This window comes from Epinephelus lanceolatus, chromosome 13 (genome assembly GCF_041903045.1).
Source record: "Epinephelus lanceolatus isolate andai-2023 chromosome 13, ASM4190304v1, whole genome shotgun sequence".
NCBI classification, from domain to species: Eukaryota; Metazoa; Chordata; class Actinopteri; order Perciformes; family Serranidae; genus Epinephelus; species Epinephelus lanceolatus.
The window spans coordinates 42,556,085-42,700,263 of NC_135746.1; the positions used below are offsets into that span (position 1 = coordinate 42,556,085).

A 144,179-nucleotide genomic window follows, 5' to 3' on the forward strand; every position below is an offset into this window, starting at 1 on the left:
TTAGCTCTCAAAGTTACTGTAGAGACCAGTGTTTTACTTCCTACTTATCTTCTAACACACAGCAAACATAAATGCATCACAAACTGTATTACAATCACTTTTCTTACCTGTAAAGGGGGATAATACAAGGACGTTCAGTGTTGTAATGGACAAACGAAAGCAACGTCTTCCCCTCTACAATTTAGCTCAGACACAAGCAATCAAAACCCGATCAATGATTAGAGTAACAACTTTCACAGGAATAAGCTTGAAGAAAAAGAATCACTGTAGCAAACAATACAAAATAGTAATCAGAATAGCAATAGTAACCAAAATAGCATCAGAAATTACTTATGTTTTAAACACAGATGATCCTTTTTTAATTTATCACTCTATACTCATTTGTCTGGGAGACTAGAGTAGTAGATAACAGATCACTTAATAAGCAGATCACTATGAATTTCACCTTTATCAGTTTTTACCTTTGATGAATAATGTTTTGTTTTTAACCATGTACTCTCATGAATTAAAGCACTCTTTTGCTTACTGTCTTTAGCATGTTCACATAAGTATTTTTTAGTGTTTTAACAGCATTTTAACTCAACTTTTACTTTTATAACCATTACACACGCACGTTTCTACAGCTGTTGATCCTTTGGCGACACTTAGAGGTGATGCTGGGAAACTGTTATAATAAATAAATGTGAAAACAATTTGTCCTCAGAGTGATGTGCACATCAGAGAAACATGAACAATTAACACTGATGAACAATTAACACACCCACGTGTCTGCAATTAGATGAGTGGATATAAAAGCATGCAAAGTGGTGCCGAAAATACCGTTAACAACAACGGCTGCTTTAGCAGTATTAGAAGATTTGTAAATGGCGCAATACGAAGAGAGCGTGTGTTCAGAGACAGATGGCATTGGCACATGATAACAACTGGCTCATCAGCTGCTTTAGGTTCCCGAGGGCAATCCTCCTGGAACTGTGTGCGGAGCTGCAGCCGGCAGCGCGACACGGCGGGGGGGCATGCGCCATACAGGTGCTGACCACACTGGGGTTCCTAGCAATAGGGGCATTCCAGAGGGAGCTGGCCGACCGATCGGGACTGTGCCAGTCGACCCTGAGCCGAGCCATGCCAGCTGTGTGGGACGGAATTATCCGTATGTCAGCCAGGTATATCAAATTCCCATACAATGCGGCTGAACAGGGCAACATTAAAACGCAATTTGCAGCGACAGCTGGTTTTCCTTGGAGCTATCGACTGCACACACGGCTACAGTATAAAAGCACCATCACAGGATGAATTTGTTTATGTCAACAGGAAGCATTTTCATTCAATCAATTAATCAACATCGGTTCAACGCACGATTCATACATTCTGAGTAACAGCATGGTTGGGAACAGACTACTGTGCGCGATGGGTGGCTTCTTGGTTAGTAAATAATTTATTTGTTTAATTGTCCTAATATTAATCCCCTTGATGCGCATTGAGTATGTACGCCCCCAAATATTATCCTGTCTTCACAGCATCAGTACTAGTCAGTGGTTAAAGTTAGTGACCTGCTGTTTTTTTGCTGGTTAAACTGCAGCTTCAGAGCTTTCTAACAAGCCCCTGATTGTTTCTGTGTGTAAAGTACTCATGTCAATAAACCCGTGCGTAAAGTGTGACATGTCTTAATCAGCCACACCTTTTCCCCGGCGCACTTCTGCATCCATTTACAACAATAGTGTGTGATCCGTGTAAGTGGTGTATAAAATTAACAAATGGAAACTGTAAATCCAGTTCACATAATTATTTGTCTGCTTTCAATTGACCCCAGGCGACTCTGTTCAAACGGGGTGAGCTCCTCCTCTCCTGTCCCCCCGCCTGTTTTGGCCACACTTTGGAGGTGGGTAGCCGTCCTCCGCTTCACGTCCACCTTAATGTCGGACCACTTCTTTTTTAATTCTGTGTGTGTACGCTTTTCTGACCCCACAGTATTGACAGTCTCGCACACACTCTCCCACTCACTCCTCTTGCGTTTAGTATTGATGCCGGAGGACAGCGTGCCAAAAAGTACATTTTTGTGCGCCTCCACTTCATTGAGAAGCGTCTCCAATTCACATTCTGTGAAGATTTTCTTTTTTCCCATCTTATTCATTCTTTTGTTTTAGTTTTCTGATCGTGCAGAGAGGGGAATCTCAGGTGCAGGGTTCATTTAAATATAATTTGCATATTTAAATGGGGGCGTGGACAGGGAGGGGTCGGGTACTCCAACATGTGCGCTCAATTCCACGTTGATTGGGATGTACAAAGAAAATGTGCTTGGATTCATGTGTACGCATAGATTCATACATCTGGATGTTTCTGTGCGTACAACGTTTTCTGGATTTAAGCGTACGCCATATTTCAGGAGGAAATCCACGCAAGTCTTTGTACATGAGGCCCCTGGTCTCTATTCATCTCTCCAAACAGCTCTTGCTTTCCAGCTCAGTCAGTCTGCTCCAGTCACCACCCCTGCTTCCTGGGATTCACCATTCCTGTGAAAACAAGAAAGACATAAAAGGTGGGATGGATTCTTATGGATCTGGGCAACCTCAGCCTCAGACTGAGGGGTTGATGATGTTTTCTATCTCAAAGGGGCCAGGGGCAGTCATTGGTGCGAAGCAGAACAGATTGAGCAACCATACCTTGCAGCACCAGCAGAAATAGACCTGGAATGATGGCCATGGCAGTTCAATACCCAAGGCCACTTGAAATGTGTATTCAAGTTTATTTCTTGTGTCTGCTTTATTCTGCTAACTTAGCCTGAGTTCCAGTGTTACTGCCTGCCTGTCTGCTTGCTTACAGGTTTGCCACACTCACATCCAGCCTTCTCCCTTGCTGTGCCTCATTTCATTAGCCACCAGCTCCCCTCTATCTCTGCCTCCACCAGCCAGATTCTGCCCTACATCCATTACCATTCCCTGCAACCAGTCAATAACCTTCTTTTATTCATTCCTCAATCTGAGTCTGTGTCTTCATTTGGATCCCCCCTGTTGATCATCACAAAGTAAAAGCAACTGTTTATTTACATTCCCAGCTGCCCATGTGAGCTTTAAAAAATTATAAATATATGACTAAAATGTAAATAAATGTTTGAATGCATGTGGTGTTTCAGTTTTATATATGCAGAGGTGATGTGGGTGGAGTGGACAGTATGTTTTCAAAAAATCAAGGAGGTTGTCCTGGCTGCTCAGGGTTTGTCTGAGGTGACTACTGCCAACCAGGGACTCTTTGACCTGGTCAGGATGACAACATTCATACTGACTGTAGAAGGGTCCAAGGTTGTTTGGGGTATCTTTGCCTGTCTGGTTTGCAGAGGTCAGTCTTCTCCTTGAGTAGAACATCTTAAAAAGGAAGAGGTCATTTGGCCGTCACACAGCAATGACAAACATAATGTTTAGGTTTGATTGGATTTGTGGTGTAGTGGTCATTCCTTGTATGGCATGGGAGGGTGTGCTTGAAGGGAAATGGAGACAGAAGATGGACTTGGTTGATACTCACTGAGCCAGATGAGCGCACCTTGCTTATGTCTTACATATGCTCAATTACACCTTGAGGATGCTTTTTGCAATGCTGTCTGAATAATTATTGTTTCAACTGAAAAACAAACCAACAAATAAACTATATTTGGCTTTCATTAAGTTTTATGCCTTTATTTGCTGTGCCTTACTGCACTTTTAGACCTGTAATATTTATTTCTTATCAGGCAGGGTTTATTGAAGATCTTGCACTTGCAGCATGCTGTCAAAGTTTGGTTGAATGCAGACGCTGCACTACTCTCTCGCTTCAGAATTCATCACTCTTTTTCAAGTGTTGAGCAAATGATAGTCCCAGAGTCGCAGGCCTTACTGAATTGGTAAATGCCATTGGAGAACTGGCATGCATGTTCTTGCCACCAATTCCTACTTTTCACAGTGTTGTGACACATGATAAATAAATGCCATTGATATTTGAGATATTTGAGGACTGACATGTTCTATGTTGTATTGTTGTTCTCAGCTCACAGGGACTTTCTAAGAGCTAGAAAATGTGGCAAGATGTTGTAGTGTTGTTGTCAGGCACTTCATAGAAATCCTCCAGTATTTGCTTGATGTCAGGCACACTGGATTAAAATGTATTTGCTGTTGTCAGTTTGTTTCATGTGGAGCTTTTCAAGGCATTCACTGGATAAAAAAATAATTAGACATCTTATCACATAATTACGAGATTCTGATCTTGTAATTATGAGAAAAGATCTCCTAATTACAAGATCTTTTCTCATAATTACGAGAAAAGATCTCGTAATTACGAGATAAGATAAAGATAAAGAAAAAGTTCTTGTTGCCTGTAAATCCTCGCTAATCAGTGGGCAATGATGGCGCTATCGCAGTTAATCTGCTACTACTACCCTCTCGGTTTGAGACACTGGGAAATACTGATGTTTCTTAAAAATGAGGATGGTATTAATATTAGTATGTCAACACTGCGCAGGCATCTCAAGTCGTTGGGATTGTTCAGGCGGAAAGCCCAGTCTGACGTGCTGGATGTCACTGTCTATCTGCAGGAGCAGTTGAACCAACACAGGATGCTTCATGGATATAAATTCATGCATTTGAAATGCATCCAAGCTGGTTTGATAGTGACTCAGAAAACTGTGCGGCACCTGCTAAAAATCCTAGATCCTCAAGGAGTACAGCTGAGGCAACGGAACCATCTAAGACGACGCCTGTACACAAACCCAGGCCCCAACTTCTTATGGCATATCGATTCGTACGACAAACTGAAACCATATGGAATATGTATTAACGGTGCCATTGATAGATTTTCGCGTATGGTCATGTGGCTGCATGCTTACACCACAAATAGCAACCCCAGAGTTATTTCTGGTTACTTCATTGATGAAATAGAAGACAGGAGCGGCACTCCCACACGAATCAGGGCAGACCTGGGCACTGAGAACCACTCAGTGGAGCAGATGCAGATGTTTTTAAGAGGTACCCATGACGACGAGTTCAGTGAGAGATGCTACATTACCAGCTCAAGTAATCACAACCAAAGGATTGAACAATGGTGGGGATTTTTAAGAAAACACCATGCGCAATACTGGATCAATGTATTTCAAGATTTAAAGGACGATGATAATTTCTCAGGGGACTTCATTGACAAAAATCTCATACAGTTCACATGCTTGGAAATAATTGAGGTAAGTCTTTCTCCTATTTTGGTTGAATTAAGATAACACTTTGAATGAGTTAAGTAAGTAATTAGGTCAAATTGTTAACTTCACTAGACCGTTTTTTTATTCTGTCAATAAATGATAACAAAATACTGTTCATATGCCCAGTTGCACCAGTCGTTTACTGCAGTATTGGATGCTGTGATCATTTCTCGTCTCCATGCTGTTCCAGGGGCACCTCAAGACATTTTTCATAGGGTTGGCCAGATGGGGCCACTTAAAATCTTGGGGTGGCACACCAAAACTAAAAGCCATAATTTCAGGATTTTATTATACTGTAGTATATAGGCTAGTAAAAAACTATCCGAAAGACTTAAGGAAACGCCTACTGATATACTTTGGTTTATTGTGTTATATTTAATGTTACTAATGATCTAATGTGCATAGACCAATAACAGTACTGTTAACATTTTGAGTTCCACAATAATCTTGTTTTATTGTGTTATGTATATGTCTTAGGCAATTCATTGTTTTTAAAATAGGCTAGTTATCTTTTTCCTTAAAAAGACACATATACAGCTTAATTTAAAGGTGTAAATTTATTGTAATCAAAACCGTTACTGGGGAAAAGAAGGTACTGGCAGATACAAACAGAAGCAAGTACAGAAATACTCATATCTTTGCATTATGTAATAAGAATTTCCCACCAGGGATCAAGTTACATTTCAGGGGGGACCAGGCAACTTTCCCCTTTCAGTAAACACAGAGCAGCGGTACCACTAAACAGCTGCAATGTCTCTATGCGCGGACTGTGAGGACAGTTGCGTTTATCTCATCGACGGGAAATCACATCATCTGCTATATGTGACGTACATGCCCTTATATGGATAACACATCCTGGTATTCCCCACACATGGGAAGATCTTGTAAGTAGGGGGGGCTGCCAACTGAATGAATGAATGAGTGACATCATTGTATTTTTTTTTCCTGTTGTATAGCGCATCGCACATCGCCACTCACTAGGCTGCTGACTGACTGCCATAAGCTACACACAAATAAAACATTAAGAAGTTCTAACAAATGCAAATTTTATTACATTTTTTCCTTGGTGCTGAAGATGTCCCCAAGCCTGTTACAGGCAGCGGTTATAACCAAATCACTTTAAGCGCTGTCCTTGGTGCTGAAGATGCAAAAACAAACAAATGTCTATACTCCAAAACTCACTACCTCTGACATGACGAACCAAGACAGTGTACATAGATAAAAAAAAAACAACATCAGCAAAAAAAACCAGAAGTCCCTCAAAACAACAGCAAGCGGCGATCACCATGGCCAAGTAACGTCGCATATCTGTAATAAAGAAATAAACAATTGTTTCACAATTCCAATGTGAATATGAATCCCAAAGTATTTTCTTTCGGTCCTGCAGGACATATTTAACTTAAATTTAAAGCATGCATGTTAACTAAAATAATTTAACACATACTGGTCCCTGACCAGCCGACCACTGTCGTCATCAGGGAAGATGGCAGGATTGTCCCAGTCCATGTGTGATGGGGGCCCTGTCCTTCCTTAGGCAGGCCACATTGTGGAGCACAGCACAGGCCACAGTGATGTCACATGCCCTCAAAGGGCTGGCCCTTAAGTGGTGAAGACAGTGAAAGCGTGCCTTCAGGAGGGCCAAAGGTCATTTTGAAAGGAACTGGCGATTAACCAAACTGGAAGAATCTCGTTTAATCTGGGCAGACAGTCTCAAAACGTCTTCCTTCCTGTTACAGTCCGGGAGGCAGACACCGTCTCCACATTTAAGACTAGACTTAAGACTTTCCTCTTTGATAAAGCTTATAGTTAGGGCTGGCTCAGGCTTGCCTTGTACCAGCCCCTAGTTAGGCTGACTTAGGCCTAGTCTGCCGGAGGACCCCCTATAATGCACCTTCTCTCCTTCTCTCCTTCTCTCTCTCTCTCTCTCTCTCTCTCTCTCTCTCTCTCTCGTATCCTATTACTGCATCTTGCTAACTCAGCCATTCTGGATGTCACTAACTCTTTGTGCTCCACTGTCTCTCAGATTAACTCATATTGCAGCAGTGCCTGGATAGTGTGACGTGTGTGGTTGTGCTGCTGCCGTGGTCCTGCCAGATGCCTCCTGCTGCTGCTGTTATCATTAGTCATACTTCTACTGTTATTATACACATATGATTATTGTCACATATGTATACTGTCAGATATATATATACTTTCAACATATGTATCACAGTAGCCAGAACTATAATTATAATATTATTACTTTCATTAATGTTGTTGTAAGCTACTGTCATTACCGTCTGTCCTGCATCTCTCTCTCTCTCTGTCTCTCTCTCTCTCTCTCTCTTTCTGTCTCATTGTGTCATACGGATTACTGTTAATTTATTAGGCTGATCTGTTCTGTACGACATCTATTGCACATCTGTCCGTCCTGAAAGAGGGATCCCTCTTCCTTATCCGCTGTGATCGTCCAAAGGACAGAGGGATGTCGTATGCTGCAAAGCCCTGTGAGGCAAATTGTGATTTGTGATATTGGGCTTTATAAATAAAATTGATTGATTGATTGATTGATTGATTGATTGATTGATTTCGATCATGGCCCTTGTCCTGGCATGGGCATGATTATAGGCCTGCTGTGTTTCCTGAGGGTCTGTGTATGGTGTGAGGAGAAAAGGCTGGCAGGCATACCCCCTGTCCCCCAGCAACACACCAGAGAATTCACCTGTCCATACAAAATCTGATCATCACAACCTCATAAATAGAGTGACATTCATGACACAGACATGATGTGTGTTGGTATTGGTGGCTCCAAAAGTGTGACAGTGCTGCCAGAAACTGCAAGGCAAACTAACGTCAGATAGTCCAAATGGATTCGATATGAATGTGGTTATGTCCCATGTAGAGATGGAAGAATGTACCTTGTATGAAGTGGGTGGCATCTTGGGAGGGACATATGTTTGTGTCTGTCCCCCCAGGGATCCCCTCCAACACAGGCCTGCCTTTGTTTTGTGCCAAGGCTATGTCCTCTACTGGGGTGAGGTCAGCTGACCCACCACCCGTGCCTTGCTTGTGTTTTTTTTTTTTTTGACTGCTAAAACAGTACAGACAATGTGTGAGCAGGCACCTTCTGGGTACAATGTATGCTTGTGCATTGTTAAGTATTAGTCAGGGCACTTACCATTCTGCAGGATGTTCTTGTATTTAATCTTGACTTGCTTGCCGTTTTGGCCCAGTCATGTTTAATCTATACACACACACACAAATATATATATATTCTTCATACACACGCACGCGCACACACACACACACACACACACACACTTGCATACATATAATGAAACAGCAGAGGAGCATGGAGAATGAGAAGCAAAGATAAGATAAGATAAGATAAGAGGAACTTTATTATCCCAAAGGGAAATTCAATTAAGTCAGTGAGCTCATCTATTTATCAAAGAGTTATACAGTCTGATGGAGTTACATTTACACAATTTCACTCACATCTGCAGTCAATTTCAGTTACAATTTCAACTGATTCATAATCAGAGTACAACTATGTTTTCGGAGATGTAATTAACTATTTGGATTGTAATTGTGATGGTTTTAGCAGAGCATTGAGTGTGTATTTGTGCACTACTTATGCATTCAGGCGGTCTGCAATACTTTGCCACGCTTTACAACTGTGGGAAAAAGTACGCCACTCTTGTTGCCATGGAGAATCAGTGAATCTGTGATCGATGGCGGGGTCTATTTGAGGAAACCGCATGAGCGCACTGATCCAGAATTGGTTTCACCTGGCTTGATGAATCCGTGTCTGCTCATCCTGGCTTGGTCTTTGTGCAACCAATTAAGCCTGGACGCTCTTGTTTTGGATTCATTGAACCCAGCTCAGTCATTTATCCTGGATGTCTGAATCCTACTTTTGTGCAACGGGCCCCCGGTCACAAAACAAACAAACAGTCAACAAACATCATAAACACAACAAGTTTATGATTGAGTTGTTGGTTTTATTGTGTGTTCTTTTGTGAATAATCAACTTACTATAATCTTAGTCATAATTCTAGTCCTGGTTAAAACCAACAATACATTCAGATTTTTATGGTTCTCATTTAAAGAGTAACAGTGCTGTTTCCTTTTCTGTGTTTCAGGCTGTTCCCAGACAGACAGCAGAGACCTGCACAAAGATAACCGACTTTCAGATCTGCCAGACTAGAAGACACAGTAGCCAGTGAATTTTAACTTTAAAATTGTCTGTAACTGACCTGAAATATCATTGCCTACATTTTTGTCTGTTAATATCTGTCTAGTTAATGTTTTGTAATCAACATGGCAGTGGCAATTGCAAACTTGCCTGTATTACATCGGAATGTCATTTACGAGATTAGGATCTTGTAATTATGAGATAAGGTGTCTAATTTTTTTTAATCCAGTGAATGCAATGTGCTTCCGTACTTGCTAGTTTCCAATAAATCTTTTTTTTCACAAAACTGTCTGGTGAGTTCTGGGTAATGTGGATATGATGACAGTAATCAAAATGGAATGGCATTTATTTAATGGTAGCAAGACAGACAGCTGATATTTTTATAGTAACATTTGGCTCAAGGGTGGAGGCTCTGTGTGCCCTGTACTTTACAGTACTGACAGTGCAATGAAGTCCATGGTTATGTTAACAGCACTTAGGAGCAAACAACTTGCATTGTCACAAATCCATGAAGTGTTGTCATGATCCAACACATATGAAATGAGGAACACATCTTTGTTACATCACCAAGGTAGATCGAGGTCTTTTAAAAAGGAACATATTATGTTATTGACAATATTGTCAAAAACGACTGAAAGGTCAGGGTTTTACCGTGCGAAATTCTACTCTGCTCTTACTTCCTCTGCCTCAGACAGAAAGTGGTCACTTCAAAATGATAATACTCAGGTGAAGGATCATGCCTTGGGCCATGTCCCTGTCATACATGTCTGCTGCTACTGTGGCATCTGGTAGAAGATCTGTTGTTATTTTCCTCACTGTAAAGGAATACGATACGATGCAATGCGATGCGATGCAACACGATGCAATGCAACTTCATTGTCAGTTTACACTGAAATTCACTTTGCCTGCAAAAACCTAAATAAGGTGGCAGCTGGTTGGAGGGAGATGAACAGACTATTGCTAATAACAAGCTTAGCTTCTTGCTGTTGGCTATATTGAATGTTATTCCCACCAAATATAAAATGTGTGTTTTTGTTGAAAAAGTAGAAATGTAGAGAGATAGAAAGTACCCACCCATCTTTGAAGAGATTCCATCTCCAGTCAAGCTGATAGGCAACCCGTGTGGTTTGTTAACACGATGTAACTAAAGTTCCTTTCTCACTGCACAAAAAAAACCCACTAACCTGCTAACATTTGGCTTTGTAATGCAGCATTTAAACCCGGATCAAATGACTCTGCAATAGTCACGGGTATTTATCACCTTCTGCTCCGATCAGCATTGATAGAAACACAACGCCCAAGTGAGAACGTTAATTTTAGCCCCTTAACTGGTGAGATGCAATGTGGCGCTGTCACAAAACACCATCCACCTAAGCAGCGCTCAAACTTTGCTCCAAAACAGTCTGCGCCATTTGAAAAAGAGACTGAGAAAGCAAGAGATAAAATGAGGTAACCACTGTAAAGTTTTCTTTTCTCTGTGCTGCTGTCTCATAGTTCTGTCTACTGTTTACCTCGTCCTTGACACACCAAAAACAACCCCACACAGAAAGGCATACTTGTCTGCCATGTACACAGCTCTGGTCTACCGGCAATGGGAAAGGAGTCTATAGCCTATTTTTTTAGCAGGTTTACCTGTTTACCCTTTGTGGTCAGTGGACCAATCTCTTGCTCCTCAACCAACATTCCCAGGGGACTTCCCATGATACACTGTGCTTTTCTTTCTCTCCATTTGCACACATCCATGTCCCATTAATGCATATCACTAACTGGGCTTCTTTGTTGGCTTCTTTCTGAGGTTTCTACCATTTGTTTCCCCATCATGCAAATTGTGATTTGTGATATTGGGCTTTAAATAAAATTGAACTAAACTGAACTCCCCTCTGCAGTTGATTTGGCACCACTGTTTGCAGTGCAGGGCCCAGGAAGAGGGCCAACAGAGTTTGAGTCAAGGTAAACTGTGATGCCTGCCAAGCAGGCCCAGGGGAACAGGCTTAATGTGGCTGAGGAGGTTGAGCAGAGAGCTTCCTCTTCATCCTCAGTGGATATGAATGTTGATTAAACATGTGCTCAACCTTGGATATTGAGTAATTGGACATGGAGCAAATGTCAAGCGTTTGTTAATCTCAGTGTTATGTGGGGGTTTATAGTCTGTGATCAGTGGAGGGAGCCGGCCTGAGAGCTGATGTGGCATGACTGGGAAGTTGATGGTTGAAGGACCTGACAAACACCTTTACTTTTAAAAAGCAAACATCTGCAGTTGGTAGTTAAAAATTAAATAATAGTATCATTAAACTCTATGAATAAGGGCCTGTGTCTATGTAGCATTACTTTGGATGAAAAGCAGTGGCATGGCACTGGGGAGTGCTTCATCCTTGTGCTTTATAAAACCAAAGCACTCACAACATTTAGTGGAATTTTGTTAGCAACTATTCTTCAATGAAAACAACCCTACTGATACCACAGGTAGGAGGGGTGCAACCAGAACAGCCACAGTGATGAAGAGCTGCAGACAACCGGCTCTTACTGCACCTCTGCAAATCGCTCACCTCCAACAACAACTTCTTTTACCTGCCCTGCTGTGTAATGGGAAAACACTTGCAGCAAAGTAGTGAGGGACTTGTTGATCAAACCACTGCTTTTAAACATCATCAACAAAGACAAGCCATCATCAGTTAAAGACACACCTTCAAGCAGATAGCCTGTTGTAAGGCAAACAGATGAAAAAAAAAAAGGTCCACGCCTTTGTTACCTCTAGGCTAGATTACTGTAATTCCCTATTATCAGGTAGCTCTAATAAGTCTTTGAAAACTCTCCAGCTGATCTAGAACGCAGCGGCACATGTACTGACAGGAACTAAGAAACGAGATCACATTACTCCTGTTTTAGCTTCTCTGCACTGGCTCCCTGTAAAATCTAGAATTGAATTTAAAATTTATGATCCTAACTTACAAAGCTGTAACTGTCGGGCAGGTTACCTCGTATCACAGCTTTGCCTGGAACTTGTGACATGGTTGTGCTGCTGCCGTGGTCCTGCCTGATGCTTCCTACTGCTGCTGTTATCATTAGTCATACTTCTAATGTTATTATACACATATGATCATTGTCACATACATATACTATCGTCGTTACTGTCTGTCCTGCATCTCTCTCTGCCTCTCTGTCTCTCTCTGTCTCCCTTTCTGTCTCACTGTGTCATACGGATGACTGTTAATTTATCATGTTGATCTGTTCTGTACGACATCTATTGCACGTCTGTCCGACCATTTTTTTTCCCTGTTAAAAGTTTTTTTGGGAGAGTTTTTCTTTATCCACTTTGAGTGTCCAAAAGACTGAGGGATGTCGCATGCTGTAAAGCGAATTATTTGTGAAATAATAAATAAAGTTTTTTTTCTGTCATGTTCCTTTTTTAAGGATTTATTATTATTATTGTTAATATTATTATTATTAGTATTATTTTTATTTATTTATTTTTGCATTTTGCTTTTATTTGATAGGACAGCGTCAGTGTGAAAGTTGAAAAACATGCAGCAAAGTGCCACAGGTTGGAATTGAACCTGCAGCCACTACAGTAAGGACCTAGCCTTAATACATAGAGCGCCCGCTCTACCAGGTGAACTACTTGGGCACCCCATATTTTGACCTTCATATTCATCTTCTAATCTTAAGTAAAAACTCAGAACATAGCCACTGACAAAAAAATGTTTTTCTAAACAAACAAATAACTTGATAAGCATCCTGTAAAATTCACCTAAATTCACCGAAAACGCCTATCCAAGGCATACCCAAAATACATTTAAAGCTGTATTGTTCTGTTTTTAGTACATATACATGGTTTCATTTGAAAAGTGACAGTTTTTTCATCAACAGTCAGTCAATAAGTTCTTCAATTTTCAATTTTATTGATAAACCCCAATATCACAAATCACAATTTGCCTCACAGGGCTTTACAGCATATGACATCCCTCTGTCCTTAGGACCCTTGAGCGGATAAGGAAACACTCCCTATCTTTGCCTGAATATTTTCTTGAAAAAGATGCTGTAGATGACTAGGCCTGGGACTAATTAGCTGGAAAACACAATGGAACCATATCACAAAGCCTTACTTAGTCCAAATTCAAAATTGGTACCAATAGCACAGACAATAAACATTTTTTTCACATGTTTTTCTCAGGTTTTGTACAGGCGCTCTTCAAAAAAGAGGCCAAAACAATGTACATTTATAAGAGTTTGTGATGAAAGGGGTTAAAACTGCTCTGGAGGTGTCACTGACTACAAGACCCATAAGCCATCGGGCCAGTTGCTGGCCATAGAGTGCCGAAGTCACGCCCCTTCCGGTGAAGCTCATGGGACCTTAGATCGGAAAAAATATGAATGGCAGTGAATGAGGAGAGAAATATTATCTTTTGGTCCCATTTGAGTTGTGACATGAAATCTAAATATGTCGTTAATGAATTTAAAACATAAATTTTAAGGTCAAGAAAGTCATAATTTGTGGTAAAACTGTTGAGATATAAGCTTTTGAAAAAAAAACGTAATTATAAAAACTACACAGGAGGCGGTTGCTTATGTGAAGTCATAGCCTTCGCTCGCTTCCTGCAGCTTGAAGTGACTGCAACCTGGCACACAACACACAGACATCTTCAATCATAAATCGATTAATCATAAAACAGTGGAATTTCAGCGGGGAGGCCAAGCTGCAGGAAGCGAGCGAAAGCTATGACGTCACATACGCGACCTCCTCCTGTGTACCCTTGAGTCTTTCTTATTAAAAAGCTTATATCTCAACAGTTTTACCACAAAGTATGACTTTCTTGGCCTTAAAATTTATGTTTTAAATTCATTAACAACATATTTAGATTTCATGTCGCAGCTCAAACGGGAACAAAAGATAATATTGCTCTCCCCATTCACTGCCATTTATATTTTTTCCGATCTAAGGTCCCATGAGCTCTACCGGAAGGGGCGTGACTTCAGCACTCTATTGACTGAATGTAGGGCCACAGGAACTAGGGCAGACTCTTCCTTCAACACAGGTCCTTGCTGTCTTTTAAAGCCTAGACTGACAGTATGGAAGCTCCTGGTGGCTCAAGTGGGGTGTCAATCAAAAGGTCAGGAGCTTCCCACCATTTTGATAGCAAGGTAATAAATTAAATGTTTGAAGTGATGCAACAGCAGTCTGTGGATAATTAGGGGCCGGGCAGCCTAAGGTGCCAGGACCCTATTGTTATCCTCCATGTTGTTGTTGTTGTTCTTCTTCTTCTTTTTCTTCTTCTTCTTCCGAGGAAATCCTACTTCCCATGCGCGAAAAATCACCAAACTTTGCACAAAGGTCCAGTCCCATGCCAGATTGCCTCAGCCGCAAAAACAGGCCAATAGTCCTGATGGTGGCACTACAGCAAGCCTCTAAAGTTCAAAATTTTGAAAATTCACAACAAATCAACCATATGTGCTACAGATTTGCAACTTTCACCAAAATGTAGCCCCAATACGGAAGAAACTTTTGTACATTTAAATCTCTTAAAAATTATGAAGTCCATCACTCTGTTTTTTTCAAAACCTTTAAAACTTATTAAACCTATCTCCTCCCACAAGTTTTGCTCAATTGACACAAAACTTGCTACAGAGCATCTTCAGACTTTCCTACACAAATGATCCACACAGATTTTGGATTTATCAAAAATTGAGCCTACAGTGCATCAAAATGTTTGACTATAAACGGTATTGTAAACATATACTTGCAAATTCTTGCTAAATACATTTTCAATGTTCATTAAAAAAATGACAAAATTTCGGAGTCATGGTGGATGATGTTTGGAAAATATCAGAATTTTATCTCAAAAACTGAATTTTTTACAGCACTTTGCATTTTGCTCTAATGTGAACAATTGGAGTCAATGCAAAAATGGCATTTTTAAACATCATTTTTTCACTTATGGAGCCAATAAATCATTGTTAAAAACAAATTTCCAACATCTCCATGCTGTCTAGATGCAATTTGTGTATTTTTGGATTTTTGTCTTAATAACTGAATTTTTGACAGCCATTTGAAATCTGCCTTTACACACTAACAGCTGCTGTCTTGCACACAGGTGACTGGCTTAGTCAATTTGTGAAGCTACATGTGACATTTCTGTTTGCCAATTAGTTCAGTGAGATAGAGGCTGGTTCTTGGTGTTAAAGATTGTGAGTTCAAGCCTCAGCTTGTGCAAAATTTCCATATGAGAAATCTACCCAAACTTTTCATAAAGGTCCAGTCCCATGTCAGATATCCTCGACTGGAAACACAAGACAATAGTCCTGATGGTGGCGCTACAGCAAGCCCCTAAATTTCAAAAATTTGAAAATTCATAACAAATCAACCATATGCGCTACAGCTTTGGAACTTTCACTTTGAAATTTGCTTTTCCATGGCATGGATGGCAACTGTCTGGCATCCTGATACTTGGCTTAGTCAATTTGTGAAGCCACACATGAACTATCACTTGCCAATTATGTCAGGGAGATAGAAGATGGACCTCAGTCTCAGAAGTTGTGAGTTCAAGCCTCAGCTAAGGCAGAACGGACATTCTAATGTGAAAGTTCTATGTTCAGGCATCATGCTATGTGAACTAGAGACTACTAAGGTTAAAATAATTATGATCCAGGCAGTTTTGCGGAGAGACAAATACTATTTATCAACACTTTTCCCTGTTATCCCTTGTCTCTTTTCCCTGTTTATTTGGCTTAGCTATCAGTCAATATGCAGAGTCTATCCAATAGCTACTTTTACATTTTAAAAAATGTTTTCATCTTTGTCACTATGGATAATGTTTAGCTTTAAGCTAGATCAGGCCAGTTTGTTCATAACTGCTAGCAGTTGATGTTATTCTTACTTTCTTGTTCTTGAGTTTTTTCTTTACTTTGTATATTATGAGTCTGATCACTTCAGCCACTCATCCACAATTTGAAGGGCATGCCATAATTATATGATGTAACTTCTATGTTGTGATATGCTTTGTTTTAGTGTGTGTGTTGCTCAGAATTGCCTAATTTTGCCTAAAATTGCCCGGCCCTGACCATTGCTGCACAGCAGCTATAATTATGGATGTAATAATGTGGCTGGACAAAATAGTTCACTGGATTTAGATCATCTGGACCATGGGGAGTGTATGTACCTTATTCTGACATAAAATACTGGATGGCTACAAACTTTTTACAACTAAATGAGGACAAAACTGAGGTTCTCTTAGTTGGTCCCAAGTCTCTGAGGCACCAGATCCTTCCATTTTTAACTCCTCTGTCATTAAAACCATGCAAGCATGCCAGAAACCTATAGGTGTTATCTTTGATGCAGATCTTAATTTTCAGAAACTCATAGCTATTATCTCCAAGACAGCCTTTTATCATCTCAGAAATATCTCTAAAATAAGATACTTTTTATCACTGTCAGATTCCGAAAAATTAGTTCATGCCTTTATCTCCAGCAGAATTGACTACTGCAATGCACTTTTTCCTGGACTGACAAGGCAGGCTTTAAATAAACTCCAGCTTATTCAAAATGCTGCAGCCAGAGTTTTAACTAAAACCAAGAAGTATAAACACATCACTCCTATTTTAACCTCTCTCCACTGGCTGCCTTTAAAACAAATATTTGATTTTAAAGTACTTCTTACTGTTTTTAAAGCTATAAATGGTTAAGCTCCTTCCTATGTTGTTGACATGCTTGCTGAATACACACCGGGCAGAACTCTAAGATCATCAGACAAAGGTCTTATCATTATACCAAGAATCAATACTAGATCAGTTTACGATGCTTTCAGTGACTATAGTCCTACTCTCTGGAATAATCTACCACAAGAACTTAGGTCTGCTACAACTGTGTCCTCCTTTAAAACCAGACTCAAAACATATATCTTTTTGCACAAGCATATGACTAAGTTTTAATTAAGTGGTTGTTTGATGCCACCTTACTAAGGAATTGTTTTTAATATTATTATTCTCATTTCTTTTATGTTAGTATTTCTAGTACCTTTTCTAGTACCTTTTTATTCAATTCCTTTTTATTGATTGCGCCTTCTAATCCTGTGTGTTTTATTTTGCTTTTATGTAGGCTACCTATTAAGTATGTCATGTTATGTTTTTATTGTGTATGATGCTGTCTGATTTTATTTCTGTTTAAGCACATTGGGTCTGCGCCAGTCGTATGAAATGTGCTCTATAAATAAATTTGACAAATGGACCTGCATTTGTATAGCGCCTTTGTAGTCATCTGACCACTCAAAGCGCTTTTCACACTACGAGTCACATTCACCCATTCACACACTGGTGGTACTCAATTTTTTTAAACACACACACTGATGGAACAGCCATCAAGAGCAATTGGGGGTTCAGTATCTTGCTCAAGGATACTTCAACATGTAGACTGGAGGAGTTGGGGACTGAACCACTGATCTTTTGATTGGTGGACGACCCGCTCTACCTCTGAGCCACAGCTGCCTGTGTATAAAGCCTGCGTGAGTAGTGTTTTTCTTGACATATAATCTGTCTATTTAATTACAATAATGCTTTATAGGTGAATTTTAACTGTTTGTTTGTTCGTTGTTTGTCTGACAGAAGCGTTTATTGAACCTTGCTTTAGTGGTTGTATCTTGAAATTGTTTGGATCAATAGAACCGCAAGGAGCATAGCTTTTGTATGATAGGTTGTATGAGTAAACCCCTTTAACACAGCAAATACAGCAGTTGTTTACATATCATAAATCATCAAATAAAACCTTACAAGGACTTGCAGATGAGCTATCAGATTAGGCTGACAGTGCAGTCACTTAGTTAATGAATATGAATATGTTTGGACAATTGAGTTACATAGTAACACATTACAACATTTAGGCACAGGCACATTTAAGGCAGTTGTACTGATCATTTAATTTGTGTGTTTAGGCACAGGTGAGTGGGGTGTTGATTGCTATGAATAAAACTAATCATCAGAAAATTCTACATCATATACAAACTGGTAACAGACAAGGGCTTTTTTTCTACTACACAGCCTTTTAAGAGCTGGGACCAGACTCAACAAAAAATGTTCCTCCTTGCCAATATTTTGCTGAGTACATTAAGTCTTCCCTTCCATGTCTTGCTCCCCGTTCAACTGCTGGTGTTTCAGACACAGAACATTTTTTGCACAAATTATGAAATTAAGGGCATATTAAAATCATATTAATTAAAAAAGCTTTAATAGACAAAAACTCAAAAAGTTTTAAAGGTTCGATACATTTACATGTATCAACTTAAAGGAACCAGACCTGTGAAATGAATTGGACTGCCCATCGCTATGTGTAACAACTTTTACCTCCTTCTGTCCCACCATAAGAATAAGAATAAGAATAAGAATAACTTTATTCATCCCCAAGGGTAAATTCAATTATCTGTCAGCTCATCTATTATAAGTCAAAGAATTAAAAAGCCTGATGGCTGTTGGTATATAGGATCTTCTGTATCTCTCTGTCCTGCATCAAAGAGAGAGGAGCCGTCCACCACAGTTTTTTTGGTCCATCAAGGGGTTGTGGAGTGGATGATCTGGGTTGTTCATGATGGCCTCAAACATCTTCAGTGTGCATCTCTCCACCACCTCCTCCAGTGTGTCCAACCTGACTCCAATCACAGAGCCAGCTCTTTTGACTAGTTTGTCCAGCTGACTTGCATCTTTGTGTCTGATGCTTCCTCCCCAGCAGACTGCAGCATAAAACAACACACTTGCCACCACAGACTGACAAAACATCTGCAGCATCTTGATGTCGAGAAGAAAAAGAGGCAGCTCTGCCCCTTTTTGTAGAGAACGTCTGTGGGACCAGTCCAACTTATTATCCAGGTGTACACCTAGATACTTATAGCTTGGCACCACCTCGATGCCCACCCCACAGGTATTCACTGGCTGAAGAGGGGGCTCAGACCTGCGGAAATCTATGATCATTTCCTTGGTCTTGGAGGTGTTCAGGAGGAGACAGTTCTTGTGACTCCAGTCACTGAAGGCTTTTATCAGGTCCCTATATTCAGACTCCTGCCCATTCCTGATACACGCCACAACAGCAGTGTCATCCAAGTATTTCTGGATGTGGCAGGACTCAGAGTTGTATTTGAAGTCCGCCGTGTACAGTGTGAACAGGAATGGAGCCAGGACAGTCCCTTATGGAGCCCCTGTGCTGCTCATTAATGTCCCAAAAACCCCATTTCCCCAACCTGACATACTGTGGCCTTCCTGTCAGGTAATCTGTGATCCAGGAGATAAAAGAAGAATCCACTGCCATCTCTGTGAGCTTGTCTTTGAATATGTTGGTTTGGATGGTGTTGAACGCGCTTGAAAAATCAAAGAACATGATTCTCACATATGCGCCAGGTTCCTCCAGATGAGCTATGGCTTGGTGAAGCATGTAGAGGACAGCATCGTTCACTCCAATGTGCTGTTTGTATGCAAACTGCAGGGGGTCGAGTTTGTCTTTGATCTCAAGTCTCAGTAGGCGTAGAATCAGCCGCTCCAAGGTCTTCATGATGTGCAAAGTGAGGGCTACTGGTCTGAAGTCATTAAGTTCAGCTGGACATTTAAGTTTTGGTACCGGCACAACACAGGAAGTCTTCCACAGTGCCAGCACCCGCCCCAACTGTAGACTGAGGTTGAAGATCTTGTGGAGAGGTTGACACAGTTGGGCAGCACAGTCTTTGAGGAGCCTTGGACACACACCATCTGGGCCAGCAGCCTTCCCAGAACAAAGTCTTCCCAGCTCCAACCTCACCCTCATCTCTGTGATAGACAAGGGTGGAGGCACAGGTGTAAGAGGCGGGGTGGCTGCCACACTGGAGTTGTACGCAAGTTGTGGAGGTGGAGGAGGAGGAGGAGGAGGAGGAGGAGGAGGAGGAGGAGGAGAAGCAGCATTGGAAGTGGGAGTGGCTGCCGTATTGAATCTATTGAAGAACTGATTGAGTTCATCAGCTCTTTCTGCATCACCCACCACTGGCTGTCTTTTCTTGTTGTTGTAACCAGAGATGGTGTTGATTCCTCTCCACATTTCATGGATGTTAGATTCCTCTCCAATTTCTTTTTGTATTCCACCTTCGCCATCTTAAGTCTCCTCTTCAACTCATGTTGCAGTTTTTTGAGCCGTGCTTTGTCACCATCTCTAAAAGCTTCTTCTTCCTCCTTCTTCTCATTGAGGATTGCCTTTATGTCACTGGTAATCCAAGGTTTGTTATTGTGGAAACAGCGTACAGTCTTTGTAGGTATGACTGTGTCTCTATAGAAGTTGATGTAATCAGTCAAACTGTCTATCAATGTCCATGATGTTCTCCTCTGTTTCCAGCAGCACATCCCAGTCTGTGCATTCAAAGCAGTCTTTTAGAGCCTCAGTAGCCTCTGGTGTCCATTTCCTGACTGTGAGTTTAGTTGCGGGCTGCCTCCACACACAGAGTTTGTAACATGTCTGCAGAAGAACCAAGTTGTGATCTGGCCTGCCCAGTGGTGGTAAGGCAGTGGCTCTGTAAGCTTCTTTGACATTGGCATACAGCAGATCAAGGTTTTATTTTCTCTGGTTGGACAGTTAACAAACTGTGTATATCCAGTCAGGTGAGAGGAGAGGGAAACATCGTTGAAGTTTCCTGATATTATCAATAGTGCCAACAGTTGCCTTGGTTGGGATGAACACAAGTATTGTTATGATATGACTAAATTCTCTTGGTACATAATATGACCTCATACCAACTGCCAAAAGTTCAATATCTGGACAACACATCTTCTCAGTAGAGAAGTAATATGTGCAGGACTGCACCATCTCTGGTTCACAAATAAAGCCAGGCCCCCACCTTTTTTCTTGCCACTAGCTTTAGAGTCTCTGTCCGATCGTATGAGAGTGAAGCCAGGTAGATCCATGTTGAGTCTGAGTTGTTTTGATTCAACCACGTTTCCATAAAACACATGAGACTGCACTCACGGTATACTTTCTGAGTCTTCACCACTATCTCCAGTTCATCACTCTTGTTGGGCAGATAGTTGACATTTCCCATGATGACTGATGGCAGAAAGGGCTTATATTTCCATTTCCAAACCTTTGCACCAGCACGGCAACCACGAAAACACCTCTTCATCTCGGCTGGAATAGGATGGTGTCCTCCAGACTTGCTCCGTTTCAACGAAAAAAGCTCCTCTCTTGAAAAAACTCTTCTCTTCACAGAAGTATCCATTAGCAGTTGAGAAAAATATAAAAAATTCAGTAAAACTAAGTAAATTGCAGAGCTACCAGACTTTGCTGCTACTAGTTGAAGCGCATGTTCTAGAATATCTGTGAGTGTGTGTATGTGTGCTTACTGTGGGCATCCATGCATCATGAGATAGCTTCCCCAGTGACTTTTTTTGGCCTCCTGTTCCTTCTCAGCTAGTGTAGTCTTTCACCCTGACCAGAGGGCTTGAAGCAGGAGAGGAAGTATTTAAATCCTTCACTCCAGTAAAAGTAACTAATAGAACCCTGTAAAAATACTCTACTTACAAGTCAACCGTCTACTGGACTTTATGGGTAATACTACTCCAACTGGATAAAACTCATTCACCAAGTCAGATTTGCATTAACGTAGCCAGACAATCAGGACATGTCTACCTGAATACTTGCAGACCAAACAGTATAATTAGAGGCTGTCCCTCGGTCTCTCCTTTTTCTTTTCAGTGACAGTGACTATCCCATTGAACAGCTTTCTCAATGGATGGAATCACAGCTTCAAGAATCATATTATATTAAAAATTAAAGATAGTGGTGGTAATATACTAACAACTTCCTCTTTCAGAACTAACAGAAGATAAAAAGTAATCAGTTAACTTAGTAAATAACGGAGACAGTGCTGTCTGCTACTATAAAAATGACAAAAATGTAAATTGTCCAGGAAGTGATTGATTTAAAAATTAGATTTATAAGGAAATTCAGTCACTACTAGTACCTCATTTATGTAAGACCTTTAAATATAGCTTGTGAAAACAGACAATACATGGGACTCTGCAATTATCCCATTAATATAAAGAAGGTAAAGAACCAGTAGATTGTGCTTTATATCACCAAATATCCTTATTAAATGTAGGTCATAAATAACCTTAATTCTTGCAAATAAATTTAAAACCATCATTTCTAATATTATAAATCCTGACCAATCAGATTCTGTGTCCAGCAGAACACTGGGGGATGATGTCAGAAGAACCTTGAATACAATAGAAAAAGACAAAACAACAACTGTTTATTCTAACAGCAGATGCAGAAAATGCAGTTGATATGGTCTCCTGGGCATTTATATTTGAGGTGTATGAAACACTCAAATTCAACAACAATTTAACTGATTGGTGAAACCTGATGCAGGAATTTGAGTAATTTAGGAATTGAGGGAGACCCTCCTACCCTTCCAATTTTCATTTTGGCAATAGAACCCTTCACACAGAAAATAAGACATAATTCTACAATCCAAAGTGTGGCTCTTCTTGTCCTAGTGCCACACTAGGACAAGAAGAGCACAAACTAGCAGCACATGCAGATGATTCTCTACCTAACTAACACATCGCAATTGCTGGGAGTAGTCATGAAGGAGATAAAATGGTAAAGTACAATCTCAGATCACAAACTAAATATGAGTAAATCAGAAGCAATGGCCATTTGGCAGCTAATATATCACATCTAATATATAAATATATATATATAAAATATTAGTTACAATAAAAATAATCCACATAATAGACAAAAAAACAGGGACATATATAGACTTAAACAATACCATTTTTAAAGCTATATAGGTTTTGTCACAGCTCTAGTTTCTTAGGTTATGTTTTTTTATTTCATTAATTTATGTTGTGTCCTTTTTTTTACTTTGAAACTCACATCAGTTCTTGTTTCAGATCACCTCACTTCCTGCCCCTGTGTGTTTTCCCTCCCTTTTGATGACTTTACCTGTGTCTGATTGTCTGTCCTGCCCTGATTAGCCTCACCTGTGTCTTGTTGTCCTTCCCCTCACCAGAGTATTTAGTGTGTGTCTTGTTTTTTCTCAGTGCCAGTTTGTCTTAGCTCCTTGTGTGGCTAGCGTTCCAGCTTTTTGATTTGTGTCCTTTACTTTTTTCTTGGATTTAGCCTGTTGATTGACTCTGTCTCTGCCTCGTCCCTATTGGATTTGTTTGCCTCCACTGATTGTCCTTTAATGCACTGAACCTGGCTTTTGACCAGTAAAGACAATGTTACTTTACCCAAACTGTCTCCAGAGCTGTGAGTCTGAGTCCACTCTCACCTGGTTCACCAGTTGTTACAGGTTTGATAAAGAAACAAAATGTAAAAAGACAGCTTTGTACTTGTTGTATAATATATTAATATTATACAACAAGTACAGTATTTAAGATCAAGATGAATTTAATTTATTCACAAAAAAACAGATAAAAATAATACAAGTACAATTCATAAGAAATAATGGAGATGTGAAATCGAACACCCTGAAGCTATTGAGAGCTTGAGAATAGGGCCCCAGACATGAAGCAAACCTACAGAAGACTAAGACTAACCAAAAATCAAGAGACTATGTTAACCTAATGCCAACTACTAAATGGTCCCAACGCATTTATTCCATCAGTCTAAACATTGGTTTCATTGGTTAGATAATTAAATAGAGACACATGGCAAGTGTTAATAACAGTACAATGGATTTGAGTGTAACTGGTTTCGAAGTCCCCAGCTGTTAAGGGTGTTCAAGCTTTAACATATTTAATTGCTGCTTTAGGCTCTTTTTGAAAACAGACACAGAGACATTTTTACAATGTTATCAATCTTATTCCATACATGTGGACTTCTGCAAACCCAGACTAAAGCTCATGCATTTAAGTTTGTTTTTACCCTTTAGAAGATGCTTTTTTCCAGTGTCTTATGTATGAAAGTATGACTCAGCTTGAGTAAGATCACAGGGTCTGTTGTTGAGCTTAAATACAAGCATTATACATCATACAAGCAGTGGGAAAGACATTATATGCGATGAGCTTCAGAGGACTGTAGCTATTAAAAAGAGGGTCAGTAGAAGCATTTACCTTGGACCAGGATGTGGTAACTAACACATCTAACGGTTAATTTCATAAGATAACTTATGATAAGATAGGCTTAACAAGTCTAGAAGACACCTCCTTTAACATATGTAAAAAACAATGTTAATAACCTCAGTCTTTTCATCCAAAGAACCTGCAGCAACACTCATGCATATGTTTTTAGCACCAGTAGGAATGGTTCGGAATGAGAAATGAAAAGCTCTGTTTCTCTACTTCCACTTTCAGAATTGCACACACCTCACATTTCCATTATGTGTAATGTTTCTGTGCTGTGTGTTCTCAGTGTGAACCCTGGGTTTGCTTTATTTCTCCCAGTTCAATCTAATGAGCATCATCTCTGTCTAGGGATGCTGGCTGATGCTCTCAAGTCGCCTTTGTGTGGTTGGACAGGTGTCTAACTGAATGATGAATGACCCTGTTTCTCCCCACATAATTGGCTCCTCGCTGTTTGGCCTTAGACTGGCTACATGTCTACTGGGCAGCCACCTTCATCTGTCAATCACGAACCTGCTGCTGCCTGGCTGGACCTCTGATAGCTATGCTAATACACAATCCTCACACCCCATTGGCTGAACCTGCGCTGGTCCAAGATAATCCATTAAAGCTGTGACAGTAATAATCTCCCCCCAACACAGGGTTCCCAGTGTGCTAAACGTTATTTGACCGTTCCTGTCACGTTGGTGCTGCCAGGCACACCGGTGCAGTGATGGATGAGCCTGGCCCCGGCTTGCTCATTCATCACCTGCTGACTTGTGTTTGTGTGCTCTTTCAATAATTTAATGGTGTCTGTGATTTTTGATTAGTTTCATTTAAGACTTGTCCTCCCACTTTCATATCACTGTTTGAACCGTGAAGTCGTTTTTTTGGGTGAAAGCCATTTCTTTACTCATTCATACAAAGATAAAACTCATTCAGCTGATGAATGTTATTTTTGATAGTAATAGAGGTTTAAGTGATGAAATATCAGTGGCTGGGATCAAAAGTTCTGACAGGGTAAAATGCCAAGTGGACTGACTGATGTGTTTATGTTTGGGAGTAATTACACTGGCTCTCCATCAAAGCTGTAATCAGCATCAAATGGCCTAACCTGACAAGACCAAATATACAGGCTGTGCACTCTGGAGCACACCCTTTAACTCACCTGGTTTATTTTGCTTTCTCTTTCAGCAGCTTTGGAGAAACACTAACGCTTCTCCCTTCATAGATTTCACAGGTAGTTTCCCTAGCTGTAAAGGAACCTTATTACCTATTCGAAATACAAGTTAAAAGCCTGGCAGACCCCATAGGGAGTAGTGTGCTTGTTGCATGATATTTTACTTTAAAGATCTAAAGGGTAATGGTTGACATTGACATTTGATGATACAAATTAGACTGAATTGGACACAATAATGAAAACTCTCATCCCTGAAGTATTTTGATTGTGTCTGTGTGTCAAGCTAAATGAACTAAAGCTGACTTCAAGCTCAGTGCAAGGTTGTCAACACAAAAAGAGGACCAGGAGAGCCTTCCTAAGTGAGCTCGCCCGACCCTTCAGTCAAGTGGATGACACTGTGAGTAACGAGTGGAGCGATGGTTAGATATAGGAACTGGTTGCAGTTGAGGATCAGTTTGAAATTGTACAGTCAGTGGGATCATACACAAGACACATACAATGTGGACCTGCTGATACAAACCAGCTGTGAAAGCCTGCACCCGCCCATTAAGCTCAGTACAAGAACTGACCGGTTACCCATCATTATGTCTAAGTCAACACTGCACCCGCCAGCATCTATTAATAAATGTCCCACAACCTGACACCCACCCGTGATTAAACCCACACAGGCTACAGTCAGTCACATTAAGCTGGGTTCTCCATAGCAGATGAAAAGTCTCTTTTACTGGCTGCACATGCTGGGATGGGAAAAACATTCAATCTCTGCCAGGTTAGGAAACATTTTAGCATGCTCCTTCCACCACCATAAAACCTCAAAAGGATCCTCATTGGGTGTCTTGAAATCTATGTAGGTTGCCACCTCATGCTCGGGCAGCAAAGTTTCATGGCTTGAGTCCTCCACGTTGGTGACAAATGTGATGACAAAAAGGTTCAACTTACGTCACTGACTTACAAAATATAAGGAATTACGGCTTGATAATAGTGATTAATATGTCAAAATATTACATATATACTGTACTTTTTTCATTTATTTTATTCGGTTTCTGTAGTTCTATTTTACCCGTGCCTGTACCCATGAATTTATATATTTATGTGTACATATATATATATATATATATATATATATATATACAGTACAGGCCAAAAGTTTGGACACACCTTCTCATTCAATGCGTTTTCTTTATTTTCATGACTATTTACATTGTAGATTCTCACTGAAGGCATCAAAACTATGAATGAACACATGTGGAGTTATGTACTTAACAAAAAAAGGTGAAATAACTGAAAACATGTTTTATATTCTAGTTTTTTCAAAATAGCCACCCTTTGCTCTGATTACTGCTTTGCACACTCTTGGCATTCTCTCCATGAGCTTCAAGAGGTAGTCATCTGAAATGGTTTTCCAACAGTCTTGAAGGAGTTCCCAGAGGTGTTTAGCACTTGTTGGCCCCTTTGCCTTCACTCTGCGGTCCAGCTCACCCCAAACCATCTCGATTGGGTTCAGGTCCGGTGACTGTGGAGGCCAGGTCATCTGCCGCAGCACTCCATCACTCTCCTTCTTGGTCAAATAGCCCTTACACAGCCTGGAGGTGTGTTTGGGGTCACTGTCCTGTTGAAAAATAAATGATCGTCCAACTAAACGCAAACCGGATGGGATGGCATGTCGCTGCAGGATGCTGTGGTAGCCATGCTGGTTCAGTGTGCCTTCAATTTTGAATAAATCCCCAACAGTGTCACCAGCAAAACACCCCCACACCATCACACCTCCTCCTCCATGCTTCACAGTGGGAACCAGGCATGTGGAATCCATCCGTTCACCTTTTCTGCGTCTCACAAAGACACGGCGGTTGGAACCAAAGATCTCAAATTTGGACTCATCAGACCAAAGCACAGATTTCCACTGGTCTAATGTCCATTCCTTGTGTTTCTTGGCCCAAACAAATCTCTTCTGCTTGCTGCCTCTCCTTAGCAGTGGTTTCCTAGCAGCTATTTGACCATGAAGGCGTGATTGGCGCAGTCTCCTCTTAACAGTTGTTCTAGAGATGGGTCTGCTGCTAGAACTCTGTGTGGCATTCATCTGGTCTCTGATCTGAGCTGCTGTTAACTTGCGATTTCTGAGGCTGGTGACTCGGATGAACTTATCCTCAGAAGCAGAGGTGACTCTTGGTCTTCCTTTCCTGGGTCGGTCCTCATGTGTGCCAGTTTCGTTGTAGCGCTTGATGGTTTTTGCGACTCCACTTGGGGACACATTTAAAGTTTTTGCAATTTTCCGGACTGACTGACATTCATTTCTTAAAGTAATGATGGCCACTCGTTTTTCTTTAGTTAGCTGATTGGTTCTTGCCATAATATGAATTTTAACACTTGTCCAATAGGGCTGTCGGCTGTGTATCAACCTGACTTCTGCACAACACAACTGATGGTCCCAACCCCATTGATAAAGCAAGAAATTCCACTAATTAACCCTGATAAGGCACACCTGTGAAGTGGAAACCATTTCAGGTGACTACCTCTTGAAGCTCATCAAGAGAATGCCAAGAGTGTGCAAAGCAGTAATCAGAGCAAAGGGTGGCTATTTTGAAGAAACTAGAATATAAAACATGTTTTCAGTTATTTCACCTTTTTTTGTTAAGTACATAACTCCACATGTGTTCATTCATAGTTTTGATGCCTTCAGTGAGAATCTACAATGTAAATAGTCATGAAAATAAAGAAAACGCATTGAATGAGAAGGTGTGTCCAAACTTTTGGCCTGTACTGTAGTTGTAGTTCTTCTGATTTGCAAAGTAGGGCTCTAAATAGGGTTGTAAAAAGATATATCTACTGAATATATCTAATATCAAGTAAAGCCGAACTAGTTATTACACTCCACCTAGATGAACTATGGTAAGAAAAAGTAAAGATGTCTGCTAATTTTCGATATTTTAGCTAATACACTAGAAACGGCGTTCTTGGGACAGTAGGTTCATTTGTGGCATGTAAAATAGGGTTGTAAAAAGCTAGATCTACTGAATAAATCTAATATCTAGTAAAGCCGAAGTAGTTATTACACTGCACCTAGATGGACTATGTTAAGAAAAAAAGCAAGGATATTGGCTAATCGTAGTTATTTTAGATAGTACTCTAAAAACAGCGTTTTTGGGACGGTAGGTTTTTTGCGGCTTGTTGTAAAACAGGGTCGTAAAAAGATACATCTACTGAGTATATCAAATGTCTAGTAAAGCTGAACTAGTAATGACACTGCACCTAGATGAAATATGTTAAGAAAAAGTAGGCATGATGGTTCATTTCAGATATTTTAGCAAGTTCTCTAGAAACGGCGTTTTTGTGATTGAATATTTGAATAGGCTATAACAAATATCTAGAACAGCCGAACTATCACGTTATTATCATTATTATTATTATTGGTGGGAAATTATAACAGGGGAATGTATTTGTCGTTTTAATATCAAGAACACTTCTGCGTTTTTGTGTGTATACAGGAATGTTAAAGATATCATTGAGGTAAACAAGGTTGACGTGACGTGATTGAATCAGGGAATCCGTGTGTCCACCACGGGAGAGGACCCTAATTGACTTTACATTGGCATTGTTTTCGTGGTGGCAGCACATAATTTCAACCCATTACGTGCTGCCACCACGGAATGCGGTGTTAAGAGGTCGTGGTCATTTCACGTATTTCTGTGAGATCAGGTTGGGTAATCTGTGTGATTTGCGTTTCCACCGCACCTCAAAGTTCTGGAAAGAGGTAGAGGGAGGTGTGGCTCATGACACACTTTGTTTTGCTCTACACCTAACACAACCATAACACCTGACTTTTTCCTAAACCCAACCACGTGTGCGTGTTGGCAAAATGTAACCATGTGCATTTATCATTGAAGGAAAGAAAATGTTAATTTGGGGTGTTGTACTGACTTAGTACATTTATTTTGAAAGAGTGTATGCTAACTGTACATTTCTTGTGAAAACAGAAATGTATTTTCAAAACAGACAATGCATGTAAAAGGCTCCAGTTAGCACAGTGTCCCAGAACAAATAAACTTTATTTACCTACTTTTGGTTTCATTTGCTGGTATGCTTGTCTCAATCTTGAACAGAAAAACTCATCAATAAGGGTGATGAAAGTTAGCAGCAGACTCTATATGAAGTGTGCAACAAACAGCTGGTAAATAAAAAAAACAATCTATCGGATCTGACAGTACCCACCCACTGCCTTTGGAACTGAACCTTCTGCCCTCTGGTTAATCCTTCAGACAACCGTCAGACAAAAATAACAGATAGAAATCCTCTTTTACAGTGTGCCATTTCACTGCTCAGCTCTGTAAAGTACAGGTAGCATCAGCATATCTCCAACCAAACCGGTTTCTCCCTTATCGTTTTCTTTTCTTTTTTCCATGCTAATGTCTTAACTTTTGTACTTTGTGTGTTCACCTTTTGACTCCTGTATTTCAGTTTTTATTATTTGAGTATGTGTGGTTTTTATCTTCTGTGTCTAGCCCTGTGTTGTTGTGTTCTTCATATATTGCTTCTGTGGCAAAACCAATTGCTCCTCGGGGAGAATTAAAGGACTTGAACTTAATTTAAAAGCACCTTACACTCTCACACTCTACAGTCTAAACTGTCTCAGACACAGATGAGTAGTGGCAAGCACATGCATTTAAACTCTGCACAATGGAATGCACAAGTAGACTTCAGACACCTGTGCTTGCTCAGGCGCACAATGCGTAAGTGTTTTAAATAGTAAGGTTTTGGCAAACAAAGCATTTTTGGAAGCATTGTTTGGGAAGTACTGAGTGTACGACTGGATAACTGAGACTTAGAGTGTGTAAAGGTTTGTAAAAGGATCTTTTGACATAGTTTTGCTGTTGTTAAAAGCAGCCTTCTTTTACTCAAGTTCATCAAGAACTTTATCCATTTTTGGATTCTTCATTAGAGGCATGCGAGAGAAACCGTTTCATCAAAGAAGTTTTCTTCATGAATTCAACATTATACAGGGTGAGTAACTGATATACACATGGTATTTTGGTGGGTGAAGTATTCTTTTAAATCTCTACCTATTCAGTCTGGTGTTGCTCTGGATAAAAGTATCTGTTTCATGCATCCATGAAGAATCAAATGGTAGAAAAATCCTGGATGGTGTCATGTGATCAGATCCAGAGAAGACTTCACATATTTTTTAACAACTGTGAGAGCCTTTGGACAAGGGGTGGACTGGCCATCTGGCAAAGTGGGCAGCTTCCCAGTGGGTCGATGCGGGTCTGACTGGCCAAATATACAGGCAGTCCGGCCCATTGGTATATTTTCTTAAATGAGAGTGGGCAGGCTCAGTCACATTTTAGACCCCTCCCCCTTTGGGCTTAGTGTCTTCATTAAACAGTTTCTGCAACAAAAAGTGTGACAAAGTGGATAATACAAAACTTTGGTAACTGGCTACGGGTTTTCAGCTTTTGCATGATGTTCAATCTCATGGATAAGGAAATCTGTTATAAGGCAATTTGTGTCATAAGGGCTTGTTCGGGCTTGGTACCCAATCTTTGACCTGTTGTCCTGGCTCCCCCTTGCCATAGAATGTTTGTTGTACTTCATCAATAGCACTGATGGCAGTTGTTTGTGGATGTTGAAACACTGGGCTAAGAGTTGTTTCTTTGTCAGCATAGATGTTGCAGTAGCCCATCTCACATCAGGTTGCCCTAGTTCCTCAACACCTGACACGGACCTTGTTGACCCGGGCGACATCCGAGCCCATACTCTTGCGTTTGCGGTTTCTCTCATCCTCATCCTGGAGGATATTGTTTTCAATATGCTGTTGATGCCTTTTCCAGCCTCCTGAATGGAGATAAACTAGATCAAGTGAAAGAAAAGAAAATTGAGGCCTCTGAATGTAATGTAATGTATTTTTTACTTGTTTGTAGGCTGCCCCTGTAAATAATTAAAGTAGTCGTGAATTTCTTCACATGAGGAGGAGGAAAAGGAGGGTTGAGTTGGTGGGTGGGGGCAGCAGGTTCAGGGGTTGCAGAGATGTGCTAACTATAGTGTGAGGGGCTGTCACACAGGCTGGACAACAGTGGCAAAAGAAATGTCAGGTGAAAAACCTGGGACGACATGTGTCACTTTGATTCCAGAGCAGAGGCCAGTGCTGCACTTTCAGTGTCCAGCATGCCGGTCCTAATCCTCCTCTGTCTCTCTCTGATCTGAAGGAAAACACTTATATCCAGAGTGAGATGGATGGAGCTGCAGGGGGAAAAGGGACCTGGCTGACAGAAAATACTTATTTCTTTATGAAACTAAGGGAGTGGGACATTAGGTGGTTTTCCATCCATCTGTTTTTATTTATAATCAGTTTTATTTGTATAGCCCAATACCACAAATCACAGACATGCAATAGGTGTTGTGTTTAAAGACTAGATGAACATAATAAAATTACAGTATGGACTAGGGCTGCCCTCTAATAGTTAAACAAATGTTAATTGACTAGAGAGGTCATTAGTTGGCAAGATTTCATTGGTCATTTAGTCACAAAAAACAAAGAAACAAATGAACAAACAAAGAAACAAATGTGAGACTCTATTAGGAGCTGCGCCTTGTCAAAATAAATCAAACCTGGACCACATGGGAATTTGATTTGAAAGGACAGACAAAGGAAGTGGCCAAGCTCGGCAGTTAGACAGGAGTCACATTAATTTACAGGGCTGGTACCTGTGGTTATTACACACAATAACATGTCAGGGAGGAAATCCAAAATGTGGGATCATTTTGAGAAGGTGAAGGACGAACCCTAGGTGATATGTAAACTCTTCAGGCAACCACTGCCTATCATTCGTCAACTACAAACATGACGTATCATCTGAAACATGTAAGTAGCTACATGCCCATTAGACAATTCGCACAATCATTACTGCTTTCCTGACAGTGCAATTAAAAGGCGGCTTGCTAAGTGTGTGACGTGCACTTGTAGGCTTAATTAATAATTAATTAATATTTAACTTAATTAAGTTTCATTAGTACCGTTTTGTATTTCTCTGTAGCACAGTGTTAACAATGTTATTTATACTTTTCTTTCTCAGACCTTGAACACAAAACATTGTGTTGCCCCACCCAAAATATATAATTTAATAATTAAATTAATATCTAATAATGGCCCTAAATGACGACTATTGGTTGACTAGGAAAATTCTTAGTTAGGGGCAGCCCTAGTATACAGCGCATATGGAAAAATGATGCATTGAGGGAGAGAAACAGAGAGAGACAAAGAGGGGAGAGTAAAAGGTATGTCAGAGGAATGTCTTAAGTCTACCCAGTCTCACTCCGAAGTTGATGAATTCCGGCACTTGGTCAGTAACACAGATAACACAGATGAAGAAAGCTGTCCTTTCACGGAAGCATAATATGTGGCTCGTCAGTGTGATAGTTTAACAGTGCCCAGCGGCATCATGCGTTAGGCGGGACAAGAATGAAAGTTAAGGTGGCAAACATCTGTGTAGGGTGGGTGGGTGGGTGGTTATGGTGGATTGGTCCAACAACCACCTACTTTCACTCAGGAGACCGGCATTTACGTCCCGTAAGATTGTAAAGCCAAACCTTGTTTTTTTTTCTTTTGTTACCTAAACCCAGCCACATGCATATGTTGTTGAAGAAAAAATGTGTCAATTCTTGGTGTTTTACCGATTTAGTATGAAAACAGACAATGCATGTAACAGGCTGAAGTTGACACAGGGTCCCAGAACGTCAACAACCAATGCACCCAGGGTACCTTGCACGTGTGTTACGTTGCCATTCAGCCGCTTTTCCCTTGACGCTGCTGGGCACCATTACACGATAATGGTGACTGGCCATGTATCATACTGACGAGAAGAAATTTTTTTCAACATTGTCTGACACTGGAAGTCACTGCCCAAGCGCCGGTATTCAGCGACTTCAAAATGAAACCAGGTTGGCCTCTCACCCAATGTCAGCAAATTTTGGCTTTTAGAATAAACTCCCTGTGAGTCAAAAACAACTCAGTTTTAGTGTACATGTGTGACCATCGCATAGACTCCAGAGATGAGTAAAAATAACTTCTTTTTTTTTTAGTTGATCTCAAAACCCTTTTTCTGAGTAAATATTTTCCTTCTCAGGTGTCAGGTCCTCTCAGTTCTAATCTGATATAGAGTATATGTAACACTAAAACTGAGTTAATTCAAATATTAATTCATTACCAGTGTTAAAGTATATTCAATTCAACCCTTTTTTAGAGTTAACAATTCTATATTATTCATGTTTTTTATGGAAAAATTACAGCTGCGCAATGTACTGTTTACAACAGATTTTTTATTTAAAACAACAAATCATTTACATTTAAATGCCCTTCAAAGTCACAACAGTGCAGCTTAATAACATACAAACTACATTAGATTTAGTCATCAGAACGATAAAAACATAACAGCAGTGTCTGTTTAGTGCAACATTGTGTAACATGAGGTAAACCGTTGAATTTACTCCTGCTGAAGTACACAAAAATAGGGAAGAACAACTTCACTTCACATTGATCCCATTCAGATAAATCAGATACTACAATTTTCTGATACAACATAAAGTTGGGAATCATACCCATATGACATTTGGGCATCAAAGCACTTGAAATGTCTTAACTGCTCCCTTTCTACAACTAGTACCTTCTTAGGTATGTGTTCACTCACTTGAAAAGCATGGAAATGGTCATGAAAAAAAGTTTCATGCCAAATATCAAAAGTATGTTTGTGAGCAAACAGTGTTTGTGAGGCATTTAATCCTATTCCATGTTCTCCAAAGTCAAGGTTAATATGCGTTGGCTTGTTTTTACTTTCTAATAGCCATAGTTAAAAGCATATATCCTGTTTAACAAGCTTTCTCTAGAGATAAAATGTTCAATCAAATATTCAAAAAGAAGTCTGACCTCATATTAACCAACCCCTTCCAACATGTCACGCATGATGTCAACAGCATAGTTCTCACCAGTATTGAAATATTGCAACGTATTAAGTAGCCTATGCTTTTTCTCTTCATGCCCAAAGAAGACGTTAATGTTGGATCATCTACCAAACTGGCATAGTGTTGTTCATTCAAGTCAGGTGACCTTAAAGTCAAACTTAATAGTCAAAACTTAAGAAATAATTGTATCTGTGCACTTCAAGCATACCACATATAGGTTGTTCAGCAAATGAAACAGGAACCCCATTCAGGTTTCAAGTATTTTCAAGTCCCTTATCAAAGGTTTCAGTATTTCATAAATACCCTATTTCTTAGCATCTTGTGCATGAAACAGTGATACCAATTGGATGTTCACCAGGGCAGAATTCAGCTTTGGAGGAAGGTTTCTGAGAATGGAGTAAAGGCAGACAACTTTATGTATACCTTGACCCAAGAGGATTTGCACATTTAAAGTCATCGTAGTATAATTGTATTTGGAGAGCAAATTTATGAACTGAAAACAAAGGATGACTTTTAACACATTTAAGCCCGCCGGCGACAATAGTTGCCAAAGTGTATGCTTGTCATTTTCCACTTAAAAATACATTTCTAAATACTATACATGTTTTATACATCAATGATATGTGAGTAGACACCTTAGAAAATCATAGTAAGAAAAAAAATTAAGTTTCCACATACTTCCTGTCACATGGCGTTGTTGAGTTCCTGACCCATCTTACTGAGGGCATGGCGACGACAAACCCCCACAAGTAAAGGTGATTTTCATATTATAATAATATTTTTTTTGTTGACACATATATATATCTACTTAATCATGGAAGTCTCTAGAATCATCCAAACAACAAAAATATTACATTGGATGTATAGTTTTTTCTGTATGCAATCATTTGTCCAAGCGGCAACTATTGTTGCCGGTGGGCACATACCTTGTTAGTAGATAATAATGTTAGCTAACATTACCAACATTACAAAGGGCTAATATTTGGTAACAATACAGTTTTTGATAGTGTTAGCTTTAACATTTGGTAACCAACATTACTAGTGTTTGGTAGCTAGTGCTAACTAACTACCTAGCTAACTAACTGGCTAGCTATTAGCGCTGACAATGTTAGCGCTGACTGTGTTGCGCTGTGTGGTAGATTATGTCAAATACAGGGACAATATCTGTAACACTATTGTACATGAACAGGGATATAGAATTGGAATTGTTTGGTAAAAAATATCCATTTCAAATTGCGTTAATTTAAAAAAATGGTGGCCCCAGTGGCCATGGGAGCAAACTCTTTCGTGTTTTCCACAGAGATAAGCCAGGAGGATAAGAGAGGTATACTTTGGCAGAGGTTTTGGACATCCTTGATGCAGATGATCCCTCTGCAAAAATCACAAGCATTTCAGTTGTGCCAGAGTCTGAGAATAATTCCCGCCAAACAGACTGTGACAGCGATTTTTCTGATGATAATGATGTGACCTCTGATCCCAAACGCCTACCATCTAGGCTGCTCAAAGGAGACTGCTTTGTGTCTGATGGTGACATGCAACTACCCATCAATGATGATGGACAAGAACCTGAGTAGCTATGTTTCCATCCAAAAGCGATTCGAATCATTGGGAAATGCGCATTAAAAGAAATACGAATCCTGTGTGTTTCCATTAAATGTACGGACTTTGGTGAAAACTATGAATTCGCACGAGTTTTCCGCAGAACCAAAACAAAACAAGTCTCGCATTCTTCTTCTTCTACGTTTTCTGGTGGTTGGCAACCAGCTTGTAAATGTATTACTGCCTTATTAAGGCTAGAAATGTTCTTATTTTGTCCTCCGTCCACACAAGTCTTGTATTGTTGTTTTCCGCAATGTTTTTGCCTTGTGAGTGAACTAGAAACACCGGAAGCAGTTGGGGTGAAAGTGCGCTACGTCTGACTTAATTCGAACATAACTGTTTCCATCCCCCGTTTTGCTAATCAAAATTTTTTTCTCATCAACCAAAACCTGGCTATAGCGAGTGTATTTTAGTTTGTGCAAATCAGGGGATTTTAATTTGAAATTTGGCGTTTCCAAGTTTTTTGATACGAAAATTCATGAATTCAATTGTTCTCATACATGTTTTAAATAAAAAAAAGTCTTTCTCAATAAAGACAGCTGAATTACATGTTGTTTTTTGTGCTCTAATTCACTTTTCACCATTAGAGGGGTAGATACAAGGTATGTGCCCACCGGCAACTATAGTTGCCGAACATTCAAATGAGATTTTCTAGAACAGAGAGCACAAAATGGAGGAAATAACTTTAGAACATGTTCATATGGGACTCAGTTAACATGATTATATGCATAAAAACATTGAGAAAAATTTGGGTACAAATGGGTTAAAGTAGCTTCTGTTACAAAAGTCTTCATAAACATCAGATTGAGTGAATGTTTGCATCATCTCACAAATGTTTTAATTTCTGAAAATGACAGGAACTCGTTCATAAGTCCCAGTTGTATTATTTCATCTGGTATCGTACCTAACACCAAGGTGCAGTTCAACTGACTGCACTATACCACATTTGTCTTTGAAATACTTCTTCCATTTGGTATCAGAGTTCAATTGGCTAAAAGGGTTTTCCAAACTTTTTAAATACCTCTTCTATGGCTGACCTGCATGAATTGTTCTCTGGGATTACGTTCAATATTTGGTCCTGAGTATTAGATTGCAGATCTTCCACAAATTCCTGTAAATTCTCAATAGTAGAAAGAACTACAGCTTGGCTACAATGGAAGCACACATGTCTTTCTTATGACTGGACATTAGAGCAACTGTTAAAGCATTTTGGCACTTAGATGAAGTTGAGGATAGTTCATTTATGAACTGAGAATTGTTGCATTCTTCTGTGTCATAGTTGGAAAGCATGTATCTTAATAAGATGTCTCCTAAACCCAGAATAACTAGTGAACTGCAAACAACAACCTGTCCCACCATGTTTTAGTCTTAGACTTTTCCCTGGATACATTCCATGAATTAGTTTTAGGTGCCTGAACAAAAGCAAAACTGTGCCAAAGGATGAAGTGCAGAGGAAACAATTTAACATTTTGGCTGAATAAACTAGTTACTGCTTGTTTAACAGTCTTTGACTCTTGGGGTTTCTTCAGTTCTACCTCTGTCAATACTGTACACAGTTGTCTGCAAAAATGTGGACAGGCTGGAAAGAGAATCATCATACTTCACACTGAAGACAAAATGAGACTTAAATAGCTCACCAAAAGCCCCCAGGGACATACATGACTGACATGGAACAAGCTTTTTGTCCAAGACAACGTAAAGGCGAAAACCTGCGCTTTTGAAGTCCCTGTGGCAAGAAGATATGGCTGAGAGCCTCCTTTGGTGGTCATCAGATGATCCTCAAGGCTTTGACATGACTGAAACACAATATAAACATCACCTTAAATAATTTGCTTAAAAAATGTTAAATTCACCGCAGTATTTTAAATGAAATAGTGTTATTCACAAACCTTTTGAAATTTCACCAGATGATCTGTTGCCTCTTCAATGCTGATTTTCTTGGGCTGTTTTCTTCCAGTTGGTTGTGGTGTGAGAAGATGCAGCAGGACAAGAAGAGATGACATATCACTGTCCTACTCTGGAAATAGAGTAAATAACACTAGTTATCTTAAAATGGCCTGTTTTGTGCAACTCTAGATTCTGTCATAGCTTGTATTTGTTTAATGATAATCTTTCGAAATAAGAAAGTAAAAGTGTGCTATTTATAACAAAGTTTGTTACAGACCAGAACATTATTTATGTTAAACATTAAATAATAAACTCTTATGCAAACAGATTTCAGTTATTTAATAATACATTTTTTTCATTTTGATGATGTACCTGGATCATCAGTGGTGTCAGATCCTTCATTCAAAGTAGATGTCAGATGTCGTTTTAGACGTGAGGTCTCCTTTAGGTTCTTGGCTTCCTGGATGACTTTGTCTTTAAAACTGGTGTTCCACTTTTGCAGGAACCTTGATGTGGCCTGTTCTCCAAACATTAGTGAGAAGTCTTGCAAAATCTAATTAAAAAGGAGAGGGCAACTATTTCAGCCACCTAATGTAAACCTAATATTTTAATACAACTTTTGCAAATTCATTTTTAATACCTACCAGTCCTTTAGTGCAGAATTTGTTGACGGTATTGGAAGGTTTCTCTCATCTTCTGGAAGACTAAGTCACGGTCTGTTGTGTGGTGGAGAAGAGATATGGCTTCCATACAGTCATCTACCGTTTGCTGGTCACCTGTGGTAACTACAGTGCGTCCTGAGGGTGTGGGACCTACTTTAAGCACCACTTTCTTCAGGGATGGAGAGGCTGTTCTGGACTGACGTTGCACAATCTTTACACGCCACTCATAAAAGCCTTTGTTGCTCTGACTGTGGTAAAAATGTTCCTGTGTAAAAGAAAAAAAAATATCATTGTGTGTTGGAAACAATATGCACATTTATGATGCTTTTAGTGCTAATACACAAAAAATAAGGAATCAGCAGCTGTTATTGTTTTAAACATGGACTGCAGTGCAAACTTACATATCCCTTGCTTGAGTATGGGTCCTTCAAAGCTGGAAACCATGACACAGTCCCAAGGGCATGGAACTCCTTTGTTGCTTTACTAACATGACATCCTGCAAAAGGAAAAACATCATTTCTAAGGATTGCTGTGTCCATTAAAAAAATGTAAAAAAGTCAAGTCTTATTCCGTGTTTGTCTCCATGCTTTTCATAGACTTCAGCTCCGCTTTCAACACAGTAATCCCCCAAAAACTGGTCCACAAACTCCACAGCCTGGGTTTAACTACCTCACTCTACACATGGATTATATAATTTCTCACCGGCAGACCACAAAACGTCAGGATAGGCAAGCACACTTCCTCCAGCCTCATTGTGAACACTGGGGTGCCGCAGGGGTGTGTGCTCAGTCCAGTCCTGTTAACCTTTTTCATTCATGACTGTGCCCCCATCCACCCCTCCAATACTATAATGAAGTTCGCAAACGACACCACTACAGTGGGACTCGTCACGGATGGCGAGGAGACCCACTACAGAGAGGAGGTCCAGCATCTGGCTGAGTGGTTTTGCAAGAACAACTTGGTTCTGAACACCACCAAAATGAAGGAGATCAATCACACACACCCCCAATTCACATCAACGGTGAGGAGGTGGACACGGTAGACAACATTCGATTCCTGGATCTCCACATCACCAAATACTTCACATGGTCCCTGAACACCTTGCACCTGGTGAAGAAAGCCCAGCAAAGGCTTTTCTTCCTCAGGAAACTGAAAAAAGCTGGACTCTCCTCTCAGCTCCTTGTGAACTTCTACAGGAGCACTGTGGAGAGCGTCCTCTGTCAGTGCATCACTGTATGGTATACCAGCTGCACAGAACAGAAAGGACTTGGCCTGGGTTTTAAAACAGCCCGGAGGGTCACAGGAGCTGCGCTCCCAGACCTGGATGCTGTGTATGCTGGAGGCCTACAGAGAAGAGCCACCAGCATCAGCAATGACAGAACCCACCCTGGATACCGCCTGTTTGTCCCCCTACCATCAGGGAAACGCTACCGAGCACTCAGGTCTCGGACTAACAGACTGAGGAACAGCTTCTTCCCCAGAGCTGTAGCCTCCATCACCCCCACAACCACCCATGCACACACAGCCACATGCACTACACTTCCAATAAGCCACTAAGGACTCAGCCATACACTGTAGCACCAGCGCACTTTAAATCTGCTGCGATATGGACACCTGTGCAATATCTGCCTTAATTTTGTATATCTATATACACTTGTATTTATATACATTACAAGAGTTCATACCCACCCTTATTTATAAACACCCTCTGTATTTTCAACACTGTGTGTTGTTTTACTGTGTTTACATTTCTTTTATACTTATTCTAGCTACAGATGCAGCCACTTCACTTTGGTCCGTGGTGGGACCGTAACCGATCCGTGACAGGTCCCTGTCGTCACCTTGACGGGCTCATAGCTCTAATAAGATCCCCCGCGATGAGGAAGAGAAAACTGGGCCGACCGGTAACGCCCCTAAGTTTAATTTGTATAAAGACCAGTTGCAATGGTCTGTCCACCAGGAGGAGCAGTGAGTGTCGAAGCCGAAGCGGTTTACTGCGCCTCTTATTACTGAGAGAGCTTCCCACACAGAGCATATTTGATGATTAGCAGGCTACCATATAAATATTATGCTTCAGTGTTTTGTTATTCAAAATAATTGCATGAAAATTAATGCGCTGTGGCTGGGAACTGAGCGATATGCAGCAAGAACAAAACTGCGTTTGAATCATTAGTCTTAACGGCTGGGTTTATCTGCATTGGTAATGATAATAATGTCATATAGTAATAAATATAGTAATATATAATATATAATACCATTATTATGGCTATGTAAATATAATTTATGGTGCTGTTAGACCAATCCACTCTGTTTACAGAATGTGCGAAAGACAAGAGCATTTTTTTAACCTCAGCGAAAGTGTTTTTCAAAGACTACATGCTACTACAAATATGGACTGAAGCAGAATCTTTCATTAGATAAAAACAGCTTGTGAATATTGGAAATAATTACATAGATCTTTTCTTTTTATAATAATCATTATGACGTTGGGACTATTCAAGGCTCTGCACACACTCTGCCTCACTGAGCTGCTGTAATTTGTGCAAAGGATGCTTCATATAATAACATAACAATATAGGCTTATTTATCGTGTTATGTCATCATGTCATTTCTGTCTTTACATGGTCACGCGTTAACAATTCTCCTCTGCTCTCTGTATGGCGCACACAGACACATGCGCAGACACACCTGACCCTAGCCCGGCGCAGTTTGTTACCTGACATAGTTATTATTATTATTGTTATGGACAGTGTGTAAATAACCATCAACAGGCTGCAGACAAACAGCAGCGTAGCACAGCACTGTATGCACTTGGAGCCTGTGTTGCGTTCAGGCGTTGTCACGTAAATAACAACTTCCAGCACTTAAGTGACTTTTTACTTTTATTTTTTTCAATAAAACTGTATTTTCCTAAATCTTGAGACACCTCATATGTAAGCTAGACCTCATTACTGTGCACAAATGTACGTAGTCCTAAAGAGCCCTTCTGGTGCCAGTAGATCAGAGTCCTGCACGGGTCCAGTTTTCAAGATCCGCCTCGACCCGACCCGGCGACGTACAAACCCGCACCCGAACCACAAACCCACGCATCAGGCCAATTAGTACCGCAACCCGGTCCGACCCGTTGAAACACGACCCGCAGCCCGACCCGTAACCCGTATTTAAAGTAATCATTTTGGGTCATATTGGCTGAATATTGAACAGCATATTGCCACAGTTAAGGTGCCAGTAAGTAAACAACGACCTGAATGAAGCAGCTCTCACAATAAAAACCTGACTTCAGTTCCATCATCAACCCTCTGTGTTCTTCTCCCATACGAGTGTAAAAGCACTCATTTGTTAGGTTTAATGCTTTTAAACTTTTAATCTATGTAAAGTAACTTTACATGTGTAATAATAGACTTACTTTCTGTCCAGATCGACGTTCAGCAGTTACAAGCCATCACGTGTTTTTAGAATCCATCGAGGAGAGAGGTAATCCATCAGGGAAACACTTCAGAAACATTATAAAGTGATAGTTGTACGTTTTATCCACTTATTTCTCAAATACCTAAATAATTATTTACTGTTTTGGAAGTGGCGCTTATTAGACGGTGGCAGCCATGTTGATTCTCTCGTCCAATCACAAATTGTGTTATTAGATGGTGAAACGCGTGTAAACAGCTGAACCAGTGACCGTTGAGAAATAGAGGAGGCGATCCTCAGAGAGTAAATGTGGTCCTGTTTATCTTGGAAGGTGAGAGAGCTCAAACACATAATTAGCATTACGATGAACCTTTTCATTCCTTCTGAATGGGTGAATGTTGCATCTGAATAGGTTTCAGTCACTCAGATCATCCAAGTGCGCTATACAAACTTTTGATGCAAACATCAGTGTTGCCAGATCTCGCGAGACAAATAAGCAACCAGGCCTGTGAAAACAAGCCCAAAACAAGCGACTTTTTCTATGGAGCAACCCTAGGTTCCGGTGAGAGAAAATTAAATAAACTGTGTGCACGGTTTTACAGTCCATGGGAACAGATTTTAAACTGTGGGTACAGATTGTCAATTTACATCCATGTGGACAGATAAGTAGGTCTATACTGTGCACAGTTTTGCAAAACTGTACCCATGGTACACAGTTTATTTATTTTTCTCCCCCCTGAGCTTCAGGACAATGACCACAAGAGGGAGTTAAACCACCGTTTAACATTATTTAACATTATCAGAGATATTGGATGAAGCGAGATACCCAACTCAGCTCACTTCCTGATTCAGTGATGTCAGCGCCACGCCCCTGTAGGAGACTTGCGGCAGCTATGACTGTATTGTCGTCAATAAGGAAAATGAACGTGATCACAATTTATGGTCAATTCTTTCGGCCTGTAGTCACTAAAGTAAATATTGGGTTCATTTTCCACAAGCCACACATCTTCCCAATATGTGTGTGTGTGGGGGGGGGGGGGGGGGGGCCGGGTGGGGGGGGTTGAGGGAGAACAGGCTCTGATTGGAGGGAGAGCTAACCACGCCCACTTAGGACACAGGAAGAGTAACCGTTTTCTTAACATTGGATAAGCCTACAGTTGGGTATCTCCCTTCATCCAGTATCTCTGACATTAGAAAACAGATGGGATATCAAATATAGACTGATGTACCAAGTACATTATATACACAGTAAACCTCTGGTAATTAAAATTTGCACACACAAATAAATATCATCCTGAATTCACAAATTCTTTATTTATTATTGCTTTTTATGCACTCATCTGACTTTTTTCTTTTAGTTACAGGACTGACGTTTTCCTAACCAGAAAAAAACACATTACCCTGCTCTGCCTCTGATTGGCTCGTACTCGTTGCCATCAGGTTCAGAGCCAATTAGAAGCTGGATGCAGGTGGGAAAAAAACTCTGCTGTCTCCTGTGTGTATGGGGAAAGGGGAGGGACAGAGGGAACAGGCAAGACAAACTATGCTACGTTTAAATAACATATGGAAAATATCTGCTTGACAACTTATTATGGAGCTGGGAACAAGCCCAAATAAGCAACTACGCTTTAGAAACAAGCCCACAAAAAACGCGACCCGCGACTACCAATATTTGTAAGCGACTTTACAGAAAAACAAGCCCAAAGTCGCTTATAATAAGCGGACTTGGCAACACTGGCAAACATTCAACAACATATCGTCACTGTCGATGTCTGAACTACCTCCTAAAAGGGACATTTTACGATTCCAGTCAAATCCAATCAAGCTTTATTTCTTAAGCACCTTAAAAACAACCACAGCTGAAACAAAGTGCTGTACATCAAGAATAACAATTCTTAACTTTAATAACAATTCTTCACATTATAAATTAAAAAAAATGATTTTGTCTTGTAATGAATATTAATGTTATTTTAAAATTTAAGTCTCTTAATGAGCAACTTTTTCGAAATGATTTGAGTAATTATTTTTAGGCACTAAGTTATTTTCAGAACGTTTCTCATTACTCTGAGAAACTAAGTCAATATTTTTGGAGACCTGGGCCAATACTAACATTTTAGGTTTTCCTTAATAACTAATGTGTTTATAACACTGATGCTGCAGCAGATAAAGGTGGTCATTTTGTTTGGCTGGGAGTTGGCTGGCAGTTGGCTGGCTTCCGGCTAGCGTGGGAAATTTGAAGTGGCTGCATCTGTATAGTTCTAGTTCATCCTCACTGTTTTTTACATTGTTTTATAATCTTAGCTATAGTTCTAGTTGTTTATTATAGTTCTGATTTTTTATTATAGTTCTAATTTTTTATCCTTTTATCTTCCTTATTGCTGCTGGACTGACTGTCACCAATGAAGTTCCGTTGTATTTTTTTCAATAACAATAAAGCCTCTTATGTTTTATGTTATGTTATGTCTTAGAGTTAAGATGCAAATCCCACAATTTTTCTCTGCAAACACAGAAAGGATTTAATGCCCTACCATCATGAGTGTAGATGACAAAACAGATTTCTTTGGCTGCACGTTCTGGAAAGACATCCTCATCCATTTCTACACCCTCGTCATCTGTGACTTTCAGTATTGGTCCTCTGATATGAGAAACTTCTCCTGGACTGTAGCAAGACAATTAGCAAAAAAGAAGCAAACTTCCTCTAATTTCATGTTTCTTCTTTGCCCCTCGTTGTACCTTTAGCACTGTCTTGGCCATCTAACATTAAAAGGTTTGAGAATAATAATGTTTAGTTGTTAAGGAAAGGGGAAAAGGAACAGGTGTGTCCAGGATGCGACTGTCTGCCATGATGTTACCTGCCTGTTTCCTATTCTGAAGGTGTTAAAGTCCTGGATTGAGGGCCGACTGGCACCAATGATTCTGTCTGCAGTCCTAGCTGTCCATTAAAGACTGTCCCTGTCCTGTTTGGTGTTGATCTAAACCACACAGTGATGGATGTGTGGAGAACAGACTGGATCATTAATTAGCAGCTCCTGAGGCAGGCTGAACTTTCTGAACTGGCTCAGAAAGTATATCCTTAGCTTGGCTTTTTTTTATGTCGGACATGCACATGAAGTCCTGGAAAACTGTGAATCCGGGAAACCTGCAGGATTCCACAGCATTAGCGCAACCCTGAGGCTGCCACCCATGGCACCATCTACTCCACGATGCCATCTGGAAAAAGAAAATGAAGCAGAAAAACTGCATTTGGAACCACTAATAGGAGGGATGAGAGGAAGATGATGAGAAAGAGAAGAAGAGGAAAAAGGAAGAAGAAGAAGAGGAGAATAAGAAGAGAAGAAGATAAGAGGCATAAGAGGAAGAGGAAAGGCATAAGAGGAAGATGATGAGAAAGAGAAGAAGAGGAAAAGGAAGACAAAGGGGAGAAAAGAAGAAGGAGAAGAAGAAGAGGAGGAGGAGGAGGAAGATGAATGAAGAGGAAGGAAAAGAGGAGGTGAAAAGGAAGAGAATAAGAATAAGAAGGGATAGAAGAAGAGGAAGAGGAGTTGAAGAAGAAGAAGAACAACAACAACAAAAGGCGGAGGAAGAGTAGAGGAAGCAGAAGAAGAAGAGGAGGAAGGGAAAAAGGAAGAGAGGAAGAAGATGAGAAGAGGAAGAACAAAAAAAGAAAACAAAACATTAAAAGAAATAATCATACTGAAGTTTCCACAGCTGGTATGTCAGTAAAAGTTATCTGTGAATACACATTAGTAGTCGTCTGGATCATATTAGTGTCTTATAAACTGTCTGTAGTGCTGTGTACATATTTCCACTGAAAGAGACAACTGTTTCCTTGTTGAGGTCACCATTTGATATAATGCAGTACTCTGCCTTAATGCCACCAGATTTTTAAAGATGATGACAGGGTGTATTGAGAAAACCGACACATCACACATGGCCATCAGCCTCCTAAGAAGCCTAGACACTGCCATCTTGGCCACTTTCTGAACTCTGACCTTTGACTTCCTGTATATATTGGTCCAAATAAAGCTGACATGAAGGCCTCTATCCACACCTGATTTTCCTTAAGATTTAAACAGCAAGTGCGCTCAGCCAACCACCCTTCCAGGGAGTAAACGTCCATCCACTTGGGGGGCTCAAAGAGTGACCTGTGATTCACAGGGAGAGGATATACAGTACATATTTTTAACTGTGTTTGACAGGGCTGATCCAGAGCTTTGGTCACGCTATGTCTGCAGACATTACCCCCATTCCTTCTACCTGCCACTAAATGCATAGTGAAGTGATCAGGGGGAGCTCATGTAACTGAACACTTTCCACTTAAACAATTACTGCCATTAGTGCAGGAGGGAAATAGATGGTGAGCAGATTTCAATCTCTGCTCAAAACAAGGCGAATACATTGTTTTTCACTGACCGAGGCAGTTTGTCATGACATGATTTAGATTTAGATCTCTGGAGGTCTGCAAGGGCAGACAGATGGACAAATAAAACAGAAAGAAGAGTGACCCAGAGAACAAGAGGCATATACACAGCATGTATTAGGTAATGGAAGTGGGTGATGTCAGCAGGAAATATGGGACAGCGGCTGTGTAACCATTTACTCAAGTACTGAACTCAAGTTTTGAGGTACTTGGGTTTTTTCATTTTGTGTTACTGTATTCTTCTTCTTCACTATATTTCTGAGGCGAATATCGAACGCTTTACTCCTCTACACATATTTGCAACACATTCTCACTCCAACCACATTACAAATAAACATTTGGTCTTTCCAAGTTGACATATGACGTGCAAGGTACCCTGGGTGTGTTGGTTGTTTACATTCTGAGATGGCAGCCTGTTACATACGTTGTGTTTTCAAAATACACTTCCTTGTGAATGATTCATAGTGCCAACTCGGAACTACACCTGTATTCAAAGAAGAACTCACATTCAATGATGCCAGTTACTCTAGGCTATTTGCCCTCAAAAATGAAAACCCATCTCTGTCATGACTTTTTTTTTTTTTTTTTTTTTTTGGAAAATAGTCAGTAGCAATGTATAATGTAGCATGCTTATTTTGCATAATGGTACCTTACCACTTTATCTATCCATGATGTCTGTTTGAGAGCATGTTGAGTGTCTGGCTTTTTCCCAGCAGACAAAATGACGTATTACGTGTTGCTAACAACATGAACAATGGCTGCTCAGATGTCCCAGTAAGATAGTGAGCAAGTATGAGCAATATCAGGAGCCCGAAACTGAAGCAGCAAAATGGAATTAAGCCACCATTTATCTCAATATTTCAGCTTCAGCTCCGAGCTCTGCATTGTCAATAGCGGAAAGAGGAGACTGCCATGCCACCACTGAAATAACAGAGGCAGTGCCACCTGGATGCCACCAGTTTTTTTAAACTTCACTTGTAGTTCCTGTGAAATTATTTTCTGAGATGTAACCCCGGCCTAAATTCAGCTTCAAAGCCTCCTCTCCAGTGAGTAAAATGATGTTGGAGGAACTGTTTCTTTATCTCTACAATATTTCTACAATATGAAATTTTGAGAGTGTGTGATGATCATGAAGTGAAGTACAATATTCCTGCAAATCACAAAGTATAAATGTAAAGTCAAATGTATTTGATATTTTGTGCCCTACAGTTTTCTGTTATATTCCTGCACTGCTTTATGAAATTTGAAATGCTAGGTTATATTCTCTGATAGCTTGAACGCCCTGCTAATGTTAGGAGGGACTCTGTGTTAACGGCAGAATTTGTGCATCATTATGATGCAGCTTTCTGTCGGAGCTCTGACCCATATTTCAAACGGATAGGCGCTTGTTTCCGGCAGCCTTCAAAACGCATTTATCCTCAGCACAGTCGGCAGGGCTGAATGAATTAGGCCTGTTCGAGCGGCGCTCTTATGCGCTCCCAGAGAAATGAGAGAATACCATTCCGCTTTGTATTGCTCTTTATTTTCATCTTCCTCACATCAGCCGGATTATATTCTACTATTTGTTTGCAGAGAGGAAAATGGAGGTTATTTTCAAAATAATGGATGCATTAATGGATACAGTTTTAGTGATTATTTTTATCCGTGGAAAATATGATAGAAAGAGGTCCATGAACTGGAAAAGCATTTAAAACAGACCTATTGTATACACGCAGTATAAGCCTTCAATAAATGTTCCTTTGGTTTAATTCAGTGCTCAGTATTCCGCTGTGTTTTACTGCGTTATTTGCTTCGTTTTTTTTTCACATAGGAATATTGGTAGGAGAAAAATATTTCGTTTTTATATTTTACACCTAACGAGAAAAAGTGGAAATGATTTGATAAAGACCCGCGAAGAGGCCCGCAGCTCACACTCACCTGGACCCAAACATGATTTGCTTAAGTCTGATTAGCGCAGTAAGTGATTACTTCCTCTATGTGACAATTTAAAAGGTAAATATGTTTGAAGAATATTCTGAAATTTGACAAATTTCAATCATTTAAAAAAGTCGGATTCAACCAAATATGATGACCAGTAAAATAATAATTCTTATTAAAATAAATAAATTAAATTAAATTAAAAATAATTTAGACAGTAGACCTAAAGCTAAAAAACGAAATCCTCCGGACTGGAATGTATATGCGGCGCGTGATTGTTGTCGATTAAAATGAATATTTATCAGTGACGATGATGAGGGCGCATTCGGCCCTCTGCAGCTCTACGACAGTCCGCTCCGGCTGCTGCTTCCCTCGTCAATACAAAGCGCAGAGGATCGTTACAGGCTGACAATGATAAATGTGCCTTTATTTATTTATTCTTCCTAGTTTCTGTATTTACTCATTTTCTCATGTGATGCAGAAGGCAGTCTGTCCTGGAAAACATCGGGAGCCGAAAGTAAATATCAAAAAATCATCAGCGTTTGATTGAAAACGAAGGGATTTATTCCATTCTAAGGAAACAGGACTCACCTTTCATTTTTCATTTCTCTACATCTTTTTTTCTGTCGCCGTCACAGACACACGCACACAGCAGCACAACGAACCACACGGAAACAACAACATGGAGGAAAAGCTGCCGCAGCCTCCGACTTCGCTCTCATTTTCTTGAACTTTGTAACCAGGCCATCCATCATTCCTGTCACCATCAATCGAATAACGTGAGACAACTGCAATCCCATCTCATATCGAACCAGAGCCGTCTACGTGACCTGCTCCACCAACAAATGTCGTTGCCTTGTTTTTGTTTTTGTTTTTTTTTAACGCTGAGCTTTCTGGTTGGGAGTTTTAAAAAGTGAGCCAGCAGGAAAATAATGAGGCCGACCTGCTCTGCACTTTCAAACACTGTGATGAATCCTTGTTTCGTCTTCCTTAATGCATTTTTATTTTGGTTTTAGTGCAGACTTCTTCTCTGTGTTTTGGTGCTAAAAACTATTCAAAACATTGTCAAAAAATGGAACTCAATTCGCCATCAGGTCAGATTCCCCCAGGAGTCTTTGTAGCTCCAGTTTAGAAGAACAGGAAGAGGAAAGCAGAAGAAAGAGGTGCAGTGCATGGAGAACAGAAACAAACACTCGGTTAAAGTTGGGGTTAAAAAAAACATGTCAGTGAAGCTCACTCTGACATCTAGTGATCACAAGCGCAAACATGGAGAGAACCAGCTAAATAAAAAAGCACTAATCTATACAGCACAACAATTACAACGCTCACCGAGTCCTCATATTTAAATCAAAAAAAGATATTCACAGTGTTTTTTTCTTTTGTTCTTTAAAGGAGAAAAGTGTGTGTGTGTGTGTGTGTGTGTGTGTGTGTGCGTGTGTCTTTGTATAATTTATTGGAGGAGGATGGGCATTAAGGGTTGGGGGTAAAGCTAAGAGGTCAAATAAGAAAGAGAGGATGAAGTGATCTTCCCTGTGGTCCGCCATTGTAGAAAAATAAATAAATAATTTAAAAGGAAATGGAGCAGATGTGTCAAACTGCTTCTCTTCACTATGAAGTCCTTTAAGTCATTTTATTCTCTGTGCAGCCAGTTAAGCTCCGAGTCTCTGCTCACTTTCAAGTCAAAAGTTTGTGGGCGGCCTCTGGTGCAGAGCATTGGCGTTTCCATGGTGATCCTCTACATGCGCGCACCGTGGGGCTCGGGCAAGGTGAGGTGAGGTGGGAGTGGTCAAGTGGTGTACGGTCAGGTGGGTTCGACGTGGCAGCTGCAGAGGCAGCTCTGGTACTGAGCTCCACAGACAGATGGGAGAAGATCCCTGAGCCAACCATGGAGGCCTGGACACACAGACAGAGGAAAGGGAACAGAGGGTTAGGACACAGAAGTCCAAAGACTGAAAAGGCTTTCTAAAAAAAATATTCATGGGGTTAGTGGATAATACTTAAAATAGAGAAGTTTCTCAGCAAAATCAATAACACCAAGCAATAACATTTTTGACATTTTGCATGGAATTTAAATAACCTACAATATAATAAAATAATCTGACCACTAAGTATCACCACAGCTTTTGGATAAATTGTGTTGGTTAAACTCAATAAAATTCTTAAGCTCAGGGCAAATAATATTGGTTGTACTAAAATAATTGGGCTTGTCAGATTATAAAATACTTAAGGCCAGAGTTGGAATTGCTTAAAACGATGCATGCAAATTGTTACCTTTTTAAAAGAAAAAAAAAAAAAAAATAGAAAAATACAAAATCCCATTCTTTTTTACTATAGACATGAATACTGTGTCATGCAATACAACTATAATTGCCTGGTCTTACACATGAACACAAACCACAACACACACACAGTACATTTCAAACAGTAAAAACAGCACTACCAAAAATGATCCAAAAAAAGGAAATTCTAATTTTTTTAATTTTATTTTTATAGCACATTTCGACAACAAGGCAATATCTCCCACAAAGTCCAGAGACAGTTGATAAAGCACAAGGGCTGCATAATTGAAAATGACAAACTCAGTATATTTGTATATGAGTTGTACCAAGTTCAAACAAAAAGTTACTTTTTTCTTTGTTTTACTGAAATAAATTCAAAGGCCATACATATAACAATGATCTATGTATTCACCTGAAAAAAAGATTAAAGTCTACACCTAGAGACATTTCAGACTATCCTGACCTCCTCTCTGGGGAACACAAGTTGAGAGACATCTGATTAAACACTTATTAATGTCCACGTTTCCCTTTTATTCTGGGTTTTCTGGTTAAACATCAAAATGAACATCTTTGATAGTGTGCATAGTCTTGTCAGACCATTTCACAAACACTTATCAGCCATCATATTTTGTCAATGCCAGAAGAAAATGGGAGTCAAATCCACCTCTCCCAAATCCCACAGTTTACATTATTAGCAGCTTTCTCTCACTTAATAGAAATCCATCAATAATAACAGTATGAACAGCAACTCTTCAGTAAGCAACTTTGAGTCTTTGGCCCTTTTAGATGGGACAGATAATTTAGGACTATATTTCTGTTCAAAATGTGTAAGTCTGTCATGTTGTTAATATAAGTCATGGGGCAGGATCCCACCTATTAATTCTGACTTCATACTTCAGAAGTCTAACTTCACTGTGAACCCCAATCCATTCATGACACAAAATTTTAATGTAGAGCCTACACAAATGTCCCAGATTGTCAAAACAACATAGAAAATGTATGTTTACTTAACTCATTCCTTGTGAGCTTGACATGATGTTTTTCAAGTCAACAATTTTTTTTGTTTTTTAGTTTTGAGTTAATTTGACAAAAATGTATCATGCTGATTTAGCCTAATTAGTTTAAGGCCAATTAAAACATTATCATTGTGCACTTGACATATTTTTTTTAAGTTCAATGGAATTTAAAAAAATGTTGTAAAAATGTGTAGTCATTTTTTTATGTTCATATGACACAGAATTAATGCTCAAAAAAGTTATGTTAAACTGACATAAAATTCAAATTTGTGCTCAAACTATGCATATGAATTTTTTATGTAAAAATCTGGAAAACATCAAGATTTTCCTAACTGAATTTGTTCGTACTCTGCGAATAAGTTTAGAACTACCTTAGACCATACGTAGGCACAAATGATGAAGGCCCGGCTCTCTTACAAAATGTAAAACACCTTTGAACTAAATGCATAACATAGGCCCACTAAAACTGCATTCATTACAAATGGATTTAATAGACAATGACATTAATTTACATTAATTTTCAGCAATATTAATTTACTAATTCATTGGCCAAATGTATTAAAAGCAAACAAACAATGAAACTGACACCCTTCCACAGTTAATCGCATAATTAAAATATTCAACAATAAAAACTGTCCCAGTCCCAGGTTAGAGTGACTTTACAAGAATATTGATATTGAAATGTAACAGTTTTGTTTTTTCTTGTTTTTATTTACTTAGTCTATAATGATCAGCTACTCCCACTTATTTCTAGTTGTGCATATATGCAAGGTATATAAAAGATTCTGATTTACCTCCAAGCAGGTGCTAAGATGGCATATGAAGCCTTGCTGGAGGCAGCCTGTGTCTTCAGGAGAGAGCACATCTTCAGAGACTGACATAACAGGTTTGAAGACAGTGAATAAAGGCTTATCAAGGTGTGAGAGTATGCTGAATACAAATAGCAGGAACGTGCCTATCAACTTCAAATGCTTCAGATTCACCAACGTGCATGTTGGCATGAACAAAAATTGGCCGGTGCGCAGGCCTCATGAATCTGACTGTAATTTTTTTGCTTATTTTCTGCACATAGTATTTCCATGCACAAATTAGTGAATGGAAAAAAAATCTGGTCCTCTAATTAGGATCCAGGAGTTAACATAAAAAAGTGAAGCTTCCAAGTTCCAAGATTTTAAGTTGTACAAGTTCTCTGATTAGAAGGTTTGAGACTAAGCTGGGAAAAAGATGCAGGTGAACAATACTGGAGAAGACATCTGGACAAAGTTTGTCGTCTCTTAGCACAGTCGTTCATGTGAAGCTAAACTGCTAAATAGAAGCTACCAGACCACTATTGGACCCAGAGAAAATTAGCTAGACTTAACTACAGAACAGTGACACCTGCTGGAGATGTGAGAAAGAAACTGGTACCCTACCCTAGTACACAAGCTGTTTTTCTGTGAGAAAAAAAGGAGTTCCTGTAAGTACCCTCAAATTTTGGCCTTCATCATGACTCAGAAACTGAGATTCATAGAAAAGTTTCATTTCATTTTCTACTAGATAGTCTACACATTAATTAGGTATGATACAAGATGAATTTGTCATCATTTTTGTTATCTTTTCTGCCATCTGTAATGGAGCCTGGAGGGACAATTTCACCAGTTGCAGCTGTGTGACCTGAATTTGTTCTGTCTGCCATACAGCATCATAACAAACTGGTAGCTAGTGATATTTTTGCCTCCACCATCAGTAGGCAGGCTGTGGAGATAGATGGTTTGGGGTTTTTTTGTCTGTTTTAATTGAGTTTATTGTTGTTTCTTACTTTGTTGTGCTGTAGCCTACAGCCTTCAGGTAACAACATGGGGCAAAGAGTTGTGGCTGTGTTTAGTCATTAAAAAATACATTCATCCTCATAATTATATTGCATCTATATTTCACATACAGTACCTGTTAGCAGGACAAATTGATCTGCTCTGCATAACACACCAGGGTTCCCTCACAAATAGACAAGATGTACATTTTTATTAGCCTTTGGAAGCCTTCTGAAACACGCTGAGGCAAGTCTGATGGAATTACCAGAATTGTCTAGAGCAGCCATGATCAGCCGGGGTGGCGGCCTGGCAGAGATCTGCACTCTACTGAGTGCACTTTTCTAGTTTTAAGGAATGGATTGAGCTGGTGACAGAAAGGGTTTAAACAAATTACATACAGAGAAAAGAGGAGAGAAGATATTTTCAAACAAGTCTGGGGCTCCTCTCTGGCCCTATGACAGAGAATGTCTGACAAAATTTGTACTGGCAAGGGGGAGAATTGGTAGATTCCGATGTAACTGGCACTTTTTCTTCCGTTCTTTTGTCTTTATTGGAGTGTTTGTGTGTTGCCTATGATGGTGTGTCCTGCTGAAGCTGTATTCAACAGGTGCACGCAGCCTGGGTTCATTAAAATGTCTGTGTTTGTGGAATTAGTTCTGTTCACTTTTAAAAAAAGAGGGGACAGTAAGCATGTCGTGAATGTCATGAGGTGTTCTGTAAAAATGAACCATTTCCTTTAATATGATCACTGCCTTCAAGAGCTCATTATTAGAGAATATTCTATCAAGGGCTTAACCGTGAAATTCTAAGTTACCTGACAACACGTTTTACCTTCATTTTGAAAGAGGGAAGCAGATAAAGTGAACCTCTTCTGTGGGACTGTTTTCATCATGATTTTAATGTTGAATTGTTTTTATGAGCAAGGTGGGTGATGTTTCTTTTGAGCTCTTTATTGGTTAGATGTTGATATAAATATACTTAAATGTTAAAATGTGTGGGCTCTCAGTTTCACAAAAGAATTGTAACTGCTAGAGGGTGAACGGTAAATTAAGATTTATTTTTTTTTGTCAAACCAGTGTGTCAATTCTACATTTTCTTCAAAATTCTGACTGTCTCAATTCTCATTTTTTCATCTTAAAAAATTATTTTGGTCTTAATCCTTTTTGCATCATATTGCATCTTAAATGAACTGATGTGTGCAGTATTTCATAAAGCATATGGTGGAGTCAGCTATATTGTGCAGCAGAGTAAAATAGTGCAGATTCAGTCATGTATTCCATAATGGTTAAATGTTATGTCTCGGGCTTTATCGTGCATGGAAAACCCTCATATTACTCCAAACATGGCTCTCTTTCTTCCTGCAGTCCTGAGGAGATTTACTGCCGCAGTCAGCATACGCTCTTGCCACAGATCAAATTAGGGGAAGAAAAAACATCCGGCTCTACTGAGCTATTACTGAAACTAGTCAATGATCATTCAGTGAGAAATAATTTGATTGAATACTCTCCAAAAATATGAAGGCAGCGTTTCTTCAGGTTGAGAGCCTGATGTCTCTATGCAGATCTAGATATGTATTTTATTTATTTTTTTAGATGAAGCGTCACAATCTGCTCTTTAAACTTCATTAGCAAAACCAGGGGAATTACCAGACAGGGAAGAGGGAAAATTGGCCTCAGTGAAAAAAATGAAGCAAATGCAGCTCCTATTTACATATAAAGAGCTCTATTAATCAAGGTAAGTGTCATTACAGCGTGGCTCATTGAGCAGTGGAGAGTGGGTGTTAAATAAAATTCTCTGTGCTCGGGTGCCTCCGGCAGGCGATATGTCTTGATTTGAGAACTGTCAGCAGTGCTGGGGAGCTGATAGAGGCTGGAGGAGGAGGAGAAGGTGGGGGAGGGGGAATAGTACCCTGATTCTTAATCAGATTGCCAGGGGAGAGGAGATGGAGGAAAATAAAAATGGAGGAAGAGGAGGACAGAGCGATGGAGAGGGAAAGAGGAAGTGATGTAGAGACAGGGAGGAATGTCCTTCACACACAGTCATTTTGATATTTTTCTTTTTTATTCTTTTTTTTCCTCTCCAAAGTCAAAGATGCACACAGCTGACTTCAGAACCGGTCTATGGACCAGGTGGCACAATCTTAGCTCTATCCCATATGCTAAAAGCATGTGTTTTCTCAAAACAAAGTGTCCTCTCGCCCTGAGCATTACTCACAACACTACAGTGGTGCTTTAGCATGTCTTCTCTCAGACAGTGTCTTACCCATATGAAAGGAAAATGATTACAAATTGGGTTTCATTTTCTTAGTTATGTTTATCATTTCTATCACTCATAATAACAGAGCCCGGTCTCACTCCAAAATTGTTGAAATCTGGCGCATGGGCAGTGACTTGCAGCATCAGAACGAAAAATGGCATTCTTAAACGTTGGCATGATAGGTGCCCGGCGGCATCAGGGGGAAACACGGCGGGACAAGGATGAAAGTTAAGGCTGTCAAAGTCCATGTGGGGCGGGCAGGAGGGGTGGTGGATGGGTCCAACAAACACTGACTTTCACCCAAGTGAACGGTGTTCGCATCCTTTCCAATTCTAAAGCCAAACCCTGTTCTTTTTTCCTAAACCTTACCACGTTGGAATCTCAGTTAAAAACACAATATGTGTAATTTTCAACTGTAGAACTTCCCCAGCTTACTAAAAGCTTCCAAATTCCCAGACGAAACCCCCTCTGTGGTGAACTAAAAAACTGGATTTTGGAGGGTGGTAAATAAAACACATGCATATCATTTAAATTTTAATTACATATGTTATTCAGTAAGTGAAATAATTAATTATCAGTAAATTATACATACTCTACCTCTTTGTTAACAGTAACAACTGCAACATAAATATATATATATAAATTATATATTTTTTATATATAAAAAAATACACTCTACGATATTGTATTATGCTCTGCACTGCAGGCTAAAGTCAGTTTCATTCGTGGGAGTAGAGAGTGTTGAGCTGCACTCAAACACTGCATACTTCTCCTGGTTCTCTGTTTGCCAGGGGTTATCATTTGAGCATGGTGTGGTCAATTAGTCAATTACCAAAGCTGACATGATCAGTATAGTCTCCAGGCAGCAAGATGTGCAGTGGTTAGCACAGTCACCTCACAGCAAGAGGATTCTCGGTTCAAACCCACTGGCATGACCAGCCCATGTCAGCGTGCCTCTCACCCATGTTCTCGCACAATGTGAGCTAAGATAGGCTCCAGCCCCCCTGCAACTCTGAACAGGATAAGCAGTTACTGAAAATAAATATGAATTGAGTGTTGCCTCCTGTGTATGACAATTTTTCAAGTCAGGCTAACCTTCCCTGAATTCATTAAATTAAATTACCTGGTTAGTCATATTAATACGTAGATAAATAATTGTCTGCTTACAATCAGGAGCCAATATTACTCACTTTGTATAAGCTATCAGTTGTATGAGGTATTAAAAATATTTGGTTGTATTTACCTAATAAGTTTTAGTGTGTCATAGCTGTTAAATTTAGGTACTCTTTACTCAAGACATGAGATTAAGGCCCAATCCCAATACCCCCCTTGTCCACTACCCCTTAGCCCTTGGCCCTACCCCTAGCCCTGGCCCACTACCCCTTGGCCCTCAAAATGAAGTAACGAGGGGTAGGGATTGAAATCTTTCCCTAGGAATTGGGACACCACTCACTACGTCACCACGTCAGTTATGTTCATGCATACGTAACTATTTTAAACAGGAAGCCGTGAGCGTTCTACATTTCCAACCGGCATCTACAATGGAGTCTCCATTTGAGTTCATCCTAGCAATCGCGTTTGCTGTATTCATCATGCTTCATTTGATGAACGACAGATGATGAAATGATATGTACAACAGGGGACTTCTGCTAGCTAGCTAGCTAGCTAACCAGCTAACATTAAGAGGCAGCATAGTTATCCTAGCTGGCGTGTTACTGTAATGTGAAAAATCCGACAATTTTGCAGAACAGGACAGATGGCAGACGCCAGATAGTGCAAGCTAGCTAGCTAGCTAACAAGCAACCTGAAGACAGTAACGTTAGCTAGCTGGCAAGCTTTCTGTCAACTCCAATCTAGACATCATGAATAGCAATAAAAAATTGTTATACCGTTCTCTACACAAACACACAGTTATTCGAAAACATTTTTACAAAAGTTCCATGTCTATTATACGTACATGTATGAACTTTTTTCCCCGTCTCTTGCTCGTTGGTAGCCATGGCGACATCTACCCCTCACTGGCAAGTCAGCATCTGAAATCCTTCACTCCAAAGGGCTAGTTTCATACCCACTACCCCTCGTTATGCCCCCTACCCTTACACGCAAAAAGGAATTGGAACACCCCTACCCCTCGTGGAACGCGCAAATCTAGGAGTAGGGCCAAGGGGTAGGGCTGGGGGGGCGGGGGTTATTGGGATGGGCCCTAAATGTACTCAAACAAACTGAGTGCAAATTGTAACCTCATATTTACTGAGTAGATTCTATAGGTTTGTTTTAGCAGTGGTGACTTTGGCCCTGTGTTGCACTCACCAAGTTAACTGAAGAGATGCGGGACAAATATGACATGGTTACAAACAAAGTTAATAAAATCAGCTGCTCCAAAAATCTATAGACTATCTTTATTATTCTAAGCTGTTATTATTACCGATAAAAATAGGGTAAAAATAAAGAAAACAAGCTGTAATTATCATAAGGTTTCCCTTAAGAACCAAATTTTAAATAACAATGTACCATATTGCCTTAAAATTGAACCAGGAAGACAAAAGCAAACACTGATGTTGTGAAAGGACTGCTGTGAATCTATATTCACGAAAGTCATGACAGCAAACATCCAGGTCACAAAGTCATTTTTCAAGTCTAGATTAGATTGTTAAGGAAGGGGCAGTGAATGGGGGAATTGGTTATTTGTTACAAATGAAGACAGACAGAGACTGGATTACTTACTTCACCCTGTCTTTTAGGCTTGCCTCAGTGGAGAGGATTTACATGTAGTGCCACTGCCCATCCATGCCCATGTTCATACCCATGCCACCCATTGGTCCTGGAAAATGTACAAACAAGAGCAACAAGATGACAGACCACTCAGAATATGGTAGAACTCTGAGGTTTCACAGAGAACATTATTCTCTACAGCTGCTGGCCAGCGAAGTTGTAAGTAAGATTCAGCATTGATGCTAACAGAAAGATAAAAATGCCTTTACTACAAAGTTAAATGTGGTATAAACATATCTGCCACATAAAGGACACACTACTTCCTGCATTGGCACCAAACATACATCATGCAGTGTATAACTGTCATCATTATAAGCATAAAACTTTTATTTCAAAGTGATTAACATTTAAAAAGACCAACCACAGGCTGTTGCCTTTAGGTGATGCTATGATGGTCATGGAAATGGTGCTACCAGAAAGATACAGATATATGTAAAAATAGATGAAACCTACATGGATTGTGTATGCACATAGAGGAGCACTTCAAGAAACATTGAGCTCTTCCCTAATTTAATCAATTGTTTGAAAGTCAGCTGACTACAGGCAGAAAACAATTATTGAAATGTTGCCCTTGATGATCTGATAATTGTGTGGGTGATTGCTCACCTCCAGGTCGGAGACCCATGTGCTGCTGCCCATCAAGAACAAAACCTCCCATTGGCTGGCCATCTGGACTGTACGCTGTGCCCTGACTCACTGTGAGAGGAGGAGAAGCAAGACTGTGAGAGTGAGCCGCCCAGAGTTCCCACTCTGATCACTCTGATGCTGTACACAAAGTCATGCCCACATCCTGCACCTCCTTCATCCAACCCATAGTCTTTTCTGATACATACTCTTTCTCACTTTTCACTGCTGTTATCCACTCTGCAGCTGCAGCTGATTTAGCAAGCGATATCAGGAAGACACTTTGCATTTAATTTCTCCTGAGCAGTTTGTTGAATGAAATGAAGTACTGTAAAACTTCACGTAAGAGCCCAGGCTATTTGCTTAAGTCAGTGAACTCAACAGCCAAATATTTGGTGGCGTCTTTATGGGACAGGCCTTTAATTCCTTTCATATAAAACTGTTGCTCAGCAAAGATGGGAAATACTCAAAAACTAATCAAGTTGATTATTTTAACCAATATGAATATTACTGATATTACTGATTATGAATATTAAAAAAAAGTCTTTGAATGACATATAATTTATGAATCATTCATTTGATCTAGGTCTGACAGGCAGCACTTCAGAGAGAGAGAGAGAGAGAGAGAGAGAGAGAGAGAGAGTTTCTCATTTTACAGCACTCAAGGGTTACGGCAACCCGACATAATGACACAACACCACTTTATCCTGTCAAGACAATACTCACGACTTGGAATAATTTTAGTAAAAACCCTTTTGACTCTTTTCATCAGTGGACCCTTACAGACTAAAGAGATATGAATAACTTACCAGGTAATCAGGGAATGAACATATATTCTGACTTTATGATTGCTTCAGAAGTAGGGAGTCACCACTTTTTTTCATCTCTCTTGTTTACAAGGCTAGCAAATCTCAATAAATTACTGTCTTTTTGGTGCTCATGGTTTCAGTAAAATTAACTGAATGATTGAACTGTGGAGAATCTAAACAAGCTAACACTGTGTAGCATCTCAATACTGACAAAAGTTCAAACATTTGTATTTGCATGCATGATCTAAGCAGCTAACTAATGTTAGCTCAAGTGGGTAGCCAACAACCCTGTTATATATGTCCAAAGAACTTCAGTAAAACAAAACTGCTTGACAACCAGACCAGGCTTCTAATTGAGGCAGGGCCTTTATTTGTCAAAATGCGTAGTCACACCAGGCTAGGAAAAAGGGACTGGGTGTTTACTTGGAACTAGGCTTTTAATTGAAGTTTTACAGTATTAGGTACAGTGAACAGTCACTGAACTGCAGTGTTACCTGCTCTGTTGGACTGGTCAATCATAGGTTGGACTATCCTCCTCCTTGCATTTATAAACCTGAAAAAGGAAGAACAATATCATGTCAGCTATCATACAAAAAGGTACATTTTTAGTGGAGATAACACATTCATGGAAAAACAAAAATCTTATAACACATCTACTATGTACCGAAATGAATCACTTGCTACTGTTAAGCACTCCTGACTCCTGGAATGTATAAAAATGTTAGCATGTTAATAAGGATAATTGATAGAGTTGGTAAAAACAGAGATTCCACTTCTTCTGATAATGATGAATATTAAAAAAATAAAAGAAGTTTCACATTAGATTTTTTTTTTTTTCTTGAATCTTTAAAGTTCTTCTAAGATTTGCATCTGTTCCATCCCACCCTTCCCTGTTCCTCACTGGTCTCCTTGTCATGATTTAGAGTAAAGAATGCCCCTCCTTCATCTGAAGTATACAGCATTAACAAAAACTGTCAGTTTCATTGGGCAGCTTTTGAAGAACTGGAACACTGTGTGTCTCCACGGATTTCACTAATAATCTAGTTTATTCCTAATGACATAATCTGGGGCCTTATCTTAAAAAAATGTATTGATTTGGGTTTAGCCTTGTAGCCCTAGGCACTGATGATGAGGTTAACTGCTTTGCCAATGTTTTGCCATTGACACCATGCCTTAAATCCATCAAACAGGCAGTGCTGGGAGCTTGCATGCTTTGACATCTGTATTGGATAGAGCTTCGAGTTAAGCCTGTGGTCATCTTGCCCATGGATAAGTGGTGGGGGGCTGTGTAATTAGGCCTGTTGGAAACCTGATACATTTAAAAGCAAACTCTTAGGAGGATTTGAGAGGAAGATAAGAGCAACGTAGCAATGTAATTCTAATTAATCTAAGTTTAAACCCCTTCACAGGCTGCCCCCAAAATGATGACATGCAGAACTGTGCCATCTGAAACTAAATCCATATTGTGTCATTTTTTGATTGGAGCTGTTTCTAGCTAAGCAGTCTACAAAAGCAGCTGGTCTGGAGCATGTTTTAATCTTTCTTTTGGCCGATAACTGATACCGGTATCAATATATCAACTTTTTATCTCTACCTTATTTAAGTGATCATCAAGTCTCTTCTGTGGTGGAACTGACATTATATTATGCATGCACACTCTTATCTTGATGGCCCACCAGCAGATAAAGTCATGAAATGTGATACTTTTCAATGTATGTAATTTTCATTCATTGTGTAAATTAAAGGTAGGGTTTGGAGGATTTTCCAGTTGCTGTTTGTAAACACACATTCAAATTTGGCCCCTCCTATCAGGCTCAACTCTCCCGGAGGTACGAAGAAGGCTTCACAGAAGAGGTTCAGGCAAGGCTCGCACTGGTGCACGCTTGGACACGCTCGGGCATGGCACCTGCGCTCTCTCATTGGCTGAGGAAATCTCCGCCCAGAAGCGGTCCGAGCTCACAAAAACATCAAAATACAGTTAAAGGGCAGGAGCTCTGCAAACAGAGTCACCACCACACATGAGTAGAAGCCCATAGGTGATGATTAAGCAGGATTTCATTTGTATATGTCTATATTTTGTTTTGTTTGAAAATCCTCCAGATCCTACCTTTAAGAAGTTAGTTAATTCCAATTGTTCATTTTAGAGCCAGTATTGGCCCATACTGATGATGTGCCAATGCCATCCTGCATTCTTATTTAAAATGTTATCATGTAACATGGCAGTGCTACTAGACATGGTCTAGGACAGTTTAATTTATGACTATGTAATTTAGCACCAGTTACAAGGAAATAGATAGTTTAATTAGTATGCTTTAAATCAATTCATTGAAATAAATTGAAAAAGTCTTTTTGTCAGTGCACGGCAGGTCAGCTGATTCAAAAATGTGAAATTTACAGGCAAGCACACAATTCAACATAAATGAATGATACAGCTTCAAGAAATTGAAAAATGGATGAATATTTTTTTGGGTTTAACATTTATAAACTCAACAAAATATACTCTATAAAAAAACTACTATAAAAAAAATTTAAGGAATTACAGACTTTAAAAAAGATGTGAGCTAAAAATATATTTGTCCAATATGTCCACAGGTACTTAGGACTCGGTACTGTCCGAAAGGTATCTTTGATTATCTGTAACTGAATGTACTGATATCAAACACCTGCATTACTTTGACAATGAAGAAAGGATTGATTTGATGATCATGAGCCAAGATTTAAAATTATGATAAGCACATATTTTTTTTTATCATTTTTAAGCATCCATTTGGACATTAATTTTTTATGACAGTGTGAGATAGCTCAACTGCTAGACAGAGTAAGTCACACTTAATCAGTATGTATGTATGTGACGTCCATGTCTTCAGTAACTCCAGACTGAGGTTAGAATAGAATATGTACTCTCAAGTCTTTTTTTTTTGTTTGTTTTTTTAACAAAATGCATTTCACAAACCAAGACACATGGTTTTGTGCATGTGTGAGTACATGTAAGGGCAGTTAAATCTGGTGTTGGAGTGACTTACCAGTTGTTCACTTGAAGGATGGTGAGGCCTGTGTCTTGTGCTAGCTGTTTTTTCTGTTCCTCTGAGGGGTACGGGTGCTGGAAGTGACAGAAAGATAGTTCAATCAATTATAGCTGTCCAAGTAGATTTTCAAGCATTTGGATGCTTGTTTCTTCTTTAATAGACAAGTAACAAACCTCTTGATCTTCTTTAAAATAATAATTCATTGTGGTCATCACTATATGCTGATTTTCCATTCAGGTATAAAAATCTGCTTTCAGAAACGTGTTTCGTGTGACATCTGATTTTTTTGTTTGTTTGTTTGTTTGTTTGTTTTTTTGTTCATGATCTGGAATGCATCCCATGTCCAGTAATTTAAGTGTAAATAGTGGAAACGTATGAGAAGAATCAACACTTACTCTGGAATCTGCAAAGGTTCAGACCAGCGCAGGATGACAAAAAAGGGATTTCAGCTCTGAACCTTTACATCTAAAAACAACTGCCTTACCACACAACTACTGAGCTAATCAGCTCACCATTGTGTATGTACAAGCATGAAAAATACCCAAAAACATGCCTAGAAGTTTTGACTAGATAAATTATGAATTGAATGATGTTCTGTTTACTTGAGGTAAATATATACCATTGGTATTACTTTACACATATTGCACATTTGAAGATTGGCAATTTGAGTTTGGAAATTGATAAAGTAGCACAAAATATTGCATGTTAAATTTTTAAACACAAAGATTTACAACAAATGTGCAGCAACATGTAGATGCACACACCTTGTGTGCATCTGCAGGCACAGGTAGTTTACTGACAACCTCTCAAATCCCTAAATTGAGAGTGGTGAAGTGTCCTAATCACTGCGCCACCAAGAACACATGGCTTTTAACCTCTTTAACTCCGTTAGGATGCCGGCTTCCGCGCTCCCTCCCTCCTCTGTTAAATGGTATCTCACAGGCGCACTACATCATCAAACCATGTGATGTTCGGTATCACCGGATTCAGGAAGCTCTCGGCTTCCGGAATCCGGCATCGTTTTTCTTTTATTCCTTATGGATTTCGCACCAGAGCAGCCTAAATACATGAAGTCCAAAATCGCGATGAGTGGTGACAAGTCATTCATGCCGTTTTTCGAGGGGAAAAGTGAAAGAATTACTCGCAATCTCATGCCGAGCCATCAGTGGACACGTAGCTGGTTTATAAAAGGTAGGAGTCTAACTCCTACCACTATTTTTGGCTGAGATATACCGCCTAGAAAGTAGGATCACAACTTTCACGTTTCATATGGCTTTATTTGGTGATTTATGGTGTTTCTATCATTAACAACATCAGCTATCATAATCACGCCTGATTTCAATAAGGTACAATGTTTGAAGCTGGCTGAGTGTTGTTTGATCACTGATAGTACTGTTTTGAAGCAGAGTGAGCACTCTTTCATTTGGAGCTCCGCCTGGATCTTTTCATGGAAAAAACTCTGTAAAATGGTCATACTTGGAGCAATTTTCTTCAAACTTGAAACAAATGTTCATTGATAGTGTGCCTACAGTCCCACAGTGTCATTTACCTGCTCAGATGAAGCCACAGACAGTTATTCATCCTGAAAATCATTTTTTATTTTATTTTAGGCAAAATTTTCAAATTTTTACTGACTTCAGAGGCCCATTAGTCTGTCTCTGTATCACCTAGAGTGTTTCTAACACTTTCACAAGAAACTTCAGAGAGTTTGCTTTCTGGCAAGACCTCATGCATGCATGTAGTCAGAGCAGTTCAGAGGCTACAGTCATTTTAATTTGGGTATGTCATTTTAGGCGTTTTCGCTACAAAATACTCACCGTACAACTTGTTGTGGGCCAGCATATCTCAACATATCATAACAATTGTTGTTTTATAGATAAAAGCACCAAATTTGGCAGATGTGTTATAGGAACAAAACTGGATGTTGGGCCAAAACAAACTCTGTTGGCTGTGGCAGCCATTTTCAAAACGGTCACCACCAACTAAAACACTCACAATTATATGTTGTTGTTGTTGTTGTTGTTGTTTTGTTTTACAAAGTATTTGGTCATTTCATTTAATTAGTTTCATTAATGCTGTGAATCAGTAAAATTATTCTGTAACATACCTATAACACCAAACATATAAGATGTTCTTGGTGTTCGTGGTGTTTGTAGGCTATACTGCAGGTCAAATACTGGCAAAGATGATGGTGGTGACTGACTATGCAAAAAAGGTTTCTACTAAAAGAAACAGGGTTTCCAACACCCTCGACATCTTCTAATTCACAGCCTGCAGTGCCTAGTTTGTTTGCTGTGAAGAGGAAGCAACCAATTATATCATTCCTCTTCACACAGTGCTGGGAGTGCATCCATGTTGTTAGCCAAAAATCTCCTGAAAATGTTTGAACTACTACTACCAAGAAATAGATGAAGATGAGTGGCTTGGAGCTGCTCTGATTGCCCACAAAGCTTGGTGGCATCAGTGGTGCAGGCTGGCCTTCAACAACAGCTGACTCTAACATCTCTCATTTACTCCAACATTAAAGTGCCATACCATGGTGTATGACAAAACATTCTGACTTCAACCTCATCACATATCGTCATTTGGTCATGGACTTTCCATGTCAACATACTACGTGCAAGGTACCCTGGGTGCGTTGGTTGTTGACGTTCTGGAATGCTGTGCCAACTTCAGCCATTTCATTACATGCATTGTCTATTGTCAAAATACACTTCGTTTTTTACAGGAAATGTATAGTTTGCATACAGTATCTTTCAAAATAAATGCACTACGTTGGTAAAAATTGAACTTTGTTTCCTTCAACAACAAAAGTGCATGGTTACGTTTGGCCAACACATATGTGGTTGGGTTTAGGAAAAAAGGACAAGGTTTGGCTTCACAATCTTATGGGAAGCAAACACCAGCCTCCCGGGTGAAAGTCGGTGCCTGTTGGAACCATCCACCACCCCTCCCTTTTGCCCCCTTAACTTACGTCGCTGTCCCGCTGTGTTTCTGTGATGCCACCTGGCGCTGTTATCATGAGCAACCTGCCGTGTATCATGCCTATGTAAATGGGACAGCTTTTTTCATTGGTGTCTGACACCAAAAGTCACTGCACAAATGCTGGTATTCTATGACTTCGGAGTGAGACCAGGTTGTCCACGACAGTGTTGTCTTACCATGTTGAACAGTTAACATAAACAAGATGTGTGGATAGAGTGGTTTACACAGTAAACAACAATAACACTGGACTTTTTATAAACTAGCATATGGGGGCGACCCTGAATAGTAAACTATCTAATGATTCAATCTAAGGAGCCTGATTTGACTGCCAATCTCACAGCTGAATCATCAAATTGTTGGTAAAATGTGGTTATGAAACAGTATCATTACATTTGGGCAATATGGTGCTGCTGAATGTCTAATTTTACATTGAATTGCTTGGTTTCTCCCAATAAATCATGATATATAGTGTTTTGGTATACATTTATTGATTGGAGCACTCACATACCACTGGCAAAGCACTAAATGTTTTTTGAATGTATGAACAATTCTCTGTCAAAATCAGCAGAGGAAGGTGTGTAGAAACAGCTGCTGTCACTCTTTTTCTCTTTCTCTTTCAGAGGAAGTCGAAAGTTCTTTTTACAACCATGAAAAGCAACTGACGTGTAATGTCAATTCCCTGGCTTCGTTTCAGTACAGCACCACACCAGACACACCCCTTTCACACAACAAACTGTGCTGGATGGCTCATGTCCTATTATAAATTATAAAACCAAAAAAACAATACAAAAAATGTAATTCAACAATCAGTGAACAGTAGGTAAGACTTGACCAATCTAATTCAACTATGTAAATTCTTAGTCTGGGACACATCACTAGTATCACAGTTAGTAGCTTTAGAACATTTACCGAATATTTTATATCACAGTATGGGGATGTGCTGCAAAAATTCAGCTCTGCAGGATGTACAAGTGATTTATTTAGATTTTTTAGAAGTTTGCATTGTGAAATATAATTTTTACATTTTTAATTTGTTGCAATAAGCAATCATTACCAAATTTTATGTTTCAACTGAGTTCTGACCCTTGATCATGCCAACTGAATTTCGCACTTTGTGTGTGTGTGTGAGTGGCCTCTTCAGAGAGTTCAGAATATTTACCTCTATGTAAACAGGGATTCTCTGTTGTTTGGTACAGTAAAGTCACATTCAACAACAGGTGAAGAGATAGAAATTAGAGATATTAGGCCACATTTTAAATACTCAAACATTTCAAGAATCAGTGATTTAACTTCAGAATGAATGGTGTTGTTTCTGGAACCAAGGAGGAGTTCTGCAGAGCGAGCAGCATGTCATCCACAGTGAGCCTGTGTTGCAGTTCATTGACTGCAGTTAATACTGGATATACAAACATTACAACCGAGCCCTTTTTCACTTCCCTGGAGTCAACAAGCTCAAGTGGAGAGCCTACAGGATAAGCACAACTCTGCCATTGCAAATCCAGGTGTGTAAGTTTGCAATCAGAGCTTAGGACACTAATAACGTTACCACCAGCAAAATACCTCCCCTAATTAAATCAATGCTCTACTTTATAACAATGATTGCGGTGATTAGAGCAAGTGACTAATGTGCCCGTTTGGAAATTAATACCTCCACTTAGTGTATTTCACTGTGTTTCTTATCATGAGTAGATGTGACAGATGATTTTTTTAGGGGCCCCAGGCATACCCCATCTTGCTTTTCTTTACACTCTTTCTCTAAGTGGAAATGTTGAAAGTCTATAAACAGTGGTAGAGGAAGTGCTCAAAACTTTTTTCTGAAGTAAAACTATTTACTGTTAAATAAAGAACAATGAGAACAAAAATAACAGGGCTACAGCATTGTGCACCGCTACTTGGACACCACCAATAAAAAGAAATGTCAAGGCTTTAGCCAAAAACGATTTGTATTCATTCAGGAACACATAGAGCAGATTTACCCTTAAGTGCAGGCTCTTGTACTAAAAAAAAAAACTCCCACTCAGGAAGTGTAGGCCTACTCATATTCTGTGCCAGTCTCCCTCATGCACAGTTATTCCTGGAAGTGAGTGCACAAGTTGGCTCCATGACTGACCATGGATTGGCCCCGTGAACACTTCACGCTAAAAGCACGTGCCATTGTGTGACAGTATTTGACATTATTTGACATTGCTTGACAAATGATCGGGTGGGATATAAAGAGCCACAATGGTGGCCTTTGTTTAGGGTCCTGATAAGGTTAGGCCCCCTGTCAACCCCCAAACCCTTCTTGCCTTGCTTTCTCTCCCCCGTCCTCTGGCCCTGATCCCTTTGCTAGCTCTGTGCGTGGGTGTGTGTGATTGTGTGTGTGTGTGTGTGTGTGTGTGTGTGTGTGTGTGTGTGAGACAGTGGGAAGAGGGCGGCAGATGGTAGACAGAGGTGATCCTTGTACTGAGAGCAGGGTCGTGGGACAGTCCCCATTCTGCCGCTGTCAGGCCAGCAGCCGCCTCCTGTGGTCACCGGTGAAGGATGAGCTTCCAAGCACTTCATTTTTAAAATGCCTTTCAGACTAAGTGCGCGCACACACATACTAACACACACACAAACATGCATATGTCATTAGACTTGCATATGCAGACACTCATAAATGTGCATTCATCCACAAAGAACCTCAAACAAGGGCGTACAAATGCAAATACACAGATGTAAAGCAAATGAACTGTACGATACAGCAGTGATTCCCAATCAGGGAATCACAGACAAAGAAAAATACACATACAACAACAATAGTCAGTGCCTGCAGGGTTTCTCAGGCTTTTTGTGGGATTGTTGCAGCCTATAATTCCTGACTTAATGACAACTTTTCTAAAGAATTGTGACAGAAATTGTAATGTTTTTAGGCTTTATTTTTTGGGCAATGAAATTGCAGGAGCAGGTAAAATTGCTTAAATAGTTTCCTAGTTTCCTTATTGTTGTATAGTTCATTAAAAAATGAAGGGAGCATGTTCCAATAAGAATAAATCCGCACTGCTCAGATTCATGATGCTTACTACACTAACATTACCACTAACCATGTATATTTAATGAATTCACCTTGATTCTTTCAGCCCCTGCAATGGTTGTGGATGCAGCAGCCTCTGTCATGGTGATTTGTCTTGTCTGTTGTTCACATGTTTCAGCCATTCCCCTGCTGCTACACATGGTGCAAAACAGTTTACCCACCAGTATCAATATCAGGAAAAGGCCCTGTCTTTAGCGGTAATTTTGTTGGTAAATGTGAGATGTTTCTGTTGCACGTCTGCATCTTCACAACCAGAGACAAGGAAGAGAGTTTGGTGACATTGTATGGGCAACTGCTATCACTGGTGTAACTCACAGGCAACAACACTGGTTGTTTATAAAGTTGCACTGATTGGACAAAATTTCAAGGTCACACAGAATTCATGGGGATTGGTAGAATATGCGTTAAATGTTGTGATCGCAACATTGCAACATCCTGGAGGTGCTGAATAGTGAGAACAGGATAGACACACACACTCATGTGTACTGAGGGTGTATTTAGGTGCAACTTGAAGCATCTCTCCCAACTCATTGGCTGAAAGTTGAGTGACAAATTACTCTAAACTCCGCCCTTAAACAAAGCTACAAACCACAGAAGAAGTCTCTCCTTGTCTTGCTTTGACTCATTAACTATCACCTACAATTTTTAATTGAATGAAAACATACCTCAATGCAAAGATCAATAATCTCATAAAAACAAACACTAATTAACATGAAATACATAAATACTGCAAAACATAAAATTCCCAGAACTTAACAACCGCTGTCTTTACTTAACAAGTACTTTTTACATGTTCTGCGGTAGTTTGGATCCATGCTATAGTCATTTTTATTACTTTTTAAATTTTCATTCAATCAGTGCATTGTACAACCTTTACTGTATGTAGATTTTACAAATATTTAACCAATGAAAATAATAAAATAAAGCTTGTGACTAAGGCCTCTAGTTTCCCGGCGAGACGCAGGGTGGAGCAGGGTGGCGCAGGGTGGCGCAGGGTGGCGAACCCCGCGCAGAGCTAGTTTCAAGCAGCGCAACCCGAGGCGCGCTCAGTTTGGTAGTTTGGCAGACCGAGGTGCGCTGAGATGGGTGTGGCGACACAGCAGGGGGAGGTGTCGACAGATCCAGCTTGGCGCAGTGACAGTTTTGTGCCAAAAGGCTTAACCGAAGGTGTGCTAAAAGCTCGCCAGCTGAAACCAGGTCTACTGTCAGTGCAGGCGGAGCGCAGCCGGTGTAGTGGAAGTTTGGTTGACCAGCAGACAGTGTGTACACGTCACCAAAACCTCACAGGCAGGTTTCCAGAATGTCAGGCACATTAACAATGCAATAAATATCCCAAAAACCACTATTCAATGCAACTATCTGCAATCAGCACATAAATGTATCTCTATATCGACTGTCCCGTCACATCTGATGTCAGATCAAAGGGGATTGGCACCATTTGTAATGGAAACCCAACCTGATTTGATTAACACAGCTGCAAACTAATGGGTTCACATCCCTCTCTGCCAACCACAAACAGCCACAGCATCAGATAGGGAGTATATATTCAGCATCTGTCATCTTAGAAAAGTCAAAAGAAAAGAAACAGAGTGAGACTGCGAGAGAGAAAGAGAGAGCGCACGCACACAAGAGAAACGCTGTCAACAAATTGTAAGTTATGTTCAGTGTCTTAAGGGTGTACGTGCTTCATGTGATTGCCTATACAAATGTTAAAATGTTCTTGCTTAACGTGATCTACAAAGATGGAGTACATTATTGCGAGGAAGAGGAGGAGGACTTAGAGAGGGTGTACCGTCAAAGGACATCCTATTTGGGCATGACAGAGCTGGAATGCAGGTGGGCCACACGAATAATGACTGGAATACCGCCGTGTCCAATGTAATTGTCATTTCATGTTGTACTATTTTTCATTACACAGGAACAAATTACATGTACCCCACGAGGTGGTCCAAGTGGTGACGCGCATTGTGGCCTCTGATGCGCACCCCGGTGGCACCTGTGCTCTCCCTGTTGCTGTAAAGTTGACTCTGACCTTCTTTGCCACCGGGTCTTTCCAGCACATCGTGGCTGCGGTGGTGGGGATCAGTCAGAGAGCTGTCAGTTCGGCTATACATGCAGTGACGTCTAGTCTAGTCCGACATGCAAATGAGCACATCATTTTTCCATCCACACCTGAGAGCCAGCTGGAAACGAAGCGAGGTTTCTTGTTGAAATGTGGATTCCCTGAGGTACTGGGAGCAATCGACTGCACACATGTACAGTTGCGCGCCCCAGATACCCAAGCCATCACATATGTGAACCATAAGGGAGTACACTTCATTAATATCCAGGTGATTTGTGACTCGAATTGCCTGGTGACACATGTGTATGCTAATTTTCCTGGGTCCGCTCATGACTCGTTCATCCTGGCGAATTCTGTCATCCCTACAGTCTTTCAGGGAGACCCCCCTCTGGATGGGTGGCTGCTAGGTGACAACGGCTATCCACTGAAAACGTGGCTGATAACGCCATACATTACACCCACAACAAGAAGGCAGCATGGTTTTAACCGTGTTTTCAGTAGTGTTTGGTCAGTCGTCCAACGCACTTTTGGCCAGATCAAAATGCGTTTCAGATGCATGGACTGTTCAGGTGGTTCATTAATATACAGCACCCAGAAAGTCAGTGCATTCTTCGTGGCATGTTTCGTTATACACAACATAGCTACACGCTGTGGATGCCACTTTGATCTCACAGAGGAGAGATTACAGGACTTATGACAGAAAGAGGCGGAACTGCATGTGCCGAATCAGCAGGAAGAACATCAGGGCGCACGGGAGAGGAGAGACCACCTGGCTGCACAGCTCTGTCCTAAAATGTGAGTATTTCCCTGTACATCCATTCACACATTTATGGTGTAAATTTACTCAATCACATTAAATATAGGCTACAACAAATCACCCAAAACAAATTATTTCAAAACATCTTTTTCCTCCTGGGAGAAGTTTGGCTGTCTGACGCTGCTGCTCTCTTCTGCCATGGCCAATTGAGTAAACTCTTATCACGTCTTTGTGCGGCGCATTTAAGGGCGAGGAGAGGGGCTCATTTGATTGGTATGATCGGCTGTGTAATACCCACTCCACGCTTTCTCTCCTCCCTCTTTCCGTCTTGCGCAGGTAGGAGGGACGGAGGTGGGAAAGAGGAGTAGCTGCGCTAGTGCGCACAGTGTGCCAAACTTGCAAAATCTGCCTGGCCACACCCAGTTGGCGAAGCGCAGGTGCGCTGCGCCTCCGCCTCGCCCGGTCTGCTAAACTAGAGGCCTAAATCTTTTGATTCTATTGGATCCTTGAACTGTCAGCAACACCTCATATCTCTGCACCGCGTCCACTAAATGAGGAAAGTGTTGTAATAGAGCATCTTTGGTGTTGCACACAGCAGAGCTGAAGGTGAACAGTGACAAGGTGATTTCATCCAACTTCTAAACAAAAAACTGACTGTATGAATAAGCACGGCTTAAACTCTATGAAGGCTAATGTTACTAACTGCCACCAGCCTGCTGACCCCCAGAGCTGGCGTCACCGCTGTTTCAATTCGAGTTGCTATAGCCACTACTGATGGTCCATATCTGGAGCCTACACCTGCTCTCCTTCCAGGAAATTATCTCCTAGTGGCTGGGAGTGAGGTGGAGCGATTGCAGGGTGTGCTAGCTAGCTAATTCTTATCTAATTTGTAGTCTGATAAACAGAGAAAGAGAGAGAGTTTGGCAGAATATGTTCAATGACAGGAAAAACTGAGTGCACTGTAAGTTGATGATAATGTAATCATAGCTTTATAATAATACCTAGCTGCTGGATGCCAAGATGGCGCCTATTCATTCTAGTAGAGTTGCTCGCCTGGCACATACACCAAAAAAAGTACCTAGCTTTCTGCTCTATGTCAGCAGTGTGTGGCCCACTGAATATACCCAGTAGTGTTTCTCCTGTTGGCCTCTCCCAAAAGTTCCTGCACAGCTCATAGACTTTACATTTCTTCAGGAAAGTTTTATAAATATGAAACCTCCGTGGGTCACCAGAAAGAGTCGTGATTGATCTTGTTTACGAGTTTTGCTGAGTTTTACAGATGCCTGTTTTATAATGGTTGTCTATGGGGAAAATGCTTTTTGGGACAGAGGTTTTTTTTTTTGCCTCAATACCATGAGGTGCCACTGGGGAAAACTGACTGCAACGGTGAGCAGTGTTACTGAGGGCCTGAATGCAGTGCAATCAATCTAATCAATGACGGACAAAACACAATTCTCACCATTCGCTGGTCAGAAAGCTTCATTTTGGTAAAATATTAATAATATAATGTATGTATAATGTAGCAAATATATGTTGGGCAGTTCCAGTTCAGAAGAAAAGGTTTTTCAATATTTAAGGTTTATGTTTTTTGTTCACAGGTTGTAACACACATCACATATGTTTATATGAATGTTCATAGTGTCAGTGTTCCAGGACCATGGTTGATAGGACACTCTGAACCTTTGTACTGTCAAACTACAATTACTGCTTCGCAGTTAAATGCCTCTGCCAACCACTCAAGTTGCAGCTACAGTTTACATCCATGTCTGTACAGACTCATGTGTAGCTATGACAGTAGACAATGCTTCAAATATGGATGTTGCTGCAAAGAAGCTAAACATTCTAAAACATGGATGCTTCATATGCATCCACCCAGAGGATCTAAAGAATGAGCACAGTTTCAAGATAAATATCCCCAATTCAATATCTGACCAAATCTTTTGTTCTGTCCCTGAGATTTGACATGAAATAATGGACAGAAAGTGTTTTTGCAGAACATTATGAAGCTGGCCTTTGGCCTTTTGAATACATAATGCCATCGCTTCATCAATTTATCAGTTTAACATCTGTGTAAAATGTTGTCATAATTAATGTATAAATTCTTCAGTTATGGTCAAAAATGTATTTTGTGAGGTCACAGTGACCTTTGACCAACAAATTCTAATCAATTCATTGGTGAGTCCAAGTGGACATTAGTGCTAAATATTAAGAAATTCCTTCAAGACGTTCTTGAGATGTAGCATTCACAAGAATGGGACAAATGGAAACTGAAAGCATAATGCCTTGTGCCGTGGCAGTCACTGGTGCAGAGACATAAAAATGTATCAGTAAATGGACTGTGCTTGCATAGCGCTTTTCTAGTCCTCCAATCACTGAAAGCGCTTTAACACGACATGTCACATTCCCCCATTCACACACTGGTGACCGATGCTCAGTTTTATTTATAAAGCCCAATATCACAAATAACAATTTGCCTCACAGGGCTTTACAGCATACGACATCCCTCTGTCCTTTGGACCCTCGCAGGAGGAAAAACTCCCCCAAAAAAACCCTTTGACAGGGGAAAAAAATCCACCCATGCTACCATACATGGTGCCACCTGCTTCTCAGTAACCATTCACCCACACCCACTGGAACAGCCATCAGGAGTAATTTGGGGTTTAATATTTTGTCCAAGGATACTTTGACATGCGGGCTGGAGGAGCTGGGAATCACTATCTAAAAACAAATCAAAAGCTAAAGGAAAGCTAATCTCTCCCCTTACAATTCAGTCTTAAACTCCAAAACACACTGGATGCTCACCAAACTAGCATAACTAGCAGGAAAATTGGCTCAGTAGTTAACTTGTCACTAAAACTAACATTGCTGCTCTCTGAAGGGAGTAGTTAACAGCATGGTAAGAGATTTTAAGTTTACTCGCAATTTCTCGCATTGAATAGCCTTCTTTTCTAAGCACAACAATAGACAAAGAATGACAGGTCTCTAAAAGAAGTTAATTCTTTCTGGCCATTTTGAGCCTGTAAACAAACAAACAACTGCTGATACTTAAGATACTAAACTAAACTAAAGAATGCCATGCTCCCTTTTTGCTCCCTTATTAGTGCAGGTTTTCAGCTGTGCAACACAATTGCAAGAGGGGTTTTCTAATAATAAATTAGCCTTATAAAATGATTAACTTGGATTAGCAGCCATACCAGGAGATTGATACAGAGGACTGACAGTTAAATGGACCTGCATTTGTATAGCGCCTTTCTAGTCATCTAGTGACCACTCAAAGCACTTTTTACACAAGAGTCACGTTCACCTATTCACACACACATTCATACACTGGTGGCCGGGGCTACCATACAAGGTGCCACCTGCTACTCAGTTTTTAACACACTCACACACCGATGGAACAGCCATCGGGAGCAATTTGGGGTTCAGTATCTTGCTCAAGGATACTTCGACATGCAACCTGGAGGAGCCCGGGATCGAACTGGTGATCTTTCGATTGGTGGACGACCCGCTCTACCTCTGAGCCACAGCTGCCCCAGTTGCTGATAATAGGCCTCTATGCAATAGATCATTCTTTAAAAATCAACTGATTAATTTTAATTGTTTGTGAAATGGAAAAAAATGTTTGTGAATTGCATGAAAATTTGTTTTTCTTTGGAAAACAAAGAAGTGATCCCAAACTTTTAAGTGGTAGTGAACATACACACATATCCTTGGCATCAGATACTGATGCACATAGGCACCCTTAACGGCGGTATGAGACTCACCCAGCAGTGACATTTTTCTGCTGTAGTATAAAGAGCAAGAAAGTCTGCACAGGGCAGATGGGAGGGGTGGTGGATACACTTTCACCAGGGAGCCAGCTGTTTGTTTCAAATTATTTTAATAACAGTGTGGTAGTATGTTTAGCAAACTCTGCTAGTGACATAAGTGACATATATCACGTGACACCACTTTACTTTTATAACAAACACACTTAAGCCAATCCATTATGTTTTTTTCTCTAAACCTAACCCTGTACCTTTGTTGCCTAATCTGTGGAAGGTTTACCTAAATACAAAGATGTTTTCCTTGATTCTAAGTAGTGCTGCACGATTAATCTAATCGCAATGTTGGGCTGTGCTATTACATAACCGCAGAAAAGGCTGAGATTTGCCATTTAATGTAGGCTAAATAAATGTTAACATGTGTGCCTGTGGACGTGATTGCCTCTCCTATAGTGTGTGGAGTTTGTTGACATCATGCCCACAAGCTATCCTGGTGTGTGCAGCGTGTATGGTCAGGTGACCACCCGGCGTGCAGCTGTGACCAACATAGACGCTGAAGAAAAGCATGAGCATGACCATGAACAGGCTGAGTTGGTGGCAAAAAAACCCCCCAACGTTACATGGTGATACTTTGGATTCAGGTATGGCAACGTTGAACAGAAAGATGTACTGTGTAAAAGTTTGAAAGTTAAAGTCGCCACGTGCTGCGGCAACACGACCAATCTATATCAGCACTTAAGGCAGCACAGAGAAAAGTAGGAAGAATGCATGTGAGAGAAAGCCAAGCCGAGTAACGTTAAAGACAAAGAGACAACCGAAAGCCGCCAGAGCCTCATAAAGAAACAAAGTACAATTACGCAAACATTTGTAAGTGTCACGCCATATGACAAGACCTCAAAGAGACACAAGGATATCACAGTCTCCATAACAAACTATGTAATAACAAATGAAAAACTGAACAATTTTGCTCGGGTTCATCCCACTTGACATGCTGCTGTGTTGTGTTATGGCCTATTTCACTTGCTGGAATTTGTCATTTACATGACAACACCTGAACGCAACACAGGCAACTGAGTGTGTGTACGGTGCTGTGCTGCGCTGCTGTGCGAGTAGCGTGTTTGACTGTGCGTTAACAGCAGTCTGTTGATGGTTATTTACATAAAGTACTTTGCAAGTTAAAGGACAGTGTGCAAACACCTTTTTTCTTTTTGTCTGGACTCTATGCTCCTACGCACCTGTGCACAAAAGTTTTTCAAGGTGTGCATCAGCCAGATTTTTGGTTATTTACACTGTCCATAACAATAACTATGTCAGGTCAGGTCAGTGCCCCCCTGATATAATGTCGGGGAAACACTGAATCAAGCGAGAGGACTGATGATACCGATGATACCATTTATTTATTATACTGTAATCGCAATCGCAAATTGCGATGTTGTCCACCATAATCGCAATCGCACATTTTTGTCAAATCATGCAGCACTAATTCTAAGTTTATTCTAAAAAGAGACTGTGTGCATTAAACAAGCAGCAACTCAACATTTCCTGTGAAAATAGAGGTTCATTTTGAAAAGACACAATATGTGTGATGAGAGTAAATTGAAATGCCATCCCTGAGCTTCCAAAAGTGACACTGGTGGAGCGCATACAGTGTCATTATTTGACATGTAGGGCCACAGACCGAGTGTTGGTACTTAATGAGTTGGCATGAAAACAGGTTGATTTATTTATTTTGAGGGCTCCACCTTCTTCTCAACCTATTTTTTCATTTTGCTATAGCAGTTCCTTTTTTCCCTGTAGCTATCCATGTACTGACAACCATCACTTGATTACTTTCATAGTGGTGGGGTAAAGTCTGAAACATGTGTCTTTTGTCTAAACCAACTTAGGGACATTTGTCTGGTATGGATGTTGCAGAACCTGAAATGAAAGAGCAAGCTGTGCTGATTCTAGTAGAATATGTCTGATCATGAGGAAAAGGGATGAGACTTCTGAGGCAAAATGTGCCTATTTGGTACTAAACCTTCTGTAGAGTCAAAAGTTTCGAACAAAAACCTGTGGCACAACAAGGAGAACTATGTTTTTTTTTTTTTATTAAATTGTTGAGGATTTTTTTTACATTAAGTGTCTCAAATGCATGAACGTCACATGGAAAATTATATACGTCATCTCATATGAGAAAACAATAATATTTCAGCTGACTTCGACACAAAACCTGTGACCTTCACTGGAATCCAGGTTTGGAATCAATCCTTTAATGTGGATAAATGCAGGGTTGCATGGAAACCAACAGTTACGACCAGGCTAATGGGCCGATAATGAATAATATGATGAATCGAAACCTTTCACAGCTGCTTTCTCTATAGCTTCCTCAGAAGGGGATCTTTTAAGGGTCTTCAGAATGGACAACAAAAGCAGGGGGCTACAGCTCGCGGTGGACAGAAATAGCCCCCCCCCCAGCAGCCTTCCAACTGCGGGCCTCACACTGCAACATCTGACAAAACATAATCCCGCTCTTTTCACACCCTCAACGACTGATGAATGCTTGATCGCTTGGGTGTTGCAATAGGCCTTTCAGGGGCCAAAGCCCCCTTGCACACTTTTCATAGACACATCCTGCCATGGCAAACACTTATGCTTAACAAATTAGGCCTGAAAAGGGAATGGGGAACAGAGAGGGGATAATTCAATTATCCTCCTTTTTCATCTGGAAAAATCTAAAGGTGGGCTTTGGAAAGGAAGGGATTACTCCGAGTACAGGACCTGTATGGGCCTTTTACAACCTAAACAACTTAGGCCTTATAACACATCTAAGAGCGGGAGTGGTAGAAAAACTGATGAGGCAGCAGCAGTGGTATCTTTTGGACCTTGGATAAAAGGTAAAGCGCTCCTTGTGTGGACTTGCTCACCCCCTCTTACAGAGCTTATAATGTTGATTTCTGTACAAACCCTAGACTGGTATTTCAAAGAACCAGTTCTTTTCAAGGACCTTTAGGCAGATTTGTCTTTGCTTTGTTCTCTTACAAGAGAACAAGGATGAACTTAGTTACAAGATGCCTTCTGGAAATCTAGCCTGGGCCCATTCCTGGCTGTTAGATGATGGAAGGAGTGGGGTTAGACAACATTAATGTGCAGCATTACAGTCTGTTCTCATTCACGAATACCTCCACTCTGTCAGTGATTTCGGCGTCAGACACCTGACGCCAAAAGCCACCTTTGCAGGGGTATGATACGCCACTGGACGGCATCAGGTTGAAACACTCCATGTAACCACATACGGAGCTGGAAAGTCCCTGTAGGGTGGGCAGGAGGGATGATGATGGGTCCAACAAATCCCAGACTTTCACCCGAAAGCCCGGTGTTCACTTCCCATATGAATGTAGAGCTAAACTATGATGTTTTTTTTCTGAAACTGACCACATGATTTTGTTGACATCCCAGTGTTTGCAGTGAAATCCCAGAATGTCAACAGCAGGTGCGGGAGGATATCTTGTGCGTAATATGTAGACATGAAAGGCTACTGACAAAGCGGCGATATGTTATGTCCTGGGATGGGAATGTGTTGAGCATTAAGAGAAACTGTCTGGCAGTAAAAACAAAAAAGGCATAGACTTGTATAGAAAAGCAGCTGAAAAGAATCCAGGTTCCCTTACCGTAAGGTGTTGGAAGAGCCATGCTCTCATTATATTTGTGGCCACTTTAGGGAAGATGCCTCGTTTCTTCTGCCTCTTCTTGTCCTGGTCATCCTCGTCTCCTGTGCCTGGTGATGCCAGGCTGTTGTCAAGGGCGTCTCCTGCAATCAGAGACAAGAGGAGTCACCTTATGCCCTGTCGCCTGCATCCTCCTCTGCCCAAACGTTCCGTGTAAGGGCAGACAGAGGAAGACTGCATTCCTCTGTGGCACAGCAGCACAAGATTCCTCCTCCTCTCACCTCTATTTGACTCCCCAGCCATTGGCTAATGAAAAGGAGTTTGTCGTGCGGGAGCTCAATAAAACCAAGAGCTATTAATTCAATCTGAGCCACACATTTGACATGAGGTAATGGGTGCAGGAGCTGAGCGCCTGACATGAAATAATGAAAGTTCAAACTGCAGTCAGATTCAGTGCTATGCATTGTTATTTATATGTGACCTCCCTGTGAAATAACACTGATCATGTCCTTATAAGAGAAAGGGGTAAAAAAACAAAAACAAAAGCCTGGCGTGTGCATGAAAGATGAACCCTGCTGTTGTTGGACTGTCAGATCTCATGTCTGGCTATGGATCCTGCCATTAGCAGCATCCTTGTTTGATATCAAAGCTGGCGTGGATCGAGGCAGGAGGCTTCCTTTAAGCTGAAATTTCCGCCCTGCTAGCTAACTCACTCCATCTTGCAACACAAGGGGCACTCTGTTCCCTCTCCCTCTCTGCCATTAATTGTGCATCAGCTGAGATGATTTACTTTTAACAGTGGTGGTTATTTTTCTTGCCCTCGAGGCAGAGAAGCCTTGAAAGCTTGCCTGGAGGGCATGTGAATAATGCATCTGAGAGACTCCTCCCCTGAGGCGGGACAGGAACCCTGCTTTTCTTAAGATTTGCCCTAGCATGTCTTTTTGTTTTTAGAGATGCATCAATCAAACACCCCTATACGAGCCAAATTCATGCATAAATATTTCAGCTAATGAATATTGACATTAAAAAGGATGTGTTCTGGGGTTGTGGGCTCTGGGGGTTGTGGGAGTTTTGACGGATGGTGTCCAGCTCTTAGACACAGGCAGGGTATAGGGTTAACACTGCTTCTGTTCACTACACTTTGTTTTGTCCTTCACCTCTCCTACAGTCTGTGCATTAAGTTACTTCAACTTTTTTATTTACAGCTTGAGGTCAAGAATAGGTCTGTCATCTCCCTACATACCTCACAAGAATACTGAAAAGAATCACATATCAGAGACATTACAACTCTTAAATTGACATATAGTTTGACCATCATGAAAAACATGAACAGCTTCTACCAACAGTTACTGCATGTCCGTTTCTACTAATGGGTTCAGGCAAAACCAAAGAAAACAAAATAACCTCCAAATTATCTTCAAATTCCATCAAGACATCAGCTCAGACCAACAAAATGTTGAGCTGAATGAATAAAGAGAAAAGGAAAACTGTTATCATGTTGAGTTATCAGAGTATAATCTTCCAACAAAATTAATCTCAGCCATTTTTAAGAAAACTGAAGACCAAATTATTTTTCAAGATCTAGCTCTTTAAGAGAAAGGGGCAAGTCCACTAAGTATATATTTACATTAATCAAAGAGTGTCCTCAGTAACAAACTTTGACTTGAGTTTGATATCTCCACTGTATCAAACTCACAGTCCACTGTAGTATCTATCTTTCATCTGTAGATCAGAGTGCTACAGTTCATGTGATTACAAAAATCATCATAAAGATTAAGAGAAAGAAAGAAAGAAAGAAAGAAAGAAAGAAAGAAAGAAAAGAAAATAGGAAAGCAAATAAATAGGAAAGAATAAAAGAAAAAAGAAAAAAGAAAAAGAAGAAGAAAAATAAAGAATTAAGGAAAGACAGAAAGAAAGAAAATGAAAAATAGAAAAAAGAAGAAGCAAGCAAGAAAGAAAGAAAGAAAGAAAGAAAGAAAGAAAAGAGGACTGGATCGTCCTAATTATATCTAAGGAAGGCACGCTGTTTCCCCTCCACCCCTCCCTGCTGCACCTCCTCTCTCTTCCTCACCCCTCTTTCTTGTGCTCCACAGAGGGGAAAGCCGCAGGGCAGATCCTATGCTACACTAATCGCTACTGACTGTTCCCCAGCAACTCAGCCAATCTAACCAGTGTGTGACGGTGCAGTCTCAAAGTCATACACCCGTGCAAGTCTCCCATGCCCCCCCTTACTACTCCCACCCAGCCCCCCACACCCTGTCAGTGTCTGAATGCGTGACAGAGAGGAGGTAGGTGACGGGGGCGGTGGGGGGGCTGGGGGGGGGGGGGGGGGGGGTACTGCAAGGATGGCTGGAGTATTGCCCCGGGCCCAAGAAGAAAACACATAGAAAAAAACAGCACCTTAAGATATGAAGAGTCCTCCTATCCTTTCTAACCCCTCACCTCTGCTGCTCATATACGCTCTTGTCTGCTCAGTGTCTGTTCTTCTATCTCCATATACAGTTTAGGCCATTCCAACAAAGCTTCATTGTTTTTTTCTTTTCTGCTATACTCCTGCTGAATTCACAACATTCAGGAAGTCTTCACTGCAGAAATCTCATCTTACTTTGTAACATTTCACTAAGTTTGATAATGAAAGTGTTTATATTGTATTATAACACTGGAAAATGATACCTTAACCTAATTAATGGTATTTCTTTCTCAATAGAATTGAGGCTAACAAAACTTGAAGCTTTGCCAAAGGGCTAATCATTTTGTATACCAGACTTTTCAGTCTCCCCCATTGCTGTTGTATTTTTTTTCTATTCCTTCTAATTATTTATTAGTTATTGATGTTTTTTCATTCAAAGTCTAATTTTTCCAGATACTGTAAATCTCCTGAGGTCTATGTACTGCATGTGTTTACTGGGGGTTGGATATTCATAACATTTGAAACTGTATAGGTTTTAAATGTAGTTATGTTTTTTCTATCATCTTCTCCTCCACAGTCTGTGCTCTCTCTCGCTCAGGGGCTGTTAATGCTCAGGAAAGCGGTCGGTGGATGACGTCCATATGACAAAGTGCAGAGCGGCTAGCAGAACTGATTGCAGCTCTCCCAGTTGCATCAGTGATGCAAAGCCAGCGTGGCCTGTCTAATGAGCTCAGCAGGGCCTGATCCATCATCAGTGACACCTTGGGGCTCCTCCCCTTATTAGAAATGATAAACAACTCTAAATGGAAGAGTCTGGAAGCTTTCCAAGACATAAGGAATCCTCTGAGTGAAAAGGTGAATGTGATGATTAGAAGCGGTTGATGGGGAGATGCTGTTTAAAGCCAAGCAGTTTGCATGCTGGCAGCACCAAATGGCAGTTATATGTACTGTCCAAAAATTCTCCCTGCAGTGCCCAGGAAGGCACCGACGAGCTGCACAAGCAAGCCTCTATTGAAAAAAGATGATTTCTAGGGATGCTGGAGTACTTCCTGAATGAAGGAGGCCATTGCATTTCAAAGTGAATAGTCCACACTTGACTCTTGGGCAAGGTGCATAGATGTCTCAAGAACATAAATATAGGTAAAATTGTTGTTTGGGCAAACTGAACATTTACAGGGGCCTGATATTGATATTGGCCGCGTTTCCCAATTAAGAGCGATCTTAAGACTTAAGAGCACAGTTAAGAACGTCTTTGGTAAGAAGGGTCGCTAAGATACGAGTGTTTTGCCAGATGCGTTCTTAATGCCCTTCTTAGGGTCGCTCTTAAGATCGCTCTGTTAAGCCCGAAAGTCCCCCAAATGACTTTGAGAGCGACTTTGCAAGCACAGTGTGAAACAATACACTGATTACGAAGAATATAGTGAGGTTGCACATCAAATTAAACAGCAGAACCTTGGCTACAAGGCTGTAAAAACCCTTTTTACATGCCCCAAACACAGCTCAAACAACAACTAAATAAACAACAACAAATCCAACTCCATACAGCACCGATATCCCGACCCACTCGGTATATTTCAGGCTCTAACTCGACCACACTTAATGCAAAACACACGGTTCATCTCAAATGAAAGCTGAGACTCCGCTGTTTCCACACATATGCGCCAAAGCTCTCTACCCTAAAGCATCAGAGAGCTAGAGGCCAAAGAACAACAACAGAAATCTTTTTGCCAAAATATATTTGTAATGTCTCTCTCTTACCTTGTTGTTTTTGCCGTGAAAAGCGCATTCTGCTGTAAAACCACGTTCATTCCCGTTTACCATGATGTTGTCTGTCATTCAAATGAATCCAGGCGGAAAAACTTGCTGGCCGGAGGTTCCGGGGGAAGCATAACAATGACCACTCACAGCAGCCGACATTGCCCCACAACGCGTTCTGCTGACTCGGATTGGCTTACAGTGCTGTCAATCTCATTTTGGTGGGTATAGCATCATTCTATTGGCTCTAATGAATCAAACGAGGTGTCAGTCACTCAAATCGGCCAGGCTGTCACAGAGATACAGGCCTCCAAAGCTCAGAATAGAAACTCAGTTTCAAATGCAGTAGGTGTGTATTGGTCAGTTTGAAGTGGGAAATAGAGGGAAAAAACGAAATGGACAGTTGTATGTGTATATCTTAAACATCATTAGGGATTTACAGAAACAAAAAATGAAAGAAATAGGATTGTACATGACAAAAATCACATGCAAACATGGAGCAATGTTGGAGAGCTCGTCTGAATTTTCTGTACTAAAACCTAGCTAATATTGTTCTGCTTCACTTTATCAGAATCAACCTTTGCAGAGATAATGTTCACATATTGTACTATGATTTGATAGAGGTTTAGAGCTGCTGCTGCATCATTCCAAAGGGATACTCATCCTGAAAATGCTTTTTTTTTTAGGCAAAATATTTCATTTGTGCTGTGTGCCATCTTCATTTACTCTTCTCATATAACACATATACTGATATTTACACATCTTAACAAATCTCACAAGTGTTGAGTCTCCCTTTACCATGACACCAAAAGTATTCAAATAGACCTTGTGGTTACAGAGATATATTCATTTCATTATGGGTATGCAATTTTCGAGCAGAGGCCTATAGGCTTAGCTATGAAGCTAACAGGAGTTGTCCACTAACGCGGTGCTGAAACTAAATCAATCGATGTCAGGCAAATCGATCACCCACCACTTAATCAGCGCTTAAGTCACACACAGCGCTGCTACCTAACGCATTAATTCCCTGCCGCTCGTGTGTATCTGTGTTCTAATAATTCTAATGAAAAACTAAGACGATAAATATTTGTTAATGACCTATTTTCATGACGAAAACAAGACTACAACTAAATAAGAAGTAGTCCTGGTAAGAGAATCATGAGGAAATGTATCATATTTAAACAAAAAAACACAGACGCCTTGCTGAGGCCAGTGCCGTCTCCCACCACCTCCAGGAAGCTCCCCATGCAGCGTCTCCAGGTATTGCACCTCCAGGCTGGGGGAAAATTGCACTGGGTTGCCCTCCGGATGTGTGGAGACACTAATTGATGAGGCGTTGTATCTCAGCACGGGGCAGCTGGTACTTCATTTGGACAGCGCGGTCTGACAGCACGTGGAGTGGGCTGAAGTGCTGACGCACAAATGCATTTACATATATGGTTTGGCTTCACGCACGGCGACGCTGTTGGTTAGCAGTGAGAATGTGTTGTAAAGCAGCCATGGTATCTCACACGTGTGATGTGGCAACGCCTTTATATTGAGTAGTGGGTGGAGCATCCCTTGATGAGGTTCCAGATGAGCTCAATTACACCAGTCAGTTGCCTGATATCTGAATGTCACAGGTTTGGAGGATGGATGTGTTTCTGTTGTGCCCTGACACATTTTTTGGATGCGGTAAACTATCTAACTAAAAGAACAGACCCAGCCCCTGTTTACATCAAAGGGGATGCTGTGGAGAGGGTCAGTGGAATTAAGTTCCTTGGAACTTATATTTCCCAGGACATCACCTGGTCCACCAACACCACTGCCCTGGTTAAGTACGCCTGTACTTCCTAAGGACCCTGAGGAAAGCCAATCTGCCCCAGAAACTGCTCCTGTACTTTTACACTTGTTCTGTGCAGAGTATCATCACACATGACATCTTGGTGTGGTACAACAGCTGCTCCGTGGCTGACAAAAAAGCCCTGAACAGAGTCAGGAAGTCAGCCCAGAAAATAACACACATGCAGCTACCATCACTTTCCAAAATACATCACACCAGATGCCAACAAGGAGCACAGAACATTATTCAGGATATTTCCCACCCAGGTCACATTGATTTCACACTGCTGCGTTCTGGGAGGCGCTACAGATCTATTCAGGTCTGTACCTCCAGATTGTCCCTTAGCTTTTATTCCAGTGCTATCAGACAGCTGAACTTGCACACACACTGACTGACCTACTGCTACTCTCCCACTGATCGCACTTTAGAGGACTGTGCAATATAGTTACTTATGTTTATCGGCCAATCGCTGCTTGACTGTACAATATATATATTTATTTATTATATTTATGTCTATTTATTATTGTGTTGTTAGTGTCTTGTTTTAAGTATGTTTTTCTTTTATCATTCTTGTCTCCTTTTAATGACCACATGGGGCCTGCAATTTTAATCTCATTGTACCATGTATAATGACAATAAAGGCATTCATTCATTCATCTCGTATGTACATGCAGATGTGGGATATGTGCGGACAAATTATGATAAATGATAGTCATGCTGATTCATTTTATTTGTGTGCCTGATGTGCACAGCACATACACTTGTTATTCCTCATACTTATTTTTCATCTTATTATTTTTCTTCCGCCAGATTTCGGTGCGTAACTTGTGCCACAGGTTTGAGCGCACATAGGGTCTTCATAAAACATATAGATTAAAGATTGAAAGTGTTTATTGTCATATGCACAGTAAGGACACGTGTTTCCCTGCAGAATGAAATTCATTCTTTTCTGTCACCAATTAATGCTAAACAACATAAATCTGAAGTAGAAAATAGATCAAAATATATACGGTGTGCACTGTTGAAATATCTCCTTGCTCAGTGATATGGGAAACGCGGCCATTGTGCTTAAACCTGACAAGACTGCTGTGTTTTTACAAAACAAATATCACCTGTAACTAAAACTCTAAACGAATATGTCCGTTTAAGTGAGGTTTTGCCTTCATTACATAGAGCAGCTGAAGTGAACAGGAAAATGAAAAGAGAGGGAATCTTTAATCTTTATATACCTTATTAATCCCCCTGAGGGGAAATTCAATTTTTTCACTCTTTTGTCATTAACACCAGGTCCGAAAGACCTGGTGTTAATGACACCAGGTCTTTCGGACCTGGTGTTAATGACACCAGGTCCGAAAGACACACCAGGTCCGAAAGACACACACATGCAAAAACAGGACCTATACGTGCACAAAGTGGAGAGATGTCAGAGTGAGGGGGCTGCCTTGGTCAGGTGCCCCAAGCGGTTGGGGGGTTTGGTGCCTTGCTCAAGGGCAACTCGGCAGTGCCCAGGAGGTGAACTGGCACCTATCCAGCCACCAGTCCACGCTCCATATTTGGTCCGGATGGGGACTTGAACAGGCATCCCTCCAGTTCCCAACCCAAGTCCCTATGGACTGAGCTACTGCCGCCCTTCTGCCGCCCAGGACATGCAGCAAAAGGCCACAGGTCAGAATGGAAGCCACAGCTGCTCAGCCTACACAGGGTGCACCCTTTTTCAGGTGAGCTTCTAGGATGCCCATCACACCCTACTGTTAAGTGATGGGTTACATTTTGAAAAAAATGGAGGTCCATTGAGAAGTACAGGTTCAGTTCCCACTCAATAGCCCTTTTTTTTCACAGAGATCACACTACAGGGCTGGTACAAAGTAGGGATGTGCAGAGACGTCATTGGCCGCGTTTCCCAGTTAAGAACGATCTTTGGACTTAAGAGTGCAGTTAAGAACATCTTTGGTAAGAAGGGTCGCTAAGATAGGAGTGTTTCCCAGATGCTTTCTTAATGCCCTCCTTAGGATAGCGCTTAAGATTGTTCTTTAAGACGCTCTTAACAGGAGCTAACCACTACCACGGTGCTGAAACTAAATCAATTGATGTTAGGCACATTGATCACCCACCACTTCATCAGCGCATAAGTCACACACAGCGCTGCTACCTAACGCACTAATTCCCTGCTGCGTGTGTTTGTAATTACAGGTAACAGGTGTATCCAAGTAGCAATTACATCAGTTTACACAGATATAAAATGACCTGCGGGTATAGATGCACACATTAAGACAGAATGGCAGAAGCAGGGCACAAGCGGGCCAAGCGGTCATCTGCATTCACCCCAGAGGAGATGACCATCCTTTTGGATGAGGTATGGCAGCAGCGGGACACACTCTTGGGCGGAACAAAAGGGAAAAAAAATTTAGTGGCCAAGAACCACATTTGGCATGCCATCGCTGAAAAAATGGCTGCCTCAAGCCCCTGCGGCCTGCGAGACTGGGTGGCAGTGAGAAAGAAGTAACAGGAGTTTCAGAGCCAAACGAAAAAGAGGGCTGCAAGTGCCAGGCAAGAGGGGGCACAGGTGGTGGCGGACCTGGCGACACTACCCTCACCCCTGACAGGGAGAAGGTCATGTCAATAATTGGCAAGACCCCCTCTGAGGGCATCGAGGGGGGGATAGATGTCCTGGAGGACGAGGGCCTCTCGTCCCACAGTGACTCGGGTGAGGATGAGCCATCTGGGAGTGGAGCCAGAGCAGCTCAACCAACCTCCCTGCCCTTCAGCATCAGCCTGCCCGACGAAGACGTCCCCTGCGCACTCTCAAGCTGGCCTCACCCGGCGGCCCTCTATTACCACCTGCACCTGCACAACCTCCCTTCATTGCAGGTGATGCAGAACCCATGTGATGGGAGAGGTCCCACCACTTTAGGCTATCTTATGTTTCAATAAACTTGGTTTCCTTTTCAACCATGTGTTGTCTGAATCATTGCACATTTTAAAGTAAGGGTGTCAAATCTACACACAGATGGTCCCAGGGAATTGATATAATTTCATGATTTATTCCTAAAGACTACTCATGACATATGTAAAGCAAATACGTTTGCACTTGACTGAACAGATTGCAGATGTTTTACATTATAAAAAATAAACCTCACTGTCTCTGTGCACTGCCTGTTGGCACCTACGTCCTATCAGACTCAAACTTTGCTTTTGGGCACTTAATCATGATGTTTTCTTCTAACAAGATCTTGCTTTTGTTGTATTAACACTCAGATGTACGTCGCTAAAAGCGTCTGCTAAATGAAATTTTAACATTGTAAAGTGTGCGTAATGTGCGCCTCAAGCATGACGCACATGCCTCTTCCAGCCTGATGTGCACAGCACATACAGGAACACACTTGTTATTCCTCATACTTATTTTTATTATTATTTTTCTTCTGCCAGATTTCGGTGCGTAACTTGTGCCACGGCTTGGAGCGCACACAGGATCTTCATAAAACATATAGATTCAAGATTCAATACGCAAAGTAAGGACACACGTTTCCCTGCAGAATGAAATCCGTTCTTTTCTGTCACCAATTAATGCTAAACAACATAAATCTGAAGTATGAAATAGATCAAAATAAATACAGTGCGCACTGTTTTAACATCTCCTTGGTTAGTGTAATATTAATAATGGGCTTGCCGCCGGCTAGTTCTGTGAACGTTTAATCGCTAAGAAGGCTGTTAAGAGTGGGTCAGCTCGATCTTACAACTCCTTCTTAGTGAAAGATCTTAGCGCTAAGAGCGATCTGGGAAATGCGTTTTTCTTTCACGGGAGGCTTAAAGGGACATTGTGTAACATTTTCAGTTGTTTATTGGCAAAAATTGTGTCTGCATTCATAAATATGTCATCACTGGTGTACTATTACCTCCACCAATAATCTGACTTATTCTCGTAAAAGGAGAATTTCGGATTTGTTTGTACATTGTGCGGGTAAGTCGTCTGTGGGGTTCCATTACGTTTCGCCATCTTGAGAATACACCCGCCAGCAAGGGACATACAGCACCGCCTTCGGCGTTTTTGTTGAGAGCCAGGCCTGCACTGCGTGACTGAGGAGCCGAAGGAGAGGAGCAAGAGGCGCTTCACTACTACCCTGGCAAATTTGAAACAAAGTCCCACTCTTTGAGCATAATGCATGATCATGCATATGCAGCATCATGGGAGACGGAATCCTTGTCGCCAAGAAAGTGCAAAAGGGAATAGAAAAGGCAGCGTGACCGGCGAATTAAAAAAACGAAGGCCCACATCAGGGTAGCCTTTCCCAGGTAGAGAGAGCTGCTGAGGGAGAATGGTAATGCAATCACAGGCCAGCGCCGCTGTTGGCTGTTAGCCGCTGTTAGCGGCCAGTTGCTAACAGCCTCATCCCTCTCCTCGCGTCACTGCGGCGCTGTTAGCCGCTGTTAGCGGCCAGTTGCTAACAGCCTCATCCCTCTCCTCGCATCACTGCGGCGCTGTTAGCCGCTGTTAGCGCTGGCCTGTGATTGTATTACCTTTCTCCTTCAGCAGCTCTCTCCACCTGGGAAAGGCAACCCCAATGCTGACCCTTGTTTTTTTAATTCGTCGGTCACGCTGCCTTTTTGATTCCCTTTTGCACTTTCTTGGCGACGAGAATTCCGTCTCCCGTGATGCTGCATAATACATGATCCTGCATTATGCTCAAAGAGTGGGACTTTGTTATGCGGCAGTAGTGCCGCTGGCCACTAACAGCTGTTAGCGGCGCAGTAATGCGAGGAGAAGGATGAGGTGTGTGAGGTTGAGCCACTTGTCAGTTGTCAAAGGACAAGACGTGATTGGTTTGTCAACTCGCGTCACGTGTGTCTGTGTAGGAGCCTGAATGAATACTCCATGTAGTATCGGATGACATGGTTTCATCAGTGTTATCATAGCTTTTTGGTACACAGCGGCTACAGTTGTTGCAATACGTGTTTGAAACAGCGAGGCGCTAGAGTGCGCCATCTGTTTGAATGCAATATATGATTTCAACGTTAGATGGGAGAAATTCCTACACACTGTGGCTTTAAGAGCATTCTTAAGAAGCTCTTAGCGCTCCGGATAAAAACTGGAAGTGGGCGTGGCTTATACTGGACGTTGTGTTACATTGTATTTTCTAACTTTATATTCATTGGCAATGCAATTTCTGAGCATTCAAAGCATCAAATTGATTTAATATTGGCATATAATAAGTTCTGAAATATCAATCAATCAATCAATTTTATTTATAAAGCCCAATATCACAAATCACAATTTGCCTCACAGGGCTTTACAGCATACAACATCCCTCTGTCCTTATGACCCTTGCAGCGGATAAGGAAAAACTCCCCAAAAAAAACCCTTTAACGGGGGAAAAAAACGGTAGAAACCTCAGGAAGAGCAACTGAGGAGGGATCCCTCTTCCAGGACGGACAGACGTGCAATAGATGTCGTACAGAACAGATCAGCATAATAAATTAACAGTAATCCGCATGACACAATGAGACAGAGAGAGAGACAGAGAGAGAGACAGAGAGAGAGATGCAGGTAATGACAGTAGGTTACAACAACATTATTGAAAGTAATAATATTATAGTTATAGTTCTGGCTACTGTGGTACAATATGTTGAAAGTATGTATTAATATCTGGCAGTATACATGTGTGACAATAGTCAACAGTAGAAGTATGACTAATGACTAATGATGGCAGCAGCAGCAGCAGGAGGCCTCTGGCAGGACCACGGCAGCAGCACAACCACACAATATATTTCCATATCCTCATACTTCAGGGTTGTGTTAAATGCTCAGTGGGTACAGCGTCAAAAAAAGTAGCCCTCTTCTTCTGAGTGACTGTATTTCACTGTATTGTTCTTCGTTTTTGGCTGGCCCACAAGAGAGGAGCAAAGTCTGTGACTGAGTGAAGGCTGCCACTTCCTATTTCAACCTAAAAATCCCCTAGGGTTTCATACACAGTCCAATTATATCCTCAGTTTGGCTTAGACTTGTTAAAACATTTCTTACATCCACAGCATGGCAGATGCTAAAGCTGTGACGTCACTGGAATGTCAGCACTTCTACCTCCCCACATTCCTTTCTCCTGACTCTAGGCTCTGAATGTGACAAAAAGATGCAACACATCCTGGTCCTTGCATTCCATTTCTCAAGATGAGTGTGCAAGATATTTCTGAGTTACTCCTACTGTTTTTTGTTTTATCTGGGTCTTTGTGATGGACATTTCAAGCCTCTCCCTTGTCCACCCCCTTTTAAACATTCCTTGAAGAGATCAGCCCCTGTAGCTGTGGTCAACAACAGTCACCTCTGGGGGTTGAGCTATCAAAGAGATCCCCTCTGCATATCACAGAGCTTACAAGGCAACAACCAAAGCCTGGGAGCTTCCAGAAGAGGAGGCAGCCATCACCCAAACCACCAGCCACACTGGTGGATCATCTATCTGTGGTTAGCCAGGGCTGAAAGCCACATCTCCACCACTTAAGTGCTCCCAAATGACAGTGGATTTTAAACGGTTTCATCAGACCATGGAAGAATTACTAATGATGTCTCGCTACAGTGCGGACAGCACCTTCCTGTGTTCTGTTGGATTCCTATTGAATTTTAAATGTAATAATTATTCTGCCAAAGGAGTATTCTGAGAACTCATGATCATCTTTAGCCTCTTTTCCACCGCAGGAACTTTTATCAATTACCCAGAATCTTGAAAAACCTCTGCGCGTTTCCACCGAAATTACCTGGGTAAAAAACTTTCCCTCACCTGCAAGTAGTAGTGGGGTAGGACTTTTTAGATTACCCGGAATTCTTGAGGGGCGGGGCTGTTTGCAGAAGAACGCTTATCGGTGGAGCACACACACAGCTTCCTGGTACGGGCAGCTGCTGAAAACTTTTTTTTCATCTCTACAGGCTTCACTTCATTTGTTTTTTGATTAAGGCTGGGTACCGACACCTGGTACTAAAGTAGCCCCGGGGCTAAATTATCAGAGACCGTATTGTTGATAAGCGCTGACGGTTTTGGTTCTTTTGTGCTGGCGGTGAATTCCTCCACACACACACTTCAGAGCACATTGAGCTGGATGTGTGTGAAATTCTAAGTCAATCAGATTAGCGATGTGAGGGGTGTGTCCTTTCCAAAATCACAGGTGGCAAATATAGTGTCACTATGTGGCAAATTGGGGTCATATTTCTTGGGAAGCATTTCCAGTTATTGAGCCTAGCTTCGTGTTTCCGGCTCATAGTAATAATAGTAACAAACTGGCACATACCCTTCAGGGTTTGAACCCTAATGATGGCTGTCCCTGTGGTCACTCTCACATTAGTGCACCTAAAGTGGGATTTATACTTCTGCATTGATTCTATGCCATAACCTGCACCGTAGCCTTATGTGTGCCTCCCCAGAAATGTAACTACATGTTGTGGCGACGCAGATCTCCTGTCTATTTTTGTAAGCTGAAACCATTTCCCTCAGTGGTAACAAAGCTTTGATTTACTTTTATTTCACAGATAAGAAACAATAAATTGTGAAGACAATAAAGACCCCAAACAGAAGCATTTCAAGTCTTGTGTGTGATTTATCTTGGCTTCATATGAGTAGAGGAAATCTCCGCTAGCACAGGCCAAAATGAAAAATGCCATAGGCTTGTGCTAATAACACAAGCATGTTGTATTTGTGGGGAAACTGTGTCCAGAAAAAAGAAGCCAAAATTTTTTGTCTGTGAATCCTGCGAGTTATAACAAGGCTGATTTGTGTAGTTGTGTTTGACATTGTCCCTATTAAGCCATGTTTAATGTGTGTTTTTGGTGTGTTTTGAAACAACTAAACTTTACAACACCTTACAGAAACTCTACCACCGACTAGAGTTTTGGAGGTGTAAACTGCAGAGTGACATAGACACACCATTGCACAAGTCTAAATGCTCTCAACGGGGTAGGCTATAGTGTAGGCTAGGCTCCTCATAGAGCTGACACACAGGTATAAATCCATCTTAATGAACAAGGTGTGTGTTCTTTCAAGTACTGAACTCATTATTAACATGTAATGATATCTCTGTGACAACTTTATTTCAGCTCTATGGAGGCCATCTACCTGCCCCAAATAGCATGATCTGTCTCAAAATGTCCTTTCTATCCTTTCAGGTTGTGTGTTTGACTCTTCCCTGGCATTAAAATAGACTGGAAATAAGGCAGAGAGGCCTGGGGAGAAGCAGCAGGTAGCATGCAGCAGATCCTGCAACAGCAACCACAGCTCTGATCATCCTGCCCTCTTCTTTCCTTTGTTCCTCATACATAAAGTAGTCTGTCCTTACATCCCTACAGGGGGCATTCTGCACTCCCATCCCCTATGCATTATCTCCCAGGTCAAAAGGCCACAGACCTTGGGTTTTCCCCCACTGTTGTTTAAAAAAAGCTGAAAGGAAAGACACAATTCACACAGTGGCCTTTCTCAGCTAGCCTCAGTATTTCTGGATACTGAATTGTTTAAGTAAGATTTTTGCAAAACAAACATGTCCCACTATCTGTGTATCTTAGGTGTACCTATGGAAGTTGAGAGGCTCATGAAAAATATTTAAAGTGCTGGGTATAAAATAAAGGGACGAGTCTTGATCTGTTTCTGATTGTCTCTTAATCCTCTGAGTTTCTCTTGTCTTGCAAAGCATCCTCCTATTGTTCTCAGCAAGGCTCTGCTCCATGATGCCTGATGGGCAGAGGGTGGAAAGTTGCTTTAAAGTCCATTCTATTTTTATTGTGCCCAAAGGGGAGAAAAACAAAAACAAGTCATAAAACCCTTAAAGCCTCCTATTAGGACATTAAGCAGAGGAACACCGGGGTGATATAAGAAGGCCCGGTGCTGGATAGCATCAGAGAGAGACAGCAGCACACAATAACAGCGGCAACTACAAACTCTCAAGATCTCTTCATCAGCACTAACTGACCAATTGAGACCCACACTGACTGTAAAAGTGCCATGATGACATGGGGAAATCAACATAAATTGCCCTTTTGATGGTTTTTTACTTGAAGTCTAAATCAGTCACATCTGTGTATGTTATTATTACATGTATACATGTATATTTTTCTTACTGTCAACGAATCCATTAAAAGGGAAAAACCAATGATGCATGAGTTTGTCTCTCAATTAAACCTGTAGCTGAGGTCATAAATCAGATCCAATATTGTTTGTAGATACCAGTTAACCCTTTGAACTCTGCAATAGACATGGTCCACCAGTGTCTAAATTAGTATTTATGCTTATTGTGATGTCAGTTCTCTAGAGTATCTTCAGATGCTTCATATCCCTAAGATCTGATCTGTACAACCTGAGCTAAAAGATTATGCAAGTCTACACGCCATAATATTTACAAAAGTATTGAAAATGTGTCAGTGAATACAAAAATAGTGACTTTTTTCAGATTCTACAAAATAAAAACACAAAAAAAGATCCAAAAGATTTTTAAATGAGGAAACAAAAAGAAAACATTTCTTAAACACTCCGTAAGTTATCTGAACAATGTACATTTGTTTTTGTTTTCTCCTGGCACCACACACAATTTGGCACAATAACGTCATCACATCAGCTGCAAAAAGAGTAAATATTCAAGACATTATGGTTTTTATTTTAGGTCAACAGGATTATGCAAATAATTTTGGATGTTCTGGGGAAATTCCAGTGAAAATTATGGTGTAATTCCGGTAAAATACTATGTTTGCACTGCCATAAGGTAAGGTGAAATAAGATAATGACTTGATGATGAGGAAGACAGAGGTCTTCGCTTTCTGCTGCAAAAAGAATGAATACTTTATCTATCATGGTTTTTGCTTTAAATCTGTTGAAACAGGACCATGCAATCAATAGTCTGGGAGGTCTGCTTTTATTAATATTACAAAAGTCTAAATGCTGTTTCAAAACATTATTTTCACTACTAGGGCTAAATCCTGATGTGATTTATTACTATTTCTTCATTTAGTTGGTGTCAGATGTAGTCAAATTTACATATACTGAATCTAAAATCATTGGAATCACCAAGTGCAGTACACACTATGTGTAATTTCTTTCTATAAAGAAAACCCCCAGGTTGCTAAAACTCTCAGAAAAATTTCAATTGGTTCATACTGGCTCACAAATAAACAGCTGCATTAATAAAGTAGATTAAAACAAAACCCTCAGTAATGTCCTGGTTGGACACTAGTTTTAAGTTAATGTTACTCAAACAGGAAGCAACTTGTGGGAGACTTTGTTCAGTGGCAGAGTGATGCATATTAGGATTATAGTCAAGGTAAAAACATGTACAATCAGTACTCACTAAACTTAGATGATCGTTTTTTATCAATGCACTCAAGATAAAGTGATTAGATTAAAAAAGTGCATGGACTTTCTTCAAAGGATCCATCACCTCACCCACCCATACACATGCACACACACACACACAGTCCCCAGGCAGCAGTGCCCATGCCTGAGAGAGAGGTCACAGGAAAGTTAAAGCTTTGATATGAAAGAGGACGCAGGAGGCCTGAGGATGCTCTTACCGAGTTCACTGGTGTTGTCGCCACTCTGAGAGACGTGTCCCCCGCTGGACGGTCCTGGGGTGCCCACAGAGGGTGTGGAGTGGGCGTCATCCATGTCTCTCCAGGACGCTGGGTTCTAAGAGGTCAGGGAGAGGTCCGCACACCAGGGGACAGGAGATAAGGAAACAGAGGAGATGAAGAAAAAAAGATGAGGAAGGTCCAGCAGGTCCGGTATGAGGTCCATTATGCAGTTTCCCAAAGACACAAAGACAGCTGTGTGGCATGATTAGCATTGTAGACAGCAACAAAGTTATCAAAAAATGTGAGACAAGAACAACATTACCATTCTGTCCAAGAGGGAGGTTGAAATTAAGTTACAGTAAGAGTTTATAAGATAGTTTAACCCTGTAGCATGGGGACACTCCTGTGTCCTGGCTCTTTCTGTGACCCGTGTTGGGGGGAAAGCCTGTATTTATTGCTCCGATTGGCTGGCCACTCAGGCAGCCATAAGCCCAAACCAAACAGCAGATCTCCCTCTTCAGCCTCTCTGCGTCAGCTGTTTGCCGGATGGTGATCAGATGAGGAGCTTGGCAGATGACAACAAGAAGCAGAGGGACAATGGCACAGTGTGAATGAGGCCTCTCAATGATGGTCCATCTTTTCTTATCCAGCCACCCAATAATTACAACTCCTAAGTACATACAGCTACTCAAAGAGGCGCCATGTGTCTCCACGTTTATCAATTTAATGAAGGTCTTGTCTCCCAACAAAGTGTCTGTGAAAACCCAATTAAGAGGAAGGGAGGGTAGTGTACAGCCAGGAGACTCTACATTTACCATCTACAGTAGCTTCTTTCCTCTCACATTACTCACTGATAAATTCCTGCACCAAATGACCGGCAGCAAATATAATGGCATGACAAAAATTGTTGTATATTGTTGATGTTTGTTCAGCAAAATTAGGTCAAACTATTACAAAGTATTATTGTTATTATTAAACCATTATTAATCTGCCAGCTCGCTGCAAGGTTTGAGTTCAAGTTAACATAGAATGTATAGCAAGGAGGGACTGAAACACATACATAAATACTTGAATATATGGCATTCAACTAGACGATTTGTACCAGTGAAACCAGGGCAGTTCAACTTGATGAGGATTTAGGACAACTGACAATTGAAACTGTCTACAATTTGCACAATAACTAATTACACATGGCCAGCTGCTCAAAATTGATGAGCTGATTCTCAGAGAAATGATCATAAACATTCTTTCATTGCTTAATCCATCTATTTATCAAAATCTGTCAGACGTATATGTACATTCCTTATCTATGACATGGAACAAACTGGCAAATTACCTGCCAGGTGACAGTAATAAACCACGAGTCAAAATCAATCGGTTTTTTTTGTTTGTTTGTTTGTTTGTTTTGTTTTTCTGTCACTAGATATTATTGTTGAATTTAGATTGTGACATCAGGTGACCAAAATTCATTATCAAGATAGCTATGCAAATGTCATATTGATATAGAATACCTATGAAGGGATGACATTGATATTTTGTTGGTTTTAAGTTGCATTTTTTAAATTACCAAAATCCAGTGTCTTTCAAATGTCTCATGCAGACGTCACCTTGATGTAGAATAACGACATCTAGCCATAAGGTTGGAGAACAACAACCAGCGCCTGCTAATTGTCACAATATTAACATCCACACTACGTGAAATTTTCTTTTTTTGGAGTCAGCCTCAAGGGACTGTTTAATGAACAGCTGGGTGCCAGCTGGGTTTGTGGCTGTTCACTGCATACCATTTTAAATAAAAGCTCAAAGATGTTGTTTTTCTTTTTTTACTTACAGTACATGTAATACATTGCTACACAAATACTCTTACTGTAAATACAAATGTGCATGCCCAAAACAGAGATTTGTGCATAAGGAATATTTCCATGATTGTCCAGTACGGCTCAGCAGGGTTACACAACAGCTTTTCATTTTGGTGGCATTTTGGTGTGTTACTACCTTTTGCAGACACAACAGTTTGTGATGCACCATGACATAGTTGTGACAATTGCACTGACATGTTGAGACTTAAGAAAAGAAATGATGAGACTTAAAAAAAAAAAGAAATGAGCCAAAGCAAGAGTTAATGAATTAAGAAACAGGCGAAATATGTAAGTAAATTCTGCTTAACTGGCTTTGGTTGATTTTAGGGTTAAAAAGATTTGTCTAAGAGCCTATGTGCCCATGTAAAGTGATTTGATTGATTTCATTCAAACCACCAGTCTGCGTTACATGTCAATTCTCTGCCCCCTAATCTCCAATAAAATGCATTGTTTGGGTATTGCCCAATGATGATAGTGGAGATTTTTCAGTGATTTTTCTGAACCAGTATGAGGGGTGTCAATAAAGCATTCATGAAATGGATATGTCACATGATGGTCTATCTTACTATATAATGACGAAAACTCTGTCTGTGGGTGTGTCTGTTCCATGTTTTTCTACTCACTGACGTAGTCAATCTATATGAAACTGCACATAGGCATTGAGGATTGGCATAGGTAGAAGGTGACAAAACTACTTTTTCCAAAAATTACACTATTATTAGTATATTCTTTTACAAAGTCGATGCATTCACCCCACGAGTTACTGCGCACGTGCGTTGATATATGTATCCACCTCAAATGGACATCAGCTGTAGCCAAGCAGCGGAATTACACTGTGCACGTTCATTAATAATATGCATCCACCTCAAACAGCAGCTGTAGCCAAGCAGCGGAGTTACACTGTGCATGCATCCATCTCACACAGACATCATCTCAGCTGCAGCCGATAAAGGTAGGCTTATTAATTACTTAATTACATTTACACTGCTAAAACGTGCACATTGATGTCACATTGACAAGCTAACCAATTGCCATGTTGTGTAGGTATATGTGCGCGTGGGAAGTTGCCCCATATCCCTCAACTTTGTGTGACTGCGTGTTCGTGAGTGTAGCTAGGGAAGACCCAGGTCAATTGTTAAGTGGGGTCAGTTGTTATGCCAACAGAGACGCACAGGGACGAGCTCGCTCAACAGAAACATCAGAACAGCCAGCTACACTATAATGAAAGGGAAGCCTCAACCAACCTCAAACGGACATCAACACAGCTGCAGCTGAGTTACACTGTGCACCACGTTAATATATGCATCCACCTCAAACAGACATCATCTCAGCTGCAGCCGATAAAAGTAGGCTTATCTTACTATATCTTACTATATAATGACGAAAACTCTGTTGGTGGGTATGTCTGTGTGTCTGTCTGTGTTTGTGTCTGTGTGTCTATTCCACGTTTTTCTCCTCACTAACTTGGTCAATCCACGTGAAATTTGGCACAGTGGTAGAGGGTAATGGGAGCATGCAAATGAAGCAATATAACATCAACTGGCCAAAGGGGGGCGCTATAGCAACCGACTGAAATTGCAAACTTTAAATGGGCATATCTCATGCCCCGTATGTCATAGAGACATGAAACTTTACACAGAGATGCCTCTCCTCATGAGAAACAAATTTGCCTGAGGAACCCATAACTTCCGGTTATATAGATTTTCCACCATTTTTAATTTTTTGAAAAACACTTAAAATCGATCTCTTCCTAGGAAGTTTGACCGATCTGCATGAAACTCGGTGAACATAATCTAAGGACCAATATCTAAAGTTCCCTTTTTTGCCTATATTTGACAGGACAGTGAAGCATGACAGGAAGGATGGGAGAGAGAGAGAAGGAAGACATGCAGCAAAGAACGAAGGCCGGATTCCAACCCCCACTGCTGCAACAACGGCTAGCCGCACCTTTCCCATGTGAACTACCAGTGCACCCCACTTTTAAGTCAATACAACATATAAACACTTTAACTATCTGCCTTTCAATGTGCTACCTCAACTACTAATATACAGTTTTAGGCCACTAACTATCCCACTATAGAGTGTGCCAGTAAACCCGGAACTCCGTTAGCGCTTTTAGCACTTAGGGTTCTTTCCTCTAAAAGCCAATACGTTTTTTGAATGGGATTTTGGTAAAATGCCTCAAATAAGGTCTGTGGTTAACAAAAGCTTAAGCGAGTTTCAGGTTTTGTTCTACAACATAAAACACGTCAGTAAATACCCTACTTGTGAATTTTGAAGCTTTTACGTGTCGTAAAAAAGGCGGTTGCTAACAAGTTGCTCAATATGACTACAAACCCTGTCTGGGACATTAAACGTCATCACCCTCGAACAGGCGAGAGTGCTGGCAGTCCGCCATTACAGCTTCTTATGTAGCTTCTTAACAGTCTGATTTCCCCATTAAACAATGTTTTTAAAATAAAGCAGACAAAATCAGTTGAAAGCTTAGTGGCGGTGACGTCATGCGACCGTGGAGTAGTCATGTAGTCCATTAAAGCCTAACGTTAGCTTTTTACTTCTGGCGATCGCATTTAAGCTTCAAATGCGGTATGAAAGGTGTTCATATGTGAAGATTATCTAGCTGAACAAAACCTGTAAGTATCATAAACTCGTGTTAGCCACAGAGCTTATTTTCTGACATAATCCAAAACGCAATGCAATGCAAAAATCACATTCACTTTCTCTTCCGGGAACCAGCGCGATGCTAAGCTTCCGGGTTTTGACGTCAGCCCTGGCACACTCTATTGGCAATGGTACTACTGTACTTTCAATAAAGCAATCGTACTATCAAATTCACAAAAACTCTGTCTGAATACATTGCTCTTCTTAATGGGTTCAGTTGACTATTTAATCTGCAATTTCCTATGACCTGTATCCCAAACACACACCATGTGAAACTGTACGTGGGCAACTGTGCACTCATTGGGAATGGACTAGTATGCTATTACAGATACCTTTTCATCCCTTAAGAATAACAGAGTAAAGAAAACTGTTTTTGGAAGGTTTGTTTGCGATGAAATGGTTGAAATGTACCAACTAGGAAAGTGCACTCGGTAGAATGCAGATCTTTACCAGGCAGACACGCAGCCTCCCGAGCTGATCGCAGCCACTCAAACAATTCTTGTAATTCTAGCAGATGAGCCACAGCAAAAGCGAAGAAAAACACACACCTTGTCAATGTTGTGCACTGCACAGAGCAGATTGAGTTTTCCTAAACCAGGCACTGGATGTGATATAAGTAATTATGAGGATAAATGTATTTTTAACAAATAATGCAGCCATAAATCTTTGATCCATGTATTCTTAACTAGACTTCTAACAGTATTACCTTTATCTCTTTGTCTGCAGGCCACAGCACAAGAATTTAGGAAAAATTAACAATAATACAGCACAAGAATTTAGGAAAAATTAACAATAATCCCGATTAAATACACCAAAAAAAAACATTTAACTCCATGGCCTATTTACTTACTGATGGTAAAAGCACAAATATTAAGGAAAAATGACCAAATCAACAAAATCTGCAAATCTACAAAATCGAGACGGAAAATGCTCTGCTTGTCAAGTGCCACCAGTGTGGTATGACGCTGTGCCGCTGCTGGACTGCAACACAGCTGCAGTGGTGGAATTGTCTCTCCTGACTCCCTTACAGTCAATATGCTGGTTAAGATAACAAAAAAGGCTGACTTACTTATATTGTGCTTAACTTTAGTGGATCGTAACATATAAGGTATGAAATTTATCTACAGATGCTCCGGTTTAAAACAAGACCAAATGTTTCTATAGATCTCAGTTTTCGATGGCTAAGGCCAAAATGTGGCTGGCAACAGACAGTAAGTCCTGTTGTTTTTAGCCTGGAGAACATCACACTCATTTAAGAGAAGTGGGGAGCCAGCAGTCAATGAAGGTATTATACAGTCAGTAAAACAGTTTTTCAACTATCATGAATGACCACAACCACAAGAGATGCTAGAGCATGAAGTCATACATGTGCACACAAATTATTAGGCTGATTGGTCCAGAAGTTTGTGAAATTAGCTGCAGACAGAGAGACAGACTGCAGGCAGACTGATGCATGTACTCACACACAACCGAATGCATGATCCCTACAGGCAATGAATATCAATTTTCTAGTAGAAAATTACATTAAAATAAAATTATTTTAAAAGGTAATTAAAATTGGATCTTGATGAAATACAATCATGCCGCCAGATTTCCACATGCTTTGAGAAAATAAAATGTGAGGGCTCAATATACAAAATTTGGTTGAGTGGTTGGTATTGTCGCCCCACAGCAAGACCCATGGATTCATGGATTGAACCCTGGGTGTGGGGTTTGAACCTTGGGATGGGGGAGCCCTTCTGTGTGGAGTCTGCATGTTCTCATCGTGTCAGCATGGGTTTTCTCCAGGCACTCCAGCTTCCTCCCACAGTCCAAAGACATGCAGGTTAGGTTAACTGATGGCTCTAAAATTGCCCACGTGTGAATGTGAGTGTGAAAGGTTGTCTGTCTCTATGAGTAAGCCCTGTGATAGTCTGGCGACCTGTCCAGGGTGTACCTCACCTCTTGCCCAATGTCAGCTGACACAGGCTCCAGGCCCTCCGCAACCCCTAACAGGATAAGCGGCTAGAGAAAATGAATGAATTCAAAATGTATTTAGGATCTTTAGCAGGGAAGAAAAGCTCAGCAGTAAGGAGCTTCAGTCCAAACCATCAGTATGAGCCTTCGCAGTGTCAGTTGAGTGAACAAACACAACCAGGCCTAGTAAGCAAATGTAGACTCAAATGATGTTTTACTCATAAGCATACCTGCACACTCATACACACGTGAATGCTGAACAGATCGTGGTACACTCAGTGGTTAACATGCATGTACATTACACCACTCTGCATGTCTCTGTACCCAGAGGAGAGAAGCACATCCATTATGCAGCAACTGTAGAAGGAAAGCATTACAGCAGGGAAGTGTCCTGTCAAATCAACTGGTGGCCTTACACACACACACACACACACACACACACCCACAGCCTGTGTGAAGGAAGCATATTCTCAAGAGCAAAAATAATGTTCATAAAGTCACTTTTCACTGAAGCTGCAGGCAATAATTTGTGCCAGAATTTATATTTGAAAAGTTTCTAGTGGAAATATTAAAGAATGTAATTGTTGTGTGGTAAAAATAACAATGAAACAGCATTTCAGTCAGGGTTTCTCAGCCTTTTCTGGCAGCTGATCCCATCATATTCCATCAAGGCTGCTACTCCAAATTTCCCATGACCCCATGAGTTGCCACACACATTTGCTTAAGGCTCATTCTGTATTACATTTTCAAGAGATTGGAGGGAGCCTTGAAATTAACTAAACAGAAATAATGATTTATTTTCAAAAACATAGCATAGCATCACCAAATTCTTGGCCCTATGTATAAGCAGTCCCCTGCCCTTCCTCTCTTGATCCATGTCTTTCTCATGCACCTTTTAAATTTTTTCACAAAGTCATTTTTTGTCTGTCCCTCTCCTTTTTTTCTTTTCTTTTTTGGATCCTTGATTTCCCTGTCTCTGGAAAGACATGACAGTGTTTGTGCTCCAGCAGAATACGCAGTCACTCACTAAGGTTTAGCTGCATTTATAGACAAATACTAATGCTGGGCAGGATAAACCATCCTGCACTTTTAAGGGGTGAGAGGGGGCTAAGAGAGCCTCCTCTTTTTTTATACCAAGTTCAGCCTTTTAACCGATTTATTCAGCCAATTTTTATTTAGTTATAGCACTAATTACTTTGAAAAAAAAATTGCAAACAAAACCAAACTTTTCATTCCAAGGGCCCCTCTCACACTGGGGCCCTGGGTCATCCCAAACACAGAACTTGTAGCTGCACTTTGTGCTCTGAAGATCATCATCATCATCATCATCATCATGGCTGACTTTCCTGTCTAACTGAAAGTATCATTTACAGACAAAATATGATTTGAACAACAAATCTCTGTCCATATTGTGATTCTTCTCCATGGAGCAAACCTCTGACCAACAGCAGACAGGAGCAGCCCACCAAAAAGTCACCAAAGCCAGCCAACAACCTCCATCCCATTAGAAGAGCTTCATGACGTTCAGTGAAAAGGGTGCAGGAACTCTAAACATCCTGTCATGTTCACTCTGTGCATGACTGGATACGAAAATATCTTGAAATGACAGACAAAAGGAAAAGCTCCTGTTGAGAAACCCATCAGTCTCCAGTGATGCTCACATTGCAACATAAGTTAGAATAAGTTGTGAGAAATTCCACCAAACTAGGGTTTTTTTTCCCTCAGATTTTTTTTTATCATAATTGTTCTTAGAGGCCTGAAAATGTCAAAGTCACCACTACTTGATTTTATAACATTTGAAAAAGTCAGCAAGAAATTAGTATGATCAAAACATAATTCATCAGAATTATTCTACCCTTGGGTGGGCCCCAACCTGTGGTGACTGGTCTACAGCATACAGTACAGCAGCTATTAGCTGCTTGTGTGGTAACTTTTTAAAGATCAAATACAAAGAAAAGAATTCTTGTGATGATCTTGTCCAGCCTCTGCTATTCTTCATCTGACACATGGAGCTATGTATGAGAGCAGGCAGGCTAACTCACATGATCTGCAAGGTTGGTGGATGATCCGGAGAGGTCGTCAAAGTCCGACTTGCAGACGTCTCGCTCCTCTATGACCAGGTCGATGGGCATTTTTCCTTTGAGGCAGCTAATGTACCGGTGGCAGAAGTTATCACACAGCTCATGGACCTGTGGAATCCAGACTTGCAATTACATTCTCTGAGATTTGACTGAGCACCAGAGAAACAAATTGTTGTGTTAAAATCAGTTAAGCTACATACAACTCACCTTCTCTAATTCCAGCAGATGAAATCGTAGGACTTGAATCGCCTGAATCATCTAATAAATAAATAAATAATAAACATTTCACTTTCACAAATCACCCTAAAAATGCATGATAATAGAACGCACCATGATTTTAGAGACGCACAGGGTGCCACTGATAATTTTGACAGTGCGCATTTGATAATCACCAACATAACAGAAACATTATTTTAGTTTTATTACAAAAATATGAAACAAGAAAGAAAGAAGTGCCCACCAAGTTATCCAGCTCTGGGTTGGAAGAAAATAACGGTTTCTCTGCACGGATCTAAAGAGGGAACGAAAATGAAACCAGTCCATTTTAAAATGTTAAAATGAAGAGGGGACTCATTGAACTAAATTATAATTAGGCTTTAATTAATTCGATCTCAAAAAGTAAGAAGCTGGACGTCAAACTACTGCAGAACGGCATTTGGCTGAGGGTTATTTTCTTGAGTCTTTATCTAAAATGTCTCTTTGCAGTATAATCAACTGTGTGCTCTCCTACCTGCTTTGCAAATACGGCTATGTCTTCATTGAAGGAGTCGGAGGAGCAGACGTCTCCTCCCGCCACCCCGGGCTCTCTGGGCGTGCAAGTCGCCAGCTCGCACTTCTCGAACACCAGAGCCAGCAGCGGGAATAAGGGGTGGCTGCAACACAGGCAAACACAGGCTCGGATCATTCCACATTGTTAGGCCTGTACATGAACGATCAAAGCCGCGCGGGTGATAACATTTCGCATCAGGCCCGTTTAACAAAAGAAGATAAATATTGATTTATTCCTTCTTAATTTAAGGGAACAAATTCAGCGCTGGAGTGAGATGATTTCATCTGTTTCCAAAGCAAACAACCTGCTCACACATTTTATCAAGTTTCAGTGCTCTCTGAGGAAAGGCCTCTTTCCTCTTGTTTCAAGAAACCAAACAAAATTATACGATTTTAAATTAATCGAAAGACTGTAATGACTCTCATGAGCGGAATATTATTATAAGGTCAAACACAACAAAATGTCTGCTTAAATAAATATTATGAACCTTAGTGCAAATTAAATAATAACCAAATACATTTAATGAATACATATTTATATCGCCTCACAATAAAAATCTACACGTTATTATTATTATTATTATTAGTAGTAGTAGTAGTAGTATCATCTCCACACCCGTAGATTTGGTCCTTGTCTCTCTTTAGTGCGTCGTTGACGGCGCTACCCATGCTGCTGGGCATGATGTTGTGCGGCGCGTGGGCTCCGTAGTGCTGGGTCGGGTGCGGAGGTGGCCCGTGGTTCAGGTGGTGGACCTGGGGCAGGGGCCGGGGGGCGTGCGGGTCTCCGTACATGGAGGTGGGGACTCCGACTCCGTCCATCGCGCCTCCGTAATGAGCCAGCTCATCGTACTGAGGTGAAAGTTGAAGATGACATTAGGGCATGCGACGACAGGACAGGTAGAGGAGGAGGGGGTTAATGAGAGGAAAACCTGGGACACTTGTATTCTCCTAATGTGTTGATTGTTTTCAGAAGGACTACACAGGCCTTACACTTGGTATCTTGTCAAGACTGGGGCATTTCTCCAGCCTGTGATTGGAGTTGTATAACCACTTGCTTAATTAGCTTTTTTAGGGGGGTAGAAATTCACATCATATCTTGTATGTATGTAAGTATGTATATAAAAACAACTTTGTGCAATCAATTTTAATAACCAAAATTCAACAATAATCGGTCAAATTAGATTTACCCTTTGCGCCATCTCCGTGCGCAATTTCCAGATGTGTAAAGAAAAGTTTGATGTTGATGAGTAGGTATAAATCGACGACTTTGAAATCCAAGAGGGAACTATAATCCTGTCCTGCTGTATGGCATGGAGCAAATCAATTAAGACTGAAATCAAAGCGAAGTGATCAGACACAGCATCTGTCCTCACGTTACCACGAGTGCCGAAAGGCGCACTGGTAATTGGCAAACTGCTTTGCTGCGGTTCTTCAGCGGGAGGATTAGTGATAATCTGTCACTTGTGAGTGTTTGATGTTAGTTCCGAGGATCAGTCCTTTCATAAGAATGCGCTGACGGTCCGCGGTTCAGTCCTCTGCACTCACTCTGTCCTCGTGCCCATGTCTCTGTGCGACACGCTCACTGTCCGCAGTTTATAGGCTACACGCTCCGTGATGTGCAGGACACGCTGATGACGGAACATGGAGGAGCAGGGCGGGGGCAACCAGCCCGTGCGTACTGATGACAAGTTACAGTGTTTTTAAACGCTGCCTTCCGGTCATTACTTTCAAAATAATATATATATATATATATATATATATATATATATATATATGTATATGTGTATGTGTGTGTGTGTGTGTGTGTGTGTGTGTGTGTGTGTGTATGACGAGCAAATATTCAGACACTGAAAATAACAAAAAATTTTGACAACACTTGTTTTTGCTTCCGTTTTTCACAGATTTCAGTTAAGGATCTCAGAATTTTTCATGCATTAAATAGATATATTTGCCTCAAATTTTGGTCACAAATTTGTTAAAATCCATTAAAACCCTAGTGAGGACAATGCGCATGCAGATAAGCTTCCTTAACACGTTTCTGACAGTTTGTGCAGAAATTCATTGTAAAGCAATTATTGCATCTGTAGGACTGGTCTCAGACTATCATGCAGGTAATGCTGCTGGATGTGAAGGTCCTGGTCCAGGTGTGGTTACATGTTGCAGTTTTGAGGCTGGTTGGAGAAAGCTTATGGTCCTTAAATAAAGATCCAGTTCACTGGCAACAGCTGGACATTCCTGCAGTCAGCATGTCATTGGTATGCTCCCTCAAAACTTTGGACATCTGTGTCATGGTGTTATATGATCAACCTGCACATATTAGACTGTCCTTTTATTGTGACCATCCCAAGGCACACCTGTGTATTAATGATGCTGTTTAATCAGCATCTTGATATGCCACACCTGTGAGGAAGAAGGATTATCTTTGAAAAGGAAAAGTGCTCACTAACATGGATCTTGACACATTTGATACCAAAATTTGAGAGAAATATATCTACTGAGTGCATGAAAAAGTCTCAAACCCTCAATTTAAACAAAAGTGCTGTGTTTAAATTTGTGATCAGTACACTGTAAATGCAAACAATGTCCTGACTAAAGATGAAATAGTGCATTTAACTTAATTCATACTAGTTTTTTTAATTTTGCTTGCTTACACTGAGTTTTCTGTACTTTTTACCCACAAACTTGTTTCATTTAAGAGTTGCCACCCGTCCCGTTTTTCCCAGAATTGTTCTCTTTTTTCATCAGCTGTCCCGGGGAAAAAAAATCTCTCCCGGGACACAACTTGTCCCGTTTTTTGGGGAAAATGCAGCAGCAGCAGGCCAAGCAGTCCGTCCAGAATCAGTGCAACAGGCTCAAGAACATCTGTGTCAGAGAGACAGCAAAGTAAGAAGAGCTGTGGGAAGTCCTAACAGTTCACTTAGTATATTTGCACATCCAATCATGTTTTAATTTGTATTTTTTCCATTTATATTTAACCCTACGGGCCCGAACGACGCATAGTGCGTCCAAATTCACACCTGTTCTTCTCTATGGTTTTTCTCCACGACTGTGCGTCATAGCGAGAAGCCACGCATATCATGTGAAACAGCGGAATCGTAGCTTTCCGAATGTTTTCACAGCGAAAAAAAAATGATAAAGTTACACTAAAATGATGTATAACAGAGCTTTCATACAGCTTTGCACACACATTACTGTTGGATGGATTACTCGCGAATGCAGGGTCACACAGAAATGCCACGCATATCACATGAAAGCGCAGGAGCAGAGCTTTCCAGTGATACCACACACATCATTGTACTGTCATCCCATCATGCTATAAATACAGATTAATTGTCTACCATATAAAATCCTGACGAACTTCTTTACAACCCATTATACAGATCTTGTTATCAGTCACTTCATATAGTGAGGAATATCGTATCTTACCACGTCTTAGGCTTGCGTGTGTTTCTCCCTGTCTATCTACATTTGTAGTCCGGCTTTCAAGATGCAAATATCTCCATATTGTCCAGTTGACACTCCATCAAACTTTGTATGACAAGACCAGCCACTTCACCTTTGCCCACCCAGACAACTGTAGCCTAATTATGCATGCCTGACAGGGCCATAGTCACCATATACATTGAGGGGGACACATGCACCCCCCCCCCCCCCCCCCCACCCCCATGCCCAATTTTTTTTTTTTTTTTTTTTTTTTTGCTGCAATCAAAATGGCAAATATTATCTTGGAGGACATCATTGCACTTGGTTGACTATTTTTCTATTATCTTAGATGTAAATATTGCATGTTTCTTTCAGATAAAACACATTTTTGACTTGTGAATGAGTCAATGGAATTTCTTGCAATAATGAAAAAATACTGGCAATTATGTCTGGAACCAAACACGGGGCAACTCACGCAAGCAGTACCCCAGTGCTTTGAAGAAGGGTGGCTCTAACGTTGATATCAGTAAGTGTAACGCTTCTGTTGGTAATCTTGTCAGTTTAATTTAATTTTTGGAACGAGAGTTGTTCGAAGAACCCAGCCAACAACTCCAACTTATGCTCAGGCATGTTAGCACGTGTGCGAGCGCGCGTGTGTTCACAGAGCAGACCTTGAAAAGTTAGCAGCAGCTCAACATGAGCGAATCGGAATAAAAGTTCATTGGCTCAGTCTAAAGGCCTGGAGCTAGCCCTAGTGTAGCTGTTAATCTGTAATGTCTCCCACTGTTCCTGCACCAGCCCCGCCGTCATAGATAACTGTTAGCTGCCGGAGTAGTGCGCTGCTAACTTACGTTAGCTGTTGTGAAGTTAGCAGTAACTTAACGGGCTGTGAGCGGGAGGCAGCACCTGCCGTCTCCGTGCTTCATTTCAAGGCAGCAGAACGTTACAGTGAATGCAACGTTTTTGTTCCTATAAGCGAACCTTATTGCAAGCTTAAAACAATTAGTCCAACACTGTAAAATATGATTGCCATGGTAACTTCCTTGTAATTGAATTGTGTACAAATAAGATGTTTTATTTTATTTGAAATTGGTGTAAGGCCAGGTTGAATTGAGTTCCATTATTATGTGTTAAAGCACTGCTTGAAAAAATGAGTATAACACGAGGATAATTTATTTCATATTTGTGAGGCATTCATACTTAATTCATTAATTTCATACTTGTGAGGCAAGTCTGTGATGATAATTGGTATGAAAGCAAAGATTTAAAAACTCAAGCAGGTTAATAATGAAGATTGTTGTGATTATAAAAGCAACCTACGAACGGTATATCTTACATGACAGCTGAAATATTGAGTATATGAAAATCATCATCAGGTGTATGGACACAAGCTATAGTATAATGGTTGCTTACAGTACACTATTTACCTGGTAAATTCTGTTTATCTGCATGTAATCAATTCACTGTCAGCAAGAGACATAGCTGACTCTTGTTGTGAAAGAGAAGGATATTATATTCTTAAATATCATGTTTTTAAAACCTTAGCATTGTAGACTATGTTGGCCGCCACTACATTACACTCACGTGGCTGCCTTCCTCTTATCTCCGGGTGCTAATTCACAGCTAATCAGACCTTCCATAGTAACATAACCAGCTAAATAGCAGAAAAAGACAGTTTGGTTGCAGCTGTTAGTCGACTACTAGTTTGTTTGTTTTTTTTAGCTCAGTAGGCTAATTTGTGAGATGTGATTGTATTGTCAGGCAGATGGGAGGCCCATAGAATTCATGATCAATAACATTAATTAACAGTAACACTTTGCATTTCTTTTCAACACTCAGCATCATGAGTAATAATGCATCTGTCTTCAGCTGCACTTACAATTGTTCATACAGCTTCGATGTCTATTACAAAAAAGAGAACAGTGCATTATGTGTTCATTAAAAAAAATAACTACAGATTCTCTTTGAACAACATCAATTGTTGACACAAATATTCCTTAAATATTAGCTCCCATTAACTTGGGCTATCAGGAAAGGTGTTGTGACACCTTCAAATTAAATTATGGACACTATGTTGAATACCTCCAGCTAAAACATCATTTGACTCTCACTGAATAATTACAGTATTTTGTTTAAATGCTGGATGCCTGCACTGTCTTGTGACTTAACCCAGTCTGTTTTATTTCAAGCAGATAACCATCTTACCCAGCTTACCAGCTCTCCGTCTCTGCAGCAGCTGCAGCTTTTCGTCCCACTACACGTCCCTCACTGCTGCTTTGTTCATAAGAAGCAACCTCTCTCTCAGCAGACTAAACCAAAGATCCTTCAGAGGTGGTATTTTCACTCTAAGTAATTTTCATTTCATGTTTGTTCTTGTGTCTTAATTTGATCCACCATTACAAAATTATTACATTAAAACACTTTTGTAAGAAAATTATGATAAACGTGACGAATAAAGGTTTTATAGACAACTGTTTGCTGTTTCCGAAACAGATTCAGACCGTGCAGGTACAAGTTCACAAGTAAAGAAAGGGCAATCCTCCAAAAAGAGAGTCTTGGATTGTGGCCAACTGTCCTCCACTGAGGAGAAAATCAGGTTTGTTGTTCTTTATAAAGCTTTGTTTAAGAATTCTTTTCATGGATTCTCTAAATGGTTATTCACATTATTGTGCTAAATTTCAAATTATAATAATTATAATAATTCAAATTATTTTATTAATGCCATCAGTAAAATGAGACAAAGGAGAACATAACAAGCTAATCAAGTTCATTCACTGATATTGCAGCTCATTTGAAATATATTACATTTTCACATGACCTCAAAATTTAGCTTTTGGACATAAATCACACTGAATAGATTTAAAGACTGTACAATATAGGTGACTACACAGTCTTAATATATTTTCACTTATGTTTTTATTTCTATCACTGGCTTTAAACTTATAGAATATGATGACAAATAATAACAATGATAAATAATTAGTAACATCTCAAAGGGCAGGTTGCTAAGCCCAGATATTTCAACATTAGTCATTACGATAGGTAGTCACTGTCTCTTATAGTCTAACTTATTGTTTTCCTGTATTTTTTTCCAGTGTCTACTGGAAGAGGGATGCAGTGGACATGTAGGTTTTGTACTTTTGTCTCTCCCAAACGAGGCCAGCTATTAAAGCATTACAGATTAAAGCATGGTGGCTTCACAAGAACCTCCCCAATACCATGTCTTCATCAGCAGTGTATTTGCACATTCAAATCGTTTAATGCCCTGAAGGTTCATTTGTCCAGATTTCACTCTCAGATGACCAGTGAAAAAGATGATGTGCAAACATTTAATTGATCACAAACTTGATTTAATCAAGTGTGTGAGTTTAATGAGCCCTGCAGTGAAAATTATTTTTTTACACATTTACGCAAGCATCTGAAGTTGATGCAGAAAGTGCAGTGCCCCTATCTGGATTGTGACTTTGAGACAAAAGTTTATTCTACTTTTAACACACACAAAAGTAGGAATCATGACCAGAAGTATTCTACATCTAGTCTGCAATTCAAACCAGGAATAGCTGTGCAGCTCTGTGGCACTGAGGAGAGCACCTCTGTCCCAGCTGGACCTGTCCCAGCTGAAGATGTCACTAGTTTAGAGGAAGAGGAGCTGACAGATGTTGGTGTTGATGTCAATGACCTCGATTTTCAGCTTGAGCATAATTTAGTTTCACTTTTCCTGAAAATGCAGACAATATTGAACATATCTGAAAGTGTTCTCCAAGAAATTATCCAGCTAATAGGACAGATATTTCAACTTTCAGAACCCCTGATGTTTTCTGTGGTTGAGGAGATACTCAGATGCCATTACCCTGATATTGATAATGCTGTTGTTAGGGAGGTAGTCTGTGCAGTAACTAACACAAATGTATTTTTGAAACACACATCAGCTGGAGGCTCGCTTTCAACTTCCAATAAAAGAGCAACTTACATAGCAAAAGAATTTTGGAACCTGTGGAGTTTGTCACTGACAAGCAGGGTCAAAATATAGTTTACATTCCACTGCTTAAAATGCCTCAGGCACTGTTGAGCAAAGACGATGTTTTAGACAAGGCTCTCACCCCCAGCAGCTCTAAAGCAAGTGAATACAGTAACTTTAGGGATGGTACTCACTTCAGTGAAAATGCCATTTTAGCAGAAGATGAATTCAGAATCGCCCTGGGCTTGTATATCGATGACTTTGAGGTCGCAAACCCACTAGGAACATCTAAGAAGAAGCATAAGCTGTGCGCAGTATATTGGGTTCTTGCCAATCTACACCCAAAGTACCGCTCATCCCTTCATGCCATACAGTTAGCTGTTTTGTGCAAGGTAAACACAGTCAAAGAGAAGGGGTATCATGAAGTCCTGCGTCCACTTATTCAAGACCTTGTATCACTTGAGGAGAGTGGAGTTTATGTTGAAAAGTTGGGAGCAAGCATAAAGGGGACTGTGCTGTATGTTGCAGCAGATAACTTGGCTGCCCATGCATTGGCAGGATTTCAAGAGAGCTTTATTGTGGAGAAAATATGCAGGTTTTGTATGGCCTAACGAGAAGAAATCCAAACAAAAAATGTCAGCTCAGGTTTTTACACACTGAGAACCAAAGATGCCCATGACGGACAGGTTCAGGAAGTTAAGCAGGACCCATCTAAAGTAGCACATTATGGTGTCAAAGGCGGATGTTTGCTTAGTGAAAGCTTGAAATATTTTCATGAGCATCTTCGTGCTTATGAATTGACCCAAAGCAGCACAGGCTTGGTTGCCACTCAGTTGACTGAGTTCAATGATGTTTCTCCTTTGTCAGCATACAGGGGCACATTGTTTGTTTCTTTGAAAAATTACATATTATGCTAACCGCACTAATCATAGTCAATCATTTTTTTCAAAATTATTTTCCCTTTCTTATAGTCCTCTGCTTATTGTTTTTTTGTCATCTTTTCCATGAGGCCAATGACATCACCACAACACGCACTGTTGTCCTGCAATGTCTGCCCCTTTATCTGGGAGATAATTCCAGCGAATTCTTCATCAGCTCCTCAGTAAGTACATTTATAATGATGATCACATGACCATCGTACAGTGTACATTTTATGACATCATCAGACCTCAGGTTCAGTTCTCAGATTTCAGAAAAAACATTGTTAAGGTTCTGGTTGTAACAAAAAAAAAAAAAAAAAAAAAACTTTGTCAAAGCTTGACAAGTTTGAGCCAAATCTGAGCTTCCCAGATGAAGTTGTATAGCTATTTGTCCTCCAATAATTGATTTTGGGTGTGTTACTTTAACCAATGATTTCATGCCCTTTGCAGTAAAATCATTTTTCACAACATCCCTTTTCTTAAAGGATACATGTTGGAAATTTATTTTTTTTTAATGCTTTTTGTTAGCCTTAGTGCTGAAATGCGGCCATTTCTACCTGTTGTCCATAGTCTTTCAAAAGAGCTCTGTAAGACAATATTCCAGGGTGCTGGTTTCTCCTGTATGATTTTAAATTGTGATTCCTACAGTCACTTTGATTATAGGAGTGAACACACTATGACCGTGGGTCATAACATCCTACCTAAATTTATTTGTGTTCTTTTATTTTGAATGCAGGATTCGCACACCGAATATGACTTCACCCAGGTGCCTGTTGGGGTTCTTTCAGTCATGACTGAGGACATGCCACCAGAGATAAACAGCATTGCAATCATCCTTGAAGGAAATATTGTCATGGATGAGATTCCCACACACGCTCAAGCACTTTGTCTGCTATTCGGCTTTATATACGTACTCCATCTGGATTACCCCAAAGGTATGAAGAACACATTTGATACTGTTGAGCCTTGGACAACAAAAGCTCAGCCCAAAACTGCAAACATTAAAAAATGCTCTTTTGAGCTAGATGTAGTGGCTACAGACAGCTGTCTACATGAGTGTGATGTGTGAATGAGTGAGAGTATATGATAGGGCTGAACAGTTAAAAAAGACTGTATTGAATATTTTATGCATTTATTTTTACTGAATTGAAAATTGTATTTTACTTACTTCTTTTTTTAATGTTTTGATAAAGAAGCTGACAGGATTTTTTTTTGTGGCACTGCAGAGGTGTCCATATTGTATTCTTCAGAAATAAGAAAACATGTTTTGTACACAACTCGGTGAGAATGATCCCTCCCAAGAATCGTCACAGTAACTGTCAAAAGAACTGCAGTATGATTTTTATATTTTTTTGGTTCAGCCTTAGTATGAGTGAGTTTTGGAGAGGGAGCTGAATGTATGTGAGGTTAGCTGTGTCCCAAAAGCATTTCATACTCATCTGACTCAGTATTTTGAGTGTGCAGTTATTGCTGCCTCATAATTGCGGAAAGGGAGGAGCTACTTTGGGGCAGTAAAATAAGAAGTTAATGAAGACCAAAAGCAAACCAAAGTTTCTACTGAGATACATGCTTTTTGTATTTGTTTGCTGTTTTTCGCATTTGAAGCTGGAAAGGATAAAAAAGTTTGAAGGCAGCAGAAGACATCCTTATGTAGGTTGCATTACACCGCCATCAGGTGTTGAGTAATTTCCAGTAAGTAAAAACCGTTGAAAATGAGCAAACAGAATGTGATGTTTTGTATTAGATTGGAGTGTGCTTTTGCAACACAGGTTGAGTATACAGTACAGGCCAAAAGTTTGGACATACCTTCTCATTCAATGCGTTTTCTTTATTTTCATGACTATTTACATTATAGATTCTCACTGAAGGCATCAAAACTATGAATGAACACATGTGGAGTTATGTACTTAACAAAAAAAGGTGAAATAACTGAAAACATGTTTTATATTCTAGTTTCTTCAAAATAGCCACCCTTTGCTCTGATTACTGCTTTGCACACTCTTGGCATTCTCTCCATGAGCTTCAAGAGGTAGTCACCTGAAATGGTTTTCCAACAGTCTTGAAGGAGTTCCCAGAGGTGTTTAGCACTTGTTGGCCCCTTTGCCTTCACTCTGCGGTCCAGCTCACCCCAAACCATCTGGATTGGGTTCAGGTCCGGTGACTGTGGAGGCCAGGTCATCTGCCGCAGCACTCCATCACTCTCCTTCTTGGTCAAATAGCCCTTACACAGCCTGGAGGTGTGTTTGGGGTCATTGTCCTGTTGAAAAATAAATGATCGTCCAACTAAACGCAAACCGGATGGGATGGCATGTCGCTGCAGGATGCTGTGGTAGCCATGCTGGTTCAGTGTGCCTTCAATTTTGAATAAATCCCCAACAGTGTCACCAGCAAAACACCCCCACACCATCACACCTCCTCCTCCATGCTTCACAATGGGAACCAGGCATGTGGAATCCATCCGTTCACCTTTTCTGTGTCTCACAAAGACACAGCGGTTGGAACCAAAGATCTCAAATTTGGACTCATCAGACCAAAGCACAGATTTCCACTGGTCTAATGTCCATTCCTTGTGTTTCTTGGCCCAAACAAATCTCTTCTGCTTGTTGCCTCTCCTTAGCAGTGGTTTCCTAGCAGCTATTTGACCATGAAGGCCTGATTCGCGCAGTCTCCTCTTAACAGTTGTTCTAGAGATGGGTCTGCTGCTAGAACTCTGTGTGGCATTCATCTGGTCTCTGATCTGAGCTGCTGTTAACTTGCCATTTCTGAGGCTGGTGACTCGGATGAACTTATCCTCAGAAGCAGAGGTGACTCTTGGTCTTCCTTTCCTGGGTCGGTCCTCATGTGTGCCAGTTTCGTTGTAGCGCTTGATGGTTTTTGCGACTCCACTTGGGGACACATTTAAAGTTTTTGCAATTTTCCGGACTGACTGACCTTCATTTCTTAAAGTAATGATGGCCACTCGTTTTTCTTTAGTTAGCTGATTGGTTCTTGCCATAATATGAATTTTAACAGTTGTCCAATAGGGCTGTCGGCTGTGTATTAACCTGACTTCTGCACAACACAACTGATGGTCCCAACCCCATTGATAAAGCAAGAAATTCCACTAATTAACCCTGATAAGGCACACCTGTGAAGTGGAAACCATTTCAGGTGACTACCTCTTGAAGCTCATGGAGAGAATGCCAAGAGTGTGCAAAGCAGTAATCAGAGCAAAGGGTGGCTATTTTGAAGAAACTAGAATATAAAACGTGTTTTCAGTTATTTCACCTTTTTTTGTTAAGTACAAAACTCCACATGTGTTCATTCATAGTTTTGATGCCTTCAGTGAGAATCTACAATGTAAATAGTCATGAAAATAAAGAAAACGCATTGAATGAGAAGGTGTGTCCAAACTTTTGGCCTGTACTGTATATCAAAGTTGTTGAATTGCAAAGACCTGACTTACATTTAGCTGCTTTGAAGATGTATGTACAAGTACAGTTCTATGTAATAATCCAGTTTGAATTATCAGGTTTCAATCAGGTTTTACTCAAGTTCTCTCAGGTTTTAAATTTTCTCAGACTAAATGTTGGCAGGTCTGTTTGTTACTGTGAGATGTTCACAAAAGTGTCCACTGAGAATTGAGAGCCTTCTGTTAGCTTACACCCAGCCCAATCCGCACATCTCACTCACACACTCATTCTCACACTCTCAAGTCTCACTCATACTGTCATACATCACATACTCTATGATTTTTACTCATACTCACTGACACACTCTCTCACTCACTCACTCACCACTCACTCACACACGCACACATGCGCACATGCACGCTCATACACTCAATCTCTCTCACAAACACATAATATTGAGGGAATAATTTAGAGAAAGGCGTAACTTAACCAGAGTCTGAACCAATCAGCAAACTGCAAGGAAGGATTTGCCTCTAACTGGTTAGTTTTCTCCCCTCTACTCACAGACTGGCCTGGTTCTCTGCTAACAGAAGGGTCTGGACTAGGGCTGAACAATAAATATTGCAATATTAACAAAAATCACCATATGGCCAATATTATTCAAATTACAGGAGATGTATTTTTTTTGATAAAGGTCAAATTACACTATTTAATTTGTTTTTATATATTTATAATGCCCTCAATTGTTCAGCCAAACTCTTGACCCTTGATGGTCTCTTTCTAGATGATTCAGAATGAACAGCATGTTGATTGTTTATGATATAACGTGTTGTTATTGTTGTTAATATATGATATAATATGTTAACGTGCAATGTTAACATTTTGCAAGTTTACAAATAAATAAAAAAATTGTGGTTTTCATGCCATTTAGTGAGTTGTTATTTTTAAGTTAGCCGAACTGAGGTACATTAAGTGCATTTTATTTAAAATGAAGTACTGCTCACTTACTTTGGCACTGTGTATTAAGTTCATGTGACTTATCTTTATTGAGTTCCTGTCAACTTCATTGAAGTGGACTACACTAAGATACGTAAAGTGTAGTGTATTACAAATTTCAAGTAATTCCCACTTGTTTTGGCAGAATTTATTAAGTTAATGTGACTCATAGTATTTGAATTCTAACAGCTTGATTCAATTTAACTATACTGAGATACATTAAGTGCTCACAACTTCAAAAAAAGTACAGCTTACTCAAACATAATAATTTCACAGTACTTGATACAGTTAAGTTCGTTTACTTAGTTTTCCCAAGGTAATCGGTTTCCTAATTTTTTTTAAGTAAACTTAACTTGTTAAAATTTATAGTGTATAAGTCAGGGGTTGGCAACCTGTGGCTCTGGAGCCACATGTGGCTTGTAAGCCCGTCTCCAGTGGCTTGCTTTGGCTTTGACCAAAAAAAAAAAAAAAAAAAGTTTAAATATTTCATCAACTCATTGTGCTTTAAACATCTACAGCCTGGCGACTTTTTCTCATATTCTTGCCAAACATTAAGAGCAGTGGCTAGTCTGATATCTTCCTAGCTAGGCTAGCTATGATTCCAAATTCAAATTATAGCTGCTGCGCAGCGATGGGTTAGGGTCCAGGCATTTTTAGGCAATTCTGAGCAACAAGCAGAAGAATTGGAAGACATTGAGGAATTTAGCAACACAATCTGCCTTTTGCATCAGCTGAGGCTTGAACTCACAACCGCTGAGACTATGAATCAATTTCTATCTCACTGAGCTAATTAGTCAGTGACAATTCATGTGTAGCTTCACAAATTGACGTGCAGGTTTAGCAGCTGTCCATGCATGGAATTTATTTTAACAATGACTGATTTGCTTCATAAGTGAAAAACTGATGTTTAACTAGTTGAGCTATGTGCAAAGTGAGAAGCTTCAGATGGTTTCACACTGAAGTATTGACACTGGATCTTTATGCAAAGTTTGGTTTATTTTCAAGCATGAGAAGGCAGATTTTCTAGCAGGAAGAAAACTTGTAGATGCTGCACAGTGATCAGTCATGCTCAGGCAATTTTAAGCAGTAAACTGGAGCACAAGAAGATTTACATTACAACGTGGAGTCTACACCAGTTGAGGCTTGAATCCTCAACCTCTGGAACCTAACATGGTCATCTACCACTCTGAACTAATTGGCAAGTAGCAAATCATCAGTGGCTTCACAAACTGAGTAAGCCATTCACTGTTGTGTAGGAAAGCAGCCATCCGTGCATGGAAAGGCAGATTTGAAACCACTGTCAAAAATTCAGTTATTAAGACAAAAATCTGAAAATACACATATTGCATCTAGACAGCATGGAGATGTTGGTAATTTATTTTAACAATGATTGATTTGCTCCATAAGTGAAAAACTGATGTTTAAAATTGCCATTTTTACATTGACTCCAATTGTTCACATTAGAGCAAAATTCAAAATGCTGTCAAAAATTCAGTTTTTGAGAAAAAAATTTGAAATTTGCCACACATCATCTACCATGACTCTAGAATTTTGTCATTTTTTTCATGAACATTGAAGATTTATTTAGCAAGAATTTGCATGTATATGTTTACAGTACCATTTACAGTCAAACATTTTGATGCACTGTAGGCTCAATTTTTGATAAATCAAAAATCTGAGAAACATAGTTTTTGTAGGACAGTCTGAAGATGCTCTGTAGCAAGTTTGGTGTCAATTGTGTAAAAAATTGTGGGAGGAGATAGGTTTAAGAAGTTTTACAGTTTTTGAAAAAAACAGAGTGATGAACTTCATAATTTTTAATAGGTTTAAGTGTACAAAAGTTTCCTCAGTATTGGGGCTACAGTTTGATGAAAGTTGTGAAGTTGTAGCACGTATGGTTGATTTGTTATGAATTTTCAAAGTTTTGAACTTTAGACGCTTGCTGTAGCGCCACCATCAGGACTATTGGCTTGAGTTTACAGCTGAGGATATCTGGCATGAGACTGGACCTTTGTGCAAAGTTTGGTGAGTTTTCACCCATGGGAAGTATGATTTCCTCAGAAGAAGAAGAAGAAGAAGAAAAATACCTAGGATAGTGTCCTGGCAGCTTAGCTGCCCAGACCCTAAAAAGTAAAGGTCTCTGAGGAGAAGAGAGAATTTAAGTGGACGGTCTTATTTGCTTTCACTGCCAACTCTGCAAAGTTAAAGTTCCAAATAATCATAAATCGTCCACTGCAGGGAAGCCACCATATGTAAAACATAGCAATGAATGGCCATTTAGACCTGTTAGTAATTGGCTAATGATTGGCTGATGATTGGCTAATTTGGACTTCTTAGGATGTCTTACCTTCATTTTAAGGTTCAAATATATTTTGTGGCTCCAGACGTTTTTTATCATTATTTTTGGTTAAAAATGGCTCTTCTGATAGTAAAGGTTGCCAACTCCTGGTATAGATGATTCTTTTAGTTAATTTTAATACAAGGGAGACACTGTCTATATGAATATGAAATATATATTATAAATACATGAAGTTACAGTGTGACTTTATGCAGCATAATGTCCAGTGAGTAAATATGTATGAATAGACATGATGCATATCCTACTGACTGTTGTCAGGATCAGATCAGGAGTGTCCAGCTGCGGGATAGCTTTGTCACCACAGTGCCCTGAGACTGTATCATGCATCCACAAGGTTGAAGCTGCATTGTCTGGAACTGGTGTTTGTTTGTTTGTCTGCCCATTTGATAGCATTTATCTTTGTCTAATGTACATAGATAGATTCTACACCATAACTCATTTACAGAACAATAACGCCAAAGTGTAATAATACTTGATATTGAAAACTTAAAGTGGCTGCTGAACATTTTCAAATGCTTTTTTAGATTCTTAAAGTAGGCCTATTTTTCCTGCCTTTCATGAACACATTGGTTTGATTTGATTTAAAGAGTCTACAGTGTGTATAAAAATCCATTTGTAAAATCATGAAACAATCTAGATATCACAGTTACTATCATGTCACTTCTGCAGTGTAAAATATTTGACTGCACATTTACAGTAAATTACTGGCCACTAGTTGGCATCACTTTCACAGAAATTATGCTTGCATATTACTGTGATTTAGCAGTATGCTCATACAGAATTGCTGTATTTCACTGTAATCACACAATTAAATGTGATATATGACTGTGATTTAGCAGCATGTTTCTATAAAATTACTATATTTACCTGCATAAATTTCACAATAAAATTCTGAATTTGGTTAATATATCAAAGTAAAAGTGTGTCAGAAGGTGACAGTGAAGCAATTTGTTGTTAAATATTACAGTTACATATTGTAACTTCCTGGAAATAATTTGCAGCATAGGTTTATCATTGTTGCATGAATATGCAGTGCTATCTTCTCTGATGAATTTAAACTTTAAATGATGTTATATATAATGTGACATGTGATCTGATCTGTTCACTGTGATGGGTGAGGGTACCTGACTGACTGAAGTTCTTCATTTTCTGGAAAAGAACTGAAGGCATTGGCTGCTTGGAAGAAACACCACCTTCCAAACACTAACACAATTGTGATGCACAATAACGATGCTTTTGTTTTGGAGATAGCCTTACCCATGTGAATAAACAGGGACTGGAACCTGTAATGCCTCCAGCTTTTAGTCCAGTGTCACTGGATGAGGCAGTTGGTGATGTAGATGAAGTGTAAGAATATCTGAATGTAATGACTAAATCCATAAACAGGCGTACAGCAACACTTGTTTGCATACAGTAGTGAAACTTCCTTTACCATCAACTAATAACAATATATGATACATATATTCTATTCTCTTTCTGCCTTCAGGGAGGTCTCAGGTGCACACTGCCTTCTACATGCTACTGTTTCAGAGCAATGCTGTTTTTGATCACTTTTAGTTCCTTTTTCTACCCTGTTCTTTTCTTTTATAGAAGCATATGGGTGAGTGTAGGAGTGCCTTGAAATTTCATTTTTACTCAAACAGCAAAACAGGTCATTGTGATTATGTGTATGGACAATGTTGACCTGTGGTTTATGTGCTATTTCCCATATATTCACCCTTCAGTGATTTAACATGAAACGGCTTTAGCCTACTCCGTTTTTTTTTGACAATTTTAATCGCCAGGGGCCTCATTTATAAAGCTTGCTTACGCACAAAACAGGGCTTGAAAGTGGCGTACGCCACTTACCACGCAAAGGTTGGGATTTATAAAAATAAATTTGGCAGGAGAATGTGCGCACCTGCAGCAAACTCTGAGTCATGCGTGTGCACCTTTTGGAAGTGGTGACACAGACGGCGAGGTGGAGAAGTGGAGTCAGATTTTTATTGATCGTCTCACACAAATTTAATGTCACGCTATATCCACCTTAGATCCTCATTGATTATCACTGAAATCACTGAAATTAAATCCAGCAGCCTTATTTTGCGCTTGGGGTGAGTGATAATTGTTTCATAAAAACGTTGTAAAATCCAACTCAAATCCTGAATTGAAATTCTTTCTAAATATGTATTTAATCCGCACTGCCTCTAACGTCTCATTGTCCACTCTGTGAGCGCAGGAGGGGGAGAGGATGGCGCAACTGCATGGAATATATTTATTTATTTAGCTAAATATTTCCGGTGCATTTATCATGTCTCGAAATACAGCCATTAAGCACAACCGTTACACTCATTTCATCAGCCCTACTTAGACATGTGTTGTTCATGACAAAACCAGCATGAAGAAACGTGTTCGTCTATTACACTTTCATCTTTGAATTGTATTTAAAATTACACGTTGTATTTTGGGACAGGGATACCACTGGTCCATGTTGTAATTCAGGCCAGGTGTCTGATCAGACTAATTGCCATAAACACATAAATACTGCGGTGACCCTCGTGCGTAATTGCGCAAGATGGCACTGGCACATACTCCTTTTTGCCTCCACCTTTAATAAATGTGATTCTTTATGTCGCATATCAATGTCAAACATCCTCAAATTTAAAAGCAACACATTAAATACATGTTGGTAAAGGAGTAGAAATATTTGGTCTACCTTTAGATCAGACCACTTTTTTTTTTTGATCTGTCACTGTCCGTGCAGTCCCACAGACACAGCTGACAGCATCAGCAGCGTTGATGTGTTGCCACTTTTTTTCACTTTCTTTTATTAGTGATCCCGCTGCTGTGGCCACCAAATAAAATCTTTCTTCAGTCCTCCACCTCCCGTTAAAGGGTCTCTAGCTCAGTCTCAGAGATTTCTCACCTGTCGCCATGACTCACACAACAAGAGAACACTCCCATGCTGTCTTATTTATATGCAGATCGCATTCATGAGGTGATTTGCATGACCATTTATAGTTGAACTAGGGCGTGTAGAGGGCGGAATATGAGGCGGATCTGGGTGCGCACAACTCCAGGAGGTCTGTGATTTATAAGGAGAACACTGCGTACAAGTGTGCGTGCGCACGGTTTTATAAATCAGATTATTTTTTGGGGAGACATTTTCAGCTTTTGGGTGCATGTCAGCTTTTAGTATGAACCCTAGCACTCTTTTATAAATGAGGCCCCAGGTCTGTTTTGGAGAGGAGGAAATCTCTGTGGATAATCCAGCTGCTGGTGGTTCAGTTTAGGACTATGATGCGCATACTTGAGTGATTGAGTGATGGTGCCATCTTGGGGTTTCTGAGTGGGAGCCAAAGGGTTAAGGTTAGATGGATAGAAAAGTAGGAAAGAGCAAAGGTAGAGAGAAAAGTAAGAAGGAGCACAGGGAAGGCAAGGAAAGATGTCTCTGCAAACCAAACTCTCCTAAAACCTTCTGCAAAATGAACACTATAGGAAATCTAATCAGAAGAAGTCTCAGCTTGTTGCAATCTGTGATCCTCACCGATAGACGCCACTTAATCCACCTAAATCTTACACACTGTTCCTTTAAGTCTCTGTTAAATCAGAGACTCTCTGTGCAATTTTCTATGAAACCAACAACTTCATTTCACTTAATTTATGCCAAAGTTTCCCCTTTATCTAACATTTATAGAACAACATCTGCTTAGGACAGCTCTCATCTGAAACATACAATTAAGAAAATGCTCAAAACAAGATCTAAACAAAGACTTTGAAGAGCTCCAGTGACAGGACCGATCTGATTACACTGCAACAAGTAAATGCTGGCTTTGAATATCTAACATTTGTACATTAAATGTAGTGCAGTGTTACTCAAATTGAGGTACAAGTACCCCTATGGGTACTTTGGAGTCAGGCTGTTCCCACAGATTTTTCATATGTTATGAAAAGCAATGCTTATGTTATGAATACCAATGTACTCAAATTCGTACATATCCCACCTCGAGAGAACTTTGAGTCATTTTAAGGTATGTCCTCACCATGTTTCTTTTCCTAAACCTAACCTCAGTAAATTTATGTTAATTATGTGGCTGTAGATTCAGGATTTAACATCATTTGTGGGATGCAAATTCATAACTGTTGTGCATGCATTTTTCATAGAATATCATATGAACCATTCTATGAGAATACATTGTTGGAATACTTAAAATGTAAATTTAAAACTTTCAGTCAGGCATGATTCCCATTCCTTCAATAAGAAACCATGAGTTTAATCAACCACATTTTAAGTGAACACTAATCAGTAATCATTTATGTTTAGGTTCACTATAAATGACAGATAAAAATCACATGTGGTTGAAACATAGTAGCAATACAACTGAAAACATGGAGAAAGAAGTGAAAAAGAAAGCAGAAACAGAGCCAACAAAATGCCATCAGTCTCAGGAGGAATATGTTTTAATGGGATTCATGGTGATGGGATGAAAGAAGAACTTTCTGACTTCAGATCATCCCAAGAAATGATGTCAAAACTCTCCACAACATCAGCCAAAGCACTCAAGGCTTCTTATACAAAGGTGCTGGCATGGGCTAGCAACCCATGGTAGCAGTGGTGAGGCCTAGCAGCCTTACTACAACCAAAATTAGCTACAGCCAACATAGGGAAAATACCCCAAGAGTCAGCCAGAGCTGGGGTGGAAAATGACTCACAGGTGGATTACACGGTAACAAACATTGGAACGGACATGACTATGCATTGGATCTGGGACTCAGTGAAGGATAGGGACACGGACCTATCCACCAGGGCTAGAATTAGCAGCAGTAAGGGCAAGGCGAGCGCATCTGTAGAGAATAAAAGTAGCACAGTCGAGAACAAGATGCTTCAGGTTTGTCCTTGCGGCTGACAGAAAGTAACATCAATAAAAGGCCTCAGAACTCATCAGGGAAGGAAGAAGTGTGTGGCAAAAAAAGGGCAGAGTAGCTGCATTGATCAGAAGAAGTCAGTCGAGTCAGTCGGATGAAGTCCAGCGGCAGGTAGAAAACCACAGTTTGCAGGATATCAGTAACACTGCCACTGAGGAGGAGGAGGAGGGGGTAGTAAGAGAGGATGCAGGTGACACTGAGGTCAGTATGCCAGTCAGAGAGAACCGTGGAGCAAAAGGTTAGAGTTAGATGGCCTAGGGCAGATGACAGTAAAGAATGGGAGATAGTTAATAGAGATTTGTCATCAATCTTAAGCAGGCTTAGAGGAAATGCAATAGAAAGGTTAGAAAAGATGGGAGATATTATTTACTCATATGGTGCACAGAGGTTCGGGGTGCATGAGAGAAAGAGGTGTGAGAGGGTACAGTCAGGTAAGTCTAGGCGGCGGTTAAGAAAGACAGTTAAAAAAGCGGTGGAAAAAGACTACAGAAGAAGAAAGGGATGGAATTAATGTGTTGCAAGAGGAGTTGAGAAGCAGGCTAGCAGTTCTTAGAAGGTCAGAGCATCTCAGGAAAAAGAGGAGGAAGAAGGAACATGTAAGGACAGCTTTTTTCATAGATCCTTTTAAGGTTGTTAAAGGATTGTTCTAGCCAGGAAAAGGGAGGGCAGCTCAAAGCAGAAAGGCTAGAGGTTGAAGAATATTTGAGAAATACATATTCAGATTTAGAGAAGAATAGGATAGTAGGTTTTCCACCGGATTTCCCTCCATTAGGAGGGATAGAGCATGAGATGGATGTCAGGCCACCTAGGTGGAAGGAAGTTCAGGAGGTGGTCAGACTGACAAAGGCAGTGCAATTGATATCCTTAAATTTTGGTGGAAATAGCTAAGAACAGTTTTGGAGAAACAAATTATCCCAAGAGCATGGCGTAGGGCAGGAGGTGTCCTCATTCCTAAGGAGAAGGAATCTGTGGACCTTGGCCAATTTTGGATGATTTCTCTCTTGAATTGTAGAGGGGAAGATTTTCTTTAGTGTAGTAGTGCAGAGATTAGCTAGCTACTCAGAAAGGAATAGCTTAATAGATACTATGGTGCAGAAGGCAGGAATACCAGGTTTTGCAGGGTGTTTAGAGCATACTAGCATGATCTGGCACCAGATTCAGGCAGCAAAGATTAAGAAAAGTGATCTGCATGTAATATTTAAAATACTTCAAAGTGTCACAGGTAATTGTTAACTTAGTGAAAGCATACTTTCAGGATATTAGGTTGTGTCTAAGTATGGCAGGTTTCACAACAGGTTGGCAGAGGCTAGAAACAGGCATCATGGCAGGGTATACAGTTTCTCCATTAGCATTTACTATGGCGATGGAAGTGATCATCAGGGCCTCTAAGTGGGTGGTAGGTGGGGAGAGACGGTAGAACGGGTGGCATCTTCCACCAGTTAGGGCTTACATGGATGACATGACACTGGTGACCACAACAATGCCATGTACAAAGAGGCTACTAGAGAAGGTACATAAGAACCTCGAGTGGGCCAGCATGAAGATCAAGCCTAGTAAATCTAGAAGCATCTCGATACGTAGAGGGAAGTTAAGTGATGGAAAGTTTGTCATAGATGATGAGGAAATCCCAACAATTAGGGAAGAGTCAGTAAAGAGCTTAGGTAGGTGATACAGTGTGGAGTTGAATGATGAGGAACAGGTGGTGAAATTTAGAAAAGATGTGGCAGAAGGATTGGATAGAATAGATAAATCAGAACTTCCAGGAAAGTTGAAGTTGTGGTGTTTGCAATTTTAGGCCTTTTTGGGGTATTTTTACTGCCTTTACTTTTAAGCTCATATCACAGTCATTATAAAGGCTATATACACATGCTATATCTTATTTTTTTCAGGACAATCTGGGCTATCCAGATTTGCCATATAATTTTTATATCAATAAAAAAAACAAATCCATGTTACTAAATTCTCACATTTTTACATGTATCTCACCATAGCAAGTTGGAAGTTGACATATTCCGCCACATACGAAGAGGAGAGACTCTCTGACATCTGGTAATATAAGATTTGCACATTTGTTACCATGCCACCAAAGAAAGCAAATAATGCTGTTGAAGAAGACTTGGAGGAGATCAAGAATTGGATCATGGTGACTGTACACGGGACTTGCTGCAACATGCGCATAGTCAATATGAGCATATGGCATTTAATGGTTTTGATAGAACTGAACATAAAATGTATGATGCTGAAAATGATATCGATCCAGATACACACTTCTATAATAATATTGACACAACTTGTGAGATATGAGCAATTTACAGTAAATAGAAAGAGTAAAAAAGGTGGAGGTGTTGCAATTTATGTTGATACAATTCTGAAATCTAAAATGGTTAAAAATATGTCAGCTGTTGTGGACACCATTTTAGAATGCGTAACAGTAGAAATAGAAATGTCAAAATCTAAAAAAAAAAAAAAAAAAAAAAATCTAAAAATATCCTAATTAGCTGTGTTTATAGAACCCCTGGAACACCAATTGATATTTTTAATGATAGATTAACAAACCTAATGGTGACAAAGAACAAATTATTTGTGGGGATTTTAATATTGATATTCTGAATCCTACAAATCATACAAATACTTCAGACTTTATCAACACCATGTACAGCAATAATTTATTTCTTGTCATCATTAAGCCAGCTTGAATAACCCTTGATACTACTTCTCTTATTGACAATATATTTACGAACAAAATCAAAAACAAAGTAGTTGGAGGTCTCATGAAAAATGATATTACAGATCATCTCCCTATGTTTGCAGTTTTTCATAATCTCTTAGAATCCAAGAATGAAACCATAGCAAAAACGTATTCAGATCCCCAGAAATTCTCCTGGCTTTTCAACAGGACCTTGGAACACAAAACTGGAGTGATGTTTATGAAAATGAAGATCCTAACAAGGTGTTTCTGGCCTTGTTGGATAGGTTCAATAAAATTTACAACAAACATTGTCCAGTCAGGAAACGTATGGAAAAGACCAAATATGTTAATAAGCCATGGATATCAAAAGGGTTAGAAAATGCTTGCAAAAAGAAAAATGCCTTATACAGAAGATTTTTAAAGTTAAGGACTGAAGATGCTGAAACCAAATACAAGAAGTATAAAAATAAACTAACAAGCATTATGAGAGACTGCAAGAAGACATATTACCATAAACTGTTGGAGGAACAAAGAAAAACTGTGCAAGGGACATGGAGAGTGTTAAATAACATAATAAAGAATGGTGTTAAAAAAAAATAGGAAGCTTGTTTTTCAGTTTCAGTTATATATTTGGGGGACATTTTGGGCATGGGGGGGGGGGGGGGGGGGGGCGTGTCCCACTCAATGTATATGGTGACTACTGCCCTGTCACGCATGCATAATTAGGCTACAGTTGTCTGGGTGCGCAAAGGTGAAGTGCGCTGGTCTTGTCATACAAAGTTTGATGGAGTGTCAACTGGACAATATGGAGATATTTGCATCTTGAAAGCCAAATCTGGATAGACAGGGAGAAACACACGCAAGCCTAAGATGTGGAAAGATCCGATATTCCTCACTATATGAAGTGACTGATAACAAGATCTGTATAATGGATTGTAAAGAAATTTGTGAGGTTTTTATTTTGTAGACAACTGATCTGGATTTACAGCGTGATAGGATGACAGCACAATGATGTGTGTGGTATCACTGGAAAGCTCCAAGCCTGCATTCGCGAGTAATCCATCCAAGAGTAATGTGTGTGCAAAGCTGTATGAAAGCTTTGTTATACATAATTTTAGTGTTACTTTATCATTTTTTTTCGCTGTGAAAACATTGGACTACCGACAAGTCCATAGAGAAAATCCATAGAGAAGAACAGGTGTGAATTTGGACGCGCTATGTGTCGTTTGGGCCCATAGGGTTAAATGTACCAAGGTCAGGACAGAGCTCTTGTTATCTGGGAGTAAGGACGTGGTAGTTAGGAGTGTGGTTCCAAATCCAATCAAGGGGAGGAAGTGGAACCCAAGATCGGCAGTTCATGAGGCAGAAGCAGCTCTTAGGCATGGTGAGATTGTAGGTAATGTTCAGTTTGGCCGGGGAGGCCTGGGGCTCGGCTCAGGCAAACCGGTATGGAGTAAAGCAGGTCTCAAAGATAAAAGAAAGCTGATAGTGGAACAGATATGTAGACAGGAGGAGATATTAAGGGGTGCAAAGGTAGTGGCCCAGGCTAAACAGGGACAGTGGCTGAATTGGGAAAGTGTAGAGAAGAGGAAGTTTAGCTGGAGGGACCTGTGGAGTATGGAGGAGAATCGTATTAGATTCCTGGTAGGGGCTACATACGATGTGTTACCAACACCCCAGAACCTAAAACTGTGGGTAAATGGGGACCCATCATACCCATTGTGTTCAGGTACCGCAACCTTAAAGCATATTTGGTCAGTCTGTAAAGTTAGCTTGTCACAAGGCCGATATACATGGCGACATAACCAGGTGTTGAAATGTTTAGCTGCAGGCATCGAAGGGAAACAAAGACAGGTAAATTCAGAGGGTGTTAAGGATAGGAGTTTAGCAATTCAGTTTGTCCGTGAGGGGGAGAAATACAGAAGGGATACGTTAGTTGAGCTGACAGTTCCTTGGCAAGAGTCAGTGGAAGAAGCCTATGAAAGAAAAAAGCTTAGATATGCAGACTTAGCAGCAGAAGCTGAGCAGCGAGGGTGGAAAACTAGGTTTTGTCCAGTGGAAGTGGGGTGTAGGGGATTCATAGCAAGATCAGCTGTCTCGCTTCTGGGGGAACTTGGAGTGCGGGGACAGAGTTTGAGGAAGACAGTGAAGGAAATGTCAGATGAAGCAGCTAGATGTAGCCAGTGGATCTGGAAGAGAAGAAATAATGTCAGTTGGGGGCCAGCAGGGGGAACTACTAAGCAGGGTACATAACTCCTTGAGATCAGGTGGAGAGATCCACTTCCTCTCAGGAGGAAATCCAGGAAGAGGAAGGTTATTTAAGTGTGGGAGTGGCCTATTTGAATCCCTTTTGTTTGAGACCATGCTGCAGGTGAGTATGTTTGCTGATCCTGTGAGTGTATCTATCTCCTTTAACTTTAGCTTATATTGGAGTTATGCTATGTAGCATATAAAATAGGGTATGGTGAATGTGCTAGGAAAGGTAGTATCAGCATTGTCTCTACCGGGAGCTTGCATGTATGGAGCCTGGGTTTGTTGAAGGTGGCAGTGCTGTTTGGGCTGAGAAAGCCATGCGTAAGTAAGGTAAAGGAGGTTGTTGGGTTGGTGTGGGGAGCAGTGAGACCTGGCATTAGGGGAGTGTCTCTGGCACGCCAGAGATCACTGTCTAGCCTCCTGGAGGTGTCGTGGGACAAACTAGACGAAACACTGGTGAAAGGAGGTTCTCACCTGATGACCCCAAAGACATGTTAGTTATCACTGCTCACTGGTCTGTATAGTTAAGCCTTGCCATAATAGCTTATCATAGGGCTTAGGAGGTTATTCACTGAGTGCTGATCCTTTCTCTAGAGCACAAACCTCTTGTGTTTATTTGAATTCAGTAATTTGCTCCTAACTAAAGCCAACAGCTATTCAGCCTACAGCCGAGGCCTTATTACTTTCAGCTGCTGCAGTATTGGCTGAGAATATGCTGGACAAAAATGCAGCAGATAAATTGAAAAGCACACCTTTGTCAAATGACACCATTTCTCGCAGAATAGATACGATGGGAGCAAATATTGTTGACCAAATTTAAGAAAACTTGGCGAATCCTTTTCACTCACCTCTATGGATTGACAGATGTCAGTGCAAAGGTACATCTTATTGCTTTTGTGAGATACACTGATACTGAAGACATTTGTGAACTTAGACTTTTCTGCAAGATTTAGGAGGGGAAAACAATTAGAGAGGACATTCTTAGTGTTTGTAATATGTTCTTCTGTAAAAACGTTCTGAAGTGAAAACCCTCTGTCAGTGTCTATACTGACGTAACTGCCTTAGTGACAGGCCACGTCAAAGGTCTCATGGTACAAATTGGAAATAAAAACCCTGAGGTGCAGTGGACTCACTGTCAAACACAGGGAAGTACTAGCATCCAAGAAAATGAGTCTTGTGTTGCATGACATTTTGAACAACAGCATCAAAATTATAAAGCTCATTAAGTCAAAGCCACTTAATGTGCAACTGTTTGGCCACCTCTGTGAAAACATGGGAGCTGAACACGCACAACTGTGATTACACACATGTGTGCAGGCTCTATTGTGGGAAAATACTCGACAGGTGATATGAAGTGTGCACCTTTCTGTCAAAGCACAGATCTCCTTATGTCACCTAGTATGAGGACACAGACCAGCTTGCAAGCTATGCTACCTGGCAGATGTATCAAACTGATGGAACTGACTGTGCATCTGTAGGGCAATGGCTTTGGATTTCCAACACATTCTCACTCCGACCTTGTCACACATGGATATTTGGTCATGGACTTTCCTCATCCAGATATGACGTGCAAGGTACCTTGGGCGCATTGGTTGTTGATGTTCTGGGATGCTGTGTCAACTTCAGCATGTCACATAATACACTTTCCACTTTCACAGAAAATGTACAGTTTGCATACAGTCTCTTTCAAAATAAATGCACTACGTCTGTACAACACAGCAAATTGACATATTTCAACAACAAATGCACTTGGTTGCACTTAGGACAAAAGAACAGGGTTTGGTTTTAAATTCATATAGGAAGCGAACACCAGCCTCCTTGGTGAAAGTCAGTGGTTGTTGGACCTATCCACCACCAAACCTGGGGTGGTTGCCTGCTTTCCTCTCCTGAGAGAATGTGAAGAGCACTCAGGTGAAGTCAATCATACAGACAATTTGGCCAACGTGACTGGTGGTTTTAATTCTTACTTTAATTACATGGAGAAAAAATCTGCATGGCTGGAATGGGTAAGAAAGCCATTTCTTTTGTCTGAAGCAAACAGAAGAAAGCTTCTTGTCCCATGTGACAAGAAGGCTCTCAAACCCATGGTAGTCAAGTAGGCAGATAGTGATGTGAGCTGGATTGCAGAAGAGGCACATCGAGGCTATTCGCAGCGCTTCCGCGGGCGGTGTGGCCCTGGAGTTATCTTTCTGCTGCAAAAAGAATGAATGTTGTAGCTATTATGGTTCTTATTTTAGATCAATGTATATGCAAACAGCAATATCCTGTAGCCATTGCGTGGAAATACCATGTTTGCACAGCACATATGGTAAGGTAACGTAAGGTCATGACATGATGACACAGAAGACAGAGGCCTTAACTTTCTGCTGCAAAAAGAATGTGTTCTCGCAGTTATGGTTTTTAATTGATCTATTTAAACAGACTCATGCAAACAATGATCTCCTACGACCATCGATGGGATGTCCATTTTCCATTTTTAATATTATAGTAAAATTCTGATGTTATTATACAATACTGCCTACATTTCGATGCCATCTATAATGACTCTACTATTTCATAATAAATGTTGCCAAGTTTTATTGAATATTTTGGAATTGCTCCCACACTCGTTGAAATAAATAAAAGAAAATATAAACATGCAATAAAATTTCATTTAAATTCAAATACTGAATATCCACATGGGCTTTTATTTTTCTGTTTTAGCCCAGTTGTAGTATCATGTTCTTTCTTTCTTATTCACACTGATGAAGTATTTGCTTGAAAAGGCAAAGATTTCTAGCACATTCTTTTTTTTTTCATCAAAAATATCTTATACTTTCCTTTGATATGCCCCATCTGTAAATTATTAAAAGCATATATTTGAATTATAAATACACTAACTATAAGGAAATAGGCAAAACATGCACAATGCCCCAGGCTACATCTCTCCTCATGGCATATCATTTCCATGTAGTCCCTCTCTGTTTCCTCCTCTCTCTGCTCTCTCCTCCTTTGTGTTTACCTCTCCCTGCTCCACACACATCCTCCCACCACCCAGCCCAGCCAATGTGATCTGAATGGAGGCTGATTCAGGGTGTCAGGCCCTGTCCTAAATGTAATAAATTACCATCGAGCCGCGGAATAGTGCATCCCTCCCGACACATCACCAGAGAGGGGGCTTGCGCACCACCACCCTTGACCTCCTCCTCGTCTATCCCCCACCTCTCACTCTCTCTCTCTCTCTCACACACACACACACACACACACACACACACCCACACACACACACACACACACACACCTCCACCCAGGTCTCTGCTGGCCTCCTTTCTCAGACAGTTCTGACAATGCTAATGATTCTAACTGGAGCACAGGATGACTGGTGAAAGAGTTTGCGAGACCAGGGCTTGCTGACGAGGGGAAGGAGTGTAGATGGGAAATTAGTGTTTGTGTGTGTGTGTGTGTGTGTGTGTGTGTGTGTGTAAGAGAGAAAGAGTGTGTGGTAGCATGCAAGTATGCATAGATGTGTATTTTAAAGTGCGTGTCAGTAAGGCTGTTGTCTATTTAACACCAGCAGTGAGTTGGTGTATGCAGAGACAGGGAGGGGGTGTGTGGGTCCGATCAATGATAAACAGCATGCATGTGGCAGGTCTTAGCATTCGCCTGAGCGTAGTTTCTGTGTGAGCTGAGCTGTGGTGATGAAATGTGCAGAAATGGTGGATGGGTAAAATCCCTGAACCACTGGTACAGCTGGAGGTTTGAGTCAATATTAGATTGATTACTTGGCTGATAAATCAAGCTGACTGTGGTCATTAATAATTATACAGTTTAGGACAAGTTATTGTCTTGATTGCCAAGCTTCTGTCATCGTTTCAATCGGGTATGATAACATTGTACTAACCCTCAGCCTACCCCCAGAGCCCAGTATGCCTCTGAGTTATTACTCATACTAGACAATTCAGCAGCTTATCATGTTGTTTACTTGACACGCAGCAAAGTGTACCATAGTAAAGCTAAAATTTAAAGTGTGGATGGTGGATGGGGGTGTAGCACATTTGACTTTCCAGCCCGTTCTCATTCTAAAGTCGTCAAAAACTGCCACTTTGTTGGCGTTACCCCAGGAGCCCAGTGTTCGCTTCACGTATGAATGTAGAGTTAAATCATGATGGTCCACGCTTTCGTTACCTTCAGGCTGGATTAATGTAATTCCCTATTATCAGGTAGCTCTAATAAGTCTTTAAAAACTAACTAATCCAGAATGCGGCGGCTCATGTGCTGACAGGAACTAAGAAACGAGATCACATTTCTCCTGTTTTAGCTTCTCTGCACCGGCTCCCTGTAAATCCAGGATTGGATTTCTTCTAACTTACAAAGCTCTAAATGGTCAGGCTCCGTCATATCTTAGAGAGCTCATAGTGCCCTATTATCCCCCCAGAACACTGTGCTCTGAGAATGCAGGGTTACTCGTGGTTCCTAAAGTCTCCAAAAGTAGAACAGGAGCCAGAGCCTTCAGTTATCAGGCTCCTCTCCTGTGGAATCATCTTCCTGTTTCGGTCCGGGAGGACCGTCTCCACATTTAAGACTAGACTTAAGACTTTCCTTTTTGATAAAGCTTATAGTTAGGGCTGGCTCAGGGTTGTTTTGGACCAGCCCCTAGTTAGGCTGACATAGGCCTAGTCTGGTACCTCCTATAATACACCGAGTATACCTTCTCTCCTTCTCTCTCTCTCTCCTTTGCTAACATTCGTGTCCTGTTACTGCATCTCGCTAACTCAGCTCTACTGCATGTCACTAACTCAGCTTCTTCTCCGGAGCCTTTGTGCTCCACTGTCTGGCAGGTTAGCTCATATCGCAGCTGTGCCTGGATCGTGTGACATGGTTGTGCTGCTGCCGTGGTCCTGCCTGATGCCGCCTACTGCTTATACTTCTGCTGTTATTATACACATATGATTATTATTATCACATACATATACTATCATATGTTAACACATACTTACAACACATTGTATCACAATAGCCATAATTATTATAATATTATTCCTTAAATAAATGTTGTTGTAAGCTACTGTCATTACTGTCTGTCCTGCATCTCTCTCTCTCTCTCTCTCTCTCTCTCTCTCTCTACTGTCTCTGTCTCTGTCTGTCTTTATGTCTCATTTTGTCATATGGAAGACTGTAAATTTATTATGTTGATCTGTTCTGTGCAACATCTATTGCACGTCTGTCCGTCCTGGAAGAGGGATCCCTCTTCAGTTGCTCTTCCTGAGGTTTCTACCATATTTTTTTTCCCTGTTAAAGGTAAAGTAAAGGGTTTTTCCTTATCCGCTGTGAGGGTCCAAAGGACAAAGGGATGTCGTATGCTGTAAAGCCCTGTGAGGCAAACTGTGATTTGTGATATTGGGGTTTATAAATAAAATTGAAATTGAAATTTAATTGGATATTTATTTCTAAACCTAACCATGTGCTTTTGTTGATGTCCCAGCATTGGTCACAGCATCTTAAAACATCAATAGCAGACGCAGGAGGATACCTACATAATGTATAGATCAATTTCAATCAATCAATTTTATTTATAAACCCCAATATCAGAAATCACAATTTGCCTCACAGGGCTTTACAGCATACGACATCCCTCTGTCTTTAGGACCCTCGCAGCAGATAAGGAAAAACTCCCCAAAAAAATCCCTTTAACGGGGAAAAAAACCGGTAGAAACCTCAGAAAGAGCAACTGAGGAGGGATCCCTCTTCCAGGACGGACAGACGTGCAATAGATGTTGTACAGAACAGATCAACATGCCAAAGTCCATCGACAAAGCGATGATATGTGACGAGTTCGGATAAGAATGAGTTGGTGATTGCCATGTATCAATACTGTAGATAGATATGATTTTTAAAACACTGTGATTAAAAGTGATTCTGGGTTTTGCAGTATCATCAAATTTCAACATTATTTTGGGCGACTGACCCTTTGCTAAGCCCCGCCCCTTTGTGGTGTAGTGTAAGAATTAATCCCTGATCCAGTAAAGGTGATATACTGCATAAGTTGATCAAGAAACAAAGCCATATAACCATCATATAACCATGTTTTATGCATAGGTTCTTATGAAACTGAGTGAGATGCATCTATATGTGTTAAAACAGTCATACATAACAAAGTATTCATAATATGAGTTCACATTGTATCCATACGCTAAAGAACACACACACACACTCAGAGATAACCTATCGTGCTCTGTATAAGGATAACACACATATACTCAAATGCTTGTATTACCTGATGTGCTCTGTATAAGGATAACACACATATACTCAAATGCTTGTATTACCTGATGCACATTAAAGGATTATATTGCATGAAGGCATAAGGGACTTATAGAAATAGTCCCCAAGTTCCATATGTTTTTTTTAAAAATAGTGTAAACCTGAGTTCCAACCTAATGGTGGGAGAGTTTGGGGATTTACAGGCCAGGGGAAAAAGATACACCATTAGGACATGCCTGGGCATGTTCGGGCATGTCTGGACAAAGGCAAAGGGTCGGCCACCAATAGGTTTGGGCTCAGGTAGGAAGGGCTAAAGAAAGAAGATGGAGATTCTCTTGAATCTTCACCAGCATAAAAGGGAGAGCTCAGAGAGTGAAACTTTAGTCCTGCTCCGGAGCTTGACTCGTTGAGTTGTATGTGTTGAAGCTTGTGAACACATTAAACTCGATTTCATCGGACTCTGCCTGTCTCCAGTGTTTCTTTGAGCATTACTTAGCTGAATCCAAGGTACCAGATCGATATCAACGGGCAACTGAGAAGTCAAGTGGAGGACAAGGTCGGGAGCCCACAGGCCCACTTCCAGGCACCGATTTTTGCCTCTACAGTGGTGGTCTGTCAAACTTCACTACCTGAAGAAATATTTGGAAAAACACAAAAAAGGAACGATTTCAGAGAGAAGTAGACAGAAGGGTTTCAACAGTGTTTGAAGGGTATATACAGGATGTCAAACTGACTCTGCCACAAAAATGATGAAGACAATAAAAAGCTAAAACCTGACAATAGGCTACAGATCGAAGTGTAAAAGTGAACCACCACATAATCTTGCAATCAAGGCAGAAGACAATAAAAATATAGGAAACATTGCTGATTTTCTTGCTGATATTCAACCAGCTATATGATGTTGTAGTGTGTGCAGATGAAGGTGTTTTGTCCCCCCCCCCATGCCACCACTGCCAGGACCTCCGCGGGTGGATGGGTGGGGAGCTCCGAGTAAGCTTAATACTGTTCATTTGCACACACTGTGATGACACACAGCTGGTTGAATATTGGCAAAGTTCCTTTCCCCTTCACTGGTTCCTGTAGAGAGGGGCAGGTCTATATTTACTGTTATAATCATTAAAAAGCAAAAGCAGCATGTGCATATAAACAGTATGGTATACCTTCCAGACCGTCGTGGTGAAGAGAGAGCTGAGCCAAAAGGCTTAGCTTTCAAGTTACTGGGCCATCTACACCCCAACCTTCACCTATGGTCATGAGCCATGGTAGTGTGCAAAAGAGATCGCAGATACAAGCGGCCGAAATGAGTTTCCTCTATGGGGTGGCTGGGCTCAGCCATAGAGATGGGGGAGGAAGTCAGACATCTGGAGGGAGGTCTGAGGAAAGCCGCTGCTCCTTCATATCGAAAGGGGCCAGTTGAGATGGTTCTACAGTACAGGCCAAAAGTTTGGACACACCTTCTCATTCAATGTGTTTTCTTTATTTTCATGACTATTTACATTGTAGATTCTCACTGAAGGCATCAAAACTATGAATGAACACATGTGGAGTTATGTACTTAACAAAAAAAGGTGAAATAACTGAAAACATGTTTTATATTCTAGTTTCTTCAAAATGGCCACCCTTTGCTCTGATTACTGCTTTGCACACTCTTGGCATTCTCTCCATGAGCTTCAAGAGGTAGTCACCTGAAATGGTTTCCACTTCACAGGTGTGCCTTATCAGGGTTAATTAGTGGAATTTCTTGCTTTATCAATGGGGTTGGGACCATCAGTTGTGTTGTGCAGAAGTCAGGTTAATACACAGCCGACAGCCCTATTGGACAACTGTTAAAATTCATATTATGGCAAGAACCAATCAGCTAATTAAAGAAAAACGAGTGGCCATCATTACTTTAAGAAATGAAGGTCAGTCAGTCCGGAAAATTGCAAAAACTTTAAATGTGTCCCCAAGTGGAGTCGCAAAAACCATCAAGCGCTACAACGAAACTGGCACACATGAGGACCGACCCAGGAAAGGAAGACCAAGAGTCACCTCTGCTTCTGAGGATAAGTTCATCCAAGTCACCAGCCTCAGAAATGGCAAGTTAACAGCAGCTCAGATCAGAGACCAGATGAATGCCACACGGAGTTCTAGCAGCAGACCCATCTCTAGAACAACTGTTAAGAGGAGACTGCGCCAATCAGGCCTTCATGGTCAAATAGCTGCTAGGAAACCACTGCTAAGGAGAGGCAACAAGCAGAAGAGATTTGTTTGGGCCAAGAAACACAAGGAATGGACATTAGACCAGTGGAAATCTGTGCTTTGGTCTGATGAGTCCAAATTTGAGATCTTTGGTTCCAACCGCCGTGTCTTTGTGAGACACAGAAAAGGTGAACGGATGGATTCCACATGCCTGGTTCCCACTGTGAAGCATGGAGGAGGAGGTGTGATGGTGTGGGGGTGTTTTGCTGGTGACACTGTTGGGGATTTATTCAAAATTGAAGGCACACTGAACCAGCATGGCTACCACAGCATCCTGCAGCGACATGCCATCCCATCCGGTTTGCGTTTAGTTGGACGATCATTTATTTTTCAACAGGACAATGACCCCAAACACACCTCCAGGCTGTGTAAGGGCTATTTGACCAAGAAGGAGAGTGATGGAGTGCTGCGGCAGATGACCTGGCCTCCACAGTCACCGGACCTGAACCCAATCCAGATGGTTTGGGGTGAGCTGGACCACAGAGTGAAGGCAAAGGGGCCAACAAGTGCTAAACACCTCTGGGAACTCCTTCAAGACTGTTGGAAAACCATTTCAGGTGACTACCTCTTGAAGCTCATCGAGAGAATGCCAAGAGTGTGCAAAGCAGTAATCAGAGCAAAGGGTGGCTATTTTGAAGAAACTAGAATATAAAACATGTTTTCAGTTATTTCACCTTTTTTTGTTAAGTACATAACTCCACATGTGTTCATTCATAGTTTTGATGCCTTCAGTGAGAATCTACAATGTAAATAGTCATGAAAATAAAGAAAACGCATTGAATGAGAAGGTGTGTCCAAACTTTTGGCCTGTACTGCACATCTGATCAGGATGCCTCCAATGTGCCTCCCATTACAGGTGCACGACCACCTGGTGGGAGGCCCTGGGACACACCTAGAACATGCTGGAGGGATAAATATCTCATCTGACCTGGGAACCCCCCAAGAGGAGCTGGACAGTTTTGCTGGAAAGAGGGATGTCTGGAGTTTTTGGCTCAGCCTGCTGCCTCCATGAACCAGCCCCGGGTAAGGAAATGAAAATGAATGGATGGATGGATGTTTTACATCATGATCAGGTCCAAATTTTTGGACCCCTGAAGACCTCTACAGCAAAGTTTGATGGGTCTGGGGCGTCGGTGGCTTAGTGGTAGAGCAGGCGCCCCATGTACAAGGCTGTTGCCGCAGCGGCGCAGGTTCAAGTCCAGCCTGTGGCCCTTTGCTGCATGTCATCCCCTCTCTTTCTCTCCCCCTTTCACACTTAATTGTCCTGTCCATTAAAGACAAAAAATGAAAAAATGCCCCAAAAAAAATCTTTAAAAAAAAAAAAAAGTTTGATGGGTCAACATGAGCAGTCAGAAGACCAGACAGGCTAAAAACAAACCCTAACAGTTTTTGTAGGTAGATGTGAAAGTGAACGCACTAAACATCATAAACTTGAAGCAGGAGGTGGGTCGGTAAACTGTGATGCTTTTTTATGACAGACAGTTTGTGTCATAATTTTTGTTTCCATCTACCTTGCTCCAATAATCTAATCTGTTGGTTGGCTTCAAACATGTCCGATCAGCTGACTGCTCATGTTTCGTGACCCATCAGACTGTGTGTCACTGATATTGCCTCCTTCTGAAATCTCATAATCACTCAGTACATTTACATGCATGCAGTAGTCGAGCTAAGCTCATAGCTCGGCTAATCTGTCAAGTCAGACTTCTTGTCTTGTCTGAGTATACATGCAGAAGAGAAAATCGAATTACTGACCGAATACATCTGACTCCGCCTCGATAGGCAGCACTGTGTCCTTTTTGATATAGCGTGTATTGAACTAGTTCCGGTTGACTCGAACAGGAAGTTAATGATGAATGAAGATGGTGGAGATGGATGTAGTTTCCTTGTACGTCCAGAAGTGCGTCCTCTGCTTCTTGGTCGCCATGGTGTTTGTTTGTTTGTTTGTTTGTTTTTCCAGGAGTTACTGCATTGCTATATACTGAGCTGCTTCTATGTCATCTCCTTCTTCTTCGGGGTGAAAGCCCCTGAAAGAAAAAGTGGTGCATGCACAAAATGCTGAGTTCAACTCAGTGGATACATGCAGTAATAGTTTGATTTTCAATCAAATCATTTAGGTGTGTTAACTGAAGGTAAAGGTAAAGTTCCACTGATTGTCACACACCTGAGTGTGTGAAATTTGTTCTCCGCATTTGACCCATCCCCTGAGGGAGCAGTGAGCAGCAGCGGTGCCGCGCTCGGGAATCATGTGGTGATCTAACCCCCCAATTCCAACCCCTGATGCTGAGTGCCAAGCAGGGAGGCAATGGGTCCCATTTTTATAGTCTTTGGTATGACCCGGCCGGGGATCGAACCCACGACCTCCTAGTCTCAGGGCGGACACTCTACCACAAGGCCACTGAGCTGGTGGCGAACTATGGATAGTCCAATTTTAGTCTGACTAAGCTGTTTACATGCATTTAAAAGTCCGGTTTTCTCAAGCTGCATGTACACATACTGAGACAGTTCAAAGATGGCTTCCCATTTCAGATGTGAATGTCTTCTTTGATTTTTCTACAGTTGTCCAGTCACTATTGATTAATGACCTTTAACCTCTTCCCAGTGGATGCTGTTTGGAAAACTCAACTTGCCATCTGCATGTAGGCTTATAAGGATATGGCACTGTATCCTCCATCATGATTCATCAAAGTCAGTACCACATCAGCTAATTTTACTGACACTTCCCCTGCAGCCTCTCTCCCAGCAGTCCTGCCTGATCCCAGTGTGCAGCAGTGATCTAATGATCATTGGTCTATTCTGATGTGCCTTCACCTATACGTATGCATACCTCTCACAGAATTTAAAGCAGTAATTGTTGAGCTTTGAAGAGAAGGCATCTTCCATCATTTCCATAAAGCATAAATCAAAGCTTACTTATTATAAATCTCTCAACTAATGCAGCTTGTAGACACCATTAATCTTTCTGATAATCAATCCTGTGCATACTATTTGTCATCACACTACATACTCCTATGTAGTGTGTACATATCTCTACATACCTCTGAACAACTGGGGTAACACAATATGTGTATAGCATGTGTGTCTGTTCTTTTGTGTATTTCTATCACTTAACAAGTCTTTGATTATAAATTGGATTTCAATACAGATTCCTTCATCTGCTCAGCTGTTAATCTGCCACCTATCTTTTTCTTTGCATCAATTCATTCAATTCTCACATCATGTTTTCTATAAATGGAACTTTAATGTTGAGTTTAGTTTATCAGTTTCAGAGTTTCCATCATCATTAGATAAGTAGGACGGGTCAGGTTGATGAAATTTAAATAGTTTATTATCAATGTCACATGACCTAAATCCTGTTTCTCATAAACTCCACGAAGCCTTGAAATGTGTGTCACTGTCCTATGACCCTGTTAAAACCTCTGAGAAATTTGAAGCCTCATCTGCAGATCCTCGTGAGGTTTTATTTCATGATTATGATACAACTGCTGTATTTGCTGTGTTTAAGTAGTTTATATGGTGTTTGATATGATCGCTGAAAAGCTACACTCCTTGCAGTTCAACTGATACCAATAATTTCAAGATACAACCACCACAGCAGGTTCAATGAATGCTTCTGTTAGACAAACAACAAACAAACAGTTATTACTCACCTAGGAAGTATAATTTAATCCACAGATCGATATTATGCCAACAAAAACACTGCTCATACAGTCTTCATATGCTCCCAAAGGTCCAGACAATCTTAATCCAGTGAAATATTTAGTCCAGATACATTATTACTAGGGGTGTAACTATCCATCAATGTGGATATTGATTCAATGATCAACAATCCAGTATCACTGACACAAAGCGAAAACATCGATCTATATTGTCATTTTTAGGACACACTTTTATTTGAAAGTCTGTGTCACCTGACAGGAAGATGGCAAACAGTCAAGAAAAAGATAATTAGTATGGTGTTATTTACTTGGGAATAAATCAGCAGGGTGGAAATATTTTCGATTTCGGAGAAAAAAGGGGTCAACAGACAGAGCACATGCCATACGTAAACAATGGCATTACAAGATGAAACACCACGTATCTTCATCTGCCTGGATGGGTATCTCATTCTGCTAACTTCTCACTACAGCAACATTAACTGTTCTTTTTCAACAATGTTTGGCAGAAAAAACATGCATGCCGGCTAAAATTCAAACATGCTGTTCTGGTGGGAGATGCAGTGACTTAAACGGTGAGTGAGAAAGTTTAAATAATACATGTAATTTGTTAAGTTATGAATGGAGGAAAGTCCGCAAGCTGCCAGGCTAATTTATGACATGTACACGTAAGCTAATAATGAGTGACTAGCAAAAAACAATTGACATGTCTATGAATCTTGACAGGTATTATTGAATTGAATATCATATCTTTGTTAAATGATCTTGTTATTAATCCATATTTTATGGCTGTTGGGAGAAGTTTGCCTTCAAGGCTTTAAGCCAGATAGATGTGAAATTTTATGAAAATGATGATCGTTTGGGTTAAAATGAGTTAAAATTCTTCCAGAAAAGACTTTCTATCAGAAACTTATGTCATGTGCTGTTAAATGTGTGTTAGAGAAGTTAATCTAAAGTAAACTTTTCTACACTTATTATTTATGTTTTGCTTTTATCTTTTATGGCCAAAAGCTAAAAAGAAAGCTGCGGCAGCTTCTTCTGTAATCAATTGCATTCAATGGGCAGATTATCATTATTATTGTTATTATTTCAAAAGTTCAAATTTATTCACATATTATTTAAATTTCTTCCCTTTGCATGTAAATGTGCTGACTCCTGGGTGTCAAAAAGGTAACAAACTCCTGACATCTTTTTCTTTTAAAGCACCCTTAGAAAAACATGTTTAATAAGTCGCAGTTCTAGTCATCTGCAGCATCATTTTTTGAGAAAATATTCAGGCAAAGATTTTCAAAAAAAAAGAAAAGAAAAATAAGCTTTTATTTCAGTGTGGTGAAATGTAAATAACTCAATGACAGAAGCACTCACAGTGATTTTGACTGTTAGGGAAAAAACTCAAGTGTTTCTTCTCAAATTAGATCATGCATTTACATGTACTAAAGATGGAACAAAAACAGCCTTAAATTTACTTTGGTATGCCTTGGATAGGCCTTTTAGGTGAATTTGGGAGAATTTTACAGGATGCTTAATTAAAAGACAGTGATTTATCATTGCCTTCCTTTTAACAAAGTGTCTGTTAGTATGTATTTTTACATCTCCACTGACCAATAGATACTAGGTCAAGAGCCCCTGGGGATCATGTTCCTCATGGCGTTAGAAGTGCAAGGCTTACTGATGAATGGACAAGTTAGACTAATTTTAGTTGGCCCAAGGTCAAGTTAAATGTGTCAGAGCACCAATTTAGGTAACAGTATACATGCCACCATCCTATATAAGCTGTGTCTCTCTCTGTTCACAATCATCACATAGCTTCTTGTTGATCCGAGCTCGTAATAAAACATGCATTAAGAAAGAACTCCGTGATCGGCCTCATCCTTGAATTCTCCAGATCATCACAGAAACACCTATTCTCAGTGTCCCTTTAAGTAAGGTAAAAAAAAAAAGAATAACCAAAGGATGTCTCAGCTTTTATTATTCTAAATCCAATCCAAAGTTGTTGTCCATGTTGAGCTTATATCACTATTTAC

The 144,179-nt window shown here is 40.5% G+C and overlaps 1 protein-coding gene across 1 annotated transcript; it reads right to left on the reverse strand.

Moving 5' to 3' along the window:
• Nucleotides 1-43,406: 43,406 nt before the first annotated feature.
• Nucleotides 43,407-106,680, reverse strand: meis2b (Meis homeobox 2b). The gene is made up of 13 exons (XM_033618009.2): nucleotides 106,314-106,680; nucleotides 105,743-105,975; nucleotides 105,089-105,230; nucleotides 104,819-104,869; nucleotides 104,566-104,616; nucleotides 104,320-104,466; nucleotides 95,802-95,916; nucleotides 79,290-79,429; nucleotides 63,014-63,090; nucleotides 60,485-60,543; nucleotides 59,164-59,253; nucleotides 58,510-58,606; nucleotides 43,407-50,340 (listed from the first exon to the last, which is right to left on the reverse strand). The coding sequence occupies exons 1-12, from the start codon at nucleotides 106,323-106,325 to the stop codon at nucleotides 58,548-58,550; spliced, it is 1,176 nt and encodes a 391-aa protein (XP_033473900.1). The 5' UTR covers nucleotides 106,326-106,680; the 3' UTR covers nucleotides 43,407-50,340; nucleotides 58,510-58,547.
• Nucleotides 106,681-144,179: the final 37,499 nt, after the last annotated feature.

Coding starts and splice junctions, on each gene's coding strand:
- meis2b (XM_033618009.2), bottom strand. Junction 79,430..95,801: donor CGACAACACCAGTGAACTCG/GTAAGAGCATCC, acceptor CTCTGATTGCAG/GAGACGCCCTTGACAACAGC. Junction 58,607..59,163: donor CATGGGTCTCCGACCTGGAG/GTGAGCAATCAC, acceptor TACATTTTCCAG/GACCAATGGGTGGCATGGGT.